The sequence below is a fragment of the Rattus rattus genome, chromosome 2 (assembly GCF_011064425.1).
Source record: "Rattus rattus isolate New Zealand chromosome 2, Rrattus_CSIRO_v1, whole genome shotgun sequence".
Lineage (NCBI taxonomy): Eukaryota > Metazoa > Chordata > Mammalia > Rodentia > Muridae > Rattus > Rattus rattus.
Genome location: NC_046155.1, coordinates 166,391,273 through 166,513,168, shown reverse-complemented (window position 1 = coordinate 166,513,168; position 121,896 = coordinate 166,391,273). Strand labels below are relative to the sequence as shown.

At 49.9% G+C, this 121,896-nt stretch overlaps 2 protein-coding genes across 2 annotated transcripts; one reads left to right on the top strand and one right to left on the bottom strand.

Annotated features, from left to right (window-relative positions):
* Positions 1-366: 366 nt before the first annotated feature.
* On the bottom strand, positions 367-86,958 carry LOC116893376. Its single transcript, XM_032895176.1, has 3 exons — positions 86,932-86,958; positions 86,130-86,803; positions 367-457 (listed from the first exon to the last, which is right to left on the bottom strand). Exons 1-3 carry the CDS (start codon positions 86,956-86,958, stop codon positions 427-429), a joined length of 732 nt encoding a protein of 243 aa, XP_032751067.1. The 3' UTR covers positions 367-426.
* Positions 86,959-92,033: 5,075 nt separating this feature from the next.
* Positions 92,034-108,219, top strand: Wdr87 (WD repeat domain 87). The gene is made up of 7 exons (XM_032895175.1): positions 92,034-92,108; positions 93,076-93,246; positions 93,997-96,872; positions 97,303-97,571; positions 97,936-98,579; positions 101,875-104,522; positions 106,299-108,219. The coding sequence occupies exons 1-7, from the start codon at positions 92,034-92,036 to the stop codon at positions 108,115-108,117; spliced, it is 8,502 nt and encodes a 2,833-aa protein (XP_032751066.1). The 3' UTR covers positions 108,118-108,219.
* Positions 108,220-121,896: the final 13,677 nt, after the last annotated feature.

Here is a 121,896-nt window from a genome sequence, read left to right as displayed (position 1 = left end):
TACATAAAATTTAACTTGAATTAAGACAGTATAAAACCAAACACCCTGAGTGTGACTGCCCGTGAGCACGGCTCTCTGAGACACATTGTTGCCGAGGGTGCTCCAGAAGCATCTGTACAGCATGGGTCTGTTCTCAGACGACAGACTGGAATACAAAGTGTGCATATGTGTGAGTGGGAAACAGGGTAGCAGCACATGGTGCAGTGAATGACGGAACTTACCTCTGAGGGCGGGTGGGAGGCAGGGGCAGTGATGGAGACCGTTCTCTTCTCTGATGGTACTTTGTATGCACATTTGAAAATCACAGAGGCATGTGTGTTGTTTATAAAACTTAGACAAACAGCCACAGTACTTACCTTACTTAGCATGCCCTGGATGCTAGTGCACCTTAGAACGTCGTCGTCGAACGAGAGCCAAGGTCAAAGGTCAAAGGCCAGGGTCAAAGGTGATACTATTCCTATGAAAAGGGAAAAGAAAAGGTCATGCCTTTGGCCAAGTGGCACAGGGTCTTCCTGCTTTAACAGTCACCTGTCTCACTTGACCGACGCAGATCAAAGTCTGGCACTGAGAACACAGTAGAGCCAGGAGAGCCGCTCTCCTTGGGGAGTAGAAATTCTAGGGGAGTGGGGAAGCTGTGGCTGAACTAGCACACAAGACCAGGGCTGGCTGGTGTCTGATAGGAACTGAGATGAGAACACGGGGTGGGGGGAGCACGGCTGCCAACACTATGACTTCCCTGGAGAGAGCTTCCAGGCCACAGAGCAGCTGTGCAAAGGCCCTGAGGCAGGAGAGGCTCCGGGCAGGAGCGCATGGCCACCATGACAGTGAGGACAAAGGATAGATGCAGAAGTGTGGGACACACGGGAACACTGCTTTCAGAGAGCTATGTGCGGAGAAATGACAACCAGGGCTTTTCTGACACGAGTCTAGGCATGACATGACCTGAGTGTTTGTTTTGGCTGTATTTGTCCGAATGATAAGGTTTTGAAATTGTGAGTGTATAAAGTGTGTGTGAGAGCACACATGTATGTGTACGTGTGGAGATCAGAAGACAGCTTCTGGGAATCAGTTCCCGTCTTCTACCTTTATGTAGATTCTTGGGATGGAACTTGGGCTGTCAGGCTTGCTTGGCAAGTGCTTTACCCCCTTATCGACCTTGCCGGCAGCTGGTGGGGCACTGTAAGCATAAAGAGAGCCTGTTCATACATGTGCTAGCATGCATGGCCCTGAGTCAGGAGGAGATCTGGGGGGGCAACCCACAGATGTCCACAGGAAACGGGTACGAAAGGTTGCCAAGGCCCCAGTTCTATCTAGAGATGGAGATGTCCTAAAACAAACCAAATCCGTGCGTGCGTGTGTGAGTGCTTTTCTTTCATTTCTTGTGTGTGTGTGTGTGTGTGTGTGTGTGTGTGTGTGTGTGTGTGTGTGTGTGTGTGTGTGTGTGGGGGGGTAAGGTACGCTAGGCGTAGTGGCACAGTCAGGAGGCTTAGGGGCAGGGACAGACACAAGCTCGAGGACCTCTGCAGGGCAAGGCCCCACATAGACGGGCGCTCATTCCAGACCTGGCTTCATGCTGAAGTCACTGCACTGCTTTTCCTGTTCCTGGCCAGGACACCAGGTAAGCTGAGCGGTGACCAGCAGCCCCAGGACAGGGAGGAATGTGAGCAAAGGGGTGGCTCGCTGACTCTGGGGGATTGGTCCCTTACATCCCCTTACATCAAAACAACACAGAAGGGCTGGAGAGGTGGCTCAGTGGTTAAGAGCACTGACTGCTCTTCCAGAGGTCCTGGGTTCAATTCCCAGCAACCACATGGTGGCTCACGACCATCTAAAAATAAAGTAAATAAATTATTAAAAAAAAAAAAACAACAACAACACAGAAGACCAACTCGACCACCACTGACTCAAAGAGCCAAGAGCTAGCAACCTGGTCACTGCCGGGAGGCCCTGGATCCTGCAATTCCCGATGCCTTGTTAATGGATGCCTTGCTAATGGGCTCTCCCCAGCTGCATCTGGATAGTCCCTCTTTTACATAAGCAGGATGGCTTTCATCTGTGTTGGTTCTCAAGAAAAATAGCTCCCAACTAACACAGAAGGGCAGAGGCCGCTGCCGTTCTCATTGCTTCCCAGAGCTCACTACCAGGCCATTTAGGGAGGCATAGGATAAAATTAGCAACAGTCACTATTCACAGAGCCAGCAACTCCAGGAAAACACACACTTCACGAGAGCCCAGAAGCAGCCCCTTGGGTCCTTGCCTGCCCCTCAGCAGGCCAAGCAGCTTTGAGATGTTCCACAGGATGGGAGGGAAGCAGAAACACAACACTGAGGATGCCTCCTGTGTCCCGGTTGGACTTGCCATTAGCAAATTCCTCAGATGACCAGGAAGCCTCTGAATAAAGTGCTTGTAAAAATTTTACCAGGCCCTTTAAGGATGCAAGGGAAACGGCTTTTCTTATTTTTTTTTTTCCTTCCTCTTTAGTTATACACATTTTTGTTTCCTGAGACCAGGGTCTTACTATGCAGTCCTGGCTGTCTTGGAACTCCCTATACAGACCAGGCTAGCCTTGAACCCACAGAGCCTTCTGAACTCCGGGATTAAAGGTGCCCACCACCACAACATGCCCCAAGTCCCCTCCCCCACCCATCCAAAGACAGGCTACCCTGGACTCAAGCTTTTCCTGCCTCAGCTTGGCAGTCCAGAGGGCGAGAGCACCATGGAGCCCAGCTGCATCTGGCTCTCTTTCTTCGGGGGCTGCAAGAGACTGGAGGCCTATCTGCCTGGGGTCACCACACACCATGTGCAGAAGGAAGTAAAGAGCATCCCAGGGGACAGCAGTGAGAGCCAGTCCAGCCAGAGTTGGGACACCTGAGCCTTCTCAGAACCCCTGGGGAAGGAGGACGCCCAAGGCCGCAGCTCAGCAGACACAGGCACTGCAGTCACAGGCCGAGCTCCTCACTGTCCACAGGCTTATGCCAAGAACAGTCCTAGGGAAAGAAAGATGGCAGGGCCGGGTTTCAATAGGGACTCACAGGCTGGAATCTTCCTCCCCTTGGCCACAGGCATGGGCTTGGAGAGGCATGGCTGAAGCAGGCCGATCAGAGCTGGCCCTGGGAGTTCTGCTGCTGTAGAGAAAAGCTAGTAGTAGACAGGGACTGACCAGGGCTGACTTGACAAGCTGGCAAATTCTCCAGAGGAATACAGTAGGTAAATGGTGACCGGTCAGGCCAGATCTGGGATTCCCGCATTCCAAGCTATTAGGTCCCTTTTGAGATTTAAGACAGGGCAATTCTGTCCTAACAAAACAAACAAACAAACAAAACCAGAGTGGGAAGGGACTTGAGAGAACAGGAGTGCGTGGTCATCTGTGTTTAAGGGAACATGACCCTTTCAGGACACCCAGCTGCTTCTCTCCAAGGGAGCAGTCACACTGAGAGGCTGAGGAAAAGGGCACTGTCATCTTATCTGACCTGTCCACTTGATGGACAGGAAGACTGAGGTTCTGACTTATATGGGGACCAGGGTCAGCCTTGAGGACACTGAAGGGTCTACTCCAGCCCCAGAGGGAGCACAGTCTCCAGTGAGACTGCAGTGGAAAGACCATGACACAAGCGACCCCCCTCCCCCAGCCCTGGCTCACAGCCGTACTATTTGCTTCCTGTTTCACAAAATGGGCTTCCGAGGCAGTGTCTGACAGGAGTCCCACAACTCCTAATTGCTACTCCAAAAGCAATCTTTTGAGGGCTATTTGCAGGTGACGAACATGGATTTGACCCTCACTGAACCCTCCTGAAGCATGCATAATTATCATGGCCGGGTGTGCTCCTGGCAGCTCCAAACAAAAGGGCCAAGAAAGCCTGGGGGGAAGCTCTGGAGCTCTGAGCCACAGTAAACCTTCCCGCCTTTAAACCTACAGCCTCAGGTACTGTGTCACAGCAGTGCGAGCTCAGTCAAAATGACCCCCTTACACGCTTTCTCTTCTCTGTATGGACGCTGGGTCCCACTATAAAGCCCAAGCTACCCTCACATCTGAGAATCCCCCGCCTCGGTCTCCCGAGGGCTGGAATCACAGGCATGTTACCATCCCGGGCCTGGCCGGACACCCACTCTTAGCGTGTGTCCTGATGAGTAGCCACGCCTCTCTCCTCCACGCAGCCAGCTGTGTGAGTGGCTTCCTGGGCATTCCACGCTGAGCATACCCTGTGGCCTTCCACCATGAGCTACGTTCTCCTTTCCAGACTGTCTGAGATCGTCCTCTGGGGCATGAAAAACTCGGCAACTGACAAAAAGTTGCTCAATTTAGCCTCATTTAGGGGTGATTCCCCAAGTATATCCAGCCCCACCCCATCGTTGAAATATCAACTCAGGGAAAGATCTGCTCATTCCACTGCCTCCCTCACATTCCAACAAAGAAGAGCTGATACAGGAAGAAAGAATTCTGCCTTGGGAAAACCGAGGCCCTCGACAGCCGCTGAGCTCATGCTGCAATTAATCACGTTTTCTTTATGACCTACATTCTATTAATAACCCGCATGATGATTTAGCATGTGCCCTTGGTGACGGATGCCACCCTCAATGACTACGACTGGGTCACTGACTTGAAGGACCTTACCTCACTGCCCATGGCCCTGACTGACCTGCCTCTGAAGCTATGCTGGGGGCCCAGGGGAAAGGGCCACAGGAACACCACACGTACTGGGGGGGGAGGGGGTGCTTAAGGGGCTGGGGGAGGGCTGTTCTTCCAGCCTGCAGTCAGCCCAGGTAGGCTGCATGGCTCACAGGCAGACCTCCGCGATGAAGCTGCTTAGAGAAAACAACCCTGTGTGACCGTTTCACACGCAGCAGATTGGCCAAAATGTCAGAGTCTGATGCCACCAACTGTGCTAGTGCTGGAGCCAGGGGAACTCTCAGTCACTGTGGGTGGTGACAGAGCTGGAACAAACGCTTTCAAAAAGAAAGTTGGCAAATTTCTTTCTTTCTTTCCTTTTATTTTTTTCCCTTTTGGAACAGGGTCTCACTATGTGGCCCAAGTTAGCCTCCAACGATTTTCAGCCTCCGGAGTGCAAGGACTGCAGGCCACAGCTGCAGCCCTGCAACCTCTTGCAAAGGCAAAAGTTACTTCAGCGGCAGACATCTTCCTTCTCCCACTGACTTGTGTTCAGGGCCCCCTGCAAACTCCCACTGGAAGGACAAGCATAGGTTGTCTGCTTTGCTCTGCGTGTGTATAAGCCACTCTTTTCAACTCCTGACGACTGAACCACCAAACCCTTAGAGCGACCTGTTCCCCTAGCACCCACACTCCTGCCTGTCTACTGTGAAACTGGGTATCCCATAGCCCAAGATAGCCTTGGACTCAGTATGTAGCTGAGGATAACCTTGAACTCCTCATCCTCCTGCCTCTACTGCCTGACTGGCTGATTGACCGTAGGCATGTCAGTGACAGCACATACTGAAATCAGAGGACATGTGAGGGAACTGCTCTTTCCTTCTACCATGTGGGTCCCGGGGATCAAACTCAGGTCAGTAAGCTTGCAGCAGGCACCTTTACCGGTGAAATCTCTTGCCTGCCACCCTCTCAACAGATCCGATGTCCTGGTTAGTTGTTATGTCAGCCTGACACAGGCTAGGCTGGGAAGAGGGAACATCAATTGAGGGAACGCCTCCACTAGGCTGGCCTGTGAGCAAACTTATGGGGTATTTTCCTGATTAATGGTTGATTTGGGTGGGCCCATTCCACAGGGGGCAGTGTGCCATTCGGGGGTGGGTAGCCCTGGATGGCATAACAAATGGAGCCGAGCAAGCCTTAAGTAAACGGCACTGCTCCGTGGCCTCTGTGTGAGTTTCTGTCTCCAGGTTCCTGCCCTGCCTGAGTTTCTGATCTGACTTTCTTGGATGATGGACTACAAACTGTAAGACAAAGTTAACCCTTTCCTCCTCAAACTGCTTCTGGTTACAGCATTTTATCAGAGCAATAGGAACTCTAGCTAAGACACCGAGATAAACTTCATTCAAGATCTCATGGCAGAAAGGCGCTGAAACCAGGGGATTCAACTCCAAAGCCACCAACAAAGGCAGTGGTGGCGCACATCTCTATTCCCAGCACTTGCGAGAAGAAGCAGGTGGAGTTTGAGGCCAGCCTGGTCTACAGATGCAGGACAGCCAGGGACACATGGAGAAACCCTGTCTCATAAACAAAACCAAACCAACCCAGTCTGAGCTACATAGTGAGATTGTCTCAAACAAAACATGTCAATCAATCAATCAATCAATCAACCTCTCTCAACAAAACCACCACCAATACAACAGGGAGGAGAACAGGCCTGCTCTACACCCTACTGCCTATCCCTAAGAAGACATCAAAGGCTCAGAGATGCACAAGTGAACAGGAAAACAAACTCACTGAGTACGGAACAGCACAGGAGTACAGCTACCTCACCTGGGGCAGCCATGGCATCTTTGCTCCTTTGTTTAGCTTCAGTCTATTTGAGACAGGACCTCACACGAAGCCTAGGCTAGCCCGGAACTCACTATGTAGAGCCCGGGGTTATGATGCCTTATCCAAGGATGCTGGGAAACGTTTGCACCTCCGCCTTTCTCAGCTTGGAATGCTGATGTGACAGCTAGATTTGAGATGGTCCCCTTCTGTCCACAGAAGAGATGGGGGTTCCTCTGGGAACCCTGGCTTCTTGACAAATGTGGGTGCAGCAGCCATCTTGTGGGTATAGGTTGGTGATAGCATGAGCTATGCTGGAGTTGACCTGCCACCTTCTCTTTCCAATGTTGTTTTGTGGGTTGAAATGACAGCTCTGTGAATGGAGATGCTCACAGTCAAATGCACGAGACGCCTGGAAGCCATGCTCTAGCAGTTGTGGGCTGCTCCATCACATGGCTGGTGGTCAGACGCAGCCTGCAAAGTGTCTTAAAGAGACAGACTCGGTGGAAATCAAAGCTTTCTGCCCAGCAGGATTAGTCAAATGCACCTAGAAAGCAGGATGTGTGGGCTGAATCAATTCTCAGAGGACCTCAACCGAGTCTAGCTTTTTCTCTCAGCCTTCAAGAGCGTCGGTATAAAGGTCATGTTAAGGCTAAGTCCAGGCTGGGCCCAGCCTGCCCACACATCTGCACGTGCTCTGCTGGCTGGGAAACCCTGCAGAGCTCACAGATCCTTTCTCCTCCTGTCACCAGCCGGTTGCTAGATATGCCAAGAGTTAAGCCCCTTCCTGCACTGCACTGAAAACAGCCTGTCAGTGTGGCTTCCGCCCGCCCGGTGCATTTCCACAAAGCATTCCCCCAGCCTCAGCTAATCAGGTGAAAGTTAGGACAGTGGTCAAGCCACCAAAATAGGTCAAGCTTTGGTTTCTAATCCTCTTATTCACAACGCAGTAAAAGGGAAGAATTTATCAGTGAAAACTCCACAGTTCCTTAACCTTTGAGTTCCTTCGTTTTGGTAAGTAGGAATAATGAGGGCTCCTCTGGGAGGAATAAGTTTAAAAAATGATTCAGTGACAACTGTTTATAGCAGGATCTGTCCTCAGAAAGTGCTTAACAGATGTGATAATTTACTCATAATACTGGTGATACAGTGCAACTTCCACTTATCTTAAAGTTTTATCCCTTGATCAATTGGACGTGTGGAGAACTTTGCAGCCCCAATTCTGGCCCTTGTAGGGGGTTGTGGGGAGCAGTATGAGGGCATGGCTGACAGCACAAGAAGCTGCTGTGGCCCAGGCTCTGTGGAAAAGAAACAGACAACAGAGATGCTGCAGTAGCCAGCTGCCCACCTGGCAGCCATGCTTCCCTTCCTCCCAGGACTACACTTCCCAGCCTCTCTTGCAGCTAGCAGTGGCCGTAAATGAAGTGGGAAGCTGTTGTGAGGGTTTGAGGAAATTTCCTCCACAGACATGAAACTGGATGGCGATTTTGTGCCCACTCCCTCACTTCATGGCAGACTCTCTGGCCTGACTGCAAGCTATCAAAGGACGACTGACAGCTTTGATCCAGGGACAGTGAAGCAGAAGGATCCTTGACGAATGATCCTGCTTTTCTGGTGACCTCAGGCACCGCGCTATGGACATTTTACTCAGTGGGAAAATCACCCTGGTGGAGTTTCCAATGCCATCTTTCGAATCTCTGCTACTGACAGTCTTTTGCCCTCTTTTGCTTGAAATAGGTTCTCACTGGCTGGCCTGGAGTAGCCCAAGCTGACCTCAAACTTTTGGTGATCTTCCTACCTCTCTCTTCCAAGTGCTGGGATTATGGGTGTTCGCCCAAGCTCTGACAGCCATCTGGAATGCACCATTCAGGTGACACTGTGGTCTTCCACAGGAGAGGACTAGACACCAGAATTCAGTGGCTGAGCACCTGTTAACATTTAAAGCATTCTCGGGCTCCAGGACCTGCACACTGTCCGCATCGCCAAGGAGAAAGCCACAATGTAGCATTCCCCAGAACTCTGCTTGTACCGTGGTTACACTGCTTTACTTGAGGTGAGACCATAAACGAGCAACAGGGGATTCGCCGAGTCACCAGACAACTCTCGAGCATCGTTGTCCTACAGTGGATGTGTCAGGGAGAAGTGCCAGGCACTGTGAACTGGGGTACATGCAGACAGGGCCTCAAAGCTCATATCCCAGATAACGAGGAGAAACACACAGGCGCACACACGCCAACGGAAGTACGGGCGTCGGGAATTAGCATGTGGGAAGCCAGTATGAGTTTAAACCTAGAACTTAAAAAAAAAAAAAAAAGGAAGCTACGTGTAAAGGACATCCACCCTGGGAGCACTGGCTAAGCAAACGCCATACATACATCTATACCATGAATATTCAGTTATGGAAAGAAACAAAAACCTGACTTCACACACAATAGAGATGAGTCTTGAAGACGCTAAGTGAAAGAAGCCTAGCTGAGGTGATGAGGGAGGGGCCGCTGCGGGCTGAGAGGCCGTCGCAGCACCATCTCTTCTAGCCAGCACTGAGGGTAAGCTGGATGAGTGTGTCACGGAAGGCAGCACGGTGTCACCCAAAGGTCATCATTCTCACTCCACTGGCCAATGTGTGTCTTCTGAGGGCACGTGACTCTGGGAGCAGAGGACAGGACGTAAGGGGAGAGCATGCAGAGCTTCACTGGGCACTATAGCTGGAATGCTAAGGGTGTCCCAGGGTAGACCAAGGAGGCAGTCCTGTGGGAACATGGCCTCTCACAGCATATTAAGGACATGGTAGGAAGATAGGCATGATAGGGCATGCATTTAATCCTAGCACTCAGGAGGCAGAGGCAAGCAGATCTCTGTGAGTTCAATGCTAGATTGGTTTACATCATGAGTTCCAGATCAGGCAGGGGGACATACAAATACCCTGTCTCCAAAAAAAAAAAGAAAAGGCAGGGGCATTCACAATCCACGTACAGCTTTCTATCACCAACAGAGAGGCGCCCAGGTGAGCATCAAGGCCAGTGCCACCACTCCCACCTGTGCACTGCTCCCACCTGTGCACTGCTCCCACCTGTGCACTGCTTCCACCTGTGCACCGCTCCAACCTGTGCACTGCTCCCACCTGTGCACCGCTCCCATCTGTGCACTGCTCCTACCTGTGCACTGCTCCCACCTGTGCACCGCTCCAACCTGTGTACTGTTCCCACCTGTGCACCGCTCCCACCTGTGCATTGCTCCCACCTGTGCACCGCTCCCATCTGTGCACTGCTCCTACCTGTGCACTGCTCCCACCTGTGCACTGCTCCCACCTGTGCACTGCTCCCACCTGTGCACTGCTCCCACCTGTGCACTGCTCCCACCTGTGCACTGCTTCCATATATGGGTTCCTGACACTGCCCAGCAGGTAAGGCTGTCCTCTGGCACCTGAGGCCATTGCCAAGTCCCCTAGACAGGGTTGAGCAAAGCAGGCCGTGGGGCATGGAAGAAATGACTGGTCACATGTTACTTGTGCTTGCCCCTTCCCCAGCAGCCAGTAGTTTTGGTGTGCCCTTGTCTATACATCGCTCTTTGAGGAGCATCTGTTTTGACACTGTGACAACACTGCTCTAAGTGTCCCTTTGCACCAGGGCTATGTCTTTCTGTAGGGTGTTGCTTTAGGACGGGCAGTGCTAGGTCAATGAACTGATTTCCAAGTCAAGCTGAGTGCTTCTTCCATTTATTGAGAGGACAGCTGACACAGGGGTCCCCTGTGTGGGGTGTGGGGGCTCAGGGTGGCAGGGACTGGGTAAGGAGTCTCTCTGTTCACTCTACACCTCGCTGCTTTTTTCTGAATGTTTCCTCACATGCGCATTCTGCTCATTCAAACAAGTAAGAAGCCCTCCCCCTGCTGACTTCTGTAAAGGTCGCAGTGATTCACTTTCCCCAGCAGCTAGGAAGACTCACTCGGTTCATTCATGCCCTACATATTCCTCCCTCGAGGCTATGCACACACACATGTGCACACACATGTGCACACACATGACTCCCCCTTTCCTCTCTTCCTTTTGAACCTGGAATGGGCTGAGGCACATCACAGTCACCGTCTTTAGACTTGTGGTCCCTTCTGGTCTCCGGCCAGTAGGATGGCGTGCTGAATTCCCACAGATGCAGCTCTGACAAGACGCCTGGCCAGGGCTGGGCCCAGGTCTTCAGGGCCTGTGGGCCCTGATGGCGGAAGGAGACAAGGACACTCTCCACAGCCGGTTTCCAATTCACCCTAGCGGAGCTAACCTCAACAGCTGGGTGACACAGAGTTCCCTAGAAGCCTGAGGCCCTCCCGAAAGGGCGAGGGAGACCTGCAGCGGCGGCGGCAGCAGCCATCACCCTTGGGATCTGTACTCCCAGGAAGAAGGAAGAAGGCCCAGAGGGAAGGGACAATGCTTGAGGGAGAATCACCTCATACAAACAAGATGGCTTCTGATACATCTCCTCCAGCCCTGGCTTCCCTTGACCTGGAACCAAATCCTGCCCGGTTGGTACTGAGTCCCTGGGAAGGCAAAGCAATCTGCACTCTGCCATGGTGGGGAGAACTTCAAGGCATGGGGGAGCATGAGAGACTGTCCACAGGTTAGCACCCCTTGTGTCTCATGGCTTGGGTGGGCTGCTGACTCTAGAGGCGCTAAGCTGGGTTTGGGATGTGGTTCTGTGCAGCTTGGCTGTGAGGGGGCCTGGCCTTTGACTGGGGGTTGGGGGGGGGAGGCTCTCTCAGATGAAATTTCTTGCCCTCAACCCTTCTAGACTCATCGAAGCTCAGACTACAGCAGCCTGGGGTGGGGGCGGGGTACCCGACTGCCCATCAGCAGGGATCAGTTAACAAACCAATACGGGGGTGGGGGTGGGGGTGGGTGGGTGGAGTGGGGGTGAGGGAGGTGGGCGGGGGAGGGGACTTGTCTATCCAGCCTTCTGGGATTAGCAAGCTCTTTTATGCCACTAGCTTTAAAATATATCCAAATCCATTCCCTTGTCTCCTCCTTTTTCCACACCCAAGCAACCACCATTACTCACTTGAACACACTCATCAGAGCCTCTGCAGTCAAGCTCATTCCTGCCTTGCTGGATCCTCCTCTGTAACCAGCCAGATAGATCAGATCAGATAGGGGCCTCATAGATGCCAGTCAAGTGCACTATCATGCAGCCCCTCCCTGGGGAATTCTAGGCAGGGGTTCTACCACTGAGCCACACCCCCAGCCCCTCACTGGGGGATTCTAGGCAGGGGCTCTACCACTGAGCCACACCCCCAGCCCCTCACTGGGGGATTCTAGGCAGGGGCTCTACCACTGAGCCCCCAGCCCCTCACTGGAGGATTCTAGGCAGGGGCTCTACCACTGAGCCATGCCCCCAGCCCCTCACTGGGGGATTCTAGGCAGGGGCTCTACCACTGAGCCACACCCCCAGCCCCTCACTGGGGGATTCTAGGCAGGGGCTCTACCACTGAGCCATACCCCCAGCCCCTCACTGGGGGATTCTAGGCAAGTAGTCCACAACTGAACGACACTGCAGTCATCTATGCACTCACAGCATTCCAAGGTAAAATGGAACTAGAATCTTTACAAAACCTCAATGCTCCCTCCATTTTCTCCCCTTTTCTTGGGTAAAGGGGTACTAGATAATTATGACTGAGGAAACTGGAAGTGGTGGTGCATGCATGTAATCCCAGTACTTGTGAAGTAAAGGAATAAGGATCATATGGAGTTCGAGGCTAGCTGGAGTATACAGCAAGTTCTAGACGAGGGTTACATAGAGAGATCCTGTGTAAAACAACCACCCACCTACCACCCCTCCCCCCCAACCAATACAAAGCAAAGCAAAACCAAGCAAAGGAATCCACTTCTGTGACTGTGGCTTCACGAGGGCTGAGTTTTCAAGGGTTAATTCTGGGTAACCACACCCACTTATGAGTGTTCTGGTTAAAACCCGTCTTCTCTTTCCACCACACTGAAAACCCAGACTCTGTGGCTTCAGTCCCCACCTCTCTACTCCCAGCAATGTCAGCCAACAGTGTGGGAGGCCTTGTCAGGGGAGAAGACCATGCTGTCTTCCCAAACGACAACCCTCCACTTGCTCTCTGAGGCAGATAGCAGTCCCTAGCCACCGACAGGCTGGAGCTTGCGCAGGCCTCATTGTTCCACCCGCCCTTCCCAAAGGAGAAGTAAGGAAGCCATCTTCATTTCCATTTTTATACTTGGTGGCTTGCCACACCCACAGAAGGCCACCCAATCAGGCGTCCTCCCATCTTTATAGCTGCATAGTGTGCCATACACAGGCCTCCTAAGTCATTCATTCTGCTACTCCAGCCCACACAGTACTGCGGCGTGTAAGGGCATGCAAGGCATGCAAGGCATGCGTGTGCGTGTGTGTGTGTAGATCCCTGGAGTTGGAGTTACAGGTGTTATAAGTTGCCTGGCATGGGTGCTAGGGACTTAGTTCTGGTCCTCTCAAAGGGCGCAAATGTTCTTAACCGTGGGACTATCTATCTGACCCCGTTTCCCTTCTTGTAACAGGAGTGTTGTAAAATGAAAAAAAGAAACCAAACAAATTAACCTTGAGCCAGGTGTGGTGGCTCGCAGCTTTAATTTTAGCATGTGGAAGGCAGAGGCAGGCATCTCTGTGAGTTCAAGACCAGCCTCATCTACACAGAGACTTCCAGGTCACCCAGGGCCGCTCAGTAAGACCCTATCTCAAATGAGTAAATAAATAAATAACCTTGGACATAATCCCTTCCCACACTTGGGAACACCTATGTGTAGAAATCTCCAAGAGTAACGTTGCGGAGCCAAAAGAGATGACAGGCCATGCAGGCAGAGAGACAGCATCCGGTCCCCTCCCACCAGCAACAGACAAGGCCATGGTGGCTGCTCAGGCCTCTCCCTGGATGGTACATTCATTTAGTACTCAACGCCTCTCCCTCTCTCTCTCTCACCCTTCCCTCTCTTTTGCTATGTACCCTGGGAATTAAAGAGATAATAAAAGGCCTCAGGCTGGACTTCCTGCATGCCTCAACTTGGCGCCATCCAGGCCCTGCACTGACTGTTGTGCAAGCTCCACCCTTGCATGGCGGGTCTTCCAGCTCTTCCCCACCCCAGGGCCTTATTGTGCTGCCTTCTACCCTGAAGTTACCCTTGGTACCATCTGTCCCTTAGAGTGCACCTCAGGCTCGCTACAGCCTCCCTAACGACCTCATGTTTTCTTGGTACCCGACTGACTCTAGGACCACTATTTCCCTGAGACGTGAGTCCTCCACGATCAGGGCCTAGCCTGGCACAGCAATGGATGCCCAGGCAGTTTGCAGAGTGACCGAGACAAGCGCTAAGGAAGAGGCAGGTGGCTGGCCCTAAGGGTACAGCACAGATACCAGACTGCCCTCATTTAGCTGGGTCTGTTCTCTTCAGCCAGCATCTCCTCCTCCTGAGGCTAGCGGGAGAGGCTAGTGGGTGAGGCTAGCGGGAGAGGCTGCTGGGTATGTACTTCCTCTGGATGCCCACAGCACCTATGCTATGCACATGCCTCTCCTATCCCAGCCCCCAGCTTTCTGGCTTGCCACAGTCTAGGGACATGGGTCTTGTCCCTGTAGGTGGATGTCCAGTTCTGGGAGGACATGTTCTAGGGCTGCCTTGTCCCTAGAATAGCATAGCCTAGGCTAGACTCAGAACAGCATTCAGTAAGTTTTCAGAAATAAACAATGGCAACAAAGACTTTGTTGGTAGAGGAAACTGTAGTAAAACAGCACACGGACCCCTTAGCCATCCACACCCTCCATGCACACGGCACAAGGGACACTGAGACAGGTGAGTTTGGGGCTGGAGGGAGCCGAGCACTGCTGCTGGGAACAGGGAAGAGGAGGGTCCTTTAAGCAGAGGGGACAGAGTACCATCTTTGATGTTGGCATGTGTGCTCCTCCCCTGGCTGGGAAATGAAATGCGATCACATTCCCTCCAGTGTAACCTGTGTCCTCAGGCCCTCAGAATCTGGGCCACATCGATTATTTCTTACCCCATCTGTTCCTGGTTGTCAACTTGACTGCATCTGGAAAGAGCTAAAAACCCAGGGGGCTGGGCACATCTGTGAGGGAAAACCCACTTCTAATCCAGACCTTGGAGGTGAGAAGATCCACTTAATCTGGACCACATCTGGTGTCAGCCCGTTTAATGGTCACGGAAGAAGGAAGCCGGCTCTGTCACTGCCTGCTTGGCTGTTGCTCTCACGGGCAGGCCTACTCCTTCCCTGGCATCGCAGTCTACTTCTTTGGGGTTCCAGCATGCACCCTCAGTGAGCTGAGCAATTACTGGATTCTATGTTCATCCTATCAGTTCTGCTCCTCTAGAGAACACTGACTGACACACGCAAGAACTTGGCGATGATGCCCGTCACATCAGTGCACTGTGAGCAGCTAATGAGATGGGGAGGCAGGCTGGGGAGAGCTGAGGAGTGGGCTCAGCGTATCAGGAAGGGACAGCTTTGAGGACAGAGACTCAGGGCCTGGACTTGGGGTGGCAGAAATGCTAGACACAGAGCCACGGCTGATGGGGATGGTGGGAAGTAAAATGTGTCGTGGAGAGGAGAGAGAGCCAGAAAACACTGTTGGGTGGGCGGGTATCTGGAAGAACAACCCATGCACAAAACTGGTAGATGTGGAAGACGAGCTTGGGCAGCTGGCAGACAGGGTGGGAGGGTGACTCTCCGCTGTAGTCAGATGCTGCACTGATGTGGCAATGAAGACCCTTCCCCTAATAATGTCAGCATCTGATATTACGCCTGTGTTCACACAGTGACAAAACCGCCTAAGAATATTTCTCCGAGTTCTCTCCTGCATCGAGCATGAAGTCATATAAAACTGTGTTGGGCTGGGGGCCTGGCTAAGTGGTAGAGCCCCTACCTGGCATCCACCAACGAACGGTGTGCGGACCAGAGACAGCCGTGGTTACCGGTTTTGTGTGTGAAGAGTTGTTCTTCCAGATGACTCACCCACCCAAGGGTGTTTGCTGGCTCTCTCCCCTCTCACCATTCCCGTCAGCCATGGTTCAGTTTCCAGTGTCAGCCGCACAACACTTGCCTATATTCTACCATTGAGGGGCTGGGGAGATGCTTCACCTCAGTAGTGAAGCTCTTGCCAACCGTCACAAGGTTTGTTCCCCAGCACTGCAAAACTTACAAGGAGATATAAAAATTCCACAGATAGATTCTAATTATCAAACTTGAAAATATTAGCTACTCAATGAATGGTTGGAATCACAGCTCTGGTACATGTATCAATGCATACGTACACGGCAAGCTGGTACTGAACTTGGAGTCAACCCCAAACACATGATGGTTGGCGTGCTCGTGCGCGCTCTCGCTCTCTCTCTCTCTCTCTCTCTCTCTCTCTCTCTCTCTCTCTCTCTCTCTCAGATTTATATTATATAAATAAGACCTTGGGTCTTGATTGCGGAGGCTCTACTGGTGACTAGATGTGTGCCATGGCCAAATGACAGACACTATCTAAGGCTGTGTCACCACCACAGAAGGGAGAAAAGGCAGCAGTGAGATGGGGCTGGTGGGACACTGCTCTCCCCTTTCCTCAACTGTCAAGTGGGTTCAGAATCTATTGGTCTGCTACTGTGGTTGTTTCTGGGAAAGACACATCACCAGCGCATCCCATCGGAGAGGAGCTCCGACACTCTGCAACATGGCTGAGGGTTAACTAACCTCCCCGCTCTCTTGGGACAGGGGCAGGGTCGTACAACTCCAATTACACTGGCAGCTTGACCTCCAGCCTCTGGGGAGGCCTTGATGGAAGGTGATGCTGAAATCAATTGCCTCCTCTGAACCAATGGAGGCACAGAAACGAAGTAGGTCACTGGGCGCAGTCCCGCCCTCCTGACTAACCATCACAGACACTGACTCCGCCTCTGGGGTTTCTGGGAGGGTAAGCCCATCCCTACCCCCATCGATTTGTGTCAGGACCAGTTGCTACTTGTTATTTGCAACCAAGGAACTGCCTGGTCCGTAGACCTTTCCGAGGCCCAGCTCTGGTTCCCTGAGCCACATCAGCATCCTCTGGTTAAATCCCCTCCCTTTTGCCTAAATGGCTGCCTTGGAGAAATCTGGCCAATAACTTAAGCTTACCCCCCGCTGCAGCTTCCCCAGCTGTGAAATAGGGAAATTATAAACACTTGATCAAATTGTTAAAAGGATTAGAAATTATTTAAAGATGCCTGAGCACACTTGAGCTCAGTCATGTGTGCGCCACACGACGTTTTAGCCATGGTACTGCTTGAAGCCTCCTCAGCCATCTCGTGGAAGACGCTGGGTGATGCTGGATAGCAGATCGGAATTATTCTACAGCGCCGAGAGGGAGCTGGGCAGTGTCAGTCGGGGAGCAGGGAGCCATGGACCTCCCTCATCTGGGTGGCAGTTCCTTTGTTTAGGTCGGAGGTCCCTTTCTTCTCCGTGGCCAAGAACAGTGAGCCCAGTTTCCGCCAGAAGGGTGACAAATCAGCCTTGGTGGGGGGTCTGAATAAAAGGCTGGCTATTGGCTTCCCTAGGAGCCGGGTGGTAGAGGAAGCTCACATGAGCTCATGTCTCCACCAGACACAAGCGGGACTCTAGTGTTTCCAAGCACAGGCTGAGGCTTGCTGGCACCATCCTGAGAGGAGACAAAAGAGAGCATGCTGGGACGGGAGAGAGAAACTGTGACACGGCAGGTTCTACAACTGCCTCTGGCTGGAGGAGGCTCTCAGGCTGGATTCTAGCCACATCCGCCCGCCCTTCGAGCAGCTACAAGGCAGCAGGAAAGAGGGACCCCACCACGTCTGTATTTACAGCTGGGAACTGGCACCAGCATGGGAAACTCGCAAATAAGCTCAGTCAGGAAGGGAGAGGTGGAGGATGCTTCCATGGCAACGCCCATCTGGAGATCCCTGACCACAGCTGGAAGCGTTCAGGGGAGAGGCTGACTGAGAAATGGACGCACTGCAGCATTCCTTCCTCCTGCTTGCACCCGGACTTTGATACGTATGCTACACTTCCTTGGGCAGCCTCTGTGAGCCTCTTGTTCTGCAGCTCAAAAAGCCCACTCATTGTCTGAACGCTTACGCAGATGGCTGCAAGTTTCTGGTATTTTCCTCCAGACTGTCTGCCTGCCTTGCTCATCAGTCCTGGCCTGGAAGAAGTGTCCAGCTGAAAAGGAACTGCCTTGTTCTCCTATTCTGCTATTCATAGTCAACTTATTCTAAACCGAGAATGAGTGTGGCAGGGAACAGAGCCCTTGCTACAGTGGCGAAGGCCACAATCGTGTCGCTTTCAAAACGAGATTCTTATCAACAAGCGCCGTCTGCGAGAGATGGAAACCCGAACCCACGGGATGAGGCTGAACCCCTATCCTACACCAGGTGCAAAATCTAACTCAGAACACATCCGAGATCCCAATGTGAGAGCTGAACCCGCAGAAGCCTTAGAAGACGCAGAGAGAGGCTTCGAGGCTCTGAACCAGGCAGCAATTTCTAGTTACAACACCCAAAGCGTGGATGGCCACGACAACGGCAACGGCAGCAGCAGCAGTAACAAGAACAACAACAAAAGACTGAACATATTTGAGAGAAAAACTTTTGTGTATTAAAAGACACTGTTCAACAGGGTAGGAAAGCTGCCATGGATGGGAGAAAGTATTTGCAAACCACATCTGCTAAGAGGTTAGGGCCAGCAAGAGGGCTCAGTGGGGGATGGTTCTTTGCCATGTAAACCTGGCAGCCGCAGCCTGAGTTCGATCCCGGGAACTCACATTAAGGTGAAGGAAAGAACCAACTCTACAGAACTGTCCTCTGACCAAGACGGAATAACACTTTTTAAAAGGAGGTTAGTACTAAGAATACATAAAATACTTGTAAAACTCAGCAACCAAAATAAGCAACCCAATTAAAATGTGGACAAAGGTGTGAAAGTATCTTTTATCTGACATGTAACTGTCATCTCAGGCTTACTGCTGAACAAGCTCGCCCTTTCTAGTTCAGAACTCTGGTTCACTGGTTCGACTCAGCCGCTCTGGTTCAAACGTCTCTCAGGCTGACTGATTCAATCTGGCTTCTCTCAGCTTCTCACTTAATTGCTCTGCTTGGCCTCAAACTACCTCTGGCAATGTGTTCTAATCTTCTGGCTCCTTCCTACTCTCCGGCTTCAGCTGCTCCTGCTGACCTGCACTGAACTGCAGGAACTCACAAACTCAACTTCACTGCAATGCACTCACTGCACCGACTCCCAGCTGACCCACGAGCTGAACTCCACTCTCCCTGCGCTGGTGCTGAGGTAGCTTTTCTTTCCTGTGCTGTTCTCGTGAGAGTTAGGCGTATCCTATCTCTGACTCGTTCTGTCAAATCTTTCTCTGATTGGACATTTTGTCTGACCCCCAATTAGACGTCGTTTTCAAACATGGCTGCTTCCTTCTACAAACTAACCTTACCTAACCTTCACTGTTGGAGATCAGTGTGTACTAAGGGTGTGTCTGTATCCCAGCCACAGGGATTGAAGGTGCGTCTGTATTCCAGCCAGATCACACAGACCCACAAGGTCTCTGAATGTGATCCCTTGCCAGAGCAGCCATGTTGCTGGATCAAAATTCCTCTCTACAAAGGACTTGAATAGCCATTTCTCCAAAGAGGAAATACCAAGACCATGATTCTCACGATTCTCAATTTCTCACTTAGAAAATGCAAACCAAACGGGAAGTGCCCCCACAGTTTGTAAGATGGCTGTGATTGTAGGACACGGTGGTGCACATGGAGCTCTCAGGAGGAGCAGTCTCAGGAGGGGGCAGAACTTGGGTGAGTTCCGGGTCAGCCCTGTCTACGTAGCTAGACATCATCTCACCAAAGAACTGGAGAAGCTAACTCCCTGTGTCCCGCTGACATGAATGCCAACAGGGCAGCCACTGTGAGAATGGGACGGTAGTGCCCCACAAAATTAACTGGTGACCTAACTCAGTCCAGCAATCCCACTGCTGTGCGTATAACCCCAAAGAGATAAAAGTGGGGACCCGGATGTGGTGACACAGGAGGCAGGAGCATGGAGGGCATCTGTACTACACAGAGAATCTGGAGTCATCTCAGAAAAATCAAAGTGAAACGGAAAGAACTGGGGACTCAGCATACACCCATGCTGGCTATCACTATAGTCGAGCAGCAAGCGTCCATCAGCAGATTGGGAAGGAGGGAGACTGACATGCCACAGTAAACCTGACATCACTACATGAAGTGTGTGGTAGGCGGAGGGGCAAATGCCACAGCTCTGCACTCAGTGTGTGCATGCACAGTGCTCAGTTTCACACCGGCAAGGAAGGGACAGCAGTTGCCGGGAGCCTGAGGAACTACTGTTTATGGGGTACATGCCCAGCTCGGCAAGGTGGGAATTATTCTTTAGATGGATGTGACAGCGACTGTGTGACAATATGAATATAGTTACTGCAACTAAACAGCGTGGTTAAAATAGCTAAAACGGGCAGTTTGGAGGGATTACATTTATCAATCAAGTAAGACAATGGGATCTAATATCTGAAAACTAGATTCTTGAGCGCTAGGTTACTATACATTTTGTACATATTAAAGAGGAACAGTTTTGTATGAATAAATATGGGTGCATACAAATATGTACACACATGTCTATACACAAATTATATTGTAGAATAATCGTAATCAATCATAATCATACATCTAAAATGGCAAATTGACATTCTCTTATCACAATAAAAAACTGTTTACTAAATTATCAAATAGGCTACACTCACACACACAGACACACACACACAGACACACATAGACACACACACAGAGTCACACAAAGACACACATACAGACACACAGACACAGACAGACACACACACACAGACACACATAGACACACACAGAGTCACACAAAGACACACATACACATACACAGACACACACACAGACACACAGACATACACACACACACACACACACACACACACACACACACACACACACACACACACGATTCTAGAGCTCTGCCATGCCAAGAATGAGGATGTATGCCACAGGGTGATCTTTTATATAAGGAACTTCTGAGTGACAATTTTTCTATGCCTGGTGGGAGGCAGTGGAGCAGTGGACTCTGGAGGACACTGGACAGGACACTGGGTTATACTCGGTGAAACTGTCGCTAACTACCTCACGTGCCACAGCACGCCTGCTTTCCACCTTTGTGTACTAGTGCACGTGTGTGGATGTGCATGCAAGCGCAGACCATGTGACAACCTTGTCCTGTCATCCTCCATCACTGACCACCTGAATTTTCAGACAAGGTCTCTTGCTGAACCTGGAGCTAGCCAGTGACCCCCCCCCCCCAGCATGGGGCTCCAGACTGTCACTGAGCAATTTACATAGATGTTGAGAACCTGAGGTTAGATCCTCCCGTGTAACAAGGACTTCACCAACCTATTTCTTGTCTTTTCAAACAGGTTTCCTGCTGGGCACAGTGGTTCATGCCTCTAACCCAGCACTCACTCAGGAGGCTGAGGCACGAGGATCAAGCAGAGTTCAGGGCCAGCCTGGGCAACGGAGTGAGATCTCAAAACAAACACAAAGTTCCAGTGAGACGCACACCTGCGATCCCAGCACTTAGGAGGCGGAGGAAGGAAGAGCAGGGGCCCGAGGTCAGCCTGCGTAAGCTGCCTGCACAGCTGTGGGAATGTGCATCACCCTATATGCATCTCCGGAAGTCTGAGAAGAAAGAAACGCACTCCTAACTCCCACTGACGATCAGCACCGCGAAGAGGGAAGCTCACTGCCTTCCCGTCTTTCCCCTGAGGAAGCGGCAGACGGGCTCTCTTTTTCAGTCCTTCACCCAGGCTTTCCCACGAGACTTTAGATAAGTGAAAAATGGCATCTGAGTACACGATGAAAAATGTTAGGGAAAAAAGTCAAAGCTATGTGTTTATATCTTTAAATAGTGATAAACATTAAAGCTCTTTCTCCCAATGGGAGGGCTGGAGGAGGATGAGGCTTCTTTTCCTTGAGTTTCTGCATCCAATGGAGCCCTTAGTACAGGCGCACAACCAAGTCAGACACAGTACTGGGGACGGGGTTTGTTAACTGTGCAACTTCTGTTTTGGCTGCTTCTTTTCTTTATTTTGGGGATGGGGTTGAGGTACATGCTTGGTCTTAATCTGGAGCACAGGTCGTCTTAGAATGTCCTAGAGTAAATAGCTCAGGATGTCCTTGAACTTGAGACACTTCTCCTTCCTATCTCAGACTCCAGAATACTAGAACTTGTAAGCCAAGTTCTAGCTTAAAAGCCATGTCTGGCTTTAAAGAGGTGAAGCTTAAAACTTTACAGTGATTATTTTATTAACCCTTATTATCTCAGGGGATGAGCACGATTATCATTTTACAAAGATGTGAGGCACAGAGACCTAGTGACTTTCCTATTGTCACATGACAACTAAGAGGCAATGTAGGGACTTGAACCCAGGACACCTGGCCCCATGTCCTCGCTTTCCCCCGTTCTGCAGTTAGGACACCAATGACAAGCTTCGGGGCCAGGCTGCCAAGAGCTGCATCACCACTATTCATCCTTCTCTGCGACTCATTCTGTTTCCTGAAGGAAATGAGAGATTGCTGGAATTCAGCAAAAGTGAGACAACGGAAGCTGCAGCTGACCACAGGCCCACGTGGGTCTTCTGCAGGGCCTTTGGGGAAAATTCCTAAGCGATGACCTTACTGCACAGACCAAAGGCCAGATCCTGGGTGGGTCACCCTCTGCTGCCTGGGACACACCCAGTACCAGATGGGACTGGGCCTCATCTACCTTCCACAGCATGGAGGAGAAGAGAAGACAGAGGACGGGAGCTGGTGGCTCATAGCCACAAATCCTTGCCCAGGAGACCAAGGAGAGGCCGATGACCATGAGTGTACAGACGCTGAGGGCTGCCCATGTGTGTTCAGAGCGTGACGGGGGCAGGGGCCTGGTGAAGCCCCACGGAGCTCAGTCAGTCGTTACGCAGATCCTTGCGGGAAAGCAGACAGTGGCTTCCCCAGCTCACAGGGAAATCAGACCTACCAGTGAGAGGAATCCTGGAAATTAACCACTGGGGAGATCTGTCTCGCCTCCCAATCAGGAAGAGATGAGAAATCATGACTTTGGAAGGAAAACTAAGATCATACCAAAGGCCGAGCCAAAGAGTCCTAACCCAAGGGACCACGGTGTCACAGACAGGACAGTGCCCGACAATGACAGCCCAAACTACTTTAGTATAACTTCTCACAAACAAGCACTGTCATTCAGTCTCTTGTCCTCTTCTGTCTCTTTCTGCTTCTATGTCTGTCTGTCTGTCTGTCTCTATTTTGTTAACATTCCAAAGAATTAAGAAAAGGTGTAATAAACACCCATGTACTCAAACCCCAACTTAACAGCTGTCAAGACTGCAACATTTGCTTCAGCTTCTCCCATTTCTCCTCATACTGAAATATTATTTTTGAACAAGGTTCCTCTGTGTAGCTCTGGGTGTCCTGGAACTCCCGGTGTAGACCAGGATGGCCTCAAACCCCTGCCTCTGCCTTCCCAGTGCTGGGATTAAGGGAGTGCGCCACCATGACTGGCCTGAAGTGCTTGTTAAGACAAGTCCCAGACACCATGTTGCTCCAAATGATATACTCCAGTTTGCAGCTCTGAAGAATATGGGTGCTTTGAATTGTACCCAATGGTGGTATATGCCTGGAACCCCAGCACCCAAAGAGTTGAAGCCAGAGAATTGCTACAAGTCTGAGGCCAGTGTAAGTTACACAGCAACTCCCTCAAAAACATAAAACAAAATAAAGGGCAGCCCAGGGAGTGAGGAGGAGGGGAGAGGGTCGGTAGGGAGGGTGGGGAGCAGGGCACACTGTGGTTCTGTTCTCGATCCCAGTGAGTGTGAACGAGCACACAGACCCAGGACTGACAGACCCCAGAGCAGGGTAGTGGGGCACCTCGGTTCTTGAGATGGAGCCATCCTTGCCTTTCTGGAAGGCCTCTTTGCAATGCAAATCCAAGAAAAGCTTAGCAGGCCCTGGGCTCTCCTGTACCCATCAGAGAAAGTCCTCTGAAGTCGACCACGTGCCTGGCAGTGCCCAGGGTTACCCAGCTCTTTCACAACTGAGCCTGGGCTTGACCTGAAGCAGGTGCTGGCATGAGGCCAAGTGAGACCTACCAATTAGGTCATAGTCACAAGCTCGTGGGTGCTCCTGACTCTGATGGTGAACATCTGCAGAGGGGAACCTCCCAGACCTGAGGTATGAGGAGGCAGTGATGGGTCCATCCCTGCGGCTGTTTAGGGGAAATCTGAGTGTAGAAAATGATGGCATCATATTACACACAGTGTGTGTATTAGAGCACATATGGTGTGCCCAGCCTCCTTTCCCCCGACCCCCGGCCCCCAGCATCCCCTCTGTAGCTAGGCATCCCTGTTCCTTGGAGCAGGGTGGGTGAAAATGGGGTGGGTACTGAGCACTGTCTTTAGTCTTAGCAGAGGCCAAACACTTTGAGTTTGGGGCCAGCCTGGTCTACGGAGTGAGTTCCAGAGTGGCTAGGGGATACGTGGTGAGACTGTTTCAAAAAAGGAGCTGGGACTGGGAGATGCTGGGCAAAGGACACCAAGGTTCAGTTACATAGGAGGAACAAGGTCAGAGGAGGTAGCTGTAGGCTCTTCTAACAGAAAACAATGATGTGAAGTAGTGTACATGTTAACGAGAGTGAGCCGGCCCACAGTGTACATGTGTACCAAAGTCCACGATGTTCCCCATCAACATAAACAGGGTCGGGGTAGGGTTCAGTCAGAGTCCCGGGGTGCATTCCCAACACACCTTCGATCACCCCAATCTTCAGTGTCTAGAATTTCCACTTATCAAAAGAAATGAAAATGGAAACTATAAATCCTCTTTCTATTAGGGTAACAAGGGGCTCTGTACCTGGATCCAGTATGCTGGCACACTAAGGGCAACATGGCTGGAGCAGAGCCTGTGAAAAGGGTGGGGGACCTATGACATGGAATGCACACACCCACTCAAGCCGACAGAGGCTCTACTCCTCCGGACTTCCTGACTGTATAAGAAGAGGCAATTCCCAACGGCCTTGATTAGCCCCCAGCCCACACTGCCCAATCCACTTTCCCACACCACTTCCAGGAACCTGGCGGAACTCAGGCTTCGCTTCAGCATCCAGCCGTGACTCCTCTCAGCTCTCCCGGCTGGGCCCAGCAGAATCTACTCCTACTGATGCTCTACATGACCCAGACTCACCCGCCTGTGTTATGGCCATCTGGGTGTCTGGGTCCTGCTGGGGAGGTGGTGTCTACAGGAGGTAAGACCACAGGCTCTGCAGGCAAAGAAACTATGGGTTCCACCTTCTCTGGGCACTCTAAGCTCTTTGGATCCTGGCAAGCCATTTTCCCTTCCTTCCAGAGGTGATTTAAATGAGAATGGTTCGTAAGGGCTAATACAGCTGATCAGTTGGTTCCCTACTGGTGGACTTGTTTGGGAAGGATTAGGAGGTGTGGCTTTGTTGGAGGAGGTGTGTGACAGGGCTTTGAGATTTGAAAAGCCCAGTCCATTTCCAGTTAGCTCTGTCTCTATGCCTCATAGTGGTTGTTGTGACATGTGAGCTCTCGGCTTCTGCTCCGGTTCTGGGGCTGCCTGCCGCTGCTCTCCCCGCCATGATGGTCATGGACTTGCCCTGTGAAACTGTAAAGTAAATCCCTATTTAAACGCCATCATGCATAAGTTGCCTTGGTTGGGGTATCGCTTCACAGCAACAGATGGGTAACTGAGGCACTTGCAATCCTTAACTCTTCCTGTCTGCGGAGGACACAGGAGCAATCCGCAGCCATAGCGGACAGCTGCCCGTGCAGCTGAAGGCCACTGCCAGCCCTTCCCTGACGTGCACTGGACATCCATGGGTTTTCACCATCCCTCCTCTAGCTAGGGGACTCCTTTACGGACAAAGAGATATAAAAGCCTCTGCTAGGCTTACAGTCCTTTCAAGACCACATGACAGCCAATGGACTAGCCAAGGAGCCTCTGCACTGACAGGTTTGTCTTCCCCAGGCTGTTTGAAGCCACAATAAGTCGTCTCTACCGCCTGGCCCAGATTCGCCAGGTATCCTGTGACCTGCGTGCAGAGGTGTCGCGGTAGATAGCCTCGCAGAGTGAAGACTCAAGACCATTCAGAGCGGAAGCACTTGCCACACTGACACTCAACATCCGTGAAAGTCCTTAGTGCTCGCACAAGCAGACCCCTGCGGGGTAAAAGGTGCTGGCAGCAAACACTCTGTCCGTCCACTTCATCACCCTCCTACCGCCTACCCTGGAGGAACTGCGGCTACTGGGATGCCGCTCCACTCTGAGTGGCTGTCATCGCATCTTCAGTGGCACTTGAGAACCAAGGAGGAGGTGCAAGGAGGGTCGGCAGCCTCCACAGTGAGCTGCAGCTTTCGCAGAACTGAGAAGCACAAGGGTGCACCTAGCCCACCCCGTGCTTCTCTCTCCTCGGTCGCCCAGGCCCGTCCTTCCTGTGACCAGTGTTCACCCTGCTCAGACCCTGGTGCCCTTACTTACTTACTTTGCACTTTGTTCTAACTAGCCTTGTTTTATTTTTGGCTTCAAAACCAACAACGGGCCCCACCCAGAGCAGAAATGGCTTGGAGAGTACTAGGCTTTGCTGTTTAAATTCTTTTCCTGTTACGCATGAAAATAAAAGTAAGGCTGTTAAATTGCGGAGTGTTTACTCAAACACCACCTCCAATTACCCTGTGGGAGGGAGGAGCGGCCTGGGGACGGAAGCCTGCCCCTTTCTGTCCAGCTTCCTCCTTCCAAGTCACATTATTTAGTCCTCAAAGGCCAACTTTCTGGAGAGAAGGAAGTTTGTGCAGGAGGCCCACATCACCGTCTCTCACAGCAAAGATGGCGTTTTCTAAAGTTAACCCGCTCCTAACACCGCTCTGTGCCTACTGTCTCCTGGCTGACTGCTGGGCTTTGGGCCCACGTCCTGAAGCAGTGGTTAGATCTGATGGCTCATGCTTCACTGACTGACTCACAGGAGGCTCACGGCATCTTCCTGGGTAGGGACATTACTTCTCTGGCTTGGGGCTGAGGAAATATAGCCCCTAAAGGGGAAAGCCACTCACTCAAGCGAGGCCCCAGGGCTGGGAGTGGTAGCTCCAGAGGCCCTGCCCTCACCCACCTGCTGAAACAACCTTTCCAGGCACTGAGCACGCTCCCTGGGTATTAGGCTCTGGGCTGACCTCACTTGCTGCCTGCTCCCAGCTCCCACCCAAACAACCCAATGAAGTCTTTAAAATGAAGAGCCCGAGGCTCAGGGTAGTGAAGTCACCCACACACAGCCACAACTCCAGCACACGTGAAGCCAGAATATTGTCTCCTGGCAATGTAACTCCAAAGCTATCGACTTGCAGGCTCCAGCACCCCAGACCCAGGTTCACCAAGAGCCCCTCTTCTGTATCCTGTCCCTAGAAAGATGCCGAGAAAGACCAGTCTCCAAAGTTAGGGAAGGACAGAGGGTCACTTCTGCACCAGAGCCTCAGAAGTCTCTTGGTCGAGTCTATAGAGAAAACTACAGGCAGCAGGTGCCCTGTTCCAGACACCACCATTCTGCATGGGCTACTGGACACTCTCAGGATCTAGGCCAGGGCTTCCCAGGTGGCAGCGATGACCAGTGAGAGCTTTTTCCTTGGGGGTGAGTAGGCCTGGAGTGTCTCAACCTTCCCAGGATTCCATGCTGATAGGACCTTCCTCTGTCCCCATACAGACTGACTGGCAAAGCTCTGCCCAACTGTCCTGTAGTCACGGAGGGGAGACTTTGAGGGCTCAGTTGGAGTTCTTGCCTGGGCTTCATGAAGCCCTGACTTTTACTCTTCAGAGGTATGGGTCTTAGGCTTGTGATCCTCAGGACTCAGTGAGGAAGGCCTTGTTCATCAAGGTCATCCTTATAATCATAGCCAGTTTCAGATGAGTGTGGACTACATGAGACACCCCAACACACACACACACACACTCTCCTCTCTCTCTCTCTCTCTCTCTCTCTCTCTCTCTCTCTCTCTCTCTCTCTCTCTCTCTCTGCATATGGCCCACACTCAAATCTCAGTTTTGTCATTTACTAGCTGTGGGTCACTGGACAAGTTCTTTCCCCTCTCCGTGCCTCAGTTTCCTCATCTGGAAAGGGTTAATCATAGCACTGCCAGTAGAGTTGTTACAGGGATTAAGTCAGAGCCAGTGTTGGCTACTGTCAGTTCTAGCAGCCCAATGAAGCAGTCACACTCTGTGATGACAGGTATCTCCCAGGCCTCTGAGATGCTCAAATCTCCCAGCAGCTAGCTGCAAGTCTTCAAGGAGCAGCACGCTGGCATGCTGACACGCAGGGCATATCCACCTGGAGTTAGGATAGGGCTCTCGGTTCCTACTGAGCAACAATGACAGCGGCATCCATCGGCAATTATCTGGCTGTTTGGGAGTTTATTCACCTCCACTGTGGCCGGGAAGAGGATCCCGCAAGGGCAAAGCTGGCATTCCAAAGCCCTCGGTTCCCACAGCAGGCAAGCCAGCATAATGAGCACCCAGTGACGCCAACTATCTCCTCCCAGCTGCTGCTCACCCTCTGATGCCCAAGCGCTGTCCCCCGCCCCACACAGACTGATACTTAGTAAAGAGTGAATGGATGAAGATCCTGGGTGGTTAACAAGAACGCTCGCCTCAGCTGGGCCCCTGGCCCTTCCATCTGCACCCCAGGCAACTGTCCCCCTTCACAGAGTAAGACATGGGTCTGAAATGACCTAGAAATCCGTTTATGGTGGCTTGGAAACACAAGCTGACATTCCTTAGAATCCTAGCAAAGGCATACCTAAGAAGTCGTCCCTCAGGTCTACCTTTGCGAGCCCTAGACACATGGCTCTTCAGAAACCTCCAGGCTGTATGAAGGCCAGGGATGGGATTGGGGGAGAGGGGCACACAGAGTTGCCTCTTCTAGCTGTACCAACTAGCACAGCAGTGAATCCCATCTGTCCCCCTGCAGGGGCTGGCTCAGGAAAGCTCCAGCAATCCCACTGCCCAGGTGAGGGCCCAAGGCCCAGTGTGGACATGCCATCCCTGAACCAGCAGTGCAAGGTGTCAAGTTAACGAACTATCTACATTCCATGAGATGGAATGCCCCAAATCCATGGGAGACCTCAGGCTGGGACATGTTACACCGGAACCCCAGCTTCCTAGTCTGTAACACTGAGCTCAAGCCAGGTCTGCTTTGAGGGGCCGGGGAAAGGACTCCTGAGGGCAGACACAATGGATACCAACAAGCAAGGCCCACCCTCCTTCCTGCCTCTTAACTCTTTCAGCAAACACAAATACGACAGGTGAAGATATGGCCTCTGTCTAACGGGGAAGACCTCTGGGGAGGGGAGATAACAAACAGTGCAGCTTTTACCAGGGATCACGGCTGGGCTAACAGAGGCCTCACTAGAGGCAATGCCTTTACAGAGACCCAAGGAGGAGGAAGGAGATGGGCAAGAAACCATCTGTGAGCAGGGCTGTGGATAGGGACAAGCCAGCACGTGGCCCCAAAAGAGCCAAACTGCCCTGCTGTACAGGACAGGAAGGAAGACAAGATCACTGAGGGGGTGGAGGTAAGGGAAGATGAAGTGTGGGAGGGGGGTGGGGAGGTGCTTAGGGACCTTCCAAGGAACAGTGATGACAAGAAGCCAACCACAGGTTTCTGACCAGGAGAGGGACACGACCCAACTCAGGGGCTCAAAGACACTCCCTGGCTGTGCAGGGCATGGGCTGTTAGGGGTGGCTCTACAGACATAGTGAGGGCCCTTCCATAGAGCGGGGGGGGGGGGTGAGAGGGACAGGACTTGCAGAAGAGAAAGACAGGGAGATCAACATGAAAAAGTGGGTGACAGTGGCCAGAAGAGAAGCTACACCACTCCTAGAATGTTCTTACTAAAGAGTGACGTCACACCACTCCTTACTAGCCCAATAAGAATACCCAGCACAATGCCTGATACTTCTCCTCTTGCTTGACTAGGCTACGCCCACCAACACAGGGAACAATGGACCCACCAGGAGGCTATCAAGACACTCCCTAGAACTAAGTCGCTGAGACTGACGGTATGGGGACATCACTTTTGAGTATCCAGCTGGCCTGGGAGGTCCTAGGCACAGTGAAGTTTGAAGGGATGAGGCCTCTGGTGCTCAATAGAGGCCACTTTGCCACCCCTATTCCAGGGCACAGTTGGAGACATTTCTGAGGGCCTCTACGGGAGTGGGGGAACTTGTAACTGGCACCCAGTGAATGGAGACCAGGCATCCCACAATGCACAGGGTCATTCTCACAATCAAGAATCTGACCCCGAAGGCCTGTAGTGCTAAGGCTGAGTCCGTGGTTCTGTCTGTGAAGCCCTAATAAATGGGAGATGGGAGCAAGTGCCGAGTTTTGCCCAAGACTCTACATAGACGTCAGACCTCCAGACTCTCAAAGATATTTAGGGTACAGCTGTAATACAACCCTCATTAATTAAAACCTGTACCACAACAAAGTCCTCGGGTGACTCTCAGGCAACTGGAAAGCCTAAAGTTGTAGGAAAAAGAATCCTGTCCAGGCCTCAGGCCCCTAACTAATGCTGGTCGGAGTGAGGACCAAATGGAAGCAGGCTAGGCCCAGGCTTCAGCTGTCTCACTTATTCCAGCAAGCGGCCAGGGTGGAGAAGGAGAAGCAGGCAGCTGCCATCAAGGAGGCTCCACTTACTCCCCATCTCCGTCAACAAATATCTTGCTGAGCTTAGCTTCCTGGCATCAAGTAACCTGCCCCCCAGAAGCAGGGCTGCTTTCTGGCAACTGAAGCAAGCGCCCAGACAGATGCCAAGTTCCCAGACTGAAGAAGGGCTGGTGTGGGGAGCTGAGGATCAATTCCAAGTGACTTAGCTGTTGACAAGAAACTAGAAGAAAGAAACCCATCTCATTGTGACTTACAATGGAACACAGTGTCTGTCTACGGCATGCCCAGTGTGCCTGTTTCTGAGCACAGAATATCAGGGCCAAGTCCCCAGATGAAAAGCTGAGGATAGCGGGGAGGCCACTCTGCCAAAGTCGTGAGACAGGGCCCAGTGAAGCCAGAGCAGAAGCCATGGTCTGACCCCTCCAGGCTCTGCTGACTTAGCCGCTGCTTCCCCACTAAGATCCTTACTCTACCACCGAGCAGAGTGAGGCCTGGCCTGGCAGCTTTCTGGGATGGAGAAAGTGGGCTATGCCCCATGACTGGACCACCTTCAGGGTGAGAGCAACCACATTCTAGTCTGGAATGGGAACCGCTCGGGCCCTGCGATGGCTAGTGACTGAGAAGCTGAGTCTCTGTGTGCACACGGCCATGAGGCCAGAGTCAGGAAGCCCCAGGCTTTGCCTTCAGACACCTCTAGGTCTAAGACAGTACAGGCTTGGGGGCATGAAACTCCCACTCTTTTTCTTCTTTCCTTTTTCCTTTCCCTTTCCCGTTCCCTTTCCCTTTCTCTCTCTCTCTCTCTCTCTCTCTCTCTCTCTCTCTCTCTCTCTCTCTCTCTCTCCCTTCCTTCCTTCTTTCCTCTTCCTTTCTTTCTTTGAAAGAAAAGATCTCACTGTGTAGCCCAAGATAGCCTCAGATCTGGAGATGAGCCTGTCGCTTCAATCCAAGTGCTGGGATTAAAGGCAGGCGGCACCATGTTTTTACCAAATTCAACCAACTGGAGGCCCATGCTGAGTCTGCTCTTTCCCATAACGGAGCTTATTTATTCTGATACGCTTGACACATGCTGTGCTCTCTGCCAAGCATCCCCTTCCTCCCTCTGCATGGCTGGCTCCTCCTCTCTCAGACTGGGTACCACCTTCTCCCACGTGCTCCTCTCTGCTTCTTTACTGTAAACTATCAGTACCACACACTTCACAGCCAGGAGTCTAGGTCTTGGTCTAGTGTCACCCCTCCTCTCCTCCCTTCTCTTTAAGAGTCCTGGGGAGTCTAAACCTCATATTCTGCATACTAAGAAGTGCTTTAACACTGAGTTACACAGCTACTGATTTATCTGCTCGCTGTCTGTCTATCTATCTATGCCAGCTTATCTATCTATCTATCTATCTATCTATCTATCTATCTATCTATCTATCTATGCCAGCCTATCTATCTATACCAGCCTCCCCCCCCCTCCGCCTGTCTCTGTCTCTGTCTCTGTCTCTCTCTCTCTGCCAGCCTGGACAGCAGAGTGAGTTCTAGGACAGCCAGGGGCTATACAGAGAAAACAAACCTGTCTTAGAAAACAAAACAAAACAAACACAACAACAAACTCACCACCATTTATTCCCAGTTTGTCTCCCCAGTAGATTTCCCATTTGTAATAAATCTGATCGTCTATGTGATTAAGGCTGGGCACAACAGAGCCTGGCACAGACTAGAAACCCTATAAATGTGTGGTGGTGCGTACCTGTTTAATTCCAGCACACAAGAGGCTGGGGCAGGGGACCAAGTGTTTTGGGATAGCCTGGGCAATACGGTGAGAACATATCTCGAAACACACAATGGAAAAGGCCTGTAAACACGCTAAAGGATCACAGGTGCCTCTGCACCTAGCAGCTGCCCTCTCCTCGAGGCTCACATGCCAAGGCGCTCTAGTTTGCCGGAAGTGCCGGCTCAGGGGACATGGGAGGACACCTGCCACAACCCACAACAACGGAGGGGCAGCAGGGGTGTCGGTATCGCCGTTCTCAGGCTTGCGGGTTCCCATTCCCATGAAACTGAGCTTGCCTCTCCATAAGGCTGATGCTGCTGGCCTTCTGTTAACAGTACCGTGCAGCGCCTAATCACACAGGCTGACTCTCACACTGAGCCCATTCCAACTACCTGGGCAGTCCTGTTATAACCCTGCCCACCTCCCTGAGCGGAGTGAGGTGTCCAGAGAGTGTCAATCCTTTGCCGGAGGTCAGGGGCCAGAGCCACACCTGAAACCCAGGCAATGGCTCCAGGGTGTAAGCTTTTAATAACGACCCTTCATTGCGTCTCAATCCCTATTTGGCATCTGCCAAAAGACACTGCGAGCGAGTGCAATTTAGCTGCTAACTGAGCCTCGTGAGTCACTTCTGCACGCCTGCACTTTGCCATGGTTTTCAAACCTACTGAATCGAGCTAAGGGAACAGATCTCAGAGCCCTCCTTGCCAAGTATACAGCATTGACAAGTACAAAGGCAATTTCCATTCAGCCTGGCTGGAACTGTCATACGGAGAGCCACTGTGGTATGCGTTACAGACAAGCCTTGATGCCAAGAAGGAATTACTGAAGGCCTATGTGAGCCCACAAGGTCATCTCCAGAAGGGCCAGCCAGAAGACACCCAGAGTGATGATGTCCTTGCCTACCTGACACCGATTCCCCTCTTCTGGAGAACTCTGGTCACGGTGTCGGTGCACAGACTTCCCAGCCCGAGGCTCCGCACCCTCTGTACCTCCCTACTCTGCAGCCTCATTTACAGCGACATTACCCAGGAGTGCCCTCCCTGAGCTGCAACACACCAGCCTCAGAAGCCAGGGTGTCTGGAGGAGGACGCTATGGATGAAAACACACGGCCTGTGCAGCTGCTAAGAGAAACTGTTAACTGAGACTGAATGCATAGCTGCGAACTTGCTGTGTGACCTTGGACAAGTGACTTAGCAGCCCTGAGTACTTATCCAGGATGGGCTTAACGCCCTTTGCCCTCCTGGCAGCCATCGCTAGCACCGTGGACAGCTCCACACCGCCACTGCTCCCCCTCCACACCCCCCTTCAGGTGCCTCTCCCCTATCCTCAGGCTTAAGGGGACCAATCATTTCCAAAGAGAGGAGTCTAGCCAGAGACAAGGGTTGAGTAGAAGACCTCTGAGGGCCGGTGGGATTGTCCGTGGAGGTAGTCAGACAGAAAGTAAACAGACTTGCCCCCAAGAGGAGAAACCAGTCCTGCAGCTTCCTCAACATTGCTCTGGGCCCAGTTCCCAGGGCCAGTCTTTGATCTAGAAGAGTTAATTGTTTCCCTGGTTAGACAGACACAGAGCTCACAAGGCTCTAGAACAACTGTGTTCCTCACAGGCTTCCTTTCAGCTCTCCGGATTGGAGGCCAGGTGCTCCAGCATAGGCCGTGGGCAACTTCTGCAAATGGATCACAACACCAAAAGCACCGGGCTCCTGCTGATGGCTACATGCACCGGCAAGCAGACTCCCGTGCTTGCTAACGCTCTTAGACTGTGTTATCTGTAGTCTACAAGGGTGGATAGCTGGGAAAACCCTACATCATGGAGTTAAGGGTGGTCATGTGGCTTCTCTAGCCGGTGACTCAGAGTCAGGTCTGGCAGGTTTGACCAGAGTCCTCTGCTCCAGTTACCTTGACAGAAAAGCACTGTGTCCTTCGGGAAAGGTGAGGTGTTGTTGCTAATGATGGGCACCACTTCCTGAAACTGCCACCAGGTCCCCTGAGCCTTCCGTTCTGCAGAGCTCCAGACAGAAGGCAGAGCGTGTGAAATCATAGTAATTATCATAACAGCTGGCATCCGTTGATGTCACAGCATGCAGTGTGCCCATTTTCGGAGTGTCACAAGTGTCAGCTCACTTCATCCTGAGCTCAGGAGCAAGAGGCAGGTACCAAGACCACCTTCAGTTACCCGTGGCCAGAGCCACGTACAGAGCGAGTACTGTGTCTGGTGCAGGGCACCTCAGAGGGGTATTAGAACCCAGACAATCAGGCTCCCGAGTCAAAAACTGTTTATTTAGGTTTCTTGGAGTTCTGTTTGAGACACGGTCTCAGTGTGAGGTCCAGGCTGACCTTAGACTCAGCTTCTCCCCATGATGGGGTAAAAAGTGTGCCGCCCTGCCGACTCCCTCACCAGAGCTGCTGACCATGAGCTTTGATTAAATAAAAAGAAAAGGTAGGTGGCCAACCTCGGTCTGTGAAAGCCCAATCCACTGCTATCACATACTGGGTACTGACTGACGGACGGGCTCTCCAGGACAGTCCTGGCCTTCCCTTGCTCACCTACAATGAAGGCCATGTATACCTGGCCACAGAGAAAAACAGGACACAGAAGGAAACAGAGCAGAACGCCATGCCGAGGTGCTCTCAGAATCGAGGCCATGTCTGCTCCCTGGCCATAAGCCTTGCTGCCTGCACATGCTGTTCATGCAAGAATGGTCTTCCTCCAGCAAACAAAAGCCTGCCCACCCTTCAGTACCAGCCGGAAGCCACAGGGAGATCTAAGATGGATGCACTTTTGAGCATAAGAGCCAAGTGCTAATGGGGTGTTGCATAGGCTGGCTTTTGTAATAGAAAGGAGGACATACCAAAACAGATCTGCCTATCTGCTCCTATTTACAGAGGGAAAGGGGTGGAGGGGCCAGGTAGGCAGGGCAAGGGGAAGCAGAGCCCTCTTGCTGGGGTGTCTGTACACACTCATTCACAGAACTGATTTTGACGTATGTGAGTGCCTAATCTGTCTTTTCTCTTTTGAGTATCATGAAAATAAAAACAAGGCAGGGGTGACGGGGAGCAGGTCAGAGAAGGTTGTGAACACAGCTCTGAATAAACAGAGACAATGTTGGCCTCCCCCACTGGCCCATAGATTCCTGCGGGCAGGCTGGAACCTGTGCTGGCTGCTGGCCAGGGGCCTGCCCAGCAGCTGGTGCCCCAGCAGGGCTCAGAGTGTGTAAGCGAAGACACCAGCAGAACCCACGCCCCTGGGTTGCCCACAGCTTGCAGCTGGGCTCCACCTGAGGGCAGAAGGCAGGGAGAAAGGCGTGCAGCAGACAAGAGGGTGCCGGGGCCAGTCCTCTCTGAGGGCACAGGCTGAAGAAAGTAGGGAGGGCCAGAGAGAAAATACTGAAAGCTTGGGGACGTACTGTCTCTTGCAATGGCTCTATAGTAGCCACAGACAATATATAACCAGACAAGGCTGGGTCCCACACACTTTATGACGTTGAAACCGTCATCTGACATGTCACCAGACCTGATTTTTCTTTCTTCTAATAAAAACAGAGAACAAACCACAGAGAGCCTATTTTTAGTTACCAGGTCATACGATAACGGGCAGTGGGCCAAATCCAGCCATGCCTCTACTCTACAGCCCGTGGTATACCTACCATGTTTACATATGCTCGCATTCATGAGGAGCAGGCCGCAAGCTGGGCCTGGGGGTACAGGCCTGTCATTTGAGCTAATCAGAAGGCTGAGGCAGGAGGATCTCAGGCTCAAAGCCTAACTGAGCAACTCAGGTCTGGTCTCAAAACGGAAGCAAAATGGACTGGAGGTGTTGCCCAGAGCAGGGCCTTGCCCAGCGTGTGGGAGTCTAGGGTAAACACTGGCATGCAAAGAGAACACAAATAGCTCACAGAGGCCGCTGCTGTGCAAAGTCTATTACATGTGGAAAGGAAACGGTCTCTGGCAGTTTTAAATTCTGAACAAATCAACTAAAATAATGGTTTTAATTTCTTTTTCGTTGTTGTTGTTGCTAGGCATTGAAGCCAGGGCCTCAGAGATCCTAAGTACCTTCTCTTCAACCAAGCATAATCCAGGGCAAAATAAAACTGTTATAAAGACGATACTAAAGAGAAGAAGAGCCCAGGCTTTGGTACAGGAGATCAGAGACACGTTTCCAAAAGGACTCTGCATTTGCTAGGCACTGAGTAAGCACACTGCTTCACAACTCCCCACACCTCTGTGCGTTAGGCCTCCCAGGCTGCGGGGAAACTCTCTGGGTTCATGGTTCTGCACAGTAGCAGGTATCAGAAGTGGGATCACAACGCTCTTTGCTATTGAGGAAGCTCTGCTAAGTGTTACCAAGGCTGTAAGCCCCACCCCCACCAGCTGCTTGTGACTGAGGAAGCCACCCTGCATCACCAACTGCACTGCCCGGAGATGCACCTTGTAGCCACATCTCTACATCCCGGTCAACAGAGCGTGGCTCCCCAACATGGGGTCGCTTAACTCCAACATGGGGTCCATTAACTGTCACAGTGGATGAACTATAGGACTGTGCATCTAAGAGATCATGCCGTCCCATTTATTAAATGCCTGTGAGGCACCAGGGTAGGACCTCACCTTAACTAGCTCTGATGCTGGAACTGGAAACTGGGTTTCTTTCTTATCTTCTTCTTGTTTGTTTGTTTGGTTGCTTTGGTTTTGTAGACAGAGTTTCTCTGTAGCCCTGGCTGTCCTGGAACTCACTCTGTAGACCAGGCTGCCCTCAAACTCAGAGATCTGCCTGCCTCTGCCTCCTGAGCGCTGGGATTAAAGGTGTGTGCCACCACCATCTGGTGTAAAACTGTGTTTCGGTTTAAGGTGCCTGCTCTTGCTGTACATTCCCACCAGCATCTCCATTCCCTGAGCGTTTGTCCCTTCAACAGGTATTTACTGATGACCTCCTCAGGCCCAGGAGCTGTTCTCAGCACTTGGCCTCTTCCAGCCCAGTTGGGCTTTGCCCTGGGGTTATCTGTATTTTGATGCTAATTCCGATAAATCCAGGATGGCTGCCTAGTCATGTGCTCAGGTCTCACATGACTTCACCAGAACCTTCTCCCCATTTAATTTGTAAAATACAGGTGAGGGCAGGTACAGGATAGAAGGAGGCCTGAAATTGGAGGAGAAGGAAGGATGGGCGGGAGAAAAGTTTGAAGGAAGAGGAGAGAGGAGGAGAGAGAGAGTAGCTGGTAGACAACATGGAAGGTGACGTTAGGATTCCACTCTGTGTATTTACAGTTGTTATTAATGTTCTTAAGGGATGGATGGCACTGGGTTTTGTATGTTTAGGTGGGAAATTATAGCTTATCAATTGGGTTATTGTGTTGTGTGTTCTTTCATGTGTAGATTTAAGTGTAATGGAGTGTGGGGAAGCTGGTCTGGGCCACCATGGAGTTGGGATGTGTGCTTCTGGCATGGAAACCTGCCTTGGGAACTAGATAGGTAGAGAGATTGCTGATGGCTCAGAGAGAGGCCTTCGGCAGTGTGATAGGGGATGAAGCAAAGTGCGTGAGACGCTTTGCTGACTGAGAATTAAGATATCTATCAGATATCATGGGGCACCACAGTGCTGGATTTAGAGGAGGTGAAAGATAACCCTTTTATTTTTTATATTTTTACAACAACAGAGCCCCTCCTCTCTCCATGACTGGGAGCGCAGTGAGGTAATGTTGTCCCTCCATGTACAAGTCATGGCGGGAAACTATCACGTATTGAGTCAAAGTACTGAGCATGTAGGACATCTGTCCCAACTCCTGATCACATCTGTCCACTCTTCTTAGAGAAACTGCTGTTCCCCCATCCGCCTCGTAGAGGTGAGTGGTGTCTCAGTATTAACCGTAGCTTGACACAGTCTAGAGCTACCTGGAAAAAGGCTCAATGGGGTAATTGCTTGTTTGTGGGGTAATTGCTGGTTTGTGGGCGTGCCTGAGAGCTTGTCTTGATTCCTGATGCAGAAGGGCCCAGCCCACTATGGGCGGCAGCATCCCTAGGTAGTGGGCCTGGGTCATATAAGTCAGCTGAGCATACATCTATGAGTCAGCCAGAGAGCCAAGATCAGTGTTCCTCTACGGTTTCTGCTTCAAGCTCTTGCCTAGAGTTCCTGCCCTGACCTCAATGATGAATTGTGATCAAGTGTATACATACCATAGAAGCCTCTCCCAAATTGATACTGATCACAGTGTTTTATCAAAAACAAAACAAAACAAAACAGGTTGGAGACTACCAATCACAGGGTTCATAGACACATTGATCTAATCTGGACCAATCAGTTCTTGTACAAGGATTAAAATTTCAAGTTGTCCAAAAAAAACAAAAACAAACAAACAAACAAAAAAACAAAACACCAACCAAACAAACACCAAAAACCCCACAAACAGCAAAACAAACAATGGTCACCACATTAGCAACAAAATAAAAACACTGGCAGCTAATACTTACTTGGCCTCATGTTCTGTACTTGGTTCTGTTCTAAACTCAACTCAAAACCCGCTTACTGCATCCTCATGGCACCCGCCTGTTCTCAGCACCCACCTCAAACCAGGTGCAAACAGGGCAGAAAGTGTGGGGGAGGCCCTGCTGTTGGCGAGCATGAGGCCGGCTGCAGAGGAGGGCCTGAGAGGGTGCACCTCAGCACCCCACTGGGGACACCCATCCACAGCTGCTTCACTCTCGCTGCCTTTGTAGCCCAGGTTAGTTTCTGTCACTTGTACCCTACGAACCCTGCTTGGCAGATGACACTTAGGGTGAACAATCTTCTGTTACTGGACTCATCGCATGCATTACAGGTCACTTAGCACCCTTGGCCACCCGTGTCCTAAACTCTGTCACCTTGGTTCACTGCAAAATCAAAGCCGCCCTCTCTGACAGCTGTGCATAAATCCTCTCACAATCCCAGGGTCTCTGTCCCTTGACCCTCTCTCTCCAAGTCCCCAAGTTTGTATATGTCACAAAACAAGCCCTAGCTCATCACATCCACGGATGCGATGGGTGCCCCAACTCAAATAACGAGGAAACTGAGCAGTGCCCGCAGCGTGACTCGTGCACAGGTATAGGATTCTTTCTGCACAGCAGAGTTCCGAGTACACTGAAGTGGGCCCCATCACTACAGTGCCTGGCCCTTTCCAATACCCTGCTCTCTCTGCTACTGTTCAGCTCTAGGCCTCAGAGCAAGCATGTGCCTTGGGCTGTCTGTCCCGTCCTCCCCTACCACTGGGGTCTACACACCACTTGTCCTCCATACACTCTGTCCTCCTAGCTCTGAGTGTTTGTTCCCTCCTTCACAGTACGCCTCGTGGCTCTTACGGTGGTTTCAATAGGAATGGCCCTATAGGCTCACAGATTTGAATGGTTGGCCACCAGGGAGTGGCGCTATAAGGAGGTGTGGCCTTGTTGGAGAGAGGGTAGTACTTGAGGGTGGGCTTTGAGGTTTCAGATGTCCAGAGGCTCACTTGTTCTTGCTGCCTTCCGATCCAGACGTAGAACTCTCAGCTACCTCTCCACACCATATCTGCCTGTGCCACCGTGCTTCCCACCGTGCTTTCCACCGTGCTTTCCACCATGACGGCAAGGGACTAAACTTAAGCTCCAGTTAAATGCTTTATTTTATAAGAGTGGCTGTGATCAAAGTATCGCTTTAAAGCAATACAGCTTTGACTAAGACAGCTGGGTTTAGGGCAAGCTACTTGTTAAACGCATGTGTTTCCTGCCTCTTCCTCCAGACTTAGCTTCAGGAGGGCAGTCACTGGCTTAATGATGTCCTGTGTCTGGAAGGTCCGGCAGGGCACCTGAGCTACACTGTATGTGCTGACCAGTGAGCTAACTTCCCTCCCTCCCCTTTTGTTTTTTTACAGTGCTGGTGACTGAATGCAGGGACTCACACAAGACAATCAAACTGCAGCCCCGGTCAAAATCCCTTTTAAATTTTCATGTTTAAAACTAGGGCAGCAAAATACCTATTCCTAAAACCTGAAACCGGGGTGGAGGGCTGACCTAGAATCTGGGGGCATCAACCAGAGCCACTGGATCTGTAAGCAGTGGCACTGGAGACAGGAGACACACTAGAGGTGCTGGAAGAGCAGCAGGTAGTCTAGGCTGGCCTGAGCTCAAAAATGCAAAAGCCGTCATTAAAAATAAAGACCACGGAGCTGGTGAGATGGTTTATCAGGGAAAGGTACGCACTGCCAAGCCTGATAACCTGAGTTTGATACTCAGGACCTCCACGGTGTAAGGAGAGAACTGACTCTTGTAAGTTTTCTTCTGCTACTCACAGGTGTGCCGTGGGGCTCATACGGCCGCTCATATGGCCGCTCACACGAACGAAACAGATGAAAGCACTCAGGGGTCAGTGGCCACGAGCACTTGCTGTCCTTGCAGAGGACTGGGGTTCAGCTGCCAACACCCACAGGGTGGTTTGCAACTATCTGTAATGCTGGTGCTAAGGCAATCCCTTCTGCCCTGCAAGGGCACCAGGCACGCATTCGGTAATATGCATGCAGGCAAGCAAAACACTCATACACATTAAAAAAACAAAACAAAACAAAAAAAACAAAGACTAGCTATGGCGCACGGCTGTGATCCCAGCTCCTGGTAGACTGAGACAGGAGAATCAGGAATTCAATCCCAGCCTGAACTACACAGGAGTTCCAGGACAGTGTGCTACAGGAGACCCTGACACAAAAAACAGAGGTTGGGAAAACGGTTTAGATGCCCCTGCTGCCCAGCCTGACGACCTGAGTTCAATCCCCAGGGCCCGTGTGGTAGAATAAGAGAACTGACTCCTGAAAGTTGTCCTGTGATCTCCATTGCACACACACATGCACACACACACACACACACACACACACACACACACACACTAAATAAAGTGTAAGATAAACTTTAAAGATACAAAAGTACCAGAGAAATAAAAGAAACAAACACAGCCTGTTCTGTGCAGAATTTTGCCTTTGGCCCCAGGACGGTACCATCCGCTAGAGACAAGGGCTAGAAAGCCTCTCGGCGGAAGCCCACCTGTCCCAGGAGCTAACTACCATACGTGTGCGGCACGGGCGGGTCAATTAGTCCCGTGTGCCAGGAAAGGGAGGTGTAGGTATTTGTCTCATCGGCTGGTGAAAAAACAAGTCGCCTGAGAGCCAGGCGCACGGCAAGTGTTCAGTAAAAGCCAGCCATGTGTCATTACTACTCACCACGGCCTTTCTGCCTCCACAACCAAGACAAAGAGGCCATGTCTGCCAGTGAGCCGTCCACACCCGGAGGCTCTCGCTGCCCACTCGGGTGACTGATGTTCTCAGGCCGGCCAATCAGTCCCTCCTCTGCTGAAGGTGGGTTTCAACACCTAGAAGCAAGGTTTCCAACATACCATTCCCACCTAGTCATCTGAGAAGCCAGTCACGTCTTACTGCGCAGGAAGAAGGTGCAGGCATGTGGCTTCATGATGTGGCTACAACCAGTGTCTACTTTATACAGATAAATTCGAGTTAAGTACCTGACCTCTCCGTCCCTCACTAAAGGACAAACAACGGAAGCAGACCAGATGTCCAGCCATTCCACTTCATGAGCGCTTGCTCTGGTGTGAACGCTATGGCAGTGAGCATATGCTCTTCCCTTAGGCAGGCCGAGTTCTTGAGACATCATGGGGGCAGCTCCCACACTGAGCACTCTATTGACTCTAGACGCTTTCCATACACAACACGGCCTCGAAAAACAAGCCTGAATCCTTCCGAAGGTGCTTATCACTAATAAGAAATGTTCTGAATCCAGGAGAGAAAATGGCTGCATGGGTGAAGTATTGGCTTAGCCTTATCTTACTACCCACACCTTCCTTTAATAACTGAACCCCTACACTGTAGTCAGAAAAACAGCTGACTTGAATGAAGAGTCTCTCTCCCTCTCTCTCTCTCTCTCTTTCTCTCTCTCTCTCTCACACACACACACACACACACACACACACACCTTCCTTACAGCTAGATGTGGCCATGTGACTGAGTTCAGACCAATGGGAAGGGAGTAGTAGAAGTGTATAGATTTTGGGTCAAATCCTATAAAACACGGAAGAATTCACGGGCATATTAATTTGAGGGCGATGAAGCTGCCCCTCTATTTTCCATTAGCCTCTAATGAAATCCAGCATTTCCTTTAATTATGGCACACAGTTTTCCAACATCTGTAAATGTGTCACCCACAGAAACTACAAGTATTAACACCATATGTTCTAACACATCCCAAGATGACATTTATGCCTTTTGCTATTTAGAAACTATGGTACTAACTGGATGGGTTTGGCTGTACTATACCTCAAATACACCTTCACACTAAAAGACCTAAATCTCAACTGGTCTTTTGTAATATTGACTGTTTTATGAATTGAAAATGTCAAAGAGTCTGTAGTAATCAGATATAGCAGCACATATCTGTAATCCCAGCACTGGGGAAGGCTGAGACAAGAGGACTCAAATTCCAAGCCAGTCTGGGATCCACAGTGGGACTGAGGCTTTTACAGGGGAGGAGGACAGCCTTTAACCCTATATGGTATACAGGCACACGTTCAGGGGAACTATCTGTATCTAATGCCTCAAAAAGTTAAACTTAACTACCATGTGACCCAATGATTTCACACTTAGGGGTGTGTGTGTGTGTGTGTGTGTGTTTATCTCCATCCAAATACAGCCTATCCAGGAATAGTCATAGCAGCTCTTTCTGTAATAAACACCAACAGGCCTACCAACTACTGAATGGATATTCAAAATTCAGCTTATCTTCACAATGGAGTACTGTTCATTCATAAAATGAGAGGGGAAGTCCTGCTGAGTATCCTAACACATATCTGCAATCTCAGTGTTTGGAAGGCAGAGAGGACGGAGGATCAGGGACTAAAGACCAGTTGGACAGGGCTACACACTGAGTTGAGAGGCCAGCCTGAGCCACATGAGACCCTGCCTCAAAAAACAAAAATGAAAACAAGAAGCATTGATTCATGTACAAGACAGACCAATCTTTAAAACACACTGTGGAGGGGGAGGGGGTCATGAGCGCCCTCCCAAGCTGAGACGCTACTGACAGCTGATGGTTTATGACACAGGGAGGCTCTGTTGTTTTGTTTTGTTATTTTTTTTTTTAAGGGTATGGCTTCTGATAGGTCCATATACTTCAGTAATGGCCTCGCACCCATGAGTATATATATTGGCATAATTACACTCAATGGGTTAAAGGAAGGAAGGAAGGAAGGAAGGAAGGAAGGAAGGAAGGAAGGAAGGAAGGAAGGAAGGCAGGCAGGCAGGCAGGCAGGCAGGCAGGCAGGCAGGCAGGCAGGGTGGGCTTGAAGTTAAAACTGTGTGGGGAGGTAGAAGGTAGATCTGGAAGGAGTTAAGAGGGAGGAAGATCAAAACAGACTGTATGCATGAATGAAATCCTCAAAGAGCAAAAGTTTATTTTTAATATTATGCTAGGGCTGGGCCCATGGCTCAGCCACAGAGCACATGACAGAGCACCTAAGCAGAATCCAGTGGTGAGGGTCTGCAGAGGGGACTTGGTAACAGCAGCCCAGAATGCTTCGGGCCCTGGGCTCCATCCTGAGCACAGCAAACAAGAGCAGAAGTTATGCTTGGCGAAAGGAGCTGGGCATGGCGGACATATTGCATCACGCCATTTACGTGGACTATCCAGAGTAGGTAATACACAGTCCACAGAGGCTGCCAGGGTACAGTGGGTGGGGGAGGTCAATGGCAAGTCCAGGATTTCTCCTGGGGGCAATGACAATGTCCTGTAACTGGACTGTGACGATGGCTAGCCAACCTGTGCATGCACAGAAATGGCTGGCACCAGTGCCGTGGACTCTTACGACATATGGATTCTGTCTTGACTAAACAGAGCAGAGCAAACTCCTGCCCTGAATGGAGAGCTTGCCTCTTCTCTTCTATCTCGCCAGTCAGAGTACACAGTTGGTGACCATATGAGTCCCTTCAGACCAGGCAATGAAGGCAGCGACCAAGGAGAGACAAGAAAGCAGGGGCCTAGGTCCCCAGTATTATGGCACTGTCACACCAGCTGAGTTATAAGAGAAAAAAAATGCTCTCTGGTCTAGGCCACTGCTACTATGTATCTGTTCCAAATCTATAGATAACTTTTTTTTTTAAATTTTAAGATAGGCTCTTAAAAGTGGATGGTGGGAGGCAGAGGCAGGTGGATCTCTGTGAGTTCAAGGCCAGCCTGGTCTACAGAGTGAGATTCAGGAGAACACTTCCCCCACCCCAGATCCCCGCCCCCAAATCCAAAAACAAAAAAACAAAAAAGATAGGCTCTTATTAAGTAGCCCCAGCTTAACTCAGAGATCCACTTGCCTCTGCCTCTCAAGTGCTGGGGTTACCATACCTGATGATAAGATATCTTAATCTTTTCTGGGGAGGGGCAGGCACGTCTGTGTGCACGCATGTGCAGACCGAGGGTTGATAGTACTAGATGTCTTCCTCAATCCCTCTCTCCTTATATTGAGCCAGAATCTCTCTGAACCCAGTGTTTGCCAATTTGATCAGCCAGCAGCTTCTTCCAGGGATTCCCTTCCCCGTACCCAGGCGCTGGGATGGAAGCGGCCGCCTTGTAAATGCCCCACATTGACAGAGGTGTTAGGGATCTCAGCTCAGTTCCTCATGTTACACAGACAGCACTTTATCCACGGCTCCGTCTCTCCAGTCCTCAGCCACTTCAGGATAGGGTTTTCGATGTAGCTTAGTGTAGCTTTGAACTCATGAGCAGTTTTGCTCAGCTTCCAGCAACGGTGATCTGACTCTGTGGCGTTTCTGCAACTACTGATGCTAATTCCTCCAGACACACTGCTCCTTCTGGAAGGTCCCCAGTCCCAGTCCGGGGACCTCCCCACTCTCATCCAAGAGGATGGACAGATGGCTTTAGGGATGACCTGGTGAAAGGCTTCCGACCACAGGAGAGAATCAGAACTGCATGAACCCCGGAGTACCCATTTGGTATTCGACACTGCTTGCCCTGGCCCGAACACAAGGTGACGAGGCGTCTAATTAGAAACGTAGTCATCATCAGACTCTCGCTAATGTGCCCAAGAACTCTGGCACTTTGGGTTCCACTCATCCAGCAGCCTGTGAACGCAGGGCAGGGCCACATACTCACTTCATCCCCTCGTAAAACTCTCACTTAGAAAATTCACTGCCAAGGCTTTAAAACTTCCAGTCAGACTCCCATCCCTGCTCGAGTGCAGCAGCACCCCTAACCAAAGGTTTACGTGAGTAAACCACTCCACCCCAACCACACTCATTTCATAAAAAACTTTTTTTTTTTTAAATCATCTAGTAATGTACTGGGGATCTATTGTGATGGAAAAAAACAAGTCTGGGCCTGACCTTCTGGGGCTTCCAGCTCGGTAGGGAAGGCAGGCATTAAACATGCAAAGACCGGCATAACGTGTAATTAAATATTATGGTAACTGCTATGAAGCTTTGCCAGGCAGGAATAACAAGGGGCCCAGCTGGGCTTCAGGGCTGCTCAGCAGAGGCTTCGGGAAAACTGGATGTGCAGGCTGGAATCTGAGGAGTGAGGCCGGCCGGGAGAAGGCAATTAGGACAAGCCTTGGGAGCCCCGGCAAGAACACACACAAAGGAGAGCAGGGTTTTTGAACCTACATGGCAGTCGGGGTGTCCCGGGTGAAGATGGCAAAGGGGCGGGGCGGAGGCGGAGATGGGCGGGGCTTTACAGGTTGTGGTAGGGAAGGCAGCTATTCTTAATAAGGTCTCACTCTGCTCTTGAACACGTGGCAGTCCTCCAGTCTCAGCTCCCCCAGTTGTGTTGGTCTTAGCGACTGAGACCCTGTGCCTGGCTCAAAGGCTATTTTCTTTTTGTTTTTTTGGTTTTTTTTTTCGGAGCTGGGGACTGAACCCAGGGCCTTGCGCTTGCTAGGCAAGTGCTCTACCGCTGAGCTAAATCCCCAACCCTCAAAGGCTATTTTAAATGCTGGACTGTATTAGCAGAGGATTCTTCCCGCCCTCCCTGCGTTATTTTACTTTTATAAAAGCTTCCTGATGTTAGCTGACGCTCAGGTATCCTGACCTGAGGGCCATGACATGTCAGAGATGCCCTAGGCCTATCATAGACCTGACTGAGACATCGAATGGACTCTGGCCCTCCCCTGCTCACAGCGATGGCACAGCTGGACATGGAACCTCAGCTAGCTGACAGAGAGGAGATCTTATAGAGGTTCTGACACAAAAGAGGCGCACTGTCTCCCTTTCCCTTAGACCCAAACACTGAAATCTGAGGACGGACTTGCTGCAGTCAACTTACAACTAACTACCACCGAACAACCAATTCGCCATGAGGCCCAATCGGGAGATCAAGAAAACAAAGTGTTACGGTGACATCGCCTGACCTCTGGCTGAAGCTGCACTTACGGGGGATGACCCAACTTCCTCTGGGTTCAGCCAGGCATCTCCCGGCTTCCTTGTGCCATGAGTTTTGGTTGTGATTCTGGTGGCTAGACACAGAGGACACCTGAACGGCTCACGAGTTGGGCATGTGTAAACCACGCCTTCACTTACGGTTTTATGTTTGTTTTTGACACAGTATCTTCTATAGAACCCAGCTGGCCTCAAATTTGTGTTCCTCCTGCCTTCAAAATGCCAGGATAATGACAGGGTGTGCCACCACACCTGGCTCGCCATTTGTTTCTGGAGAATAGAATGGAAGGGCCAAAAATAGAAGCAGCCAGCCAATGGGAGCTGTGAGTCCTACTAAAGATGAAGATGTCAGAACTCAGGAGCGAGACTTTGCTCATACTTCATACAGGATAGCAACTGGCTGAGTACTATTATTTTCTGTTATGGTTTTAATTTGCAACACCCATCACTCACATTAAATGCTTTACTTAGTTATTTTGATTTTGTGTATGTGGTACTAGGAACTGAACTCAGGGTCCTGTGCATACTTAAGTACCACTGAGCCCCACCCCCAGCTATCATTGGGGGATTCTAGGCGGGGGCTCCACCACTGAGCCACACCCCACCCTCCTGTTATAATCCTTACACTTTGCATTTTCTTAGAATTCGGCCTCATTTGGAGACTGGGTAGCTGGAGAGACAGTTCTTTAAACGTTACCATGAGGTCTTTCGAGATGGAGGCAGGAGGATGTCTGTAAGTTTCAGTCTGGTCTGGTTTAAATATTCAGTTTCAGGACAGCCAGGGCTACACAGTGAGCCCTTGTCTCAAGGAACAGAAAACAACATTTAAAAAAAAAGGCAATAATACTAAAAAGAAATAAAAGCACGAGGGGCTGGAAAGCTGTCTCAGCAGTTAAGAGCACTTGGCGCTGTTCCAGAGGACCCAGGTTTGATTCTCAGCAACCTCATGCAGCCCACAGCCATCACTCCAATTCCAGACTATCACATATGCTCTTCTGACCTCCACAGCCAAAACAGCTATGTGCATAAATTAAGAATAAATAAAAGCATGAGCTGATGTCACACCTGAGTAGGGGAGGCCCCTGATCCAACATGGCCTGGTGTCCTAATAAGGAGAGCTAGAACCCAGTGGTGGTGGCTGTAGTGGCACATCCTTTAATCCCAGCACTCAGGAGGCAGAGGCGGGCAGATCTCTGTGAGTTTGAAGCCAGCCTGGTCTACAGAGTGAGTTCCAGGACAGCCAATGTTACACAGAGAAACTCTGCCTCAGAACAAACAAAAAGGCTAGTCATAGACACAGACATGCACACACAGAAACACCACACGAAAAAAGCAGAGACATGGTAAGGTCAAAAAAAAAAAAAAAAAAAAAATTCCAGGAAACTCCATGGCCACACAGCTCCCAGAAGCCATGAGATGGCCTTCTTCCCAGAGCCCAGAAGGAACCAACCTAAGATCATACCTGAGCTCAAGCTTGCAGCCTCAGAACTCTGACGGTTATCCTCAATTTCTGCTGCTTGAGCAGACCAGCTTGTGGCATTTTGCTCTGGCAATCCTAGCCAACCAATACTGTAGCTAAGCCCAGAGGACGCTGCCGTCTGTGCCAAATTCCTCAGCTTGCAGTGGGGGGTTCTGGGCCTGCCTTTGGGGACCTGTGTTGCCAACCCCTGTCTGTTGATTCCTGACCGTGGGAGGAGCTCTCCCACCCCCACATGCTCTATGACTCCTGACTCCACCTGACACCTGCTTCTCCTCCATCCCCCACCTGCCCCCAGGGCCTGGGTAGAAAAGAAAGATGAATGAGACCAAAGAAGGGGGGCCTGGAGGCTGCGCCGCAGTGGGGCAACGCTGAACAGTGCTCTGTGCAGAAGAAAATGTTGAGGAGGAGGGCGGAGGTGGATCAAAATCACCTCCCTACCCAGCTGGCTGGCACAATGCAATCCAGCCTCACCCACAGTGCACGGCAGAGAACAGCCCGCTCCAGACGACCAAGCAGAAGGAGGCCACTAACAAGAACTGTAGACACCCTTAGATCCCGGAGGGGCCCAGGCTTCCCCCTGTGAATGTAGCAACTGACTTTCCAGCAGCCTCGGGGCATCCAGACCCATAAGGGAGGCTCTGTCCAAACCTGCCCTCAGCACCCGGAACAAGTCTCTGTCTGTGCCGTAACTGTCCTGGAGCCCGAGGCCTGGGCTTGAGTGCCTGGCAGAGGCCTGAGGCCACTGTGGCAAGCTAGGAACTATCTCCAGACACGGTGGTTTTGGACTAAGGCTGTGGCAGGCACCACTAAAATCCAAGTGGGACTGGAACCAATTAGCAGTTATTTCAGGAGAATCAGTAAGTGGTGGATCACACAGCAGGAGTGTGGGATTCTGTCTGTGTCTACACCAGCCATGGCTGACAGTGTCGGTTGGTCGGTGGCTGGAGAATGGAACCAAGGCATATCCTTGGGCCATACGAAATTGTCAAATCACAGCTTGTTGCTTCTAATGTACACATTCCCCAGCTCGTACCACAATCCAGAGTTGAGCACAGGCGGCAATGCCCACAGGCACTGAAGCTGCCCCTTTCATACGAGGGCGGCAACTAAAATCACCTACCACACCGAACACGGTGGATGCCGCCATGGTCGTCAGCAAACACTGAATACGATGCAGAAATGCACAAGTTTTCTATCACACAAAAGTTATGAAAAGAAAAACAAAGCACAAATCAAAATGTTTAAAACAAGTCACCAGAAAGCTACAGAGAGGCAGGGTGTGGTGGTGCACCCTGCCATCCTAGCACCCAACAGAGCTGGAGTTCAAGGCCAACCTCAGCTGTACCAGACCCTGTCTTAAAACAACAAGAAGAGATTGCAAGAGAGCTGGCCAAATCGTCGTTGTTTCTTCTCATAAAAGCCACATCCAAGCGATGCAAAATAATAAACACAACAACTTGGATTCGATTTCTTCTATAAACCTCTTCCCTAGAAATAGATGGAATTTGTTCTTTAATCAGATTTCCATGAATATTCATAAAGCCTGTTACATTAGGGGAAAAAAAAATTCTCAAATTCCCCCATAGAAAGTTTTTCCTACCATAACACCCTGACTCTAATCCATTAAAAGGTTCGAAAGCACACACACGCACTCATGAACACACACACACACACACACACACACACACACACGTGTCAGAGTACACACAAAGTACCCATACTGGGTGGCTCACAACCACCTCCGACTCCAGCTCCAGGGGATCTGTCTCCTCCAAACTCTGGCTTCCTGGGGCACCCACACACATACAAGGACAGACACACAGACACAGATAAGAAAACCATTTTAAATAAATAATTTTGAAAAACTGAGTTTTTACACTAACTTATTTGTATGTCCTGTGTAGCTGTCTTTTCTACTTTGCGGGTTCTTCCCACCCTTTACCTCCCTTCCTCCATCCCCATTTCACCCTCTATCGCTAGATCAGAGAGGAAAGGAGGAGGGAGGGAGAGAGACCTCTGAATCTAATTCCTTTTGTCCCTTCTTTGACCATGACCACTAACAAACCACAACCAACTCTCCTAAACAACCACTAACCCCACCTCGAGGGGGCCCAGCATATACACGCCCTCCGAAAAGTTCCCAGAATCCCAAACCTCACACAGCCGCAGAAACTGTCTGCAGCTGGCACCACCCTGCTTCTGCTGGAGCACGAGGCAAATCGCAGTCAGCGGCTGTGGACAGTCAGCCTCCTTATCCCTTCTTATAACATTCCCGTCTTTTTTTTTTTTTTGGTTCTTTTTTTCAGAGCTGGGGACCGAACCCAGGGCCTTGCGCTTCCCAGGCAAGCAGTCTACCGCTGAGCTAAATCCCCAACCCCCATTCCTGTCTTTTTTAAAGAAACTAAAATTCCCAAACTGTCACCACAATCTCGTACATAAATCTCTGAAAAAGTAAATAAACAAAACTCGCAATCCTTTTCTCCCATTCTATGGGCTGCCTTCTTATGGTCTTGATGCCCCGATCCCAAAGCTCTTCCTTGTGATCGAGTCTGATGTAGCTGTTCCTTCTCTTGCTTGAGCTTTGGCGTCCTACCTAAGGAACATGGCTCAGGGTCACAGAGACGGACTCCTGTGCTTTCTTCCAGGCAGTCCACGGTCTTAATTCCTACATTCAGATCTGAGATGGCAGGCACCTTTAGTCCCTGCACTCAGGAGGCAGAGGCAGGTGGATCTCTTGAGTTCAAAGCTGCCTCGTCTACAGAGTGAGTTCCAGGACAGCCAGGGCTACACAGAGAAACCGTGTCTCGAAAAACAAACAAACCAATCAAACCAAAACAAAGCTCTGGCCTAGATTAATTTTTGTATGTGGTGCCATATAAGAATTCAGATTCATTTGTTCCCCATTTGTCCTACCTGTAACCATTTTGCAACTTTCCACGAAATTGCTTCCATGTAAAAGGGAAAGGGAGGCAGAGGCGAGAGGATCTCTATGAATCTGAGGCCAGCCTGGTCTACAAAGTGAGTTCTAGGTTAGCCAAGGGCTACATAGACCAAACCAAACCAAACAGAATAAGGTGCAAAAGAATTGTTTTAAAGGACTGAAATCACACTAAGACATTATGAAATTTAATTTTAAATCAATAGAAAGAACTGTGGTAGACCTCCAATTAAACAAGGTTAGCTTATTGGATTGGGACTTTAAGATCAAATGAAAATAATGGGTTTTCTTTTCTTTCTATAATTCCTTCCTTCTTTTTCTTTTTCTCTCCTCCCTGGCCCCCTTCCCAGGGCTTTAGTGTTGCTAGGGCTGGTCTCAGAGGCCACCACTCAGTGATCCCTCCTCTCCACCCTCCAAGGTAGCTGGGGCGGCAACAGGTGAGCGCTACCATGCCCAGCAAGGAGGACACCTCTAAAGAACTCACAAGTCAAGCAAGAACCAGGAGGAAGAGTATGGTGGCTCACACGTTAAATCCTAGCACTTGGGAGGCAGGTGGATCTCTGTGAGTTCTGGGTCAACCTGGTTTCCACAGTGAGACCCTATCTCCCAACAGACATAAATAAGTAGATAGTATTTTAAATGGAAGAAAATAAAACACTTGATATCAGCATTTATAGGACACAATTAAAGAAAGGTAAATACATTTATAGCTTTAGGTGACTGTATTCAACAAGATTTCAGATGAATCATTTCAGCTTAGTTTATTTGTAAATCAGTAACACGTGGTTATAATTAAAATAGGAAATGTACAACTGAATATACACAGGAAAGGTATTTGAAAAATACTCATTCATTAAAAAACAAAACCATGTCCCTAGACCAGTCAGATGGCCTGGTGAACTGAGTTCCATTTCTGAAATCCACACACGAACACGGCACACCTCACCCACTACTGTATGCACACACAGACACACAGACACACACAGGCACCGAAACACACAGAGAGATACACACAGACACACAGACACACACAATCTTCCAGAGGCCAGTCCAGAGATGGTTCAGTAGACTGAGTGCTCGCTGCCCTTTCACAGAAACTGAGTTGGTCCCCAGCACCCACGTGACTCACAACTGCCTGTAACTCCATCTCCGGGGCATCTGAAGCCTCTGTGACTTCTGTGGGCACCCTCGCTCACACGCACATGTCCATACATGGACATAAAATTTTAAAAAAACGAACAAAAAAATGTTTAAATTTTTCCCCAAAAAAAAAACCTCCCAGAGTCCTTTACATTAGAAACAAGGAAATTTCTTCACCCTGGTAAAAAAATACACATTTGCCCCCTGGTTGCCATCGTCTCTGGTGAGGGATGAACTTCTGTCTGATGTGGAGGGCAAGGTAAGGACAGTCACTCTCGCCTGAGTTTCCCAGGCAGCAATTCGGAAAGAGGAAAAAGAATGGCTAAATTACGTGCATTGTTTTAAATGAGCGGGAATCAAATTGTTAAGGAAAAGAAGGAAGAGAGTTCTCTGGACGCCATGACCCTGTGTGTAGGAACTGAGTGCCCTGATGCCATCCCAGCCGCACTGTGTTACATCTGCTCCTGGGCGCTAATCCCCCTCTCCCGACAATGCAGGAAGGAGCTCCTCTCTGAAGGCAAGAGAGCGATGCATGCCCCAGCAGAGAGGGAGAGCCATTTAGAGCACGTTTTAAAAAGGCCTTTCTGAAGCAATGCCCTCTCAATCCTTCAGGCAGAGCCCTGAATAAAGAATTCAATCACAGCCAGGCATTGATGGTGCTGGCCCTTAGTCCCAGTGTTTGGGAGACAGGGGCAGGCGATGGATCTCTGTGAGTTTGAGGCCAGCCTGGCCAAGGCTACTCAGAGAACCCGTCTCAAAAAACCAAAACCATTTTAAAGTTTCATATACTCGGCTCTTACCTCTTAAGGCTTGAGAGCTGGCTCGGTGGTTCACAGCACTCGCTTGTGTAGAGGACCCAGGGACTCTGGCCGGCCTTGCCCTTCTCCCCATTCCCTCTGCCTTCTAAACCATTAGCAATCAGTTCTAAAGCTGGCCGCCAACGTCTGCTCCCTTATGTGGCCACTTCCTCCTCCTGAGGCTGACCACCAGGGTCCAGATATCAAAGTACTGAAGCCCAGCAATCAATACCCCCCCCATGGCTACCACCCTAATTAGCATGGGCAGTTAAGATTAAACACCTCATCCTAACGCAGGGGTTATCTCTCCATTCACAGCCCTTTGTCCCTCCAAAGTACGCATCGCATCTCCCTCATCCTCTGTCTCCTGTCTTTGCCCCTTATTCCCTGACCTCTGCCCTTCTGGGGCAAATAAATCTTTGCTCTGAGAACTTGGTCTTGGGATAGCTGTTCCCTTTCAGTAATCCCCTCGCTCAGGAGGCAGGAGGATCTTGTCTGGGGCCAGCCTGGGCCATAAAGTGAGACTTTAGCCTTAAAAAAAAAAAAACAAACAAATATCCACGTATGTATAATGTACAGATTGGCAAGTTACTGATTAATGACTGGCATTGAATAAGGGACTCTTTTTGCTCGTTTGTTTGTGAGACAGGGTTTCTCTGTGTAGCCCTGGCTGTCCTAGAATTCACTCTGTAGGCCAGGCTGGCCTTGAACTCAGAGATCCACCTGCCTCTGTCTCCCGAGTGCTGGGACGAAAGGTGTGCGTTGGCACTGCCCGGCTCTCATAGAAGGTGTGATGGCAGCCGCTGACAATCCCAGTACTGTAGGTGGAGGCAGCAGGTTGGAAGTTCAGGTTTGTCAAACTGTTCCATAATGAGAAGCCAGGCCTGGCCACACACCATCATTCTTTTTGTTTTGTTAGTTTGAGACAGGGTCTGTCTACATAGTCCTGGCTATTCTAGAACGTACTATGTATGTAGACCAGGCTGGTCACCACACCAGGATAATAAATGAACTTCTTTAAAAAATGCCTTGCTGGGGTTGGGGATTTAGCTCAGGGGTAGAGCGCTTGCCTAGGAAGCGCAAGGCCCTGGGTTCGGTCCCCAGCTCCGGAAAAAAAAAAAAATGCCTTGCCACAGGAATGGTGGTAAATACCTTTAATTCTGGAACCTGGGAGGCAGAGGCAGGTGAAGTCTGTGATTTCTAGGCCAGCCTGGGTTACACATAAGATCCTGTCTTTAAAATCCAATCAATCAGTCAATCAAACAATCAATCAATCAAACAAATAAACAATAACAAAAAACCCAAACAAATCTTACAATTCAATTAGAGATCAGGGGCAGAGCATCTGCTTAGCAGGCACAAGGTCCTAAGTTCGATCCCCAGCACTGCAGAACACGGGGTGTGGTGGCACCCAAGTTTAGGGCCGGCGGTTCATGAGACGCTAGACCCTTCCTCTCCAGTCACTGCTGAAAGGGCTGCACAGTGGTGCTGCACCCCCACCATGCTGCACCCCCGCCATGCTGCACCCCCACCATGCTGCACATCCACCATGCTGCACACCCACCATGCTGTACACCCGCCATGCTGCTACAACAGCAAGTGCCAGTGAGGTGCACAAGCCCCGGACTCCAGCCAACTGCTGCAAGGCTACAAAATGGTGCGACCCTGGGAAAACCATGGGGTGGATTCACCAAAGGTCAGTCACCAGATGCATTTGTGAGTAGAAGTGAAAGCATCTGTTGACATGAAGCCTTTCCGGAAATGATCATGGCGGCAGCAGCAGCAGCAGCAGCAGCCTTACTCATAAGCGCACCTGCCTGGCAGTAGTATGGATCTACCAACCACCAAGTGGGCAACCGACCAAGTGGGCAACCGACTGTGGCGTAATCATACGACAGAATACTTCTTAGCAGTGAAAAGAAGTCGACTGCTGCTGCCTGCTCTAACACGATGGACCTCGAAACAGTATTTGAAACGGCAGAGGCCTGGGGCCCAAAACTATTAGCCACCCTATGACTGCGTCTATTTTAGCTCTTCAGAGAGGGCAAATCTACAGAGATGAAAAGCAGATTGGTAGCAGTTTGGCAGGATGCCGGAGTCAGGGTGAGGATGAGGCCGCACAAGAAGGCTTTGGGGATGATGGTAACATTGTAACTCTGGACTGGGATAACAGCTGTACAGCTTTACAAATTACCCTAAATGGGAACTGAATATACAGACTGTGCTCATGTAAGTGTGGGAGGTTATACACCCTGTCCCAGAACACACTGCACTCCCGTAACCTTCAAATCCCCAGGTTTCTACTCTGACAACTACTGGAAGTTTTAAGTCAATGCTCTAAAGGCCTGGATGATGTGCTGGTCTCTAGGAGAACATAGAAACTTACAATGAATTCAGCAGCACGGACACTTTTAAGGGAAGGACTCTTCTCCCTCTCAGTTTTTACAGGTTCCCCTTCCTAACACTGGTCCAAACCGGAGCCGCCCTGCCTCCTTGGTAATGATCTGTCCCCTACAGTAACAACTTCCCACAGCTTGCCAAGGGATCCAGGGGTGTGTAACCCTCTAGGACTCCAAAAAGGAAGGCACCCAAGTCAGCTCAGGGGAGTCACCTTTAATAAATACCTAAGCATCTTCACTCCTGCACTCACCTACCATACTTTTTCTGTCAAAGATGAAATTTGGATTTAGAAACAGGATATCCTGACCCACATGGGATTATGAACCACTAAGCAGTACAGGTTAGTGTCCTGACTTTAAAGATTTTCCAAAGTTTATCACCAAAGAAAGGAAGAGAAGGAAAATACACACACACACACACACACACACACACACACACACACACACACACACATTCATGTATTTCTTTTTGATTCTGACATACTGATGAGGTAGTGAAACCATTTGCTACTTTGTGTGGACAGGTCTTCCCTATGTTGCCCAGTATGGTCTCAAGCCTCGGGCTCAAGTTTCCTGTCCTTAGTCTCTCCAGAAGCTGGGACTGCAAACAGGTAGTTGCCACCAAGCTGGGCTGTGCAAGCCACTTTTGTGTAATTAACCACACTGCCAGGCCTCCACCGTAATGCACCGCGCCTTATAAAATATGTACTCTCTTTTTCCCCACAAGAATAGCCTAGAGCCACTCCGAAATTATTATAGCTGACAGCCTTCTAAATGTGTATATAAGAGAGGTGTGGACTTAATAAATTGTGTGTGTGTGGTGGGAGGGGGACCGCAACATGGAAAAAAAATCAATTTACATATGAATGACCTTGGCAGGACCCATGCTCTAATTCCTAGTGCTGACCAGCAGAAACTCCACAGGGCACAAATCCTCAGGACAATGACAAAATCACACGTGCCTGGGGGAAGTGGGAAACAGGGCCAAGGGGATGGGTCAGCCAGGCTTCAGAGCCCCACCCTCAGGGGCCTCAAAAGTAAAGCTGCTACATGAGAGTGTTTGAAAAGGGATTTTCTGGCCCGATGAATCAACTCAAAAGACTCTCTTTCACACAAGAGAAAGAGGCCTGTTGCCTCTCCTTCACCTCCGAGTAGGAACAAGCGTGCACACCCACACAGCTAGGGGAAGCACTCCCTTTCTGCCTGGAATACCACAGTATTTTGTTACAAAGCATACCCCGCTCTTTCCAGAGTTGCTCAAGGCGGATGCATATTGTTTACAGTTGTAGTGAGCTCATCTAAGCAGTCACCCAACACACATGCAGTCTAGGTGCTAGGTCCATATGCCGTACCCAGTGCTAAGGCTGACGAACAGGCAGGAGAGGAACACATTTTTCTAAACAGCTTTTCAAACTGTAGGCTGAAATCCCTTTGGGGGGGTCGAACAACCCTTTCACAGGGGCCCCATATCAGATGTTTATATACGATTCATAACAGTAGCAAAATCACAGTTATGAAGTAGCAATGGAATAATTTTATGCCTGGGGGGTGGTCAGCAAAGCATGAATAACTGCGTTAAAGGTTCCCTGCTTTAGGAGGTTGAGAGCCACTGCTCTAGATTCAAAGTCCCCTGGTCTCTCTATCTAAGGAAACCTTAGGGATGATCCTCGCATGATGCCCACGCTTGTCAGTCCACGTTTATCAGAAGGGTTCACACGCTCTCGTGAATGTACGCAGTCACTGGGAGCACTGTTAAGAGCTCAGCTACTCGGCCTGAAACCAGGAGTCTTCTGCAATTTGGAACAGAGCCTCTGTATTTTTAACAAGTTCCTTAGGCAAGTCTGCTGCTCACTTAAGACTAAGAACCACTCGAAAAGTCTATGAAGTGTTTCTCCAACATCTGACTCATAGGAGCCATCCCTGGAGACATTTTAGAGTGCGGATTCTGGGGCCCACAAAAATAACTAGAGTACTTGGGATTCTGGGTTCCAAGTGGCAGAGGCCCAACTGAAAATAGCCTGGAAAGGGGGGAAGGCAGCCACGCGACTCACAGATTGGAAAAGTTCAGGAGTTACTATGACTTCTCTGTCCTATCCTTTGGGCGAAGGTGGCACCTGGCAATACTAAGGCTATGCCCAGGCACTTGGCACCCTTTCCCTGACAGGCTAGCCAAAGCCTTCTTTCTCTCTCCATTCTGATTGGACAGGCAGGACTGCCCTCCCCCTAGACCAGTCACTGATAGAAGGAGGCGGCTTGGAATGGCCTAGGCCTGCTGCACCCGGTTACACATCCTCATTATACGGGCCCAGAGCAGTCCACCTTAATAGGGGTTTTTCATGTGATTGTTTTGACTTCCCCCCTTCTAAAAGTTTCTAAACTCTCCAGATAGAAAATGTTAACAATGAAGAAGGGTGGGGTGGCCTGAGAGGTGGCTCTGAGATTAAGATCACTCAATGCTCTCTCAGGAACCTGGGTCCAGTTCTCAGCCCACCTGGTAGCTTCCCAGCAGCTGTACCTACTCTTCCAAGGACTCTGATTAAAAGCTTTTTAAACCTAGTAACCAGCACAGAATCAAGTGCCTGGGGGTCCAGGTCCCGGGGAGGCTGATTCAGAACTGCTTAGGTCCAGGAGTTCAAAGGTCAGCCTTGGCAGCTCAGTAAGACTTTATCGCAAATAAACAAAGTGGGTTTTGTTTGGTTTTGTTTTTTAATTTAAACATTCTAGGCTGGGTGTGGTGGTACAGAGGCAGGTGAATTTATGAGTTTCAGGTCAGCCTGGTCTACATAGTGAGTTACTTGTAAGACTGCCGGGGCTATATAATTGGGTCCCATCTTTTAAAAAAAAAAAAAAAAATCAAACTTTTAGAATATTTCTCCTCAAAGCTAAGCATATGGCACTGTCCCTCCTTAACTAGAGCCCTGTTCTATTTAACAAAGCATTTCACTGTGGCTGGGTTTTTACGACAATCCCTCCCAAACAGAACAAAAGCCAAGTATTCTAGTCACTTCCATATTTGCTTAGCTGATGCAGCCTGTGCTTCCTCTTTCCCATGAATTGGTTCTTGTTTTCACCACCAAGGATGCCAGCAGGTCTTTCCCGAGAAGAGTGACGATCTCTCAGTCACAACTATCAGAATCAGGAAGCCGGTCAGGGATAATACTACAGGGCTCGCCCTGCGGTCAACGCCTCTGTCTGCCGTGGCCCCCGCATCTGTAGTAGGCTCGCGCCTTGCACACACAAGCCTCGGCGAGGATGGACAATGATGAGGAACGCTTCCCAGGGAAACCGCTCAACAAATAATGAGTGGCTGTTGGGGGCTCAAGAGCGTGATCTGGCCACAGGAAGGACAAATCGGGACAAAGCACACATCTCACTCAGACTAAGTCCCCAGACTAAGTTCTTTTGTTGTTGCTGCTTTGCTCTGCTGTGTTTTGTTTAGTTGGTTGGCTTTTCAACAAGACAGGGTTTCTCTGTGTCGCCTTGGCTGTCTTGGAACTCAACTATGTAGACCACGCTGGCTTTGAACTCACAGAGATCTTCCTGCCTCTCCCTCCCAAGTGCTGGTATTAAAGGCATGCGCTGCCAAGCCCAGCTTAACGCAAACTTCCTTAAGACACCACCTAAGTAGAAATATGTTCTCCCTCCCTTCCTTAAAGACAGGGTCTCAAGCAGCCCAGGTTAGCCTCAAAATGGGCTACGAAGCCAAGGCTGAGCTTGAGCTCCTGAGCTGCCTCGGCCTCCGAGGCACCAGGATTACAGGCCTGGCCCTCACCACCAAGTGCAGCCATGAATTGTTCAGAAGCGCCTTCAGCATCTCCACTTGAGAGATGCAGAAACCTTTAAGAAGTCGGCGAGATGAAGTGATGACCGCAGGGTACCCAGCTTTCAATCTAAGCCTGTACCCGAGAGGCCATCTTAGAATTCTTAAAGGGATTCAACAATATCCCTGCCTAAGCAGGTCCCCATGCAGGGAGCCTGGAGGACAAAAAGTCTGAGACACCCACCCCTGCCAGCACCCTGCACTGGGATTTAACCGATCAGAGACACAGCACAAGGCCACAGAGACCACCGTGGTGGACAAAAGGATGGGAAGCCAAGAAGCTGCAGGGAAGGAAGGCTGCTGAAAACACTGCAGTCCCGAGGCTGACTGCGGAGTCTGAGCTCTGCCAAGGGTGAGAGGAGGAGCAGGCAGCAGCCTGCTCAGAGAGTTCAAGCAGGGAGCCTGGAGGGGGCACTGGACTCCAAGCCATTCAGACCAAGCCAGGAGGGGTGGCAGATGCCTGTAATCCCTGAACATGGGAGACTGAGGCCGGAGGGCTGAGTTTGAGGCCAGCAAGGACTACGCATTGAGACCTGGCTCAAGAAAACCAGACGACCAAGACAAGGAAGCTGACCAGGAACTTATTTATGCTGATCTTCGTACTGGTGGGACAGGACAGATTATTTGGTCAATCGTATAGGAACCAGCACTACTGAGTTGATAAAGAGGACATATGTATCTCAACCTGGGCCAAAATAGATGTCAGATGTTGGACGCGGGGAAGGGGGAGGGTGTGGGGGGGGGAGGGACCCCTAACTGCAGAGACACTAAAGACAGACAATTAAGGAATGTATTTGATTAATAACCATGTAAAAGTAAGCTTGTAGAAAAGCAAAGGAAAACTGAGGGCCATTTTAGTCACAGCAGCAATGATCTAAGGAGTATTCAGAGGAAGAGTGGGTGCAGATCTGGCGAAATCTGGGCTCCCTCAGACTAATCAGAGTCCATATTGATAGAACCTTGCCTGAATACAAGCCAGCAATATATATCACTGGGTTTCCGCAGTTAGCCATTTACTTTGTTTCAGTAATTGCAACTCTAAGACTTGTCTGAATTAAAACCCAAGAAGCAAACAAAGGGTGTTTGGAATCAGAGATAGTGAGAGTGAAAAGGCAGAACGATCCGTCCACCCAGCAAGGCCCTGATAGGAGAGAACGCCATGCCACAGGCCTTGACCCACTGCCGTGGGAGGAGCCCCAAGACAGACCATTTCAAGAAAGGTAGAGCCACAGAAAAACTAAAGGGCAGGCCAGGAACACAGCCAGCCTGTGTGTGCTCACCATGTGCCAGGAGCAGTCTGACTTCTCTGTCTCACCTGGCCACTGAGACATCTCACCGTCTCAGAGACGTGCCGATGGATACGGGTGTGGTAGTGAACGTCCGTGAAGCCAGCATTTGGGAGTGGACACAGGGGACTGGGATTCCAAGGCAGGCCTGGTCTCTGGGAGACCTTAGCTTAAGACAGACTGAGAGGGGTTGGGGATTTAGCTCAGTGGTAGAGCGCTTGCCTAGGAAGCGCAAGGCCCTGGGTTGGTCCCCAGCTCCAAAAAAAAAAAAAAAAAACCAAAAAAAAAAAAAAAAAAAAAGACAGACTGAGAGAACCGACAGACAGAGAAGCCAGGTTTCACAGCACGCACCTTTATTCCAAGCACTTGGGAGGCAGAGGCAGGCGGATCTCTGTAAGTTCCAGGCCAGTCAAAACGACTTAGGGAGACCCTGTCTCAAAAGGGAGGAGGGGGAGGGGAGGGGAGGGACATAACATCCCCCTGGGCAGGAACTAGGTAGTAGGCCAGTCCACAGACAAGGCAAAACGTTAACAAGGGAAGTCGCACATTGTACACACATTCCACTGTGTGGCTTCCCAAGATTTAAATAAATGTAAAACCCCTTGTTGTTTAGGCCTAAACTCAAAGTACGCAGGGATGAGTTTCCATTTGTGCCCCTGAGGATGATCAGTGAGAGCAGAGGCCAAACCAGACTTGTGGGTGGGTGGGTGACAGTCTCCTCTGAGACACCAAGTAAAGTCTTGGTTCGCACGCCCTGTGTTGGGGGGCTTCCCTTGCCTGCTGGCTGAGCACTGGGGAAGGTGGAGAGAAGGATCTGACGGAGGTGAGAAAATGGAGGTGAGAAAATCTTCAGCCCATTGGTTCAGCAGGTCAAAGGTCAGGGCCTAGCCACACCTTATCAGAGTCACATGTAGAGTATACCCAGGTCAGCGGTCGAAAAGTCCCTGCTTTTTGCCCTGTAATAAATACTGTAATAAAAGGCATGTCAGGATCTGGGCTGTCGGGGAAGACGTTAGGAAATGCTGCTGTTAGGTATGCTTCCGACTGAAGGCTGTGGCTGGAAGGAAGGAAGGAGAAAAGGGTCACTCCACAGCCAGCAGCTCCCGCCCCAGCCCCAAGTGCTGTGTAAACAGTAAGAGAGTGTCGCTTCTCTGGGCCTCACGCCCCCGTTCTGCAAAGGGTATATGAAGCAATGAAGGTGGTGTACGCCTGTACTCGCAGGGCTAGAGAGGTGGAGGCAGGAGGATGAGGGGCTCAAAGCCATCTTGGCTGGATACTGAGTTTGAAGCCAGCCTTACATGAAGGCTCCCCACTATGTGTATGGCTGTGTGTGTGCACGTTTATGTGTATAACCACATCAAACCATGTTAAAGGGGATTGGGAATACCTGGTGATTGTGGTGCACGCCTTTAATCCTAACACTCAGGGGGCAAAGTTCGAGGCCAGCCTGGTCCACAGAGTGAGTTCCAGGACAGCCAGGGTTACACAGAGAAACCCTGTCTTGGAAAGAGGGGGGCAGAGAGGGAGGTTGTGGTTACTGTGTTAAGTTACACTACTCACAGACCAGGCCTGAATTCTCTGGATAATGCTCTACCCTTCTCACTACCCTTCCTGTCAATTCCCCATCGAGTTTAGCAAGGTCACAGCTCCCTCCACAGCATCAAATCCGGCACTCTGACCCTGCATGGTACCTTTCCCTTCAGCTGCCCAGGCTGCCCCAGAGCCCCGCTTTCATGTTTCTTTGGGTAGCTGGGAGACAGGAGAGAGACAACTCCCACACGCTCCACCAGGCCCTCACCCTAGCCCTTCTGTTGCCTCCTCAGGCTCCAGCCACACCAACAACACTTCTCACACACCCCAGCTTCAGCGCCTTGCGCCTGCCCTTACGCTTGTGAGAAAACCAAGTCTTCGGCTGCCTTTTTATGAGGCTGGCACCTGTGAGCCATTCCACCTCCGTGGATGTGTCCCAACCCTGGCCCAAGGGAAGCTCCCCTACAACCCCAGCTGCCCAGGCTCCTACCCCCACCACCACCCCGTCCCCACCTTCCGCCCAGGTGTGTCTCTCTCACCATTCTGCTTTAATGATTACTATTATTCATCCTGTCATTACCTTATTAGTCACTTACTTCTTGTTATCTGTACCCCTCACCTTGAACATAAACTCCAGGGGACAGACCTCAGGCTCTGTCCCCAGGCCTTGAAACATTCGTAAAGCTCAATGAATAGTTACTAAATATGTCAACAACCCAATGGATTAATACACTGCCCTTCACTGCACATCCAACACTCCCCTCTCACAGAGAGTAACTCTCTAGAAGTCAGGAGGCTCTTGGGGATTGGGCAGACAATGCATAACCGGTCCCAAAGCATCCAAATGATCCTAAGCACGCTCTTGCTCTAAAGAATTCATGACCCAGATAACGAGCCCAGGGTCAGAGCTCCCCCTGACCAGGCCACTAGCAGGAATGGCCTCTCTCCACCAGAGCAGACCCCTTCATTGTTCTTTTGTCAGAATTGGAAGGCCTCTTCAGGAGCAGCACAATGCTCAGAAGCCTCCTGGCCCAAGCAGAAAGAATGAAACCTGGCTGCTGGGCAGACCCTCAGCAGACTCCCAAAGTCAGAAAACATACTGGGGGTGGGGGATGGGGACTGTTAACAGCCCAGAGTTTCTTCCTAGTGACGGGACTAGACTAGCAAATACCAAAGGTCCCACCTGGCCAAAGGTGAGGCTTGGGGCAGCCACGCCCACCCAGGTGACAGCTGGGACCAGTATCTGGGTGTGCAGTATCGAGGTCCTGTAAAGATCGAAGGGATGAACATAAAACCCACAGAAGATTGGAATCAGTGTTCCAGATTGTGCAGATTAGAAACCAGGCTGCCGGTTCAGTCTTCATTTCTTATGTAAGCAAAGGTTCAAAAGGGCCAGAACCCAGGGGGCAGGGGGTGGGGATGAATAATACATGTGGTTTCTCCTTCCAGCACAAGTCCAGCAAGATGGAGAGGGCATATTATAATGTCACAATGCTGGCAGACCGCCAGTGACAAAACAGACCTAGGCAACAGTCACCCATGGCCACTAACACAGAAGACAATGGACTTTCTCCATGGTGCCTACTGGATGCAGGGACAGCAACACCAGGAGACGGTCATGCCCTTCCTGCCAAAACAGTGTGCGCATGTGCCCCTGTGTGAGGGTGTGAGCATGTGTGCCCATGTGAGCATGTGTGCCCATGTGAGCATGTGAGCATGTGTGCGAGTGTGAGCATGTATACCCATGTGAGTGTGTGAGCATGTGTGCGTGTGTGAGCGTGTGAGCATGTGTGCCCATGTGAGCATGTGAGCATGTGTGCCCATGTGAGCATGTATGCCCATGTGAGCATGTGAGCATGTGTGCGTGTGTGAGTGTGTGAGCATGTGTGCACGTGTGAGCATGTGTGTGCATGTGTATACCTGCTGTATATCAAAGCTGAAGCTCTCTTGGTCTCTAAATCCAACTACTCATTTACAGCAAACACTGGGAAAACACAGTCCACTCTAGACCTCACTGCATACAGGACAAATGACACAGCTTTCTTCACCAGGTAAACTGCCAGAAAGCCCAGATATGGCAGCGTAACCTGCAATCCTAGCACTCGGAACCTGAGGCAGGAAAGTCTTTAGTTCCAGGCCAGCCTAGGGGTCAAAGCAAGTAGAGGCCAAAGTGTGGGGTGGCAGAAGGTTCAGAGGGTCAGGTCACTCCTGTCCAAGTACAAGGGACCTGAGATCAAATCTCTACTCTCCAAAGAAAAGACAGATAATGTGTGCCTGTAACCCCTGAAAGCTGGCTGGCCTAGCCTAGCCAAAACTTCAAGCTTCTAGTTAAAAGAGAGACCCTGGGCTGTCTCATAGTCTTCTGGACCCAAAACCTGCCCAGAAAGAGCTGGTCTCCGAGGAGCGCTCTCCTAAGATCACAGGTTCACAGGTCTACAGGAGGGACAAGCTCCAGTCAGAGACAGCAAGACCAACTAACACCAGATATAACCAGATGGCAAGAGGCAAGCGCAGGAACCCAAGCAACAGAAACCAAGACTACTTGGCATTGTCAGAACCAAATTCTCACACCACAGCAAATCCTGGATATCCCAACACACCAGAAAAGCGAGATCTGGATTTAAAAATCACATCTCATGGTGATGATAGAGGAGTTTAAGAAGGACATAAATAACTCCCTTAAAGAAGTACAGGACAACACAGGTAAACAGGTAGAAGCCCTTAAAGAGGAAACACAAAAATCCTTTAAAGAATTACAGGAAAACACAACCAAACAGGTGAAGGAATTGAACAAAACCATACAGGATCTAAAAATGGAAATAGAAACAATAAAGAAATCACAAAGGGAGACAACCCTGGAGACAGAAAACCTAGGAAAGAGATCAGGAGTCATAGACGCAAGCATCACCAACAGAATACAAGAGATAGAAGAGAGAATCTCACAGGCAGAAGATATCATAGAAAACATTGACACAATAGTCAAAGAAAATGCAAAACACAAAAAGATCCTAACCCAAAACATTCAGGAAATCCAGGACACAATGAAAAGAGCAAACCTAAGGACAATAGGTATAGAAGAGAGTGAAGAATCCCAACTTAAAGGACCAGTAAATATCTTCAACAAAATTATAGAAGAAGGGGTTGGGGATTTAGCTCAGTGGTAGAGCGCTTGCCTAGGAAGCACAAGGCCCTGGGTTTGGTCCCCAGCTCCGAAAAAAAAAAAAAAAAAAGAAAAAAAATTATAGAAGAAAACTTCCCTAACCTAAAGAAAGAGATGCCCATGAACACACAAGAAGCCTACAGAACTCCTAATAGACTGGACCAGAAGAGAAATTCCTCCCGACACATAATAGTCAAAACACCAAATGCACAAAACAAAGAAAGAATATTAAAAGCAGTAAGGGAAAAAGGTCAAGTAACATATAAAGGCAGACCTATAAGAATTACACCAGACTTCTCACCAGAGACGATGAAAGCCAGAAGATCCTGCGCAGCTGTCATACAGACACTAAGAGAACACAAATGCTAGCCCAGGCTACTCTATCCAGCAAAACTATCAAAATAGATGGAGAAACCGAGATAGTCCGTGACAAAACCAAATTTACACAATATCTTTCCACAAATCCAGCCGTACAAAGGATAATAGATGGAAAACTCCAACACAAGGAGGGAAACTACACCCTGGAAAAAGCAAGAAATTAATCTTCTTTCAATAAACCAAAAAGGAGATATCCACACAAACATAGTTCCACCTCTAACAACAAAAATAACAGGAAGCGACAGTCACTATTCCTTAATATCTCTCAACATCAGTGGACTCAATTCCCCAATAAAAAGACATAGACTAACAGACTGAATACGTAACAGGACCCAGCATTTTGCTGCATACAAGAAACGCACCTCAGTGACAAAGACAGACACTACCTTAGAGTAAAAGGCTGGAAAAATTTTTTTCCAAGCAAATGGTCCTGAGAAACAAGCTGGAGTAGCTATTTGATACATTTTGCTCATTTCTCTGTTCTGTTCAACTAAAAGATAAGATGATAGATATTTGAACCAACCCGAAGTGTTATTCTGATACATAAGAGTTATAATATCAATTGGGTATTGATCTGAACAACCCTGAATCTCCTGACATTGATTGAGTTCTAATTTTATTTTCCTGTTCTTAATAAATGATACTGACTCATAAAAAAAAAAGACCCTGTTTTAAGGAAATAAAAGAGAACAATAGAGACAATAGATGCCCTGCCTTCACACATGCACACATGTGCAAACCTGTACACACACACACACACACACACACACACACACACACACACGAGCCCCAAGATAGGAGAGAGAGAAGATGCTCTTCCCTATAAAAGACTAAGAGAAACTTAACAGGGTTGGGAACTAATCCAGTGGGAACTGGTGATGTCCTAATCAGAACAAACAAGTCCTAGACAGACAGCGTGGGACCTAAACGCTAACACTGCCCAGTCCACATGATGTAAACACTTACTTTGAATTACCTTAATCATGACAACGGTCCTGTCTTTAAAGAAGCCTTTTCTTACAGGGACAAACACTGGCTGTTTATACAGCAATGGAGGACTCAGAATGTACAGGTTACAAGGTGGCGATGCTGGAAGCCAGTAGGCTTTAAGCTTTAAGGCATCCTTGGTGAGAACTTAGGGTGACTCGTGATCACTTTCCCATCTGTGTACACCCTCTCCTCCTCGGAGCCCTGACAAGGCTCACCTCACTTTGGTGGATCTTTCCTGCAGCCTGACGAGCCCCAGGTGATCTGCCCCCACCCCTCCACACACACTGCCAACATTCTCCCACTCATGGAGGTCCAGAGTCCCTCCCATGCCCCAGGCGCCATCTCGCCTCAGGCCCTCTGCACTGGCCCTATCCTTGTACCCCAATGCTCTTCCTCCCCTAGCTATCCAGTGCTCCCACACTGGAGCTGGCACGGGTTTGTTTGCCTCCGTCCAGGCCTCTTTTCTTGCCTTGTCACACTTTCCGATGGCTCCCTTTACAACCAGGGACAGGAACTATGCCTCATATGGTGCTATCTCCCTGGTTCCCAGAACGGCTAGCCCTCTCGGGTGCTTGACCAGTATTTGTGGAATAAATTTACGAATGTAAAAGGGCAACATATAAAGCTTCCATCCCGGTATCTGGCAAATCCTTCATTTTTAGTAGGGTGTGGTGGCATTTACCTATAAACCCAGCACTCAGGAGGAGCGTATAGGATCAGGAGTTTAAATTCTGCCTGGCCTACATGAGACCCTCTTTGAAAGAGACAACGATCTCTATTTTAGGGTATACCACAAATTAGTAAAGTTGCTAGCTGCTCATTCTACTGTTTGAACTCTTCTGTTAATTTAGGAAGAAAAGCTAATCTAATATGAAATGAAACTACTTTTCCCAGAACCCCCTTTCAGTTATACATGCCAAGTCGAATTTTTGCCTGAAACTCCCATCAAGTCTTTCTACAGACGAGGAGAGTAGCCAGGTAGGGCAGTAGCAGGGTAAGGAGAGTAGAAGTGTCTGGTCTCTTACAAGAACACGGCCTGGTCTGCTTAACATCAGACTCCTTCCTGTAAGAGAAAAATCTGTTCCCCATGTACCTACCAGGCCACTGTTATTTTGTGTTTTTATCATTTTCTTTACCTGCAGCTGAAATTAATCCTGACACGTGGTAGGTGTGTCAAACACACAGACACTGAAGGGGGGTCCAAAAGTGACACCGTAAAGTAGGAGCACCCAAAGACTGTGGAGGTGGGGAGGGGACACCCAGGAGGCCATGAAACTTTCATTAGCTCAAACAGCAGACACTAACAAACTAATGAAGGCCAGGCATGGGGGTGCACGCCTTTATTCCCAGCACTCAAGAGGCAGAGGCAGGTGGATGTCTGGGAGGGTGGTCCAGAAATGCCTGATCTACAGAGCGAGTTCAGGACAGCCAGGGCTACACAGAGAAACCCTGCCTGGAAAAAGCCAAAAAACAAACAAAATGAAACGAATAAATAAATAAACCTGTGAAAAAGTGGCCACCTACGCAAAGCAGAGTGGGAGTGAGGACAAAACAAAAAGTGGCTTTGCCTTGCACAACATTTCCAGAACACTGCGAGTTCACCACAGTAAGGCTTCCTGTCACGTCCATTACACTAGGAAAGCTCTACCCAGCCAGGTGGGACAAGGCACGGGTCAAAGGAACTCGAGCTACCGTGCTGGGCAATCGCAAACTTCCTGTCCATGAATACCCAGAAATAAGCGCTCACCCAGTTGGAGTAACGCATGGTGAGCAAAAACAACCATGGAAACCAGCAGCATTCCTGCGGCCCTGGAAGCGACTACGAGAAGGTTGTGCGTGAGATGGCTCGGCATCTGACACTGGGCCACAACCTGAATTCAATCCCCAGCACCAACTCCCGATCTCCACATACGTCCCACACACATACAACATATATGCACATCAATAAAACAGAATAAATGTAATGAATAAAAGGAACATGACTAAACCAAACACAGTCTAGTAGTTAAAAAAAAAAAAAAAAAAAAAGACCCACGGCTGCATCCATCGGTCTGGATCAATCTTAGAATTGTATTAAGCAAAAAACATGGTTTCGGAAAATACCTACATGTGTTGGGGTTTGATTTTTGAGACAGTATGTCGCCTGAGGCTCCCAATTACTGGGATCACGGGCACGCACCACCATTCCGAGCCTCAGTAGTTGTCTCTTCCAAAGCATGAGAAGTTGGGAGTTGTGACGCGGGCTCTTGGGTCTGCACAGGAATAATGGCTGCCTGGTACTGCACGACACACCTCTGTTTGTGTATTATGTGTTAAGGACCAGGGGTTTTCCTATTTTTTTCTTAAACCAGGTGTATTCAGGCCTGAGGATGGAGGTTAGTCAAAGAGCCTGCCCAGCCTACGGAGCCTTGGGTTCCCCGCCCAGTGCTTTTTAAGGAGGCACATCTTGATCCAAGGGACAAGCCACTGTCTTGTCTGCACACCGATGAGGCTGGGAGCCGGAGTGCAGGGGAGGGGACAGTGGGTGGTTTCTGGTTTTTGTTTGTTCTGGTGTCACAAGCCCATTTCAGTAAGGAACGTTTCTAAAATAAATAAAGCGATGTGACAAGAAACTCAGTTCCTGGTTTCTAGGGCCACACGAGAGACTGAGTCAGCTCCATGGTGCCATCCCTGATGGACACGCACCGAGTTACTGAGCCAGCCCATGTCTCTGCTCCTCCATGTGAGAACTGGGCATGGCGACAGCATCCACTCCGGGGGACTCCCATAAAGAAAGTGCTCGCAGTGGCTTCACCACGCAGGTGAAGACTGGGTACTTCACGGCCATTTGTCTAACCAGTACCCAATGAGAGACGATCTAAGCCCAAGACCAAGACCTGCAGATGATCCTGACCAGTTGACTCCCACACGGGTTCACATCCCTGGTCCCTACAAGCATCCTATGAAGCCTGGCGTGTGGCTGACCCTAAGGACTTATTGAGTCATTGATAAATGAACGCATGGCTGCCGGGGTTTATGTAACCACTCCTGTGGCTGTGAACAAGGCACTTGTACAGGACCCCATCCAACACGTATGTCTCCTGCGACTACTCCTTCCTTACCAGTCCTCTGCCCAGACTAGCAACGCACCCTATAAAGCTACGTTTCCTAGACTTCCTTGCGGTGGTGGAGAGTGGATATGTAGGGGATTTCAGGAAAGCTTCTGCTTCCATGTGGCGGTGTCTCCCTCCCCAGCACTCCTCCTTCCTCTCACAGGGATGTGGGGAAACGGGCTGTGGTGGTGTTCACGGGTGAACCCCAACAGGGTACCTTCCTGGCATCGATTCTTGCAGCATCCCTCCTCACAAGGCTGATACAGTGGCTCGCTTCAGCCAACAGGAGGAGGAAGGGATAGGAGCTGGCTCTTGCCCTAAGCCCTAAGAAAACCTAAGAAGCCAAAGAGGCAGGTACGGTGGGGGGTGCACACCTGTAGCTTGGGGCAGACACTAAGTTCAAGGTCAGCCAAAGCTAGATAGCAAGACCCTGTTCCTAATAAATTCAAACAAGCAAACTACAGAAGAAGAAGGAGGAGGAGGAGAAGGAGAAGGAGAAGGAGGAAGAGGAGAAGGAAGAAGAGGAAGAGAAGGAGGAGGAAGAGGAGGAGGAAGAGGAGGAGGAGGAAGAGGAGGAAGAGGAGGAGGAGGAGGAAGAGGAGGAGGAGCAGCAGCAGTGGCGGCGGCCACTGTTATACAAGTCTGGCTGACTACGAATGCTACATGGAAGGAAAGGTCTGGAGACCACACAGAAAGTTGGACGGTCATCCTAGAGGCCATTTGAAGAAAAAAAATCTGGAATATTCTAGCCCTGTGTACTCCCGACTTGCAGCCACTGCAGGACCAGCTGAAGAGCCATCCCATCCAGCCGAGCCTCAGTCAGCGGCACATGCATGAGAAAAAATACTCGGTTGACATCTTAAGACAGTTGAAGTCTGCCGGATGTCCTGTTGGGCAGCAGAATCTCATCCGAATGTTTCGAGTTTTACGGCGACAGGCACATTCCCAAACTGAAGCGCTCTCTATGAAGCGGCCAGCAAAAAATCTCTTCCATATTCTGACTTCCCAACAAAGATTCTTAATAGGAAAGAACACGACCCCTCCCCTCCTGATTGTGTCCTAAGTACCCATTAGGCACAGCTCATCTGTATAATAATGATGCCTCTATTAATCATTTCTATAATTAAAAAGCACTTGGCGGAGGTGGCTCATCACTGCGCTGGGCCTGGCGAGCACCTCCAGAACACACACCTTGAGTCTGGACAAGGGGCATCACTCTTAGGCTACCACTGCTCACGCTCAGCCTCAGAGGCCGACAGGGCTGAAGTTAAAGTAGCTAAGCTCCAACACCTCTGAGCTAATTAAAGAAGGCCAGCAATTGTAAAAATAATTTTGGGGAAAAGTTAGAAACAGAAGGAAAGCACATGACATCTAGCCAAATAAATTATGGCATACCCGCCAGAGTATGTTTGGAATAGGAATGTGGCTCAGTGGTAGAGCCCCTGCCTAGAATCCCCCAGTGAGGGGCTGGGGGCGTGGCTCAGTGGTAGAGCCCCTGCCTAGAGTCCCCCAGTGAGGGGCTGGGGTGTGGCTCAGTGGTAGAGCCCCTGCCTAGAATCCCCCAGTGAGGGGCTGGGGGCGTGGTAGAATATATGCTAGGATGAAATATAAAATATTTTTTAGATTTTTATTTAATGTATATGAATTTTTGCCTGCATATAAGTATGTGCCTGGTACCCACAGAGGCTAAGAGAGGGCATCAGATCTCCTAGATTTGGGGCTGGGGATTTAGCTCAGTGGTAGAGCGCTTACCTAGGAAGCACAAGGCCCTGGGTTCGGTCCCCAGCTCCAAAAAAAAAGAACCAAAAAAAAAAAAAAGATCTCCTAGATTTAATGATGGTTGTAAGCCACGATGTAGGTGCTGGGACCTAGACCCAAGCCCTCTGCAAGAGCAGTAAGTGCTCTTAACCAACTAAGCCATGTCTGTCCCCCTTCTTTTCTTTTCCTTTTCCCCTTCCTTCCTTCTTTCCATTCTTCTTCCTTTCATTTATGGCTTTTTTTTTTTTTTTTTTTTTTTTTTTTGAGATAGGCTTTCTCTGTGTAACCCTGGTTGTCCTGGAACTCACTCCATAGACCAGACTGGCCTCGAACTCAAGAGATCAGCCTGCCTCTGCCTCCAAATGCTGGGACTTAAAAACATGTTCCACCACCGCCCGACCATTCTTTTAAAGAAGAGTGAATTGGAGGAACACTGAAAGATGGAGAAATACCTCTCTATGGTACTGCTGTGTGAAAGCGAAATGCGGGGAAATAAAGTCTGTGCTATCCCTAATGGAGAAACACTGTTCCCTGTAGCACTATATAATCACAGAGTTAATACCCGTAGTAAGATGTGGGAAGATGCTGATGTGGGAGGGCACTGCTTGTCCTCAGATAAGGAGGGGAGAAAGAAGAGCCTCGATGAGGGGGGTGGGGCAGACTGAAAACACTCAGAACTTAAAAGTCAGCTCCTGAACACTCCCTCCCCACTCTTCGCTTCAGGAGTCTTCTGGCACACTGGCTGTCACCTGACCTCTCTTTAAAGTCTCGCTTACACAGACACTATCAATTAACACCATCTTCCAGAAAAGGCAGCTAGGACCCAGGATTCAGGCAGCACAGGACTCAAACATTACAAGAAATGGCGCTTCCTCAACGTCCCCCAGAGTGATGCTCCTACTGCCACGGCAGCCCTCCACACTGCATCGGGATCTGGAGGGTGAAGGCACGTGACTGTCATATGGCAACAGTGGGCCCATGAGGTGCCTCAAAGCTGGGGCAGCAGGGAGAAGCCTGAGAGGGCGGGCCCCTGACCTGGCTCCTGGGAAGCCTTGGGGAAACCTGCCTAGGATATTTTTACAGCATCAGTAGCTGCTACCTGGAGCCAGAAACAGAGAACTGTCAGTTACGACACAGTCTGATTCCTCCAACTCACTGGTTAATTAAGACCTGCTCGGCGCGAAGCGAGAGTTATTGCCTGTTAAAGCAGAAAGAAGGACAAACCTGGATTGCTCCAGTTCCCCTGCCTTCCTGCCATAGAAACCTGGAGATAGGTCACCATTCCGCACACACGGCAGACACGCACATGGGGGCCTTCCACAAGTCTCTGCGATTACCCCACTGTTCTCTAACTCACTAGTATCACACTTTCTCTGCCATGCGACGTGCCCAGAATGCCCAAATGGGCCACTGCCAGTTCCGGGCTGTGAAGCCTGAAGGGGCTGAGGGCCAGGAAGCCAGCAGCTTGAGACTGACAGACCCCAAGAATGACCACAGAGAGACAGGTGCACAGGCCACGCCAACCACTGCCATGGCTTCCTGGAAATGCTGGTGGCACTCTAGCCAACCCCAAATGACAGCAGCTTAGCCACCATCGGCCAATGGGCCACTTAGTAGCATAAATGCATTCACAGCATAACTGACGCTGCACCCACCCACATGTCAGGCATTGTTCTACAAGGATCAAGGCCTTGCCTGTGCTCCCATGGGAAGCAGGTGGAAGAAAAATCCAGTGGAGGAAGAGGCTCCAGGGTGACTGAGAGGAACGTACCCAGGGACGGGAATGTCTGAGGTGGGGGGTGAGGGAGTAGGGGTGTAAGGGGAGGTGGCTTTGGAAGGTTAGTCCTGAGAATGGTTGTGTGACTATGGGAGGGTAGGTGGACATGCCACCCAAACTACATCCACAGGCAGAGGACACAGCTAGGGAGAGGCTAGAGCAGGGAGCCAGGGGCCCGAGCTGGACTTCACCAGGTAACACAGGCGCAGGTCAGAGGAGCTGGGGCACACGGCATGACAACTCAGTGGGTACTACTGCTACTTCCTATTTCCCCCAAAAGAGGAAACTGAGGCCCGGGAGGAAACAGGATTCGCAGGAGACTAGACAGTGTGCATATCAGGCTGGGGCACCCACAGCCCCTGGTAACAAAGTCTGCAGACAGCAGGGGCTCAGCTAGAGTCATCTCCTCTTTCCCTGGGAGTCCGTGGCCTCCATTTTCTTTTCACTTACAGACAGGTAACCACTTCATGGGAAAAGAGGAGGTAAGAGAAAGAGAAAAATGTAAAAGCCTGCGTTCTCAAAGAAGAAACACATTAACTTTCTCTGAAAGGTGCTACCGAAGTTAGGAGACATTGCTTACCTACCGGGCGTCCCGGAACACGGCTGCGATTACACTCCAGGAAGATGGCTACGAGGTTGGCCCCAGGTGTGGCTCCTGTCCCAGGTTTTCCCTAGGCAAGGGCCACCTGCCCCAGCTCCCTAGGCCGACCTGGGGTGGTGCCTCCTCCTGTGCTGTGGGTGTCTGGAATGCGGAAATGGGAACCAGCCGTGCCAGCTTCTAACGACTTATTCAGCGGCCTCCAGGCCATGCCAGCTACCGGAGTTCCCCTGAGATGGCTGCTCTCTGCATACAGGCGCATTCCCAAAGAGGCTGTTTTGCCAATATTCCCTTTGGGGAAGGGAAATAACAGGATTCCTTACTCATCAGACACGTGGTCTTGGGTCTGAATGAGTTTGGGAGAAAGCTCGAAGGTAACAAAGCCTGCCTGTTACAGGCCACCTGCTTGGTGCTGAGCCAGGGCTGGGTCAGCGCCACAGCATCCCTGCCCTGAGCCCAGCAGCTTCATTCACACAACCTTCCCACCCACAGGTGGGCCCCTCGCCTCTGCCGCCAGTGCTGGCTGCAGAGGATGGAAGCTTAATGATTAAACCTGGGGAAGATCCTGCCGCCCCGCCTTGGATGCACAACTCTGCTCTAACTGCTGCCATCTCTCCAGGGCCTCACGGGTAGCCTTTAGGTCAGAACTAAGGCCACTCCTATTCTACAGATAGTGTTGAACAGAAGTCACAGGACGGAGGTCACATAACAAGTAGGTGTTCAACCCAAGCAACATAGCTCAGAGTCCAGCTTCTGACTGCTGTGCTAATATGGCTCTGTGAAGAGACTAGTGTCCACCTTGGGAATAGGAACGGGAGTCAGTGAGGTCATCGCTCTGGAGCCCGATAGCTTATGACTGTATCAGCGAGACAGAATTTCAAGGCCATTCAAAGCTGCATAGAGGGTTGGGGACCAACCTGAGCTACATGAGGCTGTCTCAAAAAACCAAACTAAACCAAATAAACAAAAAAACCACCAACAAAGAACCACCATCCGTTCCATAACTCGAGGTTGCGTTATCACAGGTTGCTCACACCTGAGCCTTCGAAATGGGAAACAACTGCTCAGTTACAGAGCTTAACCTCCGGACTCTGATGGAAATGTGTAGACTGCCGCACTTGGGAGGCTGAGGTGAGAGGAACTGCTACAAGTTCAAGGCCAGACTGGCCGTCAGCATTAGACCCCGTCTCACAGGAGCCAAATTAAAACTCACTACTTCCCTCATCAAACTGCGGTGCACTGTCAGGCATTAAGCACCGCACAGGATTTCACAAGCTTCAATCCCCCCAACCTAGGAGAATGGATGTTTCCAGCTCTACCTTGCAGACACAGACACTGTGGGGCCATGGGGCTTACCCGAGACCAATACAGGGCCCAGTAGGACCCAGGACTTGCACATAGGCTAAGTCACATTTCTCAGGCCCTCTGCAGTCTCCCGGGGCAACCACTGTCCACAGATAGGTAGTCAGAGGAAAATGCTGCCTATAAGAGGAAGGTCCTGGGGTTGGGGATTTAGCTCAGTGGTAGGGCACTTGCCTAGCAAGCGCAAAGCCCTGGGTTCGGTCCCCAGTTCCAAAAAAAAAAAAAAAGAGGAAGATCGCTTTCATAGATGGTTGGGGACAGGGACAGAACCACCAGAGTTCACAATTTTGAGCTGGCAACCTGCACTTGACCTACATTCTCCCCTCTGTCCGCTCAACAGCCCTCCAGAGTCCTCAGAGTTGAGCCTCTGTGAGAAGCATCTTGCTCAGGAGTGGGAGAGGGCAGAGGGGACCCCAGGTGGTGCCAAGCAGCGAGGGTTCTCAGAAAGCATGCCTGCACCCCCAGTGTTGTGCCCGACTTGGGATTCCCCACACTTTCAGACAAATTTTGGTAGCTGACTCGACAAAGGGCTCCTAGGGTACAGGGACTACGCACGGGTTTTCAAAGTCAGCCATGATTAAAGAGTGCACAGCTAAGTAACTGAGTAATTACAAATCTGAGAAGTGCAGCACAAACAGCAAAATGCAGGGTACTGTGGTTCTGCTGTCTCACCCACGTCTCCGGCCGATCCTCACACACTCTTGTGTGCTCCTGAACAGCGATGTGAGTTTAATCCCACAGCGCTGGCCTTGGCCTCTGATTTGCACAGACGGGGTTATGTGTCAGGCTATTTGTTCCAGTGCTACCCCGAGAGACCTAAGAGGAGTCAGGAGGCAGGGCCTAAGAGCAAGGTTTGTTCTCTCTTAAAGGGACACACAGTAAGAGGTCCCCTTAACTGCTGCTGCACCTATAGGGTGTGCAAACTGGAGCCACACAGGGAGCCAGGGCTCATGAAGGTGCACAGCCGACGGCCGAGGGACACAAAGGACCCTTACTGAGACCTATGGGAGTCTTTGTGATATAAATCTCATTTCCAGCCCATTATGTTGGGGCTTCCTATGATACATCAATGAGTCTCAAAACGTGGTTCCTAGACATGGGCCCTGGTAGCTCCTGGGGGATTAAAAGTGCAAATGTTCACTCTCACTGGACCTGGAGCATAGAGCTTTCTGGACAAGCCCACTGTGATTCTGCAGGCCTGAGAACCACCCTTTGACCTCTGAAGTGAGTTATTCAAATTCTACAAAGGGAATAAGTGGGTTAGCTGAAGGGGTGGTTGAGAGGCTTGGGGTAAGTTGGTTACAGCGTGTAAAGTACCTAGCACCGTGTCCGGCACACATTAGACGCCTAAACTTGTTTTTGCTCCTGCTGCCACTACGGTCACCATTACCAGCCAAAGCCACACCAACCAAGGCAACTTCCGGCCCAGGTCTCCCAAGGCTGGGCCCTGCCTCGTTTGCATTTATCTTACACCGGAGTCGGTCCTTGGGGGGGGATCCTTGAGGACTTCTGATTATCTTTTTGGTCAGTATAAGGGTGTGGCAAATGGGAGGGGCCAAAGGGTGTTCCTCCTCCTCCACACCATGGCGCCCAGACCTCTTCCCAAGCCACTTCCTCTCCACTGCTGCCCAGCTCACACCACCATGGCCACTCTAAACTCAGGCACCAAGATGAGAAGGCTGAAGACTGGCCTACCAGGTCCCGTCTGGTAGGGAAGGACTCTGTCAGACTGCAGCAGAGCCAAGCCTTGAGACTTAGCTGGACGAGGGCTCTTATTCTGAGCTGTTACAGGCACTGCAGGCCATCAGTGAAAGCAAAGGAGACACAGGGTCTGCTCTCTGGCCTCCAACCCTTAGAGTGAGTAGGAGTGACCAAAGGCCTCTTGCTCATGGAAGGAAGCTGTCAGACCTCACTTCCTAAAGCTCAATGTTAAACCATTCTTAATCCACCCACGACCCACAGTCCGGTTATGGTCCAACCCAATACGAGTCAGGGAAGCTCAATACAATGTGAGGGACCGCAGGCTGGCGAGCACCGTGTCTCTCATGAAGGGACCTGGATGTCTAAGTTCCAGCCCACGCAGCGGTGGCTACCACGCAAATAGCAACACTATTTACCAGTCAACCCTGCAGTGGGCTCCGTGGCACCGAACATTCAGGTTTCTCTTGTTATTTTAGAGAACAGGGAAGAACGGGCTCTTACCACGTCCACCTCTGTCGCCCCCATCTCCCTAAATTGGTATTATGTCCCAGGAGCAACTCCACCTTACTCCTCTCGGGACCTCTGCATGTCCCTCACCACACACGCCTACCTCCTCCATGGCTGTCCTCTGGCTTTTCTGCTTAAAACTTCCCTCCTACTAATCTCCTCCCCGGAGCGTCTGCTGCTGTCCACACCGCGCACAGCTTCTCTGCACTGTTTTCTATGGTTTTCTTAATCGATATTTCCCACGCATGTGGAAGTCAAGAGAACAACTTGCGACTGCTCTCTTTTCTTCCACGATGTGGGTTCTAGGGATCAAAATCAGGCTTTTATCCCTTGAGGTGTGTTCTTGGCCCCTTTTGTTCTATTGGTTTTGTGTTTCTTTTAGGTAGGTTTCAGGTAGCCCAGGCTGGCCTCAAACTCAGGACACAGATGAAGGTGGCCATGGATTCCTGAGAGCACCCTGGCCGTTTCCTAGGCTGAGGTTACAGGTGTGGGCCACTAGGTCCCCTTCACTATTCCTGTCTCCCAACCTCACACTCGAGTGGGCCCCAGAACGGTGGGAAAGGTGAGGGGTGGAGGCTGCACTGCTAGGTAACTCACCTTCCACAACTCTCATGAGAGCATCATCACCGAGTAAGTTTAAAAACCAAAGCTAGGCTGGGCGGTGGGCGCACGCCTTCAGTCCCAGAGGCAGGCAGAGCTCTGTGAGTTCAAGGCCAGCCTGTTCTACAGAGTGAATTCCATGACAGCTAGGGCCATGAGGGGAGAGAGAGAGAGAGAGAGAGAGAGAGAGAGAGAGAGAGAGAGAGAGCGCCAGCCTCAAAAACCCAAGACAAAAACAAACAAAAAAATCCAATCCGGGGGTTGGGGATTTAGTTCAGTGGTAGAGCGCTTGCCTAGCAAGCGCAAGGCCCTGGGTTCAGCCCCCAGTTCCGAAAAAAAAAAAAAATCCAATCCGGGGGCTTGCAAGATGATTCACGGAAGGCACTTGTTGCCTGACCTGAGGTCTACTCCCGGGTTGCGCATGGTAAAAGGAGAGAACTGATCCCCAGAAGAACTGACTCCACATGTATACCACAGCACATGCCCCATGCCCCCATACAGAGTTTAGAGAAAAACTCAAAGCTCGACATTACGGCACAAGCCTGTAGAAACAACACTTGAGAAGCACAGGCAGAAGGATCAGAAGGCGTCTGAGGTCAGCCTGGGCCGCATGAAACCCTGTACTTAACTAGAAATAGTGCTGAGAAGATACAGAGCTCACTAGAGAAAGCACTTGCTGTGCAAGCACGAGGACTTCAGTTCCATCCCCAGAACCCACATTAAGAAAAGTGAACTCCTGAATCCCAGATGTGGAGAGGCAGGGACAGAACTGACCCCTGGAGCTGATGGCCATCCCACCTAGCCTACTTGTGGATTCCTGGCCACTGAGGGGTTGGGGAGAGGACTGTGCCTAAGGAATGACAGCCCCATGTCTTCACATGCGAGTGCTAGCACTCATGCATGCACACCTGCACACATCAGTATACGTGAGAATAATAAATATCAGATGCATAGTGCCAGCATTTGGGTTTTGCCAACCCTCGGATCCAACGCTTTGGGTCCACACACACATGCATGCCTCTAGCCCGACGAGGAGGAGACTGGTTTAGAACAAGGTACCTTAGAGAAGGATCCTCAGCTAGAACAAAGGGTGCCAGCTGTCGGACATAATCACACCAACTCTGTCACACCTGCCTCCTCCCTAAGACCTGCAGGAAGCAAAGGGGCCAGCAGAGGCTCCTCTGCCTCCCATTCCCAAGGGTTTCTGCTCTTCTGCCTGTCGGTTCTACAGAGGGATTCCATCATGGCCTGGGAAGTGAACACCGGCAAAAAGCAAATGCTACAGGGGCTTCGACATGGTGTGCCTGGGGAACACAAGCTGGTTGTGGCATTCACACCGTTGGCCAGCTATCGCATCCCCCAAAAATGTCCCAAGCTGCCCCTCTTCATTCTTTGGTCAAAGCCCGGAATGAAAGCAGACATTTCCACTGCAGCGCTCACTGCCTGTAAACCAAAGGCTGGCTTCAGGTTCCTTGTGGAGCCTTCGCAGGGCCCTGAAGAGTCAGGGCTGGGTGTCCGGGCTGCTCTGGCTGTCTTGAGTGACGGATCAAGGGAGGATCTGAGTGAGGCCTCCTGTTGAAACAGGTCTTGGGGAAAAAAAATGTAGGTGGAGCCTCACAATCAGGTGCTGGAAGGAAACATGAGGGACCAAGGGCCCCAGGAGGACCCTGGGCGCAATAGAAACGGGAAGCATGTGGCTACCCGGGCCGGCCAGGGGTGCTCAAAGCTTCCAGAGCCTCGGCCACTTAATAACTTGCATAATGAAGAAGAAGGGGAGCAGAAGCAAATAATTTTATTATGTAAGTGGGCTGAGCAGAGGCAGGGAATCCCCCACATGTACACTTGAGCCTGAACCGCACAAATGCTGAGTGAAAGCTCCCCGTACTTGATTCTAACTTTTCTTGACAAGACACTTCAAACACACGAGGGTAAAGGGAGGCTATAATAAGCCCTCCCCGCCCAGCTGCAACCGTTCCCAGCTCATGGCCAATCTGGCTCCGGCTCTCACTCGCTCCCACGCCTCCACTCCCCCCCACCCCCACCCCGGCCAAGCGCTGCAAGGCACGTGCTGGACACCCCAACAGTCCACTCACGGGGATTTCAGAATGTACATCCGACAGATAAGGGCCGGGTCATGAGACCGTGATCACATCTGAAAAACTCACAAGACTGCCACACACCCAGATCGCTTTGTTATTTTGGTGGAGCTGGAACCAGAGAAACCCCGGGCCCAGCATGGCAGTCAACCTCATGGCCCAAAAGCAACTGGAAGCTGCTGCAGGAGTTCCCCATAGGAGGTGCACTGGATGAAGAGGCTGGGACATCTGCATGTCTGTCATTTCACGGACAGACCACAGGTAGCACAGGCTCTAGAAGAGTCACTTGGTGACTCTAGCTTCTCTGAACCTCAGTTTCCCCAGATAATAAATAGTGACCTCACTATCCCATGAGTGGACCAAGGAATCAAAGCTCTTACCCAACAGAGCTCCCAGAATAGTGCTCCCTCGTATGGTCAATTCAGTCAATAGTGTCACAGCGCATGTTTTACACACCAGGCATTGCCAGGAGGTGAGCGTGGATCACCTTGGCAACATAACAAACTCGGAATCCACCTGCTCTGTTTGGCTGGGAGGTGTAGCTCTCTCCATCTTGCCCCCTCTCAGGTCTCAGGTCGTCTGTATATCTAGAAATAAACTCAAGCCGGGGGAGAGAAGGATTTCTGGTGGTTAGATAAAAGCCAGCATTCCTCAGGAACTTGTGAAACCGGTTCCCATGGGTCAAAAGAAGTCATTTCCCTTACCTCTGGCGAAAGGGACTATGGATACCTTCGGCTCCCATCAGCATATCGAGGCCCAGGCTGGTTTCCAGGCTCCCTCAGTATCACAAGTACATCCAAGTACACACTAGTATCCTGACCCTTCCTTACAACCCACGCTGATTTCTCTACCCCACAAACTCTCACTCTATCTCTTGCTGTCTTGCCATTCTCACGCCTCCCTCCCTCTCTCCCTCTCGCTCTCTCGCTCTGCTCTGTTCTGATTAGTCTACTTCCTTTTCTCTCTGCTCTGGACTCTGCAAAAGCTCTGCCCCATGCCCAACCTAGAGCATCTCTGACAGTGGCCATTATGCCACAGCATCCCGTACTGTTTCCCTATTGTGTGAATGAGGTACTAAATACAGCTCCCAATGCTTTGCCTATCAAATAACCCGAAAAAGAAATGCTGTGCCCACTTCCCCCACTGGCCTTTGCCTCCTAAAGAGGACCTGCAGTGAAGAGTATCAGTCTACAGGGATCTCATTGGTTTGGGGGTTTTGTTTGCTTTGTTTTTTTTCCAGACAGTGTAGCCCTGGCTGTCCTGGAACCCACTCTGTGGACCAGGCTGGCCTTGAACTCATGGAGATCCACCTGCCTCTGCCTCCCAAGCACTAGGATGAAAGGCATGGGCCACCACCCACCACCGGGCTTCAGTGATCTCTTTTGTAAAATGAGTTCAATGAAGTTAGTTATGTCATCAGACTACTGGCACTGTTAACTGAGGACGTGCAGAGCACTTAGCCAAGCACCTGGCCGCAAGTCCACGCTGCTTAAATGTTAGCAACTCTGATTATTATTACTTTACAAGCTTTCAAGAAGTGTGAGCTCGGAAAACAGAAATCCACCCTATTCCATCCAGTGACAACAACATTGCCTCTGTGGCAAGTTCATTCTAAGCTCCTGGCTCTGCACTTGATGTTCCCTCTGCCTGGAACTGCCCCTCAAGGTCCCCCCACCTCCAACTCCTGGCATAGGTGATGCCCTTGCTCATTCAGGTTTTACCTCACATGCCTTTCCCTCCCTCAGCTCGGGAGGCCATTCCTGATCACCCAGGCTATATCAATCACCCCCTCCCTACCACTCAGCCCTCCCCACCAGCCATTCTGGCCGTTTACCCTGCCATTTCTCCCTGACGTAAAACCATCTGAAAGTAGCATGAACTGGTTTGTTTTTTTAACTTCTAATCAAACGAACAAAACCCTGAAACTACCTGGTTTTACTGCCCCGTCTCCCCAGGTAGTCTGCAAGCCCTAAGAGAGCAAGGATCTTATCTGAGCCAGACCTGAGTCTGTAATCACAGAACTTGGGAGGAGGAACAGAAGCCCTAGAGTTCAAGGCCAGCCTGGGCTACAGTGCAAGAGAAAAAAACTGAGAATAAACCCTGCCTGGCTCATGCAATGTCAAATCCTCCAGTACCTAGAAAAAACCCTGGCACATGGAAGATGCCCAGTAAAACTGGTCAACTTCGTAAGATAAAAACAGTCACTCGGGCCTGACCCAGAGCTGACGGCAGCCCAGCAGGCCAGGATCTTATAGACACCTCATTCAATCTCCACCAACCACTGAGATAGAGGCAGAAGTCGAGATGGTCAACATTTCATAGAAGGAAAAGCTCCACGAGTATCTCATATGTTAGTGGTTATACGGGATTTTAATCCAGAGCTGCCATCTATGCCCCCTTTCAAGTATTTCCCAGTTCTTGCAAATATGAGGACTGGTACTCCCTACTGGTGCTCCCCCATGAGTCCCCAGCCCCACACCTGCTGTGGTGGACTCCTCCTTTTCTGGGCAGATTTTTCTCTTCATTCCAAGCAGTTAAGCCTCTCATCCCAAAGCCAGACATTTCCAAGCTGGTACCTGCCTTATAACTCCCCTGTATTTTTTCCTGTTATCTCCGATGGCCAGGGTAGCTCCCGCTGTGAGGAACTTTGGATTTCAAAGACCTTAAAGCAGCCACAATGGACCCTGCCCTTAAAAGTCCGATACACTTTTTCTCTCAACAGCTACCCCAAAGGAAGGTCCTGGTACCATTCTGATGTTCAGATCCAGAAACGGAAGCCCAGGAGAACATGTGCCATACCCAAGGGAGTGCATGAGACCCTGTCTCAGCACACGAACAGGAGCTTGGTCCCTGAGCTTTCCTTTTTAAGGAAGGGGTAGGAGGAGGAGGAAGAAGAAGAAAACAGTTGATATAAGCACACATCGATAGACAGACGTAACACACACACACACACACACACACACACACACACACACACACACACACACAGAAGCATACAGCCAAATTACCAAGGCCAAGGGCATCTCCATTTTGTTCTCTTTGGTGCTCCAAAAGCTGACACTAGACACTTATTACCCTTGGTCTAGAAGAGCGGTTATCACAAGGGTTTAGACTGGTGTGGAAGGCGGTACTCACTGCTTTCTTTCTATACCTCTGTAGTGCTTGGCATGTTACGGTGAGCTTATCTGCCTTGAATACTCTGGTTTTTGAGACAGGGCATCTCATATAGCACAGGCTAGCCTTGATCCTCCTGGCCAGCTCTACTGCCAAGTGTACGACAGCACAGTCATTTTGCATAAATTCAACCACACATACACACAGAAGGAGGGAGAGACAGACAGACAGACTATGGCCACAACAAGCCTTAAAAAAATTAGCATACAGATTCCCTCTCATTCTAGTAGCTGAAAACAAAAACCAGAGAAAATGATATTGTACTCTTTTATTAAAATGTAAGTACATTTAATTTAGCCTTCGCAAGATATTAAGCCTAAGCCTGAAAAACACAGGCAAATACGTTTCACAGCAGAAAAGATCAGCGATCACGGCACATTCCATTCTTGATTTACCGCCTAACAACTGCAACATCTGAACGCCAGGCTCACCGTTAACTCTTAGACCATTTTCCCCGAAAGGTTTAAAAACCATTTGCTGTTGTCACTACAAGGGAGATAGCCCAGGATCTGTTTTAAGTCAGTGCCTTAATACTACAGATTGAAAAACAAAAACCAACAAAAAGCAAACAAAAAACTTAAATGTGATGGCATCATTAATTTGATTAAGACCAGTTTGCCCACCTCGAATAAAATTGCAAGCACAGGTTTACCCTGCCACAGGGTAAACCTCACAGAGACCCGGCACAATCCTTTCCAACCTCTGCCCTGGTGTGGTGGTGGTGGTGGTGGGTGCACGCACGCGTGTGCGTGTGTTGCCTTCCCACACCGGATATTCTCATGCACTGAGAGTGCAGCTTTTCAGAAAGCAATTATTAACCAGCTTGTCTTTGGCAGGTTAAAGACCACAGAAATGAGTCGCCTGAAAGCCAGGCCTCCCTGACACATCTGTAGCCACAGCAGTCTGGCCAAATTCCCATTGTCTTCTCTGGAGCATATGGAGCACATATACACATGTATATCCCATGTGCATGCGTGCTGGCCTAAAAGAAACAACCGGACCTTGTCGGGAAAGCCTCTCTCCACAGCTAGGTTCACGCCTGAAATCCCAGGAGTTGCAGACACAAGGATGAGAAGTTCAAAGTTATCCTTGGCTACCTAGTGAACATAGGGCAACCTAGGTTACTTGAGACCCTGTCTTGAAACAGACAGAAAAGGCCACCTTCAGGGGATGGGGAAACCTCCAGCTTGGGTTCAATGATGTGCTGCTTCTGTAACAGGACAGCTCCGCCCTCCTCTCGGATCAACTGGATTTGAGAAGACTTTTGAGTTACTGCCTTGGGCAACCTGGTCACAGTTAGCTGATGTGCCGTGATGGCGACTACTGAGTCAAGGAGGAGAAAGAGGAGGAAGTGTTCGGATGGGGCAAGCTGAGTGTACAGTGCCCAACGTCCGTCAGGGGACATCAAGGAAATAGAAGTTCCATGTCTAGAACTGGAGGTGAGGGAGATAGTGTCTTTGAGATGCAGAGTCCAGAGCCACAATGGGGTCTAGGGTTTATGTCAGCTGTAGAGTAAGTGTTTAACATGTATGAAGCCCTGGACTCCATCCTCAGTATATGATGATGATGATGATGATGATGATGATGATGATGATGATGATGACGACGACGACGACGACGACGACGACGACGACGACGACGACGACGACAACAACAATAAATACCGAACTGGAGTGAAATATACTGCCTTAGAGGAGAAGGGCATGCACAAGAGTTGCTGATGGCAACTGCAGGTCAGCAGTGCCTCTTTGGGTCCTTATACTAAAACGCGTTCATATTAAAATGATTTAACCTTTGCTGAGTAAACTTTTAAGGATGGGGGACACTTAACCTTGCACTCTGCCCTATAGGTACAAACAGAATCAGAAATGGCTTACTGCAGAAAAAAAGAGGGGTACATTCATCAAGTGCTTGGGGCCCTGTGCTTAAGCACCAACTATCTCCCCGAGTCAGAACAATCCTGGCGTAGAAGTCCTATGACTACCATTTCGCAGATGGGACACTGAGGCTGGGAGCAAAAGTGTGGGGGAGCTCAGGGCTGTCATGTCACAGCCCACAGTCAGGCAGCCTCTGGGCCAGATGGAGAACACTGAAGAACAATCATAATACATACGAGCTGCTACTCAGTGAAGGATAGCTCAGCCTGGTGCTCAGCAAATCAGCACACCCTGACCAAGGTAATACTGCTATTGTCCCGTTTTTATAAACGGGAAACCTAAGTCTGGCAGAAGGGAAAGCCAATTGGACTCAGTGTTGAATCTGGCCCAGTGGGCAGACCAAGGCTACAGTCAGAACCCTGCTCAGAGAGGGTCTCTAAGCTCCCCAGAAACGCTGAATAAATGACAGCATTTACCGACTACTGTGTGCCAACGTTTGTTCTAAGCACTTGACACGGGGTGCTCTTATACATCTTCCAAACAATTCGATGAGGTGGCTTCCATTGAAATCTCCACTTTATATTTAGGCATAGAAAGGGAAACTAAGGCACAGAGGGGTAAAGGTAGTAGCCCAAGGTCACACAGCTTGCTGGTGCATGGCAAAACCTAAAATTGAACGTGAGTCTCTCTGCTTCACAAGCACAAGCTCTTATCAAAATGATCGCAGTTAACAGCAGCTACTCTGCATTGAGTGTTAACTATGGACTCAGGTCTTTACATGCACACGGTCAACTAATTGGCAATCTATAGTACCTTCACCTCATTCCTCCAGGAACCAACAATAATGCGAACCCGTAATAAGTATCTTCAATGTGAAACGCCTTATTCACCAGATCTCAACACCTCAGAACAATCACCAGCAAAGGACAATTCCTCCTTCCCGGTTTTACCGAAGGCAAAAACGAGGTTCGGCGCGGTTTTCCCAGACCGCAGCTCCAGAGTGGCAGAGCTGGGACGTGCACCCACGTCTCCCGGACTCTAAGCTCTTCCCCACCGTGCCAGGTTGCACGTCTGGAAAGTTGAGCCATGCGGGCACGAGTCCCGCCGGGTACAGAGGGCGTGAGTCCCCGCGCTGCCGCCCCCCACAGCCGATGCCCACACCCGGCCGTCCGCCTGGTCACCCCGCCTGCGCTGACCCTCGGGGTCCGAGCAGCTACCAAATCACCACCACCCTTGCCCGAGACTGCTCCTGCATCAGGAGCCACGTACCTGGGCGTCCCGGCTGCACGCCCCGCGGGCTCCTCGACCGCGGCGTTCAGCACAGCGCGGCTCGCTAGAGACGCCGCCAGCTCCAGTGGCCCGAGTGACTTCCAGGCTGCCCACTTCCAAGCCGCTTCGCGCGAGGCCTCGTGGGAACTGTAGTTTCTCCCTAAGAAGCAGCGCACTGAAGAGAGCCTGGCGCGCGGGGCCTGCCGGGAATCGTAGGCACGCCACCGCACCACCTTCTGGGAATCGTAGTTTACTGGTCGCTTCGGTGCAGCGCCAGTCTCCAGAGGACTTCCGCAGCCCCGAGGGGTGTGAGGCAGGGAGGCGTGTCTTGTGTCGGCTCCAGCCGGGGATCCTGGCTCTTCACCCTGTTTGACCGGTTTCTCCTTTCTCCTAGCCACGTCCGCCTTCTCCCTCTGCTCAGGGAACCTTTCACTGTCCCTCTCCGCAGGGCGGGAGTCTACTACTCCGAGCCTGCGAGCCTGGGGAGGGGCGAGAAGACCGGAGCCGTGCGCTAGACCCCCTTCAGCGCTGGGCGGAGCGGGACGGCGGCGGCGCGCCCTCGCGCACGCGCGTTCTCTAGCGGACTCCGGCCAGGATTGCTGGGGGTGGGGGTCCCCCTGGGGCGGGAGTCGGAGGACTTCTTTTCCCACCCCCTTTTGGAACGCGTGCGCGAGCTACCGTGCGCACACGCGAGCTACCGTGCACACACGCGAGCTACCGTGCACACACGCGAGCTACCGTGCACACGCGCTCGCTCTGGTTGCCGGGGTCAATCCGCCAGGTACCGGGCTGCGGGACTAACCGTTCTGTTGGTGGGATCCTCCCACATCGTTTTCAAACGTAGCTTCCCAAGTCCCCTCTAGGTTTGTTCGTCTACACAGGAGCTCCGGGGTGCCGCAGAGCTCGCTGTCCCTTGTCGGGAGTCCTGTCACAGGTAACAGGCGCGACTCCCGCCCAAAGGAGGTGGACACACCTACTAGCTCCCGCCCATGTGGATTCCGGGGAGCCGGAACGTGAGGACGCGGCTCCCCGTGTTCCTCTCGGCTCCAGACCGGTCCCGGAGATGGGAGGCGCAGAATCACGACCTGTAGGGGCTGCCTGGCAGGCCTTCTCTATTCATTCAGTAATGACATAGTCTGACGGTAACTAGTGTTTGTTGAGTGCCTGGGAAATATCCAGATTTAATCCACTCGTGGAAATGAGCGAAGATTCAACCTTAAAAAAAAAAAAAAAACGGTGTTGCCACTCGCACTCCATAAGGGATTCTGAGCAACTGGACTGGGATTGCTCAAACCTCTAAATCTCATGCATACACTTTCTGCTTAAGCCTGCGTCCTGGGAAGGTGTTCATTATGACATGATGGAAAGCACTTATTTCTTATCGGGACAGATCAGAGGCGTCATTCACTTGTCCATTCAGCAAAACATCTCATGTAATCTAATCCAGGTCGTTGTAATCACAAGCAGTAAATACCTAGCAAAAATACCTGCATAAACTATTTTAGTTTAATTTTTGAGACTGGGTTTCCCCATGTAATTAGCTGGCCTGGAAGTTTTAATGTACACTAAACTGGCCTTGAACTCACAACGGTTTGCCTGCCTCTGCCTTCAAGTGTTGCAGTTGAAGGCATGCACTACTATGCCTGACCAACTTCAATTTTTTTTTTTTTTTTTTGAGCTGGGGACCGAACCCAGGGCCTTGCGCTTGCTAGGCAAGCGCCTAACACTGAGCTAAATCCCCAACTTCAATTTTTACAGAAAGCCAGGCCTCTAACCACAGCACTCACAAGGCTGAGGGCAGGAGGGTTACTGCATATCATCTTGGGTTATCAAGTTAGAACTTTGGGGGGGGGCATAATTTTCTATTAAAAACTCCTGAAGCCTACCTTTCCCTGAGACTCTGTAGGCTTAAAGTTAATGGTTGCTGGGGAGAGACATTTTGTTCAGTGGTATGGCCAATAGTTCATGCCCATGTGAATAAAACCTCGGCCATGCTCTTCTAAGTAACTAAACCAGCTGGTTCACATAAATAAAGTTTACATACAACAGTCAAAGATTAATCTCCACGGGCATGGTGGCACATACCTTTAATCCCAGCACTTGGGAGGCAGAGACAGTCAGGTCTGTGTGAGTTTGAGGCCAGCCAGGTCTACAAAGAAAATTCCAGGACAGCCAAGGTTGTTACACAGAGAAACCCTGTTTCAGAAAAGCCAATAAATAAATAAATAAATAAATAAATATTAATCTCAATAATGAGCTGTGATACCTTAAAATTTAAATATGTTTTCCATTCCATTTACAATTTAATTAAAAGTATGAGACACCAACAAAGGTAGGAAACTGCCCAGTGTCTCTTAATAAACCAAATACACTGGTAAAGGGTCTGTAATTTACAGGGAAATCCACTTGGGAAGTAGAGGCAGGAGGATTGGGAGTTCCTTGGCTACACAGCAAGGTTGATGCTAGCCAAGGCTACATGAAATACCTCCCCCACCACACACACACAGGACCAATATCTATTAATAGGAATTTGTGTGACTGAGCAGTCGGATACTCTGCAGCTGGCAACTGTTAGAGAGTGAAGTCCAGTTGTATATTAGCATCAACTAGTCTCTAGATACAGAGAGAATGTCTGTATATTGTATGCAGACATATGTAGACCACGCGTTATTATACTTCTATATGTACAGAATGCCTCTAGAGACATACAGAAAAGACATCACCAGGTCTCTGTCATGAAGAGGAAACAGAGGTGGCCAACTGTGAGATGGTGACTTTTTGTTCATATGGCCCTTGGTATCCCAATATTCTTTCCATGTTCATCTCAAAAAGCTAAGGAGAAATAATAGCTAACTCATAGTACCATCATAAGAATTAAATGAGGCCTAGGGAGATGGCTCCGAGGTCAAGAGCGCATATTCTTGGATCTCTTGACATGGGCCCAGCCTCCAGCACCCATGTTGAGCAATTCACAACTACCTGTAACTCAAGTCCCAGGGGGATCTGACACCTTCTTCTGGCCAACTTTCAGGGCACCTACACTCATGTGCACATGCCCCCCCCACTCCCAGCACATACACAGAATTTAAAAATAAATTAAAACCAGATTATGTTAAACGCTGGTCAGAACTTTGTGGCCTTGTGCTCTTTGTGTTTGTGGCTAGGTGCTGTGGTTCCCAGGGATCTGAGCTACCTCTCTGCTCACTGGAAACTAACCCACCATATTAAAATACGTTTGTCAGCCATAAAGAAAGTTAAGTGCATTCTGGCCTATTGAATCTGCCCAAAGTCCAAGACTCCTTAGCTGTAATGCCACTCAAAGAACAGAATAAGTCAAGGTGGCCTCTCCGGTTTTATAGTCAGCGAATGAGGCCCTTCTGGTCCCAGCTGGACTACCGAACTCCTGCCTTTAATTCATTCAGGGATGTTTCTCAAAGCATGGGACGCACATCACCTTCCTTTTGGGTGATCACTGCTTGTTAAAAACACTCACAGTACTTTGTGATACGATATCAGCTACCATAGCTAGCTCCCCAACCGAAACTGAGGCAGGAGGACCACCTGAATCCACAGTTCAAGACTAGCCTGAGCACACATGCTCAAAGGCATGTGGTGTGCAGGCACACCATGGATATTAGACTGGGGGGTTAAGTTTGAAACAGTTAAAGGCTGCAGAAGGAAAAAACTTTAGTGACCCATCACTCCAACTGTCCCATTGTTAATTTTGTGACCATCTGTTGTTGTCTCCTTTTCCTGCTAAACTGTAAAGTCTAGGAGGCAAGAAGTCTTTATCTCATATGCTGTTAGATTCTATGAAACCAATTGAGTGCCCAGAAGCATGTAGTGTGGTGGAGTAGAGTGCCCTCTGCAGGCAGGTCTCTTATAAGGCAAGTAAGGCTCTTCTGCCAGCGGCTTTTCCTCGAATATTGTCTGTATATTGGACCTAAGAAAAATCAAATCCAAACAAACAAAAATCCCCACAGACTTGGGTTTTCTCTGCAGACAACAGGAAATAGCATATCTTAGTCCCAAATCCTTTGTCTCATAGTCACCCTGACTACAGACTGAGTGCTACCAGTAAAGCAAGCCGGTTGGTCAACCCCATGGGAGCTAAGTCTTCCAGAACTTACTCCACACTCATTGTTAGGGATTAGCCTGAGACTGAGGAGGAAGTTGGGAAGGGCTGAGGGGAGAGGTTTCCTCTGGGCCACTCTATGAATGAGCTCAAGGTAGGACTGACAGAAAATACAAACCTTGGTGAATATTCATTTATGCCCCTCCCCCAATCCCAGCAGCGATAACCCAAAGAATCCCGAATGAATTTTTGTAGGCTGGGGAAGAAAAGGGGGACTCAATGCGTATGCCTAGAACAATAGGAGCTATTGGTGGGAACTGCAAATTTTCCACACATGATATCATTTCTGGTTCTGGGGACTAAGGAGGACCCAGTGAGGTAGATTGTGGGTATGGGACTGGCTTACTGCCGTGCAGTGGTGAGCTAGCAGAACCTCCCTATCTGTGATATAGATGAGTTCAGAACTGTGAATCGGCTCTTAGGTCTTGATTTGAGGGTTGGGGATAGGGTCACTCTCTGTTTAACCCAGGATAGCCTAGACCCCAATCGTTATCCTGTTCTCCTGCCTCAGCCACCCGTGGACTAGAATTACAGACAGTCTTGAACGTATCTCTTTTCTTCTCCAAACAGATTCCCATCCACTCTGCATGTATGCTCTGCCTGCTGCTTTCTCTCTGCAAACATAGGGCCCTAAGCTTAGCCATGCCGGAGAGGTGATTTTGCTGCTGGCTTTGCTTCAAAAGACCCAAGCCAAAAAAGACCGTGAACTCTAACAGTTTCCTGAATGGATGGTCTTCCACTTTAGTGTGCAGGAGACCCAGCAGCTAGAGAGCTTGTTAAAAGCCAGGTTACCATTGGGTCTTATATAGGTGTTTACAGTGCAGTAGGGTTAGGCTTTGGTTCATGAAAAATTTGCCCTTCCGTCCTTCTCTTCTGCTCCCCATTTTCTTCCTCGTTTTGGGGGTGGGGTGGGAGGTATTGAGATAGGTATCTCTAGAGGAGGACTTCAGAGAGATCAAATTCAGAGAGATTTGCCTGCCTCTGTCCCCACAGTGCTGGGATTCTAGGTGTGGGCCACTGCACTCAGGCTAAAAGGACCAGCACTGAAAAATCTAAGGAGTTCCTAACTCTGCTGAGCAGCACGCCTGGAACACCCTGGGAATCACTTCTCTGACACTGAGGGTTCCTTCACGTGGCAGTCATGGTTGGCCTTCACTGCCCTCTGCTGGCCAGAGAATAAATGTAGTCATCGTGTTTATAGAGCAATAGGAAGGGAAGGGGAAGAAAAGAAGAAGGCAAAAGGGAGGGGGAGGAGAGGAAGAAGGAATGAGTAGGGAGGGGAAGCAGAAAGCTGGGGATGAAGTAGGGAGAGAAATGGAAACCAAAGGCATCTTGGAGCCAATGGTAGTTGTCTGGTTGCTTCAGGGTATACATATCAAGGCTTCCCCAGGAATTCTGTCTGTTCGCAACGACAAAGACATAGCGCAGTACAAAGCAGGCAAGATTGGAATTTTCATCTTACAAGTCAGAAACGCAGGCTTGGGGAGGAAGCTCCGTGGCGCGCTCTCAGCACGCACGAGGCCCTGGGTTCTATTCCCTGACATTGCATAAGCCAGGCACAGCTGGAATCCCAGCACGGAGGAGGTAGGAGCAGATAAAGTCATCCTCCGATATACGAGAAGTCCAGAGCCGGCCTAGGATACACAGGATGTCACGAAACAAAGGAAAACACAACCCAAACCATGGGCGGAACTAAGCACCCCTCTTTTGGGTACCCACAGGCTCTCAAGCAACAGTCCTAAGGAGGACCAGGGGGAAACCAGGCCAAGATGACCACCTCCAGGCTCATTCCCAAGTGGGATGAGTTTTTGATGCTTGTGAATGACATCATTCAAGAAAACAAGGTAAGGGCACTAACATTATTATCAGTTGGCCTCTTATCCATCTTACGGTAATAGGCACTTTGTGAAAGCAAGAACCAGGACAGACCATTGTGGTCCCCTCAACAGAAGGGGGCCACCAATTTCCAAATAATTGTACAGACATAACAGTGGGGCAACGCGACAGTGGAACATAGACATTTGGGAGCCTTGTCAGAGGAACCACCCTGTGTGGAAAGAAACTTCCTGGAAGGGAGGAGTGTCTTCGCCGCTGTCCTGTGCTGTGAAGAGACACCGTGACCAAGGCAACCCTTATAACAGGAAGCATTTAGTTGGGGGCTGGCTCACAGTTTCAAAAGGCGAATCTGTCGTCACCATGGCCGGGAACACGCTGGAGAAGCAGCTGAAAACTATATCCTGATCCACGGGCAGCAGGCAGAGAAAACCGGACCTGGCATGCTCTTTTGAAACACATCCTCCAGAAACGACACGCCCCCTAAATCCTTTCCAATGCTCTGGTCATCTAGAGCCCATTCAGGTGTGGTTCCATTATGCATCCAAGGTTTCTTACACGCTTGTAAAGTGTGTCATATGCTATGCACATGTGAGGTAACGGGAGTTGGGGGGGGAGGGGGGATATGTTCTAGTTTGCTTTCTGTTGCTGCGATAAAACACTGACCAAATGAAAGTTGGGGAAGGAAGGGTTGTATGCAGCCCCCCCACACACACCCCCGCTCAGTGGGCCCGGCCCTGACATATCAATTATCAATCAAGAAAATGCCCTCTAGACTTACCTACAGGCAGACCTGACTGAAGCAATTGTTTGGCGAAGCAGCTCTCTTTCCAGGTGTGTAAAGGTGACAACCAAGATAAGCCGTCATAGTATAATTTGGGAAAGCCCTGCAATCTTGCCCCACCCCCGCCCCCCGCCCCCACTCGCCCGTCAGTATGTTAGTGCCTAATCCTCCGGTTATGCGCATCTCTCCCCCAGAAATCCTCAGCGGAGGAACTGAAGGACGTTATCGTGCTGAGTGACCGATCCCAAGTACTGTACAAAGAATCTCGATATCCTCTCACTATGCCGATCATATGCTATTACTTCGTCGATGCTCACTTCTTCGCCTCCCTCTCCTGGGTGTCACCCAACGTAAAAGAAACCCTGGTAAGGTCCCTTTCCTTCTCCTTCTCAGTCTCTCCAAAGGCCACACCCTTGTAGGTCTCAACCCAGAGCCACCCTGTGAATGAACACTGTCCAGACTCAGGGTTTGCCCATTCACGTCCTTCATTCTGTGTAGACTTCATGGTCAACGTTAAGTTGGTGAAAGGATTCAAGCTTCCCTTCCTCCACCCTCTTTCCAATTCCCTAGAAGGCAAAAGTCATCCCAATCTTCTGATACCTCCTTAGCAAAACAAGGAAGCCTGACACGACGCCACACGCCTGTCATCCCAGGGCTCAGGAGCCTGAGATGTTCCTTTCATATCTGGAGGAGCAGGAGTTCAAAGCCACCTTGGGATACAAAGCAAGACCCTGTCAAAAATAAATATCCAGATGGTGGTGGTGGTGGTGTTGGTGTTGGTGGTGGTGGTGGTGGCACACACCTTTGATCCCAGCACTGGGGAGGCAGGGGCAGGTGGACCTCTGAGTCCAAGGCCAATCTGGTCTACAGAGTGAGTTCCAGAACAGCCAGGACTACGCAGAGAAACCCCAACATGGAAAAACCAAAACAAACAAATAAGAAGGAAAAAAGAAAGAGGTCAACCAGGTCGCCCTAGTAAATTCTAAGCCAGTCAGGGCTATATAGGGAGACCTTGTTAAGAAAGGAAAAAGAGGGGGAGAGAGGAAGGAGGAGAGAGAAGAATAGAAGATGGCTGACTGGCTCTCTTCTCCTCTACTGCCTTTTACTGTCTGCAGGCTGTAGTGTGGGTGAAGAGCAAAACTGAGGACATGGTTGAAAAGAGAACATTCCCGATGTTGGAGCGACTGCGGCCTATCCAGGCAATGGTGCACACAGGCCCCTTTCATCTCATTGTGGCCTACTGTGGTGACATGGTCTTGAGGCTCTTTGGGGACCATTTTAGGTCATTCAGACCCCTGGGTACCGTGCCCTGCCGCTTTGATATCAACTGCCTCTGCTTCGATCCGGAAACAAAGGTGCTCCTGTCCGGCATCCAGGGGGCAGTGGTCACTTGGATCATTGATCCAAGTGGCAAGGGCCTTCACTTGATTCAAATATCTCCCATCTCTGGCGACGAGATGATCCAAAACATCTCCCTGGATGGCCCCAATGGCTGCCTCATAGCCCTGTGTGAAACTACACTGAGAGTCCTGGAACGCCAGGGCCAGGGTCAACTGGTAGAGTCCCATAAGTTCATAGCCATTAACTGTGGAGCTCCGATCACCTGCTGCTTCACTAGCCTTGAGGAGAGCCTTCTCTACGCCGGCAACAAGGCTGGGGTGATCTATGTATGGACTCTCATGCAAAGCCAGTCTCCCCACAGTTTCCGGGCCCATCCCTCGGTAGTGGTGTTTATACAGAGCCGGTCCGAGGCCCACACCCTGCTGACGGCTGGCAAGGAAGGCGTAATCAAGGAGTGGAACCTCACTTCAGGAAACTTGCTCCGGCACCTGGAACTTGGCGAAGAGCTCTATAACCTCAAGTTTATCGACGACACTACTTTCTTCTGCCAGACAACGCACCATTTTTCCTTACGCCGTCTACCTGGCTTCTACAGTCTCTTCAATATCTGCGGCTCCATTCCCCAGCAGTTACGTCGAGTCCGCTATCGGGACAGCTGCTTCCGGATCCTGTGCGTCACCGAGGACGGCCTGTTGCGCTTCGTGTCTCCTGTAACGGGGGATCTTCTGCTTGTCATTTGGCCCTTCTCAGTCCTTGACCGTGCTGTGGACTGGGCCTATGATCCGGGGAAAGAGGAGCTTTTTGTAGCGATAGGCACCACGGAGGTGCTAGTGTTTGACACGACCCGCAATCCTTGCCCGGTCAAGTATCTCTTGTGCACCTCACCGGATGCTCAGGACTATGTTCATTGCCTGGCTTTCGGGAATTTCCATTTGGGGCGGGGGCTGGAAGGACTGATATTCTCCGGGCATCAGAGCGGTATGATCAGAGTGCTTTCCCAGCACAGCTGCGCCAGAATGGAGAAAAGTGTTCACTTTGGGGCCGTGCTGGCTCTGTCAGTATTCTATAGGGGGTTTTTGGCTACCCGAGACAACTCTTTGGTCTGTTCCTACGGGGTAGATGACTACATCCATTTGTCAGAAGCCGTGTTGACCGGGACCAGATTGCAACTTAGGTCCCTCGCTTGCATTCTCAGCAGCCGCCCACTAAAGCACCTGATCCTCCTACCGAGGGCCGTAAGTGCCATTACGGACACCAACTGCCTACGGCTCTGGAAGTTCCACGATTTTATATCCTTTGGGGCAAGGCAAAGCACCAAAGTCATAGAGACGTTGCCTCTGCACCAGTGCGCCATCACCTCCTTCGATGTCTGCTTGGCCTTGAGTATTTTTGTCACAGGCGGTTCTGATGGCTCCGTCCGCATCTGGGATTTCCATGGTAGACTTATAGCCATGCTGGACTCGTCCTTGCACTTTGGCCCACTCTGCTTTGCCAACGACCGGGCTGACCTGCTTGTGACTTTCAACCAGAGTATTTACCTGGTGTCCTGTCTGCAACTGTTACCCGTATCCTTACTCTCTCGCCTTTCCCTTCTGAGCATAACAGATGACATGGTAGAAATCCCCAAACCTTTCCTGCCAAGCTTCTTCTTCTCTTTTGAGATCTTATTTGTGCCTAAATATAGCTACCAAGGTCAACGGAGACAGGACCTACAAGGCCTGGTACACCTTCCCAATAAGCGAGCTATTGCCTTTGATCATAAGGTGCCACATGTCATAGAAGAAGAAGAAGACGGCAGCACTGTGCTACTGGCTCCTCCCCGTTCCGTTCCTTTGGGGGAAAGTAAGTTGCTGCCTGCGATGGACAAGCAACCCCAAACTCGCTACGTGGTTCCTCCCCAGCTGCAGTTGACCGCCTGGGACGGACTGAACCCCTATGAGATCCTGCGGAGCTACTTCGGACATGGGAAGAAATGGCCCCTTGCCCCGGATTGCTACATCCCTAACTCAGTGATCCGCGCCCGTCTTTGGCCAGAGGGCAGCCCAATATTCCTCAAGTGCAGCCTGCGCCCACCCCAGCGGACTCTGGAGTGGGAAAAGGATCAGCCATTCTTCTTCTGGCAGAGCAGGGTAAGAGCTACGAGCGAAGCGGGCCAAATCCCACCCAAAGAGGATGAAGAATTCCTGGAAAAGAGACTCACCAAGGACGTCACCTACAGCATCCTCACGGATGCAACGAACCGAAGCTGGCTGGGGAAGAAGATGAGCGAAGTGGCCATCAGCAGCCTGATTGAGGCAATCCTAAGCATCATGGCCCATGCCAACCCGCTGAAGTACCAGTGCAGCGTCGGCGCGTTGGGACAGATCTTCGCCTCTTACCAGGTGTCTCCATCTCTGCGCTCCGAGACGGCACACCGTCTGCTGGACGACACGACCCATCCCAACCCGCTCATCCGAGAACTGGCCTGGGAGGGGCTGAAGCGCCTGGGCATGGTCACTCGTCTCTTTGCCTTGCCCCTGGCCCAGGGACTGATGGACAAGGACCAAAGAGTGAGGACCAAGGCCCTGAACCTAATGTCCGATACCGGAGTCCATTCCAAGAGCTCACTCTTAACCCTGATCCAGAAACCAGGCCTCTTCCAGGAGTTGCAGTGAGTCGCTTCGTGCCTACCTCCATTCTTTGCTGCTAGCTTTAATTTTCTCCCAGCTCCAACTTTTTCCTCCCCCGCCCCCTCCAGCCCCCCCCATCTTTATCCCTAATCATTATCACTCCCTATATCGGCTCTTCTTCTTTTTCACAGCCCCTTGTGATTCCTGAACTGCCCTCTGATGGCCTCAGCTGCCCCCTCTTGCTTCTTCATCCCTTCGTCTATCCCTCTCCGTCTCCTACCCTGGTGGGGTTCCAGCTTCATCCTCACCATTGCCCTCTTGGCTTTTGCATCATACGCTGTCCTTCCTTGCCCCACCTCTGCTGAACCCCATGTTTGCTCCGCAGCACCTCTCTTCTTCCTGCTCCCCAGTTGTGTCTGATTCAACACAGCTCTCTCTCTTTCTCTCTCTCTCTCTTCTTGACTTTCACAGGCAAGAGATGATTGGGGAGGAGTCCCTGGACCATCTTCTGGGGATCCGGCCCATAGACATTCAAACCCTCACTACTCAAATAGAGCTGCGATTAAGTGATAACCTGTCAATATTTAAAGGAGATAAGATTGATTTTTCTTTGGATGTCCCAGGGTTATTTACACCTAGTCAGACCATCTCCTTGCTCCTACTTCCCCCAGCACCTCAAATACCTGAACTCAAGTCCACCAAAAGCCAAAGACGGATCCGGTCAGCGGGCAGAAAACGGGGTAAGTACAAGGTAGCCGGGCCCATGGATTGGATCTCTAAGAGCAAGGCTAGTTGGGATTTAGAGAGGGTCCTGAGGTACAAGGTAGGAAGAAAAGTAGAGAGCTTGAATCAAAGAAGAGAACTCTCCTAGGAGATGTCTATATAGACTCTGGAAAACCTCAAGGTCCACACCCCACCCCACCTTCGATAAGGAAGCACAACTTGGGAACACACCTACCGAGGGAGAATTTCTTAAAGAAAAAAAAACAAAAACAAAAACAAAAAAAAACTAGCCCTCCCTCTCTGTACTCTTTATTAAAAGTTTCATTTACCTGACATACTTTCCTCATCTCCATATCTTGTTCTCCCCCCCCCACCCCGCAGCCCGGAAATTATTGCGAGGCCTCAGAAAGTTGAAAGAGGCAGCTAGACAACAGAAACAGGAGGAACTAAGTGACCACAGTGAGGCAGAGCCAGAAGAAGTCGAGTCAGACCTCAAAATAACCTACACCCCGTCTTCAACTGATAGCCTACTGAAGAGCCCCAGAGAGCCTGAGAGCCCAGAGAAAGATATCCTGAAGGAACACATTTCTGTAGCCATGAGACTGAGGAAAAGGCTTCACCCAAGAGCCACAGTCAAAAAAGACAAGAAAGCTCACAAACAACGCAAGCCACGGAAGAAGAAGAAGAAAGATGTTGCTCCAGAGGAAATCTTGCCTCCTGAAGTGGATGAGTCTCTTCCTCCTCCTCTAGAATTACCTCTACCACCACCACCAGCGAGGAAGAGAATTCATAAAATGTCTCAGCGGGGTGTCGGGGGAATGCCAGGTAGGGTTCTCCCTCCGGACAGTGAATGGCGGGATGATCTCTGTCGGCTCACAAACCTGAGGATAGCTGATAACCAAACATGGATGGTGGATGATCTAAGCGCTGAGCTAGTGGCTACTGCTACTGAGGTGCTGGTAGATAAATATCCGAGCTGGGAACTCTTTATGGAAATGTGCCCCTTACTGGAGGGAGAAAAGGGAGCTGAGGCTGAGGTGGAGGCAGAGGCGGGGGCGGGGGCGGGGGCGGAGGCGGGGGCGGAGGCCGTGGCGGAGGCTAAGGCTGAGGCGGAGGCGGTGGCGGTGGCGGTGGCGGAGGCTAAGGCTGAGGCGGTGGCGGAGGCTAAGGCTGAGGCGGAGGCTAAGGCTGAAGTTGGGGAAGAAGCCCCGCAAGAGGGAAAACCAGTTGTTATTGGTGAAGAAGCAACTAAAGAGGGTGTGGAAGTTACAGGTCAGGAAGAGAGGCCAGAGGCTGGAGGGGAAAGACTAGAAAAAGGACAGAAACCACAGGAAGTGGAGCAAGTGCCCTTCAAAAAGGACCAAAAGAAGGGAGTTGCTTTCTTAGAACTAGAGGATTTAGTGAAAGAGGAGAAACACAGGAAGGGAAAGAAAGCTAAGGAGGAAGAAATGAAAGAAGATGAAAGAATAGAGGAGACTGTCTCCACCAAAAAGCTGGCTGTGACCCCGAAATCAGAGGAAATGGCTGAAGGGGGAGCAGAAGGAGGAGAAGGAAGAAGAAGGAAAGGAAGAGCATGGGAAGAGGAGGAGGAAGGAGCAGAGAAGTGGGAGGAGAAGGAGAAGAAGGAGGAGAAGGAGAAGGAGGAGAAGGTGGAGGAGGAGAAGGAGAAGGAGGAGAAGGTGAAGGAGGAGGAGGAGGAGGAGGAGGAGGAGGAGGAGGAGGAGGAGAAGGAGGAGGAGGAGGAGGAGAAGGAGAAGGAGGAGAAGGAGGAGGAGAAGGTGAAGGAGAAGGAGGAGAAGGTGAAGGAGGAGAAGGAGAAGGTGAAGGTGGAGGAGAAGGAGAAGGAGAAGGTGAAGGAGGAGAAGGTGAAGGAGGAGGAGGAGGAGGAGGAGGAGGAGGAGGAGGAGGAGAAGGAGGAGGAGGAGGAGGAGGAGGAGGAGGAGAAGGAGGAGGAGAAGGAGGAGGAGGAGAAGGAGGAGGAGGAGGAGGAGGTGGAGGAGGAGGAGGAGGAGGAGGAGGAGGAGGAGGAGGAGGAGGAGGAGGAGGAGGAGAAGGAGGAGGAGGAGGAAGGAGGAAGGAGGAGAAGGAGAAGGAGAAGGAGGAGAAGGTGAAGGTGAAGAAGGAGAAGGGAGGAGAAGGAGGAGAAGGTGAAGGAGAAGGAGGAGAAGGTGAAGGAGAAGGCGGAGAAGGTGAAGGTGGAGGAGAAGGAGAAGGTGAAGGAGAAGGAGAAGGTGAAGAGAAGGCGGAGAGGTGAAGGAGAAGGTGAGAAGGTGAAGGTGGAGGAGAAGGAGAAGGTGAAGGAGAAGGAGGGGAAGGTGAAGGAGAAGGAGGAGAAGGTGAAGGAGGAGAAGGAGAAGGTGAAGGTGGAGGAGAAGGAGAAGGTGAAGGAGGAGGAGGAGAAGGTGAAGGAGGAGAAGGGAGGAGAAGGTGAATGGAAGGAGGAGAAGGAGAAGGTGAAGGAGAAGGCGGAGAAGGTGAAGGTGGAGGAGAAGGTGAAGGAGGAGAAGGTGAAGGTGGAGAAGGAGGAGGTGAAGGAGAAGGTGGAGAAGGTGAAGGTGGAGGAGGAGGAGAAGGGGAAGGAGGAGAAGGTGAAGGAGAAGGAGGAGAAGGTGAAGGAGAAGGAGGAGAAGGTGAAGGTGGAGGAGAAGGAGAAGGTGAAGGAGGAGAAGGTGAAGGAGGAGAAGGAGGAGAAGGTGAAGGCGAAGGAGGAGAAGGAGAAGGTGAAGGAGAAGGCGGAGAAGGTGAAGGTGGAGGAGAAGGAGAAGGAGAAGGTGAAGGAGGAGAAGGTGAAGGTGGAGAAGGAGGAGGAGAAGGAGGAGGAGGAGAAGGAGAAGGTGGAGGAGGAGGAGAAGGGGAAGGAGGAGAAGGTGAAGGAGAAGGAGGAGAAGGTGAAGGAGAAGGCGGAGAAGGAGAAGGTGAAGGAGGAGAAGGTGAAGGAGGAAGGAGGAGAAGGTGAAGGCGAAGGAGGAGAAGGAGAAGGGGTGAAGGAGAAGGAGAAGGTGAAGGTGGAGAAGGAGAAGGAGAAGGTGAAGGAGGAGAAGGTGAAGGTGGAGAAGGAGGAGGTGAAGGAGAAGGTGGAGAAGGTGAAGGTGGAGGAGGAGGAAAAGGGGAAGGAGGAGAAGGTGAAGGAGAAGGAGGAGGAGAAGGTGAAGGAGGAGGAGAAGGAGGTGGAGGAGGAGGAGAGGAGGAGAAGGAGGAGAAGGAGGAGGAGGAGGAGGAGAAGGAGGAGGAGGAGGAGGAGGAGGAGGAGGAGGTGGAGGAGGAGGAGGAGGAGGAGGAGGAGAAGGAGGAGGAGGAGGAGAAGGAGGAGGAGGAGGAGGGAGGGAGGAGGAGGAGAAGGTGAAGGAGAAGGAGGAGAAGGAGGAGGAGGAGGAGGAGGAGGAGGAGGAGGTGAAGGAGAAGGAGGAGAAGGTGAAGGTGGAGGAGGAGGAGAAGGGGAAGGAGGAGAAGGAGAAGGAGGAGAAGGTGAAGGAGGAGAAGGAGGTGAAGGCGAGGAGGAGAGGAGAAGGAGAAGGAGAGGAGGAGAAGGTGAAGGAGGAGGAGAAGGTGAAGGAGAAGGAGGAGAAGGAGAAGGTGAAGGAGGAGAAGGTGAAGGTGGAAAAGGAGGAGAAAGTGAAGGAGAAGGCGGAGAAGGTGAAGGTGGAGGAGGAGGAGGAGAAGGTGAAGGAGGAGAAGGTGAAGGAGGAGAAGGAGGAGAAGGTGAAGGCGAAGGAGGAGAAGGAGGAGAAGGAGAAGAAGGAGGAAGGAGAGGGAGGAGGAGAAGGTGAAGGAGGAGGAGAAGGGGAGGGAGGGGAAGGAGGAGGTGAAGGAGGAGAAGGAGGAGAAGGTGAAGGAGGAGAAGGTGAAGGTGGAGAAGGAGGAGAAGGTGAAGGAGAAGGCGGAGAAGGTGAAGGTGGAGGAGGAGGAGAAGGGGAAGGAGGAGAAGGAGAAGGAGAAGGAGAAGGAGGAGAAGGAGAAGGAGGAGAAGGAGGAGAAGGAGAAGGAGAAGGAGGAGAAGGAGGAGGAGGAGGAGAAGGAGAAGGAGGAGGAGGAGAAGGAGAGGAGGAGGAGAAGGAGGGAGAAGGAGGAGAGGAGGAGAAGGAGGAGAAGGAGAAGGAGGAGAAGGAGAAGAAGGAAGGAGGAGAAGGAGGAGGAGGAGAAGAAGAAGAAGAAGAGAAGAAGAAGGAGAAGGAGGAGGAGGAGAAGAGGAGGAGAAGAGAGGAGAAGGAGAAGAAGGAGAAGGAGAAGGAGAAGGAGAAGGAGAAGGAGAAGAAGGAGAAGAAGGAGGAGAAGAAGAAAAAGAAAAAGGAAGAGGAGGAGAAGAAGAAAAAGAAGAAAAAGGAAGGGGAGGAGCAAATGATTGAACTAAAAGAAACAAAAGACATGGCTGAGAGGAAGCTGTCTTGGCAAGAGTGGAAGAGCTCTTGGGATGAATGGCAGAGAGCCCAGACTCAGAGGACAGTGCTTTGGGAAGACTGGAAGAAAGAAAGTGATGAGAAGTATTTCAAAGAAGAGAAGAGACTCCAGGCTGAAGGGAAGCTGCCGCCAAGTGAAGAAGTAGTAGAGGATCAGGAGAAAAAGAAGCTAACATGGGATGAGTGGAAAGACGTCTGGGAAAACATCATCTCAAAGACCCAAACTGAGAGAGAAGGGGATCTGGGAGAAATGCCGTCCAAGGAAGAGGAGGAAGAGGAGGAAGAGGAGGAGACAGAGGAAGAGGAAGAGGAAGAGGAAGAGATAGAGGAAGAGAAAGAGATAGAGGAAGAAGAAGCAGAAGGCAGAAAGGCTCTTAGTAGAGAGAGGAGACAGATCCAAGTGGCACAGAGACAGGCCAGGGCAGAGTGGAAACAAGCCCGAGCTGTGCGGCAACGAGCCAAAGAAAGGAGGTCGCTCGCAAAGGAAGAGGAGAAACTCGCCCAGGAAGAGAAAAAGCTAGCCCAGGAGGAGAGAAAACTGGCCCAGGAATATGTGAAAATGGTTACCAAGGGCGGAAAACGGGCCCGCATAGAGATGACCCTCGGCGAGAAAGAGAACTTTCTGGGCCAACAAGAGGAAATCCTAAGCCAGGAAGCAGAGCTACTGGCCCAGAAAAAAAAGAAACTGGCCAGAAAGCTGGAGAGAGCGGCTCACGAAGAAGAAAGAATCGCAAAGAAAATAGACAAAGTGGGGGAGGTGAAGGCAGTGTTGGCCCAGAAAATAGAAGCCATGTTGGAAAAGGAGAAGGGTCTAGAGTTGGAGGAAAAGGAGTTGAAAGAGGAAACCAAGAACCTGGAGTGGGACAGGAGGGAGCTAGCTCTGAAAGAAGATGAACTGTATGAGGATATGGAAAAACTGGCGGAGAAGAGGGAGGAGCTGGCTAAGGAGGAGGAGAGGCTGGCCTTGTATGAGAAGTATCTGTCCTTGGAGGAGACGCTGGCCCAGGAGGAGGAGGAGCAGTTGGAGGAAGAGAAGAGACTGGCCTGGGAGGAAGGCAAAACACCTGAAGAACTGAAGATACTGCAGGAAAGGGAGGAGAAACTGAGGGAGAAGAAACAGAGACAGGGCCAGGAGAAGGAGAGATTGGCCCAGAGAAAGAAAGAACTCAAAGAAAAGAAGGCAAGAGTGGCTGAGATGGAAAAAAGTCTGGACCAGGAGAAGCACTTGCTGTCCCTGGACAGAGGAAGGCTGGCCAAAAGGGAAAAGGCTCTCCAGGATCAGGAGACAAAGCTCCTTAAGGGGAAGGAGCAATTAGAGGACATAAAAGGCAAATTGGAGTCGTACAGGGAGAAGCTGGTTAACTTGAGCAAGAAGCTGGACGGAGAGATGAATGCCTTCATGGTAAAGAGAGAGAAGCTGCTTGACACAGAGAAGAAAGTGGAGCAGGCAGATACGCTTCTGGCAGAGAAGCGAGGGAGGCTGTCTGAGGAAAAAGTAAAGTTAGCCCATGAGATCAGGAAAATAATCCAGAAGAGCCAACCCATCAGAGAAGAGCCTGAGATTATTAAAGACGGGGAGAAGCTGACCTACGAAATGGAAAGGGTGGCCAAGGAGAAGGAGGAGCTGGTGGAAGAGTCAGCACAGTCCCCCACGAGAGACATCCAGAAAGCCATCTTAAGGAGAGGGAGGCTGGCCACCCATGAGATAGATCTAACGAGGAAGAAAGTGTCCTTGGAGGAGAAGGTTCTCGCGTATGAAGACAGACTGCGGGCCACAGAGGAAAAGAACGCTGCCAGAGAGAGTCTGGAGCTTACCAGAGAACAGAGGATACATGCCCACGAGGAAAGGAAACTAGCCAAAGCCTCCAGGAAGCTGGGCAGACAGAAGGGCATTTCCAAGGAGCTTGCAGAGACTAGACAATCCTTAAAGGCACTTCAAAACCTAGCCAACAAAGAAAGGAAACTGGCACAGAAAGAAGCCAAGATGACAAAGATAAATCGGTCACTGTTAATGAAGGAGGCCAGGCTAAGTGTGGAGGAAGAGAGACTCAATGCTAAGGAGTTGGAGGCCGGAGAAGAACAACCAGAGATAATCATGGAGGAGAGGAGGCTAGCTAAGATGCAAAGATGGCTGGCCAGGCAAATGAGAAGGCTGAGAACCCAAGAGCAGAAAGTGGCTAAGGAAGAAGGGGAACTTGACTGGGAGTCAATGAAGGTCTCAGAGGAGAAGCAGGAAGAGGAGGAGGAGGAGGAGGAAGGGGAAGGGAAGAAGAGGGACCTTGAGGTAGAGGAGGAAGCTCTATCCTTTAAAAGACCGAGGATTCGGAGAAAAGCCTTCGTGGGTCTTCTTCCTGGGACGGAAAAGTTTTACAACCTTTTAAAACAGGTGAAACGCGAAGAGACCATTTCTCAGGACATGGATAGCCTGCTGTTTGAGGTAGAAGAAGAAAGTTCTGAGTCTGAGGAAGAAAGGGAGGAGGCTGAGGAAGAAGCTGAGGTGGAGGCTAAGGCGGAGGAAGAGGAGGAGGAGGGAGAGGAGACAGAGGAAGAGGAGGAGGAAGAGGAGGAGGAGGAGTGGAAAGAGAAGAAAGGACAAGTGGAGGAAAAGGAAAGGGAGAAGAAAGATGAGGAGATAGAGGAATGGGAAGGAGAAAAAGAACTGGAGGAGATAGAAAAGATAAAAAAGAAGAAGAAAAGAAAGGTTAGAAGGGAGGAGGAGGGAGGTGAGGAACAGAAAGAGGAGAAAGAACAAGTGGAGGAAAAGGAAAGGAAGAAGAAAGATGAGGAGATAGAGGAATGGGAAGGAGAAAAAGAACTGGAGGAGATAGAAAAGATAAAAAAGAAGAAGAAAAGAAAGGTTGGAAGGGAGAAGGAGGGAGGGAAGGAACAGAAAGAGAAAGAACAAGTGGAGGAAAAGGAAAGGAAGAAGAAAGATGAGGAGATAGAGGAATGGGAAGGAGAAAAAGAACTGGAGGAGATAGAAAAGATAAAAAAGAAGAAGAAAAGAAAGGTTAGAAGGGAGGAGGAGGGAGGTGAGGAACAGAAAGAGGAGAAAGAACAAGTGGAGGAAAAGGAAAGGAAGAAGAAAGATGAGGAGATAGAGGAATGGGAAGGAGAAAAAGAACTGGAGGAGATAGAAAAGATAAAAAAGAAGAAGAAAAGAAAGGTTAGAAGGGAGGAGGAGGGAGGTGAGGAACAGAAAGAGGAGAAAGAACAAATGGAGGAAAAGGTAAGGAAGAAGAAAGATGAGATAGAGGAATGGGAAGGAGAAAAAGAACTGGAGGAGATAGAAAAGATAAAAAAGAAGAAAAGAAAGGTTAGAAGGGAGAAGGAGGGAGGGGAGGAACAGAAAGAACAAGTAGAGGAAAGGAAGAAGAAAGATGAGGAGATAGAGGAATGGGAAGGAGAAAAAGAACTGGAGGAGATAGAAAAGATAAAAAAGAAGAAGAAAAGAACGGGAAGAGGGGAGGAGGGGGGAGGGGAGGAAAAGAAAGAGGAGAAAGAACAAGTGGAGGAAGAGGTAAGGAAGAAGAAAGATGAGGAGATAGAGGAATGGAAGGAGAAAAGAACTGGGGAGATAGAAAAGATAAAAAAGAAGAAGAAAAAGGTTGGAAGGGAGGAGGAGGGAGGTGAGGAACAGAAAGAACAAGTAGAGGAAAGGGAGAAGAAAGATGAGGAGATAGAGGAATGGGAAGGAGAAAAACAACTGGAGGAGATAGAAAAGATAAAGAAGAAGAAGAAAAGAAAGGTTGGAAGGGAGGAGGAGGGAGGTGAGGAACAGAAAGAGGAGAAAGAACAAGTAGAGGAAAGGGAGAAGAAAGATGAGGAGATAGAGGAATGGGAAGGAGAAAAAGAACTGGAGGAGATAGAAAAGATAAAAAAGAAGAAAAGAAAGGTTAGAAGGGAGGAGGAGGGAGGTGAGGAACAGAAAGAGGAGAAAGAACAAGTGGAGGAAAAGGTAAGGGAGAAGAAAGATGAGGAGATAGAGGAATGGGAAGGAGAAAAAGAACTGGGGGAGATAGAAAAGATAAAAAAGAAGAAAAGAAAGGTTGGAAGGGAGGAGGAGGGAGGTGAGGAACAGAAAGAGGAGAAAGAACAAGTGGAGGAAAAGGAAAGGGAGAAGAAAGATGAGGAGATAGAGGAATGGGAAGGAGAAAAAGAACTGGGGGAGATAGAAAAGATAAAAAAGAAGAAGAAAAAGGTTGGAAGGGAGAAGGAGGGAGGGAAGGAACAGAAAGAACAAGTAGAGGAAAGGGAGAAGAAAGATGAGGAGATAGAGGAATGGGAAGGAGAAAAAGAACTGGAGGAGATAGAAAAGATAAAGAAGAAGAAGAAAAGAAAGGTTGGAAGGGAGGAGGAGGGAGGTGAGGAACAGAAAGAGGAGAAAGAACAAGTGGAGGAAGAGGAAAGGGAGAAGAAAAGGAAAGAGAAAGAAAAAAAGAAAAAGGGGATAGAAAAAGAAAAGAAAAAGGTGGAAAAGGAGGTGCGTGAAGAGGAGGAAGAGGAAAAGGAGGAAGAGACTGAAGAAAGCTCAAGTGAGGAGGAGAAGACGAAAAGTGTGACCCACATAGAAGAGAAAAAGGAGAAACACTTACGGGAAGAAGAGAGGAGAGAAAAAAGAGAAAAGCCAAAGGTACAGGTAGAAAGAAAGAAGGTCCTACAAAGACGGGAAGTGTTCCCTCAAGAAATCCCTGTGCTCAGAGGAAGCTCTATGAGACTGGAAGCCCTGAGCAGACCTTTGGAGAAATTGACCCCAGTATCCAAGGAGCCGGAAAGCAAGGAGCTAGAAGCAAGACAGATACCCAGGAAAGAAGAGGCCACAGTGAAGGAGATACCCACAGTGAAGCCCTTGATATCCCTGAAGGCAAAGGTGCTGGATAAAGAGAGGGAGCTGATGGAGAAATATAAACTGGAACCCCTACGCCTTCTGGAGGTGATCTCAGAGTATGAAAGGGCAGGCTTGGCCACGCCATTCACGTCTCGGTTAGTTAGAAAAGCCTTGGAAGCCCACAGGCCCCAACTCAAAACGGTTTTGCAGGATCACCCTTCCCTGGCAGGACAACCGATTGGGCAGTTGCATCTCCCAGAGATCTTGGCAGAGGAACCATACTCGGAGATAGGAGTATCGGACATAGAGTGGCTGCATGGGGTCTTGAAGCAGATGGAAGCAGGAGAAGAACTTCCCAGATACAGTTTCCACAGACTGTGCCAGCTCCTCAAAGACTTCACCAAAACGGAAGAACTGCAGTGGGTGCACCTGGCGGTACTTGAAGCCATCGTGCACCGTCACAAGCAGACTGTGGATTCAGAATCTGCAAAGCCTTGCAGAGAACCTATGAGCCCCAAACACCTGAAAGTGATTCCTCCCATAAAGGGAAGGGAAAAGGATGAATGGCTGGAACCTTCCGCGGTTCCCGTACCAGAGTCATTAGCTACCAAAAGGGTTACAGACCCGAAGCGTATACACTGGAGTCTTCTAGGGGAGCCGTACAGAGGTGCTCGGCTGCAGCAGTTATCCAACGCCCTCGACGAAATGAAGACACAGTATCTCGATCCTACCACCAAAGACATTTTGACCGATGCTCGTTCTTCCGTAAACGAGCAGACCCTGGCACTGATGTTTCAAAAGGACTTTGGGGACCTTAAAAGTAAAAGCAGGTATCCCAAACTGCCCAAGTTGGAGAAAAAGCCGATCTCCAAAAAAAAGGAAGAGGTGCCCCCGTGGGAGACATTTGTGGCGCTCTACCATGTTTTGCGGATGCTACAACAGCGGTACGCCACAGACAGGGCTGCTTGGATGGAAAAGTTTTACCAGCTCATGGACCTGTACCAGATTAAGTCTCCTGGAATCCAGAGGCTACTGCTGGACCTGCTAGTGACTGAAGAGCCCCAATACCAAGAGTTTGTCCCCAAAGAGACTGCGAAGGCCGAGGAGCTGGTGCCCGGGGAGCGGCTACTGTACTGTGTGATTTGCGGTAGCTCCCACACCCCACATATCCCTCTGGGGTTCCGGGAAGTCATACCCCTCCCCGAAAAGAATAATGTGCATACCCTCAGCCCCAAAGGCATTACCAAGTACGGAATCCTCGAACTTGCCTGGAAGAGTCTGCCCCAAGCTGATAGTCACCTCATCAGGAAAGAGTCCCACATCACTGTCCCCACTCCCTAGCTTGGGACTGGCTAAAAGGTCAGGAGCTTCCTCGGCTGGAGAAACTAGACACACCTTCATCTCCAGGGCCCACGCAGGGGAAAGCCAGGTCAAAGTCATTTGTTTTTCCATACCCAGGTCTAGAAAGACAGTTTCTGTCTGTGGAATAAACAGAAGGGACTCATTTGCAACAAGCTTTGATGTGTCCCTTCAAGCCAGTGTTAAATGTGTTTTCCAGAGAAAGCAGCCATGTGTCTGACAGCAAGACAACCTCCCCGAAGCCAGTTGGTGTATACCCCGTTAAAGGTGAGGTCAGAGCCTCCCCTACCTTCCTCACCATCCACAGTTAATCCTAAATAAACAATAGAGAAAAAAAAAACAATTAGAAGACTGAGTACTTTCCCATTTAGTGCTTGGTGGCAGGATGGAGGCCATGGCTCTCTTCCCTGGGGAGGGCTCTGCTTGCTAATGCCTTGAGACTTAAGTAGCAGGAGTCCAAGGCGTTTGTTGTTTTGGGGACAGGATCTCACTATGTAGCCAGTGAGCCAGCCTGACAGCAAGCAGTTTACACGCCGAGCCATCTTACTGGCTCCCTGACTACATACTATTTTAACCCCATCATTGCAATAAAATTGTCCTGAGTCATCCGAAGTTAAGAGCCACCTGCGTGTGTCTATCATTAGATACACCAGTTCCGACGAATGTGGGGACCCCCATCTGCCCCATGGCCCCAGCACTTGGAGCAGTGTGCACCCAGGAGCTACTGACGTGTATTCTCCACCAATGAAACGAGCCAACTCAAGCCAAATTAAAGGATACAAAGGCAGGTTTATTGGGGGGAGCTCTCTGGCAGGTCCACCGATGTTACAGGAGGCTAGGGAAGTAGCCACAAGGATGACTACAGAAAAGCAGGGAGGAGAGAGAGAAAATGCATGCACACAGAGAGAGGGGGAGGGGAGGGGAAGGGGGGGGTAGAGAGACAGAGGAACCTAAAATGTCTGGGTTATATAGTGAAGAGCCTCTGCTGGAAAGTTCAGGGTACAGGGTGGGGTATGCCAGCCATGCCCTGAAACAGGTAGGGACTGAGGAATGCTGGGAGAACCTGGAGGCCAGGTCCACTTTGGTATGTTAAATGCTCACCTTAGCCACCTGTCCTAGGTCCGCCGAATTTCAACAGCAGATCTGCCCATATTTCTCAAACTCTGACTTTTAATCTAATATTGCCTCCACCCCTCCCCCCTTGAGGACTATTAACACACCTCAGCTTCCTCTTCATCAGTTTAGTGACAATGAAACTCCCCCCTAGGTATGTGTTTCAGAGGCAGTGAGTCCCTTGACCCCGGCTTTGTCACAATGACTGGACAGTCATACTTCATTCCTTGTTTCTAGTGATTTTCATGAATGGATCCTGTGGTCCTCAGTGACACCTTAGACAAATGTCTTAACCAAATGGGGAGGTTTCTGAACACTCAACGGGTGGTAAATGTTCTATCAAAACAGAATTAAGTACTCCCCGTGCTCACGCTTATAATCCTATCGTTCGGGAGGCAAAGGTGGTAGGATCCCCACAAATTCAAGGCTGGCCAGGGTAACACAGCCAGATTCTGTCTCTAGACAAGGACCCAGCCAGGTCTAATGGCGCTGCAAGGAACTCGAAAAAAACTCATTCTTGGCCACACAAAGAATCTGAGATCAGTAAAAGCACATAAGCCATCGTTGCATAAGGCACACGCATCACATGCAGAGATAAACATTTAGGTATACATAGTAGATCTGAGAGTTGAGCCGGTGCTGCTGACGTGGAAAGCACGTATCCTACCACTAAGCAGTGCGTCTCTAGCTCCTGTTTTTTTTTTGTTTTTTGTTTTTTTTTTTTGAGATGCACATGTGTTTTTGCCCTTATGTATTTATGTGCACCATGTGTGAGCCTGGTGTCTGAGAAGTCGGGAGGGCTTCAAATTCCCCAGAATTGGAGTTACTCGCAGCCACTGGTCCTCTACAGAACCCAGGTCCTCTTCAAGAAGAGCATGTGCTTGCCAGATGTGGTGGCACACATCTTTAATCCCAGCACTGGGGAGGCAGAGGCAGGCAGATCTCTGAGTTCGATTCCAGCCTGGTCTACAGAGGGAATTCCAGGACTGCCTGGGCTGTTATACAGAGAAACTGTGTGTCAAAACAAAAAGAAAAAGGAAGACAAGGGGCTGGAGAGATGGCTCAGGGGTTAAGAGCACTGACTGCTCTTCCAGAGGTCCTGAGTTCAAGTCCCAGCAACCACATGGTGGCTCACAACCATCTGTAATGGGATCTGATGCCCTCTTCTGGTGTGTCTGAAGACAGCTACAGTGTACTCATATAAATAAAAAAATTAATAAAAAAAAATTTAAAAAAAAAAAAAAGGAAGACAAAAGGCAAACAGAAAAGAATGGCATGTGCTCTCCCCTGTTGCGGTGTCTCTCCAGCCCCCAGCTAATAATACTTAATAGATGCACTATAAAGCAAAACAAGTATATGATTTGCAAATAACCATGCAGATATTGGTATGAATGATAAAAGGCTTTATTGGTTCAATGTGCATTTTTTTTTTTTTTAAATTGAGCCAGTTGTGGTGGCACACACCGGTAGGATTTGCTGAAGGAGGCAGAGGCAGGAGGATCACGAGTTCGAGGCCAGCCTGGGCTACACATTTTTTGGGCTGGAGAGATGGCTCAGCAGTTAAGAGCACTGACTGCTCTTCCAGAGGTCCTGAGTTCAATTCCCAGCAACCACATGGTGGCTCACAACCATCTGTAATGAGATCTGGTGCCCTCTTCTGGCCTGCAGTCACATATGCAGGCAGAATGCTGTACATAAAATAAATAAATCTTAAAAAAAAAAAATTGAAACCACTGTTAAAATGAACACTTGTAGACTGAGGATCATGTTTCTCTAGAGAAAAGAGAGAAAGTCAATAAAAAAAGTTGATCAAGAATCTGAATTAATGGAAGAAAACAAATTTCCAGGGCCGGTAAGATAGCCTGGTGGTTAGGAACACTTGCTACTCTTGCAGAGGGCCCTAATTTGGTTCCAAGCATCCACATGGAGTCTCAAGCTGTAACTCCAGTTCCAAGTGATCTGACGCCCCCTTCTGGCTATCTTCAGCGCTTCAACACGTGCTGCACATATGAAGGCAAAAACACACACATGAACATCAAATCTTTTTAAAGACAGATATTTTAGATAGTTCGATCAGATGATTTTTAATTATGTGGTGGGGTTGTGTGTACGCCATGGTGTGTGTGTGTGTGTGTGTGTGTGTGTGTGTGTGTGTGTGTGTGTGTGTGTGTGTGTGAGAGAGAGAGAGAGAGAGAGAGAGAGAGAGAGAGAGAGAGAGAGAGAAACAACTTTGTTTTCTGGCCAAGGCAGTGTCTTGTTACATTTCTGTCACTGCACTGCATTGTCCCCTGAATGGCCAGCGGTTCTGTCTTCACATCTCATTGCAGGAGTGCTGGCAAGTGCTTTCACCTACTGAGCGATCTCCCCAGCCCCTGGTTGAGGTGTAAAATAGGGAACTGGTTATAAACACAACAGGGGGCTGGTAGAGCTGGTCGTGCTGGTGCATACCTTCTATTCCAGCACTCAGGAGGCAGAGGCAGGCAGGTCTCTGTGCATTCGAGGCCAACCTGGTCTGCAAATCGAGTTCCAGGACAGCTAGGCCTACACGGAGAAAGTCTGTCTCAAAGAGAGAGGAGGGGTGGGGAAGAGGGGGTAGGAGAAACAACTGGAGGTGTGAGCCCTGCGGACAGACGGACGCCAGGAGGCAGGTAGGATAGAGCAGCTGCTTTACTTCCGGTGTACATTCACAGTTGGTGGTAGATTGCCAGAGGCAGAGGATAGAGCAGCTGCTTTACTTCCGGTGTACATTCACAGTTGGTGGTAGATTGCCAGAGGCAGAGGATAGAGCAGCTGCTTTACTTCCGGTGTACATTCACAGTTGGTGGTAGATTGCCAGAGGCAGAGGATAGAGCAGCTGCTTTACTTCCGGTGTACATTCACAGTTGGTGGTAGATTGCCAGAGGCAGAGGAGAGAGCAGCTGCTTTACTTCCGGTGTACATTCACAGTTGGTGGTAGATTGCCAGAGGCAGAGGATAGAAACAGCTGCTTTACTTCCGGTGTACATTCACAGTTGGTGGTAGATTGCCAGAGGCAGAGGATAGAGCAGCTGCTTTACTTCCGGTGTACATTCACAGTTGGTGGTAGATTGCCAGAGGCAGAGGAGACCTACTGGGACTCCCGAAACCCAGTTACACCCATTCCTGGTGCTGATGGGGCAGCCACCATGGCCTCCGAGGTCAGAACTAGGCAGAATACATCTTTCTTCTTCCTGCTTTTCTAATTTCTCGCCAGTCTCTCCGGAGGATCTCTGGTGGATCCTAAAAGGAAGGTAGCAGTCAAGGGATTGTGTCTATACGTTGGTTCCCTCTCTCGGCTACTGGTGAGGCCGGCTCCTTTGAACACAACTGTAGCCATTTTGTATTCAGTCTCCATTTTGCTCATAAGGTGAGATTAAGTTCAGGCTCTCAGGTAATTATCCACAGCTGACACTGACAGCTTCCCCTAAAAGGGCAGGGCACTATGGTTGTAATTCTCGTGATCTGTTACCTCAGTGCTCTGAAACTTACCTGTCCACCACCCGTCCACCACCCCTCACCTCACTTAGGACCAATCAGCTTAAAAGTCAGCTGATAGGGTTGGGGATTTAGCTCAGTGGTAGAGCGCTTGCCTAGCAAGCACAAGGCCCTGGGTTCGGTCCTCAGCTCCGGAAAAAAAAAAAAAAAAAACCAAAAAAAGTCAGCTGATAATACTCTGTCTAGTTAGCCAAAACGGAGTACTGCCTCCGCCCCAGCCTTCTGAACGTCTGAACTTGCTTTGCCCTATGAAAAGACCGTCGTAACAGACCGACATCATAACTACCGTCCAAATTCTTCTTGTCGTCACGATCCGTCAGTCTTGGGGTGTGCATTCAATAAACTCTTCTTGCTTAACTGAGATCAGTGTTTGTACAGTTTGTGTGGTGATTCCTGAACCCCGACTATTACTACACAAAACAATAAAACATTAAATGATCAAATCATATCAACATTATTTTCAGCGTTTACATCAATTTCTAGAGAAAAACAGAGCCCTGACAAGGAAAGGTTTTGGGTCACAATAGATACTCTCTATTTCATGATTCATGGAGAGCTAAGAAAAACGGTTCAACTATCAAGAAACCCTGCTTCGTGCATGGTGTGTGCTTTTTTTTTTTTTTTTTTTTTATTTGAGGATTGGAGTTCAGTTTCCAACCATCCACAACTCCAGTTTCAAGGAAGCTGTCTCCCTTTTCTGGCCTCCACAGGCACTGCACACATGTTGTGTATAGACATAGGTGGAGACAAAACACTCATACACAGAAAATAAAATCTTTGCTGCTGTTTTGAGACAGGGTTTCTATGTATAGCCCTGGCTATCCTAAAACTACCTTTGTAGACTAGACTGGCCTCGAACTCACAGAGATCTGCCTGCCTCTGCCTGTGTGCTGGGATTAAAGGGGAGCATGACTGCCACCTGGCTCAAGAGAAAAAAAATGACAGAAAGCATTTTATTTATTTTTCAATTGGGTTTTTCTTATTTACATTTCTTTTTTTTTTTTTTTTTTTTTTTTTTTCGTAGCTGGGGACTGAACCCAGGGCCTAGCTCTTGCTAGGCAAGCGCTCTACCACTGAGCTAAATCCCCAACCCTCTTATTTACATTTCTTTTTTCTATTTTTTCAAGGAGCTAGGGACCGAACCCAGGGCCTTGTGTTTGCTAGGCAAGTGCTCTACCACTGAGCTAAATCCCCAGCCCTTATTTACATTTCAAATGTTATTCCCTTTCCAGGTTTCTTGTCCATAAGTCCCCTAACCCCTCCCCTGCCCTTCTACAAGGGTGATCCCTCCCCATCCACCCACCCCCTTACTGCCTCTCCCCCACCCCCAACAATCCCCTACACTGGGGATCTAACTAAGGACTTCTCCTTCCATTGGTGCCCCAACAAGGCCATCCTCTGCTACATATGCAGTTGGAGCCCAGGGTCAGTCCATGTAGAGTCTTTGGGTAGTGGCTTAGTCCTTAGAAGCTAAGGTTGGTTGGCATTGTTGTTCATATGGGGTCTCAAGCCCCTTCAGCTCTTTCAGTCCTTTCTCTGATTCCTTCAACGGGGGTCCTGTTCTCAGTTCACTGGTTTGCTGCTGGCATTCGCCTCTGTATTTGACATGATCTGGCTGTGTCTCTCAGGAGAGATCTATATCCGGTTCCTGTCAATGTGCACTTCTTAGCTTCAACCATCTAGTTTGGTGGCTGTATATATCTGGGCCACATGTGGGGCAGGCTCTGAATGACTGTTCCTTCAGTCTCTGCTCTAAACTCTGCCTCCATATCCCCTCTTGTGGCTATTTTTGTTCCCCCTTTTAGGAAGGAGTGAAGCATCTGCATTTTGGTCATCCTTCTTGAGTTTCATGTGGTCCGTGGATTGCATTTTGGGTAATTCAAGCTTTTGGGCTAATATCCACTAATCAGTGAGTGCGTACCATGTGTGTTTGACAGAAAACATGTTAAAACAAGATGAAATTTTAGTGACTATGAAGTTCAGATAGTTCAGCTGACAAACTATTCTGTTTCTAAAGTTGTGAACTGCAAAGATGACCGTTCATAATCCTTCTGCAAACTAAGAGGTTAAGCAAAACAGCTGACTGTGTTGGCTTACACCTGTACTTCCAGATCTTGGAAGGCTGAGGCAAGATGAGTATTGTGAGACTGTGAGCTCAAGGCCAGTCTGGGTATCAGTGACCCCATAATCCCCAGTCATAGTTCTATGGGGTGAATGCTCAGTCAAACATGGGTTTAAGCCAATAATAGTCTTTATTAGCTGGATGGGGACTACACTGGGTGTTCGAGATTCCACAGTAGCAACAAGCCGCCTTCAGAGTGCGAGTTTCAGCACAAAAACCATATCCTGGGTCAACATACTTCAGTTAACAAGAACAGTTAGTCAGAAGCAGAATTATGGAAGCCAAAAAGCACGGTTTGTGTAGTTCCAGACTTTCCCGAAACTATGGGCTTTGATGGATCAGGTCTTTGTTTTGGTTTTGGTAGGTGTTGCTGTCTATGTGCTGAGTTTTACAGTCTGAATGGTACTTCCGCCATGGAGTCAGTTGTGCTAAGGTCTGGGGATTCTGTTACATTCCAACCTGGTCTTAGTGATTTGAGTCAAATCATGGACTCATCCAGTTCGAAAGAAGGATAGTTTGTCCCAAAGGTCATTAATTTTACTGAACTGATACATAATTGGCCATATAATTTAAAATGCACTGACCCCCCCATTAGTCCAATCAGAATGAGAAATACAGGTCCAGGCAAGGCTGATTGACAGAGTAGTCAGTCAGAGGGACCAAGAGGACAGACACTGGTATTATCTAATTTATTTCTATGTTTTTTCTTGCTCTCTCTTTTTAAACCATGGCAATTTTTTGATCAAATTGTCTTGATCAATTAGCACAGAAACAACCAGGTCTTTCCAGTTTTGTTTTTCACAGGTCATGCATAATTTCCTTCATCTCATGAGAAGTCATTTCTGCAAGAGACTCTAACTGTTGTTTTAATGCCTCTGGGTCCCAGTGAATCTCTTTTGGCACGCTCAGTCAAACAATTAGCACACACCCACTGAGTAGTCTTAGGGATTCAGTAACACTGCTGTTGTGAATTAACCCACAAGCTGGAACAACAGGCATCAGAATAAGAGAAATTCCTAGATTAAAGATTTTGGATATTAGACAATTTTTAGACTCATAAACCCTCTAACGTTAATTCGGGCTGTCTAGTCACAGTGAGTTTCCCAGTCAATGGGTTGACAGTCTGATTAGTTCCTATCCCTATGTAGTACAGGGATTGGCTGAGTTTTGGCTATGATTGATTAACTCTATCCCCAGGGCCTGTTTCTGTGGCACAGAGTTTGATTCTTCAGATTTTTCCTGTTTTTAAAAGCAAGAATTCTTCCTAAAGGAAAATTTGGTTTTATAATCCACATATATAAAGTGGGCGTTAGTGAGCAAAGGTCAAGATAAACATGTGTTACTGGTATATGGTCACACTAGCTAATCTCTTCCTCGTATCTGTCTTTCTCAGTTCCCAGGTCTAGGCTTGATGGTAGTGGGGATTGTACCATAACCCTGTATTCACATCAAACACAAGTCTCAGGATGGGGCAGTGGGCAGGGAGTAGAGGGGCACTGGGTGCAAAGGAACCTTGATTTCAATGAGCTCATGGTCCAGAGACAGTCCATTTGGCAGCAGCATCCACGGCTTTTGTTTTCTTGATCTGGGTGTAGTGGATCCATGGTGTCACACCAGCCACTTTCACAGCTATAGGAGTAGAGAGAATCACTGTGTAGAGTCCTTTTCAAGTTGCTTCCAGTGGCCCCCTTGGCTACGTGCCTGACTCAGTTTCACTGGAGTTGAACAAGGGGTGCAGGGGCCAGCCAGTTGGTCAATATAAAAACCATGACCGGAAGAGTGAAGATGATTACAAGGAAAGGCAGAAAGAAGATGCAAGGCACAGTTATGGGAGGGGCGTGGTCAATGCCATACCAGCAGCGAGTGCATTTTCTCAGTGTCTATGAAAGGCAAGCGGCAGAAAGCAGGACCACGTGGAGGAAGATAAACAATGAGCACAAATGCTTCCGTGTCAAGTTTATGGTACACAGTACCTATGTCCGACGAAGGTCGTTTCCTCCAGGCTTGGACAGTCTCTCAAGGACGCCTGCATGAGCAGAGGAACTTTGCAGAGTATAATGTACGTCCAAACAAACCAAAAGAAGTTCATTTTTAAAGACCCGTTTCTATTTTTAAAGTAAATCCCTTTCTAAAGAATGTATTTGCTCGGGGTGGGGGATTTAGCTCAGCGGTAGAGCGCTTGCCTAGAAAGCACAAGGCCCTGGGTTCGGTCCTCAGCTCCGGGGGGAAAAAAAAAGAATGTATTTGCTACCTTAGGTAAATTTAGCCAGTCCAAAAAGTCTTATTTCAATACACATACCTGAGCTCAGAGCTAACATAAAAAAGCTAGGCATGGTGGTGCAGGCTTGTGATCTCAAGACTGTGGAGGTACTGTACAGGCTGGTTTGGAACTTCTTAGTAAAATAGAAGAGTTGAGAGATGTCTCTGGAGATGTAGGTATGTGTTGTGTGTATGTCTATGTGCATGTGGACTCGTGTGTGTGTGTGTGTGTGTGTGTGTGTGTGTCCTTCACCTGTATGCCCCTACACACACACACACACACACACACACACACACACACACAACCCCACAACGCATACTTACACCCAGCACATACACAAATTACCCCCATACCCACACCTCTCCAGACCACCATTGGGCCATTTTTTTTGTTGTTGTTGTTGTTCTGTTTCATTTCTTGAGACACTCTTTGAAAAATATGAGGTGCATTTCGTCCTCAATTTCTTCTGCAGTTCCTTCACTAGAGATGTTACAGAAGCCTGCAGAGGCTGCAAGAGCCTGGCGAGGCTGGAATCAAAACGGAATCTCGAAGGCAGAGAAGTCAGAATGAATGTAACATGCCATGTTAAAAATTCCTGACTCTCAGGCAGCATCTGCAGGGCTCTCTACAGACAGGAAAGTCTGAATCAAACAGAAAGATAGGGTCGGGGATTTAGCTCAGTGGTAGAGCACTTGCCTAGGAAGCGCAAGGCCCTGGGTTCGGTCCCCAGCTCCAAAAAAAAGAACCAAAAAAAAACCAACAACAACAACAAAAAAAAAAAAAACCAGAAAGATAACCCTATGCTCAAAGAGGTGGCACAGGATTGCCAACTGTGGCGGTTTGAACAAGAACGGGCCCCAAAGGTTCAGATATTTGAATTCTTGGGTCAACAGGAAGTGGCACTATTAGGTGCCTTGGCCTTGTGGGAGTAGATAGGACTTGTCGGAGGAAATGTGTCACTGGGGTAAGGCCTTGAGGTTTCCGAAGCTCAAGCCAGGCCCAGAGGCTCATTCACTCTTCCTGTGGCCTGCTGATCCCGATACAGAACTCTCAACTTCTCCAGCACCATGCTTGCCTGCATGCTGCCCCCATCCCCCTCAACCCACTCCCACCCTCCCACCCCCCACCCCCACCCCCCACCCCCCCCCCGCCCCGTGACAGGCATGAACTGAACTTCTGAACTGGAAGCCAGCCCCAATTAGGTGCTTTCTTTTATAATTGCTGTGGTCATGGCGTTCTTTCACCAACAATAGAACACAGACCAACACGTCAACAAAATTGAGACTTTTGGGGTGCGGTATGTTAAAGTATGTTAAATCTACCTGATCCGGTTATTCCGTTGTACTCGCATTGAAAATGTTAACATACAAGTTCCCAGATGAAATGGTCTGTCTGTGGCAGCTGCCCATATTTCCTGCCACAACACAACGTTGTCCTGTTGACCTCTGCCTTGTCAATATGTCTAGGTATCACGAAGTGTGGATTCAGCCCATACCTGTCCACTCAGAAACTGATATGCCCATCACCATCAGGGCTCGAAGACCCCCGGGAAGCTCTTAAGGCACAGTGCAGGTTTTTGTCTACTTCAGAGTAGCTGCTGGAGGTCACATGCGACGCAATGGATTTGTGACATGGGTATGGGGACATCCAGTGTTTCTCAAGAACAGGATTAGGAATGCCAGCAAATGTGGAGAGGACACAGAATGACTGTAGGGCATTTGTTAACTTCTAGACAACAGGGTAAAGGATGCTCCCACCCCTTAGTATCACCATGACTGTGATGTCAGCCTTAACTTCTGCATGAGACATCTGACCGTAATGGCCTCCTTTTCAGCTGCTGTGGCTTTTTGGAAAAGCTTTCATTTCTTTTTTTTTAATGATTTTTTTTTTTGTATGTGTGTTCTATCTGCATGTACACCTGCATGCCAGAAGAGGGCATCAGACCCCATTAAAGATGGTTGTGAGCCACCATGTGGTTGCTGGGAATTGAACTCAGGACCCTGGAAGAGCAGTCAGTGCTCTTAACCGCTGAGCCATCTCTCCAGCTCAAAAGTTTTCATTTCAAATGAGGCATCTCTGGGTGGGTAGACGTCCAAGGAGGCCAGAAACATTGGATTCCCCTGGAGCTGCAGTTACAGGTAGGCATGAGCTGCCAAGACCTGGCATCTGGGAATTGAACTCAGATCCTATGTAAGAGCCAGGATGCTCTTAACCACCAAGCAGTTTATTTTTCCTTTGGACAAGGTCTTACTATGCAGCCCTGACTGGTCTGGGACTCATTCTGTAGCCCACGCTGGTCTCAAACAATAATAGACCCACTTGTCCCTGCCTCCCAAATGCTGGGGTAAAGGTGAGTGCCACCATGGCCAGCTGTGGCGGCTTCTTTTCCAGATGTGGTCTAGGTGGCACAGTGCTAACTCTGCATCGGGAATTACTTGGGTGACCTCAAGAAGGAGCTGCTCTTCTGGTTGTCCTCCGTCGGCACGTGACCCCTCTGACTACATTTCAGCTCTTCCCGAAGCTCTGGCCCAGAAGCCCTGAGAACCTTTGGTTAGTTTTTATCAACACACTTAATTCTGACCCGAGGAATTTAAAAAAAAACCCAAAAACCCTCTGATCATAGCAACTTAATCACATTCATATCATTTTTGTCTTTCACCCATCCACATGAAATAAAATTTAAATTTAAAAATTGCCAGGTGTGGTAGCAGACATCTTTAATCCCAGCACTGGGAGGCAGAGACAGGAGGATCTCTGTGGGTTTGAGGTTAGTCTGGTCTACAGAGTGAGTTTCAGGACAGCCAGGGTTATACACAGAGACCCTGTCTCAAAAAACCAAACCAAACAAAAACCCCCCCAAAACCAGTATGCAGTGGGTAAAATGCTTGCTATGCAGGTAGGAATAACTGAGGTCAGCACCCCAACGTGTGTAAAAGCCAAACATGGCAGCTTCTGCCTATATCCCCAGCACTAGAAGTGGGATGGTGGGAACAAGTGGATCCTCTGGTTTTTGGCCAGCTGATTTAGCCAAAACTGTAAGCTTCAAGTTCAGGGAGAGAGCTTGTATCAAACAATAAGGAGGACAGTGACAGAGAAAGACAGCTGAAGTTGACTTCTGGCCCCACCACAGACAGACAGACAGACAGACAGACAGACACACACACACACACACACTGGGCCTGCCATGAGCTTTTGAAACCTCAACACAGGGGCAGCTTGTGGTAAACCTCCAAGCCCATGCAAAGAAAACGCAATTCGGTTATATATGTATAAACTGCACACCTATATTGGGCAGATCTCCCTCTACGCCACTTTCTTCCCCAGCTATGAAATCCCTGCTACTTGCAGTTCCTCCGTGCCATGCGCTTCTGCTCCATCTTCCTTCCGACAGCCCTCACTCTGTCCTCCTCCGTTTGCTGCTCCTGCAACTCCTCCTCCCCTCCTCTTCCTGTCTGGCCTGGAAAACCCGCCCCCTCACTTTGGCCCAGTGATTGGCTATTTGTCGTCTTTATTAGCCAATCAGATAATTAAGGGAAATTCCTCTACAGTGACACACTTCAACAAGACCACACCTCCTAATCCTTCTAATTCTTTCAAACAGTTCCACTCCCTGATGACTAAGCATTAAAATATAGGAGCCTGCAGGGGTCATTCTCATTCAAACCACCACTCATTCTTCAGTTGCCCTCTGCCATATATTTTGTACATTTTTAATAATTTTTGGTTGTGAGCCTAACTTTAATGGCTGAGCCATCTTTCCAGCCCATTTTTTATTTGGAGTGTGTGTGTGTGTGTGTGTGTGTGTGTGTGTGTGTGTGTGTGTGTGTGTGTACAGAAGTCAGAGACAACCTGCAGGAACCAGACTCTCCCTCCACTATGTAAGCTCCAGGGATTGAACTCAAGATGTCAGGCTTAGCCTCAAGCCCCTTTACCCACTGTGCCATGCTGTTGGACTGTCACCTTATTTTTCATTAATTATTCACTTTACATCCTGATCACAGCTCCCTCCCTCCTCTCCTCCCAGTCCCACCCTTACAAATCCCTTCCCTTATCACCCCCTCCTCTTCTCCTCAGAGAACCTCCCTTGGATAACACCCCATGCTGGGACATCTAGTCACAGCAGGACTAAGTGTCCTCTTCAGCTGAGACCTGACAAAGCAGTCCAGCTAGGGGAAGGGGATCCAATGGCAGGCAACAGAGTCAGAGGCAGCCTCCGCTCCAATTGTTAGGGGACCAACACGAAGACCAAGTTGCACATCAGCTACAAATGTACAGGGGGCCTAGGTTCCAGCCCCTGCATGCTCTTTGGTTTGTGGTTGAGTCTCTGGGAGCCCCAGTGGCCCAGGTTAGTTGACTTTGTAGGTCTTCTTGTGGCCTTCACCTTATTTTTTGAGGCAGTGCCTTTCACTGAACCTGGAGGAGCTGGTTGATGGAACCAGGCTGGCTGGCCAGCCTCTACCTCACCTGCCCTGGGATTACAGGCACATACAATGTCCTCCAGCTTTCTGGTGTGTAATGGAGACGATCAAACTCAGATCTTCAAGCTCACACGGCTAGAATCTTACAACTGGGTCATCTCCCCAGTCCCCAGTGCCTATTCTTATGCAGCTGATGAAGATGCCCCCTGAATTGTGGTGTAATAACCACTGGGCATAACTGCCCCAATGCCTCACCCACCCGCTGACAGGGCCCTGCATGAACTGCGGACAAACAGAAGACAACTAGAGAATTGATTGCCGCACGTTGCTTCAGA

Excerpts from the sequence above, each read along its gene's own strand:
- LOC116893376 (XM_032895176.1), bottom strand. The coding sequence starts at position 86,958 with ATGTGGGAGGATCCCACCAACAGAACG. Across the intron at positions 86,804-86,931 it reads AGGATCCCACCAACAGAACG|CTCGCGCACGCGTTCCAAAA; the intron begins GTTAGTCCCGCA and ends TGCGCACGGTAG. Across the intron at positions 458-86,129 it reads CGTGCAGCCGGGACGCCCAG|GAATAGTATCACCTTTGACC; the intron begins GTACGTGGCTCC and ends CCCTTTTCATAG.
- Wdr87 (XM_032895175.1), top strand. The coding sequence starts at position 92,034 with ATGACCACCTCCAGGCTCATTCCCAAGTGGGATGAGTTTTTGATGCTT. Across the intron at positions 96,873-97,302 it reads GGCCTCTTCCAGGAGTTGCA|GCAAGAGATGATTGGGGAGG; the intron begins GTGAGTCGCTTC and ends TGACTTTCACAG. Across the intron at positions 104,523-106,298 it reads GAGGAAGAGGAGGAGGAGGA|GGAGGAGGAGGGAGGTGAGG; the intron begins GTGGAAAGAGAA and ends AAAGGTTGGAAG.